The sequence below is a fragment of the Zootoca vivipara genome, chromosome 6 (genome assembly GCF_965207765.1).
Source record: "Zootoca vivipara chromosome 6, rZooViv2.hap1.1, whole genome shotgun sequence".
Taxonomy (NCBI): Eukaryota; Metazoa; Chordata; class Lepidosauria; order Squamata; family Lacertidae; genus Zootoca; species Zootoca vivipara.
Genome location: NC_142589.1, coordinates 39874285 through 39994771, shown reverse-complemented (window position 1 = coordinate 39994771; position 120487 = coordinate 39874285). Strand labels below are relative to the sequence as shown.

General features: G+C 44.2%; 4 protein-coding genes across 13 annotated transcripts; 2 read left to right on the top strand and 2 right to left on the bottom strand.

Annotated features, from left to right (window-relative positions):
* Positions 1-564: 564 nt before the first annotated feature.
* Positions 565-12837, bottom strand: LOC118086787 (polycystin-1-like protein 2). The gene is made up of 23 exons (XM_088671185.1): positions 12528-12837; positions 12030-12158; positions 11832-11917; positions 11461-11533; positions 10749-10804; positions 10474-10533; positions 10099-10260; positions 9841-9968; positions 9446-9575; positions 8774-8902; positions 8221-8428; positions 7914-8098; positions 7461-7695; positions 6809-6909; positions 6565-6722; positions 6068-6217; positions 5666-5868; positions 5045-5238; positions 3571-3715; positions 3290-3479; positions 2985-3225; positions 2024-2106; positions 565-1132 (listed from the first exon to the last, which is right to left on the bottom strand). Exons 1-23 carry the CDS (start codon positions 12835-12837, stop codon positions 1114-1116), a joined length of 3375 nt encoding a protein of 1124 aa, XP_088527311.1. The 3' UTR covers positions 565-1113.
* An 11605-nt stretch (positions 12838-24442) lies between these two features.
* Positions 24443-39507, top strand: CYB5B (cytochrome b5 type B). Of its 3 annotated transcripts, none has more exons than XR_004692736.3 (6): positions 24443-24632; positions 30249-30377; positions 30909-30935; positions 38206-38237; positions 38838-38981; positions 39191-39507. XR_004692736.3 is itself a non-coding variant. In XM_035117803.3 (5 exons), the coding sequence occupies exons 1-5, from the start codon at positions 24471-24473 to the stop codon at positions 38926-38928; spliced, it is 441 nt and encodes a 146-aa protein (XP_034973694.1). In that variant the 5' UTR covers positions 24443-24470; the 3' UTR covers positions 38929-39507. The 3 variants fall into 3 exon arrangements, 1 of the variants encoding a protein (XP_034973694.1); XR_004692737.3 differs by having other exon boundaries at positions 39188-39507; XM_035117803.3 differs by having other exon boundaries at positions 38838-39507.
* A 4062-nt stretch (positions 39508-43569) lies between these two features.
* On the top strand, positions 43570-114214 carry NFAT5 (nuclear factor of activated T cells 5). 8 transcript variants are annotated; one of them, XM_035117788.3, is made up of 14 exons: positions 43570-43758; positions 74949-75074; positions 86647-87211; positions 92182-92374; positions 93698-93888; positions 96210-96382; positions 97405-97539; positions 97734-97786; positions 100160-100292; positions 100686-100763; positions 102798-102943; positions 104989-107386; positions 108237-108477; positions 109437-114214. In XM_035117788.3, exons 1-13 carry the CDS (start codon positions 43656-43658, stop codon positions 108467-108469), a joined length of 4527 nt encoding a protein of 1508 aa, XP_034973679.2. In that variant the 5' UTR covers positions 43570-43655; the 3' UTR covers positions 108470-108477; positions 109437-114214. The 8 variants fall into 8 exon arrangements, with proteins under 8 accessions (XP_034973679.2, XP_034973685.1, XP_088527125.1 ...); XM_035117794.3 differs by lacking the exon at positions 43570-43758 and adding an exon at positions 55957-56330; XM_035117787.3 differs by lacking the exon at positions 43570-43758 and adding an exon at positions 56870-57008.
* A 612-nt stretch (positions 114215-114826) lies between these two features.
* On the bottom strand, positions 114827-119435 carry NQO1 (NAD(P)H quinone dehydrogenase 1). The gene is made up of 6 exons (XM_035117801.3): positions 119404-119435; positions 118808-118972; positions 118436-118566; positions 117377-117490; positions 116868-116969; positions 114827-116394 (listed from the first exon to the last, which is right to left on the bottom strand). The coding sequence occupies exons 1-6, from the start codon at positions 119408-119410 to the stop codon at positions 116092-116094; spliced, it is 822 nt and encodes a 273-aa protein (XP_034973692.1). The 5' UTR covers positions 119411-119435; the 3' UTR covers positions 114827-116091.
* Positions 119436-120487: the final 1052 nt, after the last annotated feature.

Genomic DNA, 120487 nt, shown 5'->3' with positions numbered 1-120487 from the left:
GCCCATCCCATTCTTCTTGCTCCCGAGAACAGTATGATAACCAAGGGGTTAGGGCGACAAGAAATGGGATTTCAAGGGGTTTGGGAGTGGGGGCAAGATAGGAAGGTGGCAGACTCCCCTTCATTAAAGGTTTCTAAGCGGAGGGAAAGGGACCCTCCTTCCAGGGAGGTTGTGCTAGTGGGATTCTCAGGAGGTAGGAGTAGATGACCCTCACAGTCCCTTCCAACACGACAGTTCTATGATTCTTCTGGACAAGTGCTGGCGAGTCTCCAGCCAGCCACATGAGGTTTTACTGCATGTCACTGCCAGGTGTCCACCAGGGGGCTTGAAGGGGGAATGGGTGTCTGGATCTGGGCCTGGGCTCCTGAGCAGCTGATCATGATGTCCTCAGAGAGTGAAAGAGAGCTTCCACGGGCACCATTGACCTGTAGCCTGCCATTTATTCTGTGTGCCTAGTGTTGAATCACTTTTGAATCACTTTTGCTTGGAAGCTGACCTCACATAGGCTTCTTGGTGGGGAGAGGAGGCTTGCCTTCATTGCAATCACACACAGAATACTTAAAATTGGAAGATAATAAAGCTGCATTTATTATAAGAAATATATACTTGGATACAAAAGAGTTCCTGGTTTTAGCTAATTAATCTTGAAGCTACAAGGGAGTCATGTTTGCTCTTTACTCTCGGCAGAGATACATCCATAGATGTCCTCTCTCCTTCAGAAGGAAGAGGGGGAAGCGGGAAGTTTGGTCATTGTCAGGAACCCTAAGAATATCAGTCTAATATTAAAGGAAAGGTCATCACAGAGATCAAAGGGCAGTTAGACAATATTGGAGGTTCCCTTCTCTATCCACTTTAACCTCATGCAAACCCTCAGCAAGCTGAGTTGCATCCCAACTCTTTCAACACTTGGTGGGTTCAGTGTTGGCTCAATTGGCATGTTACAGAATGGGGCTGCACTGTCTCCCTCCCATGCTGTGCCCTCCCGTTCCTCCAGAGAGATGGTCCTGGCCTTTGTACAGGTGTGGGTGACATCATGTTGGAGAGGCTGATTGGAGGTCTTGGGCACATGGCGTGGGAAAAGCCAAGGTGGCCTTGCAGAAAGATGCCCTCCCATCACTGGAGGGAGCACAGCCTGCAATCACAGAGGTCAAAGACGTGGGTCAGGATGGGGCCCTAGGACTGCTTCCCAGCATATTTTCTGCTCCCTTGGCCCCAGTCCTGGAGCTGCAGTGTCCCTTAGGATGGTCAAGTTAAACTCATATGTCTGCTTTAGTCTGTCTGGCAGTGGCGCTTCAAGGCCACAAGCAAAGAGAGACTACTTGAGATCTTTTTAATGGGAAGTGCCAGGAGTTAGGAAGGCAGGGGGCCTTCTGCCTGCAAAGCACCTCTCCACCCACACTGTGCACATGCCAGTCACCACCTTTTAGTCCCTTCCCAATCTTCTCCCCTTCCACAGGGGACAGTCCCAGTCCTGCTCTTGCAGGGGCTCCAGTTCAATGTGTTTCCTTCCTGTTTAGCAAGCCCAGGTGATGCCTAGTGTAGGTACTCGGCATCCTCTGCCTCTCCCAGAATGGGCCCTGGCTACCTGCTCTTGGTAACCAGAGGTGCCCACACTAGCGACTGGATTCTTCCACCAAGCCTGCACACCTTGCCCAGCCACCCAAGGCAGCGGAGGAATGGTCCAGGGAATGGGTGGGTGGGCTCCTCGTCATGCTGAGCCAAAGTGAAGAGTCGTGATTCTTCTCTGTGTGTGCATAACCTTCCTTTACAGGAGGTGGACGAGGGAACAGACGTAGCACTGAAAACCCTTCCTCTTACCTGGCCCCTGTCTTGAAATGAATTTTTTGAACTTGAGTTTCTTTTCTGCAGTTGGTGCAGGGCATTCTCGGTGCCACCTTTGCCCTTCACTACTTGGAGGTGGTCCAGGCCTCCACCCTCTCTGGGGAGGCCCCTTTCTTTATTCCCTTCCCTCCTTCAATTCATCCTGCCTTTCCACCTCTGCAAGCCTCCTTCCTCCCTTTACCGGTCTTCCAGGTCCAGGTCTGCCTCATCTTCATCCTCTGCTTTCTTCAGTATCAGGGCACAGAAGATGGCAAAGCTTATCACCTGCAGTGGGTTTCATGGGAGAAGAGGGATGGGCAGGATCCACAGCCATTTTGCCCCCCACCCCATCCATAAAACAGAGGGAGCATCTGTAGGCTTCCCTTTCTCCAGATGAGCCAAGTCCCACAACAAGTGACAAAACACCACAACAAATTGGTGTATGCATGGGGGTGCTTTGGTTAAATTCTCCCCCACCCCCTTGAAATTCATGGGAGGAAGAGAGGAAATGCTGTGGGTGTTTGTAGTGCTCCAATGCCAGACACCTGTCCCAGGCAAGCAGGTGGCAAACACATATGTGAGATGAGGAAGACGTCTGTGCACCATGATTTCTGCTGCTGCTGCTGCTGCTGCTGCTGCTGCTGCTGCTGCTGCTGCTGCTGCTGCTGCTGCTGCTGCTGCTGCTGCTGCTGAGATATCCCCTCCCCTTAGGGTTGCCAGCTGAGGAGTATCACCTGAGATTTCTCTGAGATTTCTGAGATTTCACCCAGACCCTGAAATTTCAGGTCCCAAACCTGACACCTAGGGGCTGCCTCTGGTGGTGTCAGGGGCACAGACCTTGGTATAGACATGAGGGTCCTAGAGACACAGATTAATTAGGAGAAGAGTGGAGGTAGTCCCCCAGAGTGTCTATGCTATAATTTGCATCCAGCTCCTGCTGGTCCAAAGTGTGCACACTCTATACGCAGTCTTCTGTGTACACACACCCACACACCATTGGAACTTTCACCCATCTAGTGATTCAAGCCCTTCACCTGCCACCTGGAGGGTACTAGGCAAACCTGGAGACTTCAGATCAGACTTAGAGGCCTGGCAACCCGACCTCCCGTGAGAAGGCCCCCAGGAATGTTGGGTTTGCTCAGCCTGGCTGGGAAGTACAGTACCTTGAGGGGCTGCAGGACGAAGAGGGCCTGGCCCATGGAGATGGCAGTGGAGATGAGCCAGCGTTCGGTGCTCTCCTTCCCATAGTGGAAGCCATAGAGCAAGGCGAAGAAGGTGGCCACTGCGCTGAGGGAGACCAGCAGGGCCCACCCCACCCAGGTGCCCCACCAGGGCAAGTGCCACCTTCGGCTGTGGAGGAGCAAGAGGAAGGCATGAGGAGGAGGCTCTGCAGGGTAGGCTTCCCTGCCTGCTCACGGAGCCTGTCTGAGCTACCTACATGGAGCGAGACTGGATGGGTCTTGCTAGCTCGAGACGCCTGGCCATCTCCTCCACGCGCTGCTGCAGAGCTGGAGGGTGCTTGGCTGTCGGGACTCCTAGCTCCAGCTCCCCCAGGAGACGGGAGATGTGCTGCAGCTTCAGGAGGAGGTAGCGGTTGCAGTAGGTCTGGTGCAGCGCATTAGGGCTGGGCGCCACACTAGAGATCTTGGGCTCCCTCCCTGCAAGCAGAAGCCACAGCGTCACCATCCTCTGGGGGTCTAGCAGGGCTGCTCAAGGCAGACAGGCAGGCAGGCATGGCTGGGCTCTCACCTGCTGCCTCCTCTTCCTCCCCAGGATCAGGGTGGATAAAACGAGCCAGCCACTGCAGAAGCTCCTCAAGGTCCATGTCGGGATGCAGCAGCTGTTGGCTCTGCTTGCTGGCTTTGCTCAGCGTCTCCACTGCCCCTCGCAGGCTCTAGGGAGGGAAAGACAAGCACGTGTAGAAGGGAGAGTGGCAGGCGACTGGGGCACAAATGCACCCAACAGGCTGAGGGTAAGGTGGGCAAAGCTGGGCCCAAGAAGATGTAGCAGGTGGGAGAAGTGCTGTGGGAGAGTTGTAGTTGAATCTAACAATGCATATTTTTGCGAGTTAGCATGTGAAGGGGTTAAGACCATAGGGTCACATTATTGATAGACAGACTGAGACCATAGAAATGTAATTGGTAGAGACGGTTCTGTGTTGAGGTCATTTCCCCTCCTCTCTTGGGCATGAAGAATCAAAGTACAGTCATACTTCGGTTTAAGTACGCTTCGGTTTGAGTACTTTCAGTTTAAGTACTCCGTGGACCCGTCTGGAACGGATTAATACACTTTTCATTACTTTCAATGGGAAAGTTCGCTTCAGGTTAAGTACAGACTTCCAGAACCAACTACACTCATACTTTGGGTTAAGTATGCTTCAGGTTGAGTACTCCACGGACCCGTCTGGAACGGATTAATCTACTTTCCATTACTTTAAATGGGAAAGTTCGCTTCAGGTTAAGTACACTTCAGGTTAAGTACAGACTTCCGGAACCAATTGTGTACTTAAACCGAGGTACCACTGTATTTCCTGTTCCTTCCCTCTCTCTTTTCTCTTCAGCCAGTGAAAGAGCAGACATATATCCTATCACTCCAGCATTGGCCACATGCCTCAAGCTGTTCATAATGTAAATATAAGTATTTTGCCTGCATTTATTTTACTGCTGTTGCTGCTGAGAACAACTGCATGACTATGAGTAAGTAAACATATTTTAAGCTTACTTCTCAATCTGTGTCTGGTTCTTTGTTAAGCGGCAACCAGCTTGCTTTGTGGCTGGACTTAATTTAATGAATGCTCCATAGCCTTTTCCTATGCTTCTATTTTTCTGCTGAGGATGAGACTGAACTCTGCTCAGCCCCGTGTTTTAAACGATAAGCTGACCTCTTTGTATGTTCAGCCCACAAATGTGGGCACCTGGAGGGATAAATTGTCATCAACATATCCTCTCCTACCTATTAAAAGCCATCCCATAAGTGCTACAGAGAAAACTCTCTGGCAAGCCAGTGCTTGCTGTATCTGCAAATGCAAAAACGTCTCCCTGTGACCAAGTTCACTGGTGCAAGAAGGATCCTGGGGGATGTGGGGCTTGGGGGAGAGGTAGCTGTGGATGGGGTGGGGGTTCTTCCCCACTGCCAGCTCAACCTTGACCTTATTCCAAGGGGAGGCACAATGGGAAAAATGTCCTGGCCCTCATCATGGGTCCTGGAGAGTTCTTGTCCCTACCTCATGCACAGTGTCCAGGGTTGTTGGGCTGGCAGGGGCACTGGGCACAGCCATTGCCAGGCCGGGCCTTGCGTGGCTCCTGCGTGGTTCAGCGTGGCGGAAGATGAATACAAGGAGCAAGTTGACGGGGAAGGTAATCAGGGCACTCTCCACACTGATCATGATGTCCTTCCAGGAGAGGGAGAAGCAGCTGCCTGTGTAGCAACAGGGGGGTGGGGAGTGCCTGCAAGTGGACCTTCCAGCCACCACTCTTTGTGCCCTAGGGATGCTGGAAGGAGGCACCTGCACAATCAGAGGCAGGATACCTCCAGATTCAGGGGGTGGGGGATCAAATGTAGGAGAGGAGCCTTGCTTGTGGGCTTCCCAGGAGGCATCTGGGTGGCCGTTTTGTGAGAAGCATGACGCTACGCTAGATCCCACCCGCAGTTGGCCTGATCCAGCTGCACCCAGGCTCTTGAACCTCCCTCCTGCCGGCCCAAAGGGTATGACTGTGTGTTTGTCCCTCCAGTTGTGGCAGGAGGGACTTTCCTCCACTGGCAGGAGTTGGAGCAGAGGAGTTGCACAGCCCCCTTTCCCATGCCAGTGGCCCTTGGGAGGTGTCCCATGTGGCACATCCCTTACCGACACGCAGGAGCTCTGGTGACTCGTGGGGCACCTCCCAGAACATGAGGCTGACAAGGGCGGAGCAGAGGAGGAGGCAGAAGCAGCAGGAGAGGCCCTGGACCCGCGTGACGGGCCGCCCATGGCCTGTCCGGGTCAGCAGCACTGTCAGCACTGTGTGCTCCTCCCGAAGACCGCTCAGGGTCCTTTGCCGGAAGATGGGCCTGCAGGGAGAGCAGTGGGTGGGTGGGTAGGAGCAGGACCCAAGGCCAGGCTATGGGAGAGCCAGAGGAGGAAGACAGCTAGAGTCTCTAGCTCTGCCTGGGAGGAGGCGGTTCGGGGACCCCTGCTAAGTTCATGCACAGTGGGCAGGTGGGGGCTGAGGACACCCAAACAGACTCCCCCGTCTCTTGGTAAGCCTACCAGAATGCTGTTGGCTGGTGCTGTGGAGCTGCCAGGAAATGCTTGGCAGTGCTGTGTGGGGCCCCTGCTGCTGGGACGAGCCATGGCTGGCAAGAGAAATGGAACCTCCTATTTTGCTGCAGGTCTCGCACTGTGATGTGGGCGATATGCCTGAGGGAAGGGGATGGGTAGTGAGTGCCAGGCAGGAGGCTGGTGCTCCTAGTGCCCCACTTGGAAGAAAGTCCTGCCAGGCAGAGGCAAGAGGCTTCCCTGCTGGATGAGTGCCAGGTGTGCTGACCCCCCTCGCCCCGCCTCTTCTCGGATGCCTGAGGATGGGCACCCTGACACAATAACCACCTCTGAATAACCCATTCAGAGAGAGGGAGAATTATGGCATGTTCAGCAGAGGCAGCCTGGCACCCCAGAGCCAAGCCATGGGAGGTGGGCAGTGTCCTCATGCTGGCACAATGTCTCCAGGTGGGATGTCACCCTCCCACCCTACTTCTGGGCAGACTGACCAGGGCAGCTGTGGGGCGGAGTGGGGCTCCTGCCACAACCAAATGCTCTGGAGCTCTCCCAGTGGGTATGGCTCCCGTAGGAGGAAGAGGCTGGCATTCAGGGGCAGGCGCCGAGACTTGCTGACACCAGACGATCCCTGGAGGCAGATGCAGACCTGCTGGAGATGAAAGGGCTGGGTGAGCTCTAGGGCAAAGACCAGGCACCCCACTCCACCCCCTCTATCACTCAGGGCAGGCCACTCACACAGGGGCTGCCTCCGGGGGCCTTCTGCTGCCCATGCAGGAAGATCTGGAGCAGGTAGCCATACTGGGCACAGGGATCATCATCGGACAGGAGGGCTGGCCCTGCCTGGGAGAGGAAGAGGGGTGTGAGGGGTGGTGTTTCTAAGGTCATGCTCTGCCACGGAGCAGCGCAGGAGAGCAGAGAGTGCTGAGGCCCCATACATACAGTTGTCCTTCCCACTTGGCCCCAGTGAAGACCAGAATAAGGGGGTCTCTTTTGCTGGTGAAGAGATGTGCAAACCTTAAATCCACATGGAACATTTCGTTAGACAGAACAGAGTTAGCTGCATCTCACTCAGCTGTATGTTTATAGAGAGCAAAATGCAGTCATAGCAAACAAGAAGCCTTCCCCCCCCCAACCCCCAGCCAGCCACCCCCCTTTGGGGTGGGGGGTGAGGAGATCAGAGTCCTTTTCTCTCCACATGGCGTGGGAGGGCAGCTGGAGACCCTCCAAGAGTTCAGTCTCCAAATGGTGGCTGTTGCTGCGTGGCCTGCCCTTCTGGGAGCATCACCACCTAAGAGCTGCCCAGGGCATGTCTTGTGCAGGAGCCTGTGAGTTTGTGCTGCTTGCTGCCAGCGCCCCCTTACCTCTGCCCCTCTCACCCTCCAGCAACTTACCTGGAGCAGGGGGCGTGTGTCCAACCAGCGGGCCCAGGCCACCCCCACCAAGTAGAGGGCATAGACGACTCCGAGGGCCATGACCAGGACTGGATTCTTGTGCACCTGGCCAAAGTACTCTGCTGTGCGCACCACGTCCAGCTGGACTGGCGCCACCCAGAAGCTGCTGCCAAAGAAGGAGAGGTGGGTGCAGAGGCAGTGGCCTTCCGCCAGGCTGCTGCTCTCTCCTACCTGCAAACAGGGTGGGGATTAAGGGCACTTCTGGGCAGCATATTTCTCACAAAACAGAGATTCAGATGCTTTAAATAAGGAAGCAGGCAGTCTGGTCTTGAAATGGGATAGAAGTGTTTTTAAGGACCAGAAGCGACTGTTCTGATTCTTCCCTGCCTCCGGCAGTAGGGGGCGCAAGGTACCCGGATTCCCTTTGTTTCTTGAACGCCAAGACTCACTTTGCAGCCTGCCTCTCGCCACTGGGCATCAGGCAGGTGCCGGGAGATGCACTGGATCCCATAGGTGCTGACATGTAAGGTGGCAGGACCCTGGCTGGCAGAGAGGTTCAGTGGCACCACCAGGAACTGAAGGGTTCCTCTCAGGTCACGAAGAACTTCCTCCTTCACTAGCCAAGTGTAGCCATCTGCAGGAGATGGGGGCGGGGGGGGGGGCAGCACAAAAGGGAAATCATTTTAGGAAGAGGTCCTCACACGCCCCAGGCTGGAAGTGGAAGCAGAAGCCAGCTTTTCTGTCCCCTTGCTGTACCCAGGCCGACGTTGGGCTCAATGGGCTCCCGGAGCTGCTCGCTCGGCTGCAGGAAGAGCTCTAGAGGCCCCACAGGGTCTAGGTGAGCATGGATCATCAGGGATCCCCCTGTCCACGTCACGTTCACAGTCAGAAGGAGGGCCTCCCCCGGAGAGAGGAAAGCAGCTGGCTCGGCAGGGGCTGTAGGCACAACCCGGGGCAGGAAAATCTGGGATGGGAAAAGAGAGCAGGATGTCACTGGGTGCTACTGCACCACCACAGTGAGATGAGCAGCTGCCTCAGGCTCTCACCCTGAGCAGAGGCAGCCTCACTGATGGAGGTGAACTGCAGCAGGAGAGAGGGAAGGATGATGACAGGAGACCAGACCCTGTAGGCTCTCCCAGGCTAAACAGCTGGCCTACCTGGTGGCTAATCCAGCTTATCTCCACATCATGAGATCCTGCCTTGAGAAAGGATCCTGGAGGACTGTCCTTGCCCTTTGGAGATGCTCACCAGCCCACCCCATTACAGGGAGGAAGGCTCCACTCCCCCAAAGTCTCTAGGCAGGACATACCTGGACAGGGGTGCTCAGGTTGCTAACGCTGATCTGGCTGCCCTCCGAAAGGAGGTTCAGTTCAGCTACAGCTCCTGTGACCCCTTGCCCAGAGCTCAGGGGAAAGGGGCTGCCCAGGAAGCTCACCATCTAAAGAGAGAGGGAGAGAAGAAAAAAGGGCAGCGCCACTGCTGAGGAGGCCTGCCCCACCTGCCATGCCTGCTTGGCCACATGGCCACATTTGGCAGGATGGCTGGGCGCTCCTCCCCGCCTCCTCACGCTCTGCTCCCCATTTTTGGAAACATGGCTGCTTACTGTTGGAAGCACTGGGTAGGTAGATTGGGTAGGGCCAAGTCAGGGGGTCTTGGTTGCAGGGGTGTTGGCAAGGGGGGTGTCATGAAATGTTTGGAGTCCAACCCAGAAGCATGAGGTTCCAGAAGAGGGAGGGAGGGAAGATGCCTCTGGGTGCATCGTCAGGCTGATCTGAAGGAGCCAAGTCACTTCTGAGTGCTGGGCCCCCATGCATTCCACAGCACAGCAAGGGACACCTTGGCTGGGCTCTCTCTGCCCTTCTTCCTCCTCCTCCTGGGGTAGCAGCAGATGGCAGAGGAAAGTTTCCCTTTCATGGAAAGGGAAGGCCCCAGTGCCCAGTCCAAAGGAGAGGGCCAGCCACACACTCCTGCTCCCTCTGACCTGCACATCCACTGGGATATCCTGTGGCATGACGGCGCCCAGCGCAGACTGCTCTGGCAAAATGACTCTGGCTGCCCATGGCTTGCCAGGGAAGAAGAACGCCATATTGCCCAGCCTGGAAGAGTTCACCCTGAGCCAGGGAGACAATGAGAGTTAGGGTTAGAACCAGGGCACAGCAGATGGTGCCTGGGATCAGGGTGCCCCAGGAGAGTTGCCAATCTGCAGAGCAGCCAGGCAAATGTGAGCCAGCTGCTATGATGAGGCAAGGACAGATGGCTACCTCATGGCCTTTTCTCTTGGACACTTCCTGCCAAGATCTTTCTCCCTTCCCTTCCCAGGCCAGTCAAGCTTCCTACCTTCTCCGTCACCCTGTGGCTGCAAGCCTGGTAGCTTACCTGTGTGTATAGATGCTGATGAGAGGCGTCTCCATGGTGATGGCATCACTGCTGCCCCCTAGTTCCTGAAGAGCTTGCTCCAGCTTGTGAAGGATCTGCATCAGGGGGCCAGTCAGGGCCTCATGCTGCTGGAGGGAGAAGTGGGCAGTTACTGGGGACTCAATCTCCATCCAAGATGGGGCACTATGGGATGAAGGGACCCGTGCACCTAACCTGTCCTTCCCCATCAGGGCACCCTGGAGTATGGCATTTCCTCACCTGGATGTTGACATTGGGTGAGCAGGGGCCCAGAATGACCTGCAGGAGCCGGCTGGTGCCGTGGACTGCCAGGAGGCTGAGGAGGTGCCAGTGTGGAGAGGCTGGAGGCCTCCTTTTCAGCAGGTCTTCACTGACAGCCTGAAGAAACCCCACCTCCTCTTCCTGGCAATCAAAGGCATATGATGTTAATGGATTGCTCAAGAGTAGACCCTCAGCACTAATGGGGGTCCCTCAACTCCTTCCATGAGATGTTCCCTATCACCTCTCTTGGAGGAAAGAGCTTCTCAGGACTTGGCCTGACTTCAGGTTCCCCATGGGAGCTACACAGCTCAGTCCCTTCTGGGGCATCCGCTCTCCCCATGGGCCCAACCATACCAGCTCAGAGGCACTCCAGGCACCATTGTTCACTGGGAGTGTCAGTCGCTGGAGCAGCTCCTGCAAGCAGAATCAGGAGTTTGGGCTCAAATGCTGGCAGGCAAAGACAGACCACTGAATAAGGGTTTCCCAGCCTACATAAGGTCTGTGCTAACCACCAGAAGAGAGGTTGGCTGTCTTGAGCCAGAGGAAGGTTGCTGGCTCTGCTGTGAGCCTCAATGGGGCTGGGCTGAAGGGGGTCCCCTCCCCAGATACTCCCAGTGGGGCTCTTTTACCTGCTGCCAGGTCCTGGGAACAACATCCTGCAAGGCCTCCCAGATTGCTGATGTCTCTGGAGGCAAAAGGAGAAGTATTAGCGAGAGTCTTTTCTCCCCTCAGGGCCCCCCTACCCAGAAACAGGCATTTTGGCCTCCATAAACACAAACTCTCCTTGCGGTGGGCCTGTCTCAACAACAAGCTGCTTCCTTTCAGGGAAAAGCCACTGCCCTGACCGGCAAAAGAATCAGCCTCATGACAAGGGATCCGTTGGCTACTAGTTATATTCCCGGTTTTACATTATTACAGTTGCTTATTTTCATCCTGAGCATTGCTTCAGGCACTTTCCATTGAAGAGGTAGAACATGGTAATAAAAGTTAATCTGAAATAAAACTTGTTAAAAACAATCAGTCACGGGTGCCTTGCCCCTTGGGCACAGCTTAAACAAATGCCATTGGTAAATGTTGGAGTTGTAACTCAGTACAGGCAGATTGAAAGCATATCTTTTGGTTTTGCTGACATCTGCAATCTTTTTGAAAAAAATGGTCTACGGTATGTGAAATTAGATAAGATACCCCTTTCAGCCCCACAAATATTATTTTAGGGCATTTAAAGGGTCTGTTAAAACGAGCAGAATGACCCAAGATGATCAGCCTCTCACAATTGCTTATAATTGCAGATGACCTACACTTCAATACATTAATTCAGAAATCACTAAATCCCCACATCACCTGGGTACTTCTGCTTATCACCCAGATGCCGCCGCATGAGCCTTTGTGGCCTCCGCCCCATGGAGGTCAGATCCTGGTGGCAAACAGAGAAAAAAGAGTGGGACAGAACAGTGCCACGGTGCCGGGTAGGATATGTCACCCAATAGGCTTTCTTGGAAGGGGCAGGGTAAAGGGTTCCCTGTTAGGAGCTTGCCCAGGAATCATGCCCAGAGGAATTGTCTGGAGGGTGGCTAAGAGGTAGCACACAGGCTGTTTTTATTGCCCCCCCTCCTCTGCCTTGGTGCATCCACTGGAGTTTGGTTTCAGGCAGCAGGAGGGAAAGCCTATTTGCTTTGGACTTGGAGGGAAGAGAACTGGCCACCATCACCTACCAGCTGAGACTTCTGTTTTTGCCAAGGCCTGGAGCTGTTGGCACTCCTGGCCACTTTGCTTGGGCATTCACCTCCCTCCACAGGACCTGCAAAAAGGACCATCCTGAAAGGGAGCCCTTCCTGGGTCAGGAGGAGCAATCTCTGTCCTCAGGGGTTGGGTGTCACAGTCCCACCCTGGCAGCCCAGCTGGTCTCTCACCAAATTCACAGATGAAAGGATGCCTCTGGCGGCATGTGGGCCCGGTGGCCTCCTGCAGCAGACCCAGGTTGGAGAGGAAGGTGCAGGTGGGGGGCTGATGGTGAGCCCCATGCAGATGAGGCTGGGCTCCTGGGGAAGACACAAGAGGCCGTCATGGGCATGGTGGCAAGCTGGGCAGGACAAGGTGAGGGGCTTGCCCCCTTGTAAGATCTGACCACAGTAGGCAAAGCCCTTGACAGAGCAGATGAAAATAAGCAGAATTCTCCACTACAAGCAGAATTCTCTGCAGCACAGTGCCCCCACCTCCACACCCTGCCCCTCAATGTGGCTCCCCAAATCCCAGCCTTTAACCACAGCCAAGTCAGCTGTGTAAAGGGATGGGGACTCCCAGACCTGGCCTTTGTGAGAGAAACCAGGACGCACCCTTCACCCTCTGGAGTAGAAACCACGCCCCACCTCTGCCCAGCCCTCTCTGGTGCCCCCACAGGACTGACTTACCTGCCACCACAGGCTTGGTAGGGCCCTTGGAGACCCACCAGCCCCCAGAGGACCCCCTCATCTGCCCCCTCCTCCTTCTCAGAGCACCCCACGTCCCTGTCTCCTCACAAGGGACCTGTGCCAAGTACCCTCCCCATCGTCCGCAGGCAGCCTGGGCATCCTCAAAGGCTAGTCTTTCCTGGGCAAGCTGGTAGCAATGTCCCTGGTGCTCCCTTGGCACAGCCTCAGGCGTGGTGACAGTCACAGCAGTCCTGCACAGGGCCCAGAGCAGCAGGGCTAAGCCAGGAGCTGCCTGTGGTCTCAGCGCCATCTCAGTCTGGCAGGATAGGCAAGATGGTCCCAGCAGGGCTCTGCTTGCTCCTCTGGCTGGAAGCCCACATGAAATACAGGAGAAGGAAGAAGCCAAGCCCTCCCGGTGTCTCTGTTTGCCCATGGAAATCAAGGGGGCAGCTGGGCAGCTTCCACAAACACTGGGCAGGGAAATTTGACTCTAGGAGGAAAAGGAGGATGGCAAAGCTTGTGGGCCGAGATTGCGGTGGGGAGGGCACACAGGAATAGCTCACATCTGCAGTCTTTTTGGAAATAGGTTCCAGTGAAATTTGACATTTTTTTTGCCATCTTAAACAGAGTGTGAACACAATCACCAGAGAAAGCTTCTCTACTTTATTCTCTCTTTAAAATTATGTATACCAGCCTTGCCCAAGCCAGTACCCTTTGGACTACCACTCCCCTAGTCCCCAGCTGGCACAACCTTGTAATACTAGAGCTGATGGGAGTTGTACTCCAAAGCATCTGGGAGAGGGCTGATGTATGTCCAATGTGACTTTGGAGTCCCGGGCAGTTTTGCATTATTGCACGTTGTTTCCCTTTAAAAATATAGTCCAAACACACAACAGCCTTTCTGGGGAGAAACTGCTGCTTTCAGCCTCATATACTGAATGTGCTTCTTTGATCACAGTGGTTAGATAGCAACACTTCTGCTGTAGAAATCTGAGTGAAATTCAAGATCTCCACCAGCACACAGGAACATTATCTTTTGAATGCTTTAAATTCCTGTTTTTAACAGTCTCCTATTGTTTGACTTTAATTTTAATTAACCACTTAGATGTTTTATTACAATCGAGTGGCATGTGGGTTTTGTTAAATAATCAAAGTTACCCTAAAAAAGTATGTTTTCCTATCGATTAGTATAAAATAATGTCCTCCAAAATGTTATGAGGTCGATCTGATACAAATTGCTCCTGCTTCTCTCACTATGCTGCCATGTTCTTCTCCTCCTCACTCCCAGGTTTATTGCTCTCGCATTGGCTCCCCAGTCTCACATTTGCAGGAAGGGAAGGCTAGGAAGGCATCTGGCTGGGGAAGTGTGGTTTGCAAAACAACAGAACCTGTGACAACAACAGGCTGGAGCTGGAGGCAGGTAAATTTTTTTGACTGTGCTCACCTTGCTTTTTGTAAACAAGGTTTTTATTCCCCCCCCCTTCAAAAACCTGGCAAACCTGTTACAGGTAGGTAGCCGTGTTGGTCTGCCGTAGTCGAAACAGAATAAAAAAATTCCTTCCAGTAGCACCTTAGAGACTTAGTTCATCTCTAAAGTGCTACTGGAAGGAATTTTATTACTGTATTTTGTGTGGCAAACCTGGTCAACCAGAGACAAGAGTAGAAGGAAATAATTGAGTACAAACACCATTAATGGTTCAAAATGGCAGGGTTAATAATAATAATAATAATAACCTTTCTCCAGAATGAGACCACTTCCAGGCTGTTACTGTTTTGTGTGTGGGATTCAATACATTCCTGGCAAATTCAGGTGGTGCAGTTCAAGTGGATTGGGCCCTCTTACACAAGAAAGCTGCTTTCAAATAAAAAGGGATTTTTTTTTCAGTAAGGAAAGTGCTGGGGCAATGCCTTGGAGAGTGTGGTATTTAAAAAAATGCTTGATAAGGTATCATACAACCTCCCACAAACAAATCAGGAAGAATGCTCAATAAACAGGTTGTCTGCCGAAATCAACCTGTTGCTGTTCCTTCCTCTCAATTAGTTATTCTCCATCCTCTCCGAGTTCTTGAAAACTGAGGCCCTTTGTAAACTGGGCAATTTGTTTTAATTTTTGAGATACAAGTTTTCTGATATACCACATTTGCACAAAAGAGTGGTGTGTTTTTTTAAAAAAAGTGAGTGTGTTGCCTCAGGCCCATGGAGGCAGTTTGCCAATGGAAGTACTGTACAGGACTTAGTAACAGAGGGTGCAGTGGTACCTCGGTTTATGAACACAATTCCGGAAGTCTGTTCATAAACTGAAGCGTTCATAAACTGAAGCAAACTTTCCCATTGAAAGTAATGGAAAGTGGATTAATCCGTTCCAGATGGGTCCACGGCGTTCATAAACCGAAAATTCGTAAACCAAGGTGTTCATAAACCGAGGCTCCACTGTATTAATAGAAGGCATCCAGCAAAATATCACCACAGTTTTTTTATATAATAAAAAAACTCGTCCACACAATGTTGACTGTTTCCCCCCTTACGGAATTTTCTTTATATCCTTGTTTACTGCATTATGTGTATATTGGGGAACTCCAAATTAAAGCAGCTGTGGGTATAATGCAGGCTGCCATTTGGATGAGGACAATGTTTGGATGCATTGAATCCACATTAAGCTGCTTTGTGTACATAGCCCACGAGAGGGTGCTGAAGAGCAGGACTAGGAACCGGGTGATGATTCCTCTCTTGGCAGTCCAGCAAAGGTTTGAGGGTAACCCATTTAGCCTTGGCTCTGGCCAACAGATGAATGGCATCATGGTTGGTTTCCCCCCACTTGAATCTAGTCTGGTGATAGGTATGAAGGGAGTAATGGCCAGAGACCTGCTTGGGTAGAGTGTATTGCTACAAAACAGGCATTATTATTATTATTATCATTTGACTGATGTTTTAATGTATTTTTTAATATTTTGTTGGAAGTCAGCTCACGGATGGGGAAGTGTGCCCTCCAGATTTTTAATATTTATTTCAAGTTTTTATGTTCTGCTCTTCACTAAAATAATCCCAGAGCAGGGTGTAGCAAAATACTGACTCAAAATTACAATAAAAAGATTAAAACATCATCAACAACAATACAAGTTACATCATGGATCCAGCCCATTTCTTCATCGTGAGAACAGGATGCTTGACTGTTCACATACTGGAGGTTGCTGTTGGGCTGTTGTTCGGCACAACTAACAGACCTTTCAAAAAGTATTTGGGGAAACTTGTCGCATTGTTATGCTTCCAAAAGGTTGTAATGAAAGTGGAACAGCCATTTAAACATGGTGAAACATCTCACGTGTAGGACTCTTTCACCTTGGGCACCAGAACGGGTTTGTTAAACTGGTTTTATTACGTGAATCATGTACACTATCCTTGGCCAGGGCTGATACCCTCAGGTAACAGAGCACATGGGTGGAACACCAATAAATTACCTGTTCTGCATTTAAAATAAACACCTGCTGTCACCCGCTTAAAGAGAGCCTAACTGTACTCTTACTACACAAGCAAAATATCCATTTAAAATTCAATGTGAGCTCTGCATTTCCATCACCTTATGGAGTTCCAGAAATAGCTTGCTTGCGACATTGTCATATCTAGTCCTGTTGGAAAAGTGTAAATGTGTGGGTTATTATTATTATTATTAAATGTGCAATTGCAAATCATGAAAGCTTCAAATTCTGCAGTTGGGAATTACTTTTTAATTAATGTTTGAAAGTTTGTTGTATTTCCCTTTCCGGGGGCTGCATGTTCTGTTTGCAGATAACAAAGATAGCAGAGGTGTTGCCTTCCTTCCTTTATGCTATAAAATCTTTGGGATCCAGGTGGCACTGTGGAAGGGTGGGGTACCGAGAGGGGTAAATGCCCACCAACAGAATTGCTTGCCCACCATGTGTTAATTAGAAAGACAGTGTGTGAAAAAGCCTTGTTTCTACTCCAGAAGATGGTCATCTGCCAGACCAAGCTCACCCTCTGAGAGTTCCACTTGCCTCTTTTTTTGCCCACCCTGCTGTCTGAGGCAGCTGCTTCGCTCTGCCCCAATTGCACAACCTAATTCTCATCACTTATAAATTTATCTGTGTCAAGATGAGCTCTTGTACTACAGAATTTACCATTCTATCACTATCTATCAAGCTAAAGGAGGCACATTATTACCAGTTCATGTTATGCAGAAAAAGAGTTGGGAGAGAGCAGCTATAGCTATTGGCAACAAAAAAGGTGCTGGATCCAGACAGCTGTAAGAGCAGGCCCATTGAACTCAATGGGACATACTGGATCCAACAACTTTGACAAGATGCCAGCTGTTGCTTGTAATAACTTCTGCAGTAGGAATGGAGTGAATGGAGGAATGGAGCGAAAAGACAACTTCCCTTCTTTTTAAACAATGTGTCTCATTCTAAGTGTTGTTTATTTGTGTGTCAAGCATGCTCCTCTCCCCACTGTTTTATAATTTTCCATTTGGCAGCCTCTGGTATAAGTATGTGTTTTTCCTCATTATTCCTCCAGTGAGCTATGGAATGGGGAGTTTCAGTTGAGGCCCAAGAGAGATCTGTAGAATTCCCTCCCACTTCATACTGTATTATTTGACAGCCGCTGAGGGAAAGGGGTAGGAGGAAGACAACAGTGGTGGGGTGGTGGTGGGGTCCATCTTGGGTCTTATCAGGCTAGTCAGGAACGAGTAAGTCACACACATCCCAAGCCTTTATTTCCCATGACTACCAACTAGGAGTTGGGTGGAAACTCTGTTCTCATAAAGGCAGTGGCATTCTCAGAAAAAAATATCATTTCTATCTTTCTTTTCTTTTCTTTTCTTTTCTTTTCTTTTCAATAGTAACTGAAGAATTATGTGGGATTGTGCAGCACTGGCCCAACAGCACATCCCATTCAAGTGGTGGCATTGCTTATACTAGGACAGCCTTTGCCAACCTCTCGCTCTCCAGATGTTTCAGACTTCAGCTGCCATGAACCCCAGGCAGTATGGCCATATGACGCTGGGGCTTATGAGAGCTGTGTCCACAACATCTGGTGGCATTGGGTGGTGAAGCCTGCTTGAGGCTAATATGGTGGCCAGCTGTCAATGCCTGAGTCTACTTGCTTGAGACAGACATGGGATGGTGCTTTCTGTCAGCTCTGATCTGAGAGCTTCCCAGAGCCACTTGGTGAAACAGTTCTGGATGAGGTGGCCCACCACAATACAGTCAATCAATTGTTATGTATTCATGGGAGACAGTTTTGAACTCATACACTAAACTACTTAGGAGCAGGAACGTGTCGCCTGTGGTTCAGGAAATTAGGATCCATTGGCCCCAATCCCATGGATGTTTGCCTCAAAGTCAATATAACTGTGTTCAGTGAGGTTTGCTTCCACTTAATTCTGTAGAGGATTGCTACGGACGTGATATAAATAAGGACGATCATGTAAAATGTAATTTTTTTTCAATCCATTAACTTCTTGCACCACCGCTGTTTTGCCTCCAATCTCCATAAGGAAAAATATAAAAAATATTAATTCGTTCATCTGAAAACTTTGTTTCCACCATCTGATCAGGTGCCTTTGGTGACAATGAACACACATGACTATGACATTCTTTCCCTCAAAGAAGTGGCACGCACACACAATCCGGTTGCTAATTGTGTTATTCTCTATCCAGCATGGTCAGCAGTGAGATAACTGTCAGCTTCCTACTAACTCCTGGCACCTCTAAAAAGAAAGCAGGGAATGTGAGGGAAGAGTCACCAGGTTGATGTCCACGCACTCGCCTTCTGTCATGGTGTCACCATGATTCCCAGCCAAGAAAGTCTCTGGTTTTGCTGTGCCAAAAATGGGCCAGGAAGAAACAAATTACAGTCATGTTTTTACTTGTTGTCTTGGCTACATGATTTATGAGCCTCAGTGCAGCGATTAGAGATGAAAGAAAACATTCCAGGCCCAGGACCCACACATTGCTGAGGTCTTGTGTGCCTGGCCTTCTGCAGGAGTTACTGTAAAAGCAGGCTGGGGGGGGGGTCATAGGAAGTGACCCCACCCTCCCAAAAGGAAAATTACAAGGGGCACACTGGTGAGCACATACACTGGGTGCCAAGTGCCTTGTGGCTGCTGCTGTATGAAACTATCCCTGCCTGGAGAGGATCAAGAACAATTTCTAGGCCCTACTGTGGGTAACAGCTATGCAATTATTGACATCAATAAAGGTAACATGGGAGAGTAAGATACATGCACACATAGATAGATAGTTTTATTTGCATGCTGCCTTTCCACAGTTCAAACCATGCTCAAGGCGGTTTACAACATGAATATGTAATTACAACATAATAAAAGTCATGAACAATAAACAAAACATTTTTAAAAATACACAGAACAGAACAGAACAATGACCACATAAATCACAACAAGATCTAAAATAAAGATACGAAAAACCAAGAGCAACCCCCGCTCCCAGTACTCCAGCCCAAGAATATTTTGTGGAGCCTCAGCTTTTGTAGCTGGAGTCAGTCAGGGGCCCACCCTCCCAGGCCAGGTGGAAAAAAGTCTGCAAAGGAGGGATCAGGACACCCAGGACTCACAACCAAGATGGAGGAGCTTGCATGTGGAGGAACGAGAAAGTGGGCTTAAAGGTCTAGTCTGCTTTTTTTGGATGTAAAGCACCACATATATTGCCACAAGAGAGAAGATGGTCATGATCCTTAGCCCAAATTCCATCGATCCTTCTCTGTCCTAAGACCGTATGCTTAACTGTGAAAAAGAAGGAAGGGCAGGAACATAGTTAAGGTTGCTGCAGAGAGTGGTTGGTTTAATGGCTATGGTCTAACAAGCAGAGGGAAATAATCTCCACTTAAGGAATAAGAACATCAGAGAGAAAGAGAGAGAGAGAGTTTTGAGGAGTAAACGTCAGAGAGACAAAGGTCAGCAGCATTATCATCAGAAATAAAAATAGTCTGCCATCTCTTCTCCTTACCTGGCTCAGTCAACCACTTCTCCCATATGTCCGCTTACCCATGTCAGAAATTTGTTGCATTTGAAGGGCCCTGAGGCTGGGTGTTGCTGATGGAATGGTTTCCAGCAGGCTCATGCGCCCCAGAACCACTCTTATTAGTACAGTAACTAGCTGGCCCTGCCACGCATTGCTGTGGCTAATCCAGGTGATTCCCCCCACCCTGTTGTGCTTCAAAATATCTGTGCTTCAAAATATCTGGAGGGTGCCTGGTTGGGGGAAATTGTTCTGTTGCATCCTACTCCGGGGCTTATTGATTTCATGTCTGGTTTTTACAGCTGCTGCTATCATCTGCTCTATAAGTACAATTGGATTTTTGGTTATCACTGACATGACCCAAGTTGGTAACCCCCATGTTTTCTATGGCCAAGTTGCTGTGCATTTCAACTGGGTAATTATTGTGGGAGTTATTTGCAGTCAAAGCTAACAATGCATACCTATACTAGTTAGTAAATGAAGGGGTTAAAGACCACAGAGATGTAAATTATTAGAGAAGGGACAGATAGGTCACACCCCCTCACATTTGGGAATAAGTATTGTCTGCTTCTTGTTCCTCTCCTTCTGTTGAACCATGTAAGCTGAGCAGATGTTTGAGACTTGGACTCCAGACTTAGGCTGCATGTTTGAGATTAGTGTTTGCCTTTTGTAATAAATAATATACTGCCTGTGTTGTTTCTGCTGTTGTATTGAACAATGCATGAGTGAGACCTGTAAGTTACCGTAAGTAAAGCATTTAAACTTACTAAAGTTTGTGGTCTATTCACTCTGAGAAAGCTAGAGGCAGAAGAGAACTGTAAGCACTTAACACTTGGACATTTAAAGTCTAATAACCTATATTTCCCACACTTTGCAAATGCTGCGTAGATCTGAGTTTTAAACTCTTCTGGAGGCTGTTTTGGCTGCAGAGTGCATAAAGTCCCATGTTTGTTTGTTTTTATTCTAAGCAATCAGCCATTTTTTCTTTGTAGTTCCCCACACACATGGAACTTCAGGAACAACTAGCATTCTCCAGTTATTTCCCAACAATTATGATCTCAATGGGCTTGTTCGTTTTGAAAGCCCTGGTCTCCCAGTTTTCAAAATCCAATTCCAATCTGTGGTAAAGCACAAGACTGAGTAGGACAACCATAAATTACATTTCACTCTGCTTGAATTTGCTAAAGGAATGTGGAACTGGTAAGGCATTTTGTCTAGCTGGCCCTTGGTGGGGCTGAAACTCCCATGATCTCAAAGCAGCACCTACTATTATGTAGCCATCAGAGTAGGTATCAACACTGCAGATATTAGGTACAGGGTGTGTGGAAGGCTTTCAGTAGAGGACTAATATTCATGAAGATCTAAGAGCTAATTTTCAGATACGTTTTGAAATAGAAGGATTGCTGCCTTTGAGATATAGCACTCATACCTGGGCCCATGTGAATGTTTATAACTATAGAAATTCAACATAGAATTGGTGAGTTAGGCAGAAATATTGTTGCTCCCCCAAAGAATCTCATAATATGGTTTGAAAGACAAGGGGGCAAATTCATCCCCTGCTCACACACCCCACCCCTTGGAGGGCTTTCCAGAAGCCCCAGATAACAACACTCAGGTCATCTTTCAGCAAATAAGCGAATTGCTGTAATGAAGGGAATAGAACTACCCTACCTACATTTTTGTTTTTATGACTGCAGATAAGCTGGAGCCACCGTGCAGATATGGAAGCATCGTGACCGTGCGTCTCTGGCCTGTTGTTATCTCAGCCCATTCCAACCCTCTGCAACTTGATGGTAAATAAATGAAGAGGCTGTTGGGCTGCCCTCCAGCTCATGTGGTTTAACTTGCTTAACTGGAAAATAAAGAGAAATGCCATTTCCTGTGAAAATGATGGCTTTCCACACTCCCCTCACCCTGAAAATATTTCCCGTGACTGAATAAACAGAGGACAGGAAGGCAAGGCTGTCATAGGGGGATAATCAGGCAAAAAGAGAAACACACACCCCATAATTCATACAACTTTTGTATCTGAATGTGGTGGGGCCCCTTTCCCACCCATCTCCCTTGTCAGTGAGAGCAGGTGAAGAACTGGAGATCACGTCTCAAATACTCAGCATATTGGCAAAGTTTTGTAATTTTACTCTGAAAGCTGATGAATGTACTTGGATCAATCACTTTCTTGCCCTCATATGCCAAGGTTCATTTGTGCAGTGATGTGAATCATTGCTCAATTCAGCTGAGCCAATTGCCAAAGCCCAGAAAGCTATTGAAATGTAGCTGCACTTTGTTGTTGAGGTTCAAATGAATGTGTGTCCTCAGTTCAAACATTTCACTGTTCAGAGACCCATATATACAACATGCAACATGCACAGCACCTTGGCTTGTATCTGGTTTAAAAGTTTGTCAGGCTGCTCAGGATACAGGTTCAAGCATTTATATCTGCCCCACAGCTTCAATTTTTATTTTTAAAATACAAAATAGATTAAACTGGGACATGCAGCAACTGTTTCAGTGTGGAGTGTTACTGTCCAGGGTTCTAGTTTCTCTATTTAATTCACCTTCATCAACCTTTGTCTTCCTGTTCCAACCCCCACCAACTTGCACTCCATCTCAGTCCTGATAGGGCTGTTTCTGGGGTCCACCCCACATTCCCAGCTTTTTGTTTCTCCCAGCTGATCAGTTCCTGTTGTGCTGGTGCTACTGTTTTGACTGCATAAGAAACCAGCATCACAGCCTGAAGACTAGAAACAGAGGGTATGGTTATGGTGTTTTATGAGGTTAAATGTACAGAAGAATAATTAAGAGTGTAAAAATATTTGGCAAGTGAGTCACATTTATTTCAACCAGTATTGGTCCTAAGAAAGCATACCTAGGTTTGTAACTAAGCTTAAAGAAAATCCAATTAAATTAGCAAGATATATTCTAAATATAAGTAATTTTGTAAACTGCTTAGAGATTTTCATACAATCAATCGGTATATGAATTTTGTTACATAAATAAAATAAATAAATGTATTTAGAACTGACAGTCATTTCCACACCATATGTTGAAAGTACTCTCACAGCACTTTAACTGTTATGGCTCCCACCAAAGAATCCTCGAAACCAGTTTGTTAAGTGTTCTGGGAATTGTGGCTCTGTGAGGGGTGTCCTAAAACAAAAAGAAATGATTTTGAAACAGGTTTGTTCTAATGTGTTTGTGAAATGATTGTTGATTAGTGTTTTCAAGAAATATCAACAACCTCAGATATGCAGATGACACAACCTTGATGGCAGAAAGTGAGGAGGAATTAAAGAACCTTTTAATGAGGGTGAAAGAGGAGAGCGCAAAATATGGTCTGAAGCTCAACATCAAAAAAACTAAGATCATGGCCACTGGTCCCATCACCTCCTGGCAAATAGAAGGGGAAGAAATGGAGGCAGTGATAGATTTTACTTTCCTGGGCTCCTTGATCACTGCAGATGGTGACAGCAGTCACAAAATTAAAAGACGCCTGCTTCTTGGGAGAAAAGCAATGACAAACCTAGACAACATCTTAAAAAGCAGAGACATCACCTTGCCAACAAAGGTCCGTATAGTTAAAGCTATGGTTTTCCCAGTAGTGATGTATGGAAGTGAGATCTGGACCATAAAGAAGGCTGATCGCCGAAGAATTGATGCTTTTGAATTTTGGTGCTGGAGGAGACTCTTGAGAGTCCCATGGACTGTAAGAAGATCAAACCTATCCATTCTGAAGGAAATCAGCCCCGAGTGCTCACTGGAAGGACAGATCCTGAAGCTGAGGCGCCAATACTTTGGCCACCTCATGAGAAGAGAAGACTCCCTGGAAAAGACCCTGATGTTGGGAAAGATGGAGGGCACAAGGAGAAGGGGACCACAGAGGACAAGATGGCTGGACAGTGTTCTCGAAGCTACAAATATGAGTTTGACCAAACTGCGGGAGGCAGTGGACACGACTAAACAACAAGTTGTGTACGAAGGTCTGTTGTGTGTCCCAGTGTAGTGGAGGTGGCATCTACATAGAACACTTACATTCAGTTGCATAGCCTTTAGTAACCTGGTGCCTTCTAGGTGTTTTGGATGACATCTTTGGCTGTGATGGGAGCTGTAGTCCAAAACAACTGGAGGGCACCCAGTTGATGAAATCGGCAATAGCAAGTGTTGCACTCTTCAAGCTCTTTAGAATTATTCCAGCCTGAGGGTTCTTCTGAAAACTCTTACGTGGACTCCTGGTGCTCCCTTAAAATCCCAGGTAAGGCAGAGGTGGAAAGATAGAACTCATTTTCTCATTCACTTATTTTAAAATATTCCTAGGTAATATTGACAGTCCCCTTCCTGGATCCAGAAAACCTCCCTGCCAGCAGAGTACTTACACATACCCACTGTCATAAGGTAGACATCCTCTTATCTATTTGACTGCTGAGAGACTTTTTGTTTTGGTAAGCCTATCTAGACATATATAGTTACCTTTATATGTTTTAAGTTTTATTATTTTCAATCTGTGTTAAAATGGTTATGCTTTTATGCTTTTTAACATTGTTTTGAGTATATATTAGTGTATCAGCTTCTCAGACTTAAGTGTACGTGTATATAATTTATATTGAAGAGTGGGAAGATATCAATCAACCCATCCTTTCCATACAGGCTATCTGCCTGTCCACGCTTATGCCATTCCTCTCAAAAGTCCCGTATGAAGCACATTCTAGTGAGTCGTACGTGTTTACTAAGAGAAAAAATCCCTTCTTTCCTACCCCCGTCGGCCGCCTTCTGAAAGTAGACTATTTCATTGGCTGACAAAGCCAACGGCGCGTCGTTCCGATTGGCCTCTGAGAACTATGCCCTCCTTCACCTCATCCCACCCCCGCCTCTCCACCTGGCTGGTGAGTGGGCGTGGCCTAAGATACGGCGGCCGCGGAAGCCCAAGATCCCCTTCCGTCGAGGCGGGCGAGTCTGAATGGGGTCGATGAAGGAGCACGGTAGCGGCGGGGACGCGCCGGAGACGCGCGAAAGGGGCCCCGTCTTCACCCTGGACGAAGTGGCGAAGCGAAACACCGACAAGGAGACCTGGCTGGTCATCAGCGGGCGCGTCTATGACGTGACCCGATTCCTCAGCGAGGTGGCTATGCTAATTTATGCAAATGAGCCCCCCACCCTCAGGAGGGGGCTGTTTTCCGTGATACGGGAGCGGGGGCTTGTGGGTGGATCCATTCCTGCCCAGGGACTTCCTGGGAGCAAGGAGGGAGATGCGGGGCCTTGCAGAGGTCATGAAGGCCCCAACCAGGCCTGGAAGGGCCGAAAGGGAAGACCCCAGCTGGCCTCTGCCGGGCGGGGTGAGGGGGCTGGAAAAGGCTAGCCTGCAGGCTAAACATTGGGGCTAGGCCCCGACGGAACCTCTTCCAGCCTCCTGGACTTTCAACACAAGCAGCCTGTAGGTTGGGAAAGGCAGAACACAACGTCATAATGTCCAGGCTAACTTCCTCCAGCTCCTGACAGACACAGGGCGTTGCTTTGCCATAGCATCTCTTGTCTTCCTTCTAAGACTGTGGGCAGGTTCACCCCCTCCCCACAACTTCAGTGGGCTGAGTTTCCTCAGTTATCCTTTGAAAATGTTAAAAATGTATACATAAAAAGTAGCAATACACAGAGAGTAAATCTAGTCAGCCAAAGTCAAGTGAAAGACCCACATGAGGGAATGGAGGTAAAACAAATGCTTTGCATGTAGGAAGCCTGCAGATTCAGTCTGCAGCACCTCCAGTTTAAGGGGTGGTACACTCTTGCCTGAGATATTGGATGGCCAGTGTCAGGGGGAAAGGCTGGGAAAAGCCTTGGAGATCCACTGCATGTCACTTCAGATGAAGGGGAGGACAGGAAATTATCTGAGGCCCTGTAAGTATTTTCAGGCTCTCAACTCCCATCAACCCTAATGGCCTAATTATCCCAGTGGCCTGGGATAATAGGAACTCATTTATTTACTTCTTTATTACATTTATATATCACTTTTTTCTCCATGGAGCTCAAGGTGGCTTACATGGTTCTCCCGCTCCTCATTTAATCCCCACAACACCCCTGTTAGTAGGTTAGGTTGAGTGAATGGCCCAGTGTCACCCAGGGAGCTTCATAGCCAAGTGAAAATTTGAACCCTGGTTTCCCATGACCTAGTTCAGGGGTCCCCAAACTAAGGCCCGGGGGACGGATGCAGCCCAATCGCCTTCTAAATCTGGCCTGCGGACGGTCCGGAAATCAGCATGGTTTTACATGAGTAGAATGTGTCCTTTTATTTTAAATGCATCTCTGGGTTATTTGTGGGGCATAGGAATTTGTTCATATATTTTTTCAAAATATAGTCTGGCCCCCCACAAGGTCTGAGGGACAGTGGACCGGCCCCCTGCTGAAAAAGTTTTGCTGACCCCTGACCTAGTTCAACACACCGACAACTATGTCACACTGGCAGTCCAACAATTTCTAGAAGGCTGCAAGTGTCCCCTCCTCTTGAAGCAGACAGTATTAGGATAGTGGACCCAGTGGGTTGACCACATGGCAGCTTTGTAGGCACACACAACTGCTTATAGACTCCTCTAAATGAGAACAGGATAGGAACAAATGCTCGTTAAGGGTTTGCAAAATTCAGCTAACCCTCTGTGTGAACATATCTTACGGTGCAGCCTCTTATTAAGATTTAGGACCTCACAGGGTTGATGTGAACATTTATATGAAAAGGATTTTCAACTATTTGGCGCACTAAAATGCTTATAGAAATGATTATTAACTACTAGCAGCCTTGTACCTGGAATTGCTCAGGAATTCTAAGAAATCAAAACATCAGTGCAGTTTTGAAAGGTTCAGTTCTGTGTGGCATCTTGATTTCAAATGGCTTCCCATTGTACCCAAACAAAGATAAAAGACGCCTCCTTGATCTCAGGAACCATTGTGCAAAATTTGGTTACAGTGTCTTAAGAGGTGTCCAAATGCATAGCAAACAGACAAACCATTTTCCAAAATACCTAATAGATGCCAGTACTTTAAAAAGCAAGGTAAGCTTTGCAGGAAGTGGCCACTGTATTGGAATTATCCATATTTCAGTGCCTGGTATCTAACATAAAATATTGGTTTAAGTCTGATTAATTCCTCAACTGCTTATGAGCTAATTCCCAATTCTGGCTTCTCTCTGACTTTGAAGTTGCTGTTTACTTCCCAGCAGTACTGATTAAGAGGGATGGGGGTGGAATTACTGTGTGTGCACACAGACACACACGATCACTTTCCTCTTTCCCCTTCCCACCAGTACACAGTGTCTTAAGACAAGACAAGACAAGAAAAAGTCTTAAGTTTCTGGTAAATGCACATCCAACACCATACTCTGAATCAGATCTAGATTGCAATACCATCTGCAAAAAGAGTAGTCTGGAGACTGAGGACTGTGGGGTGGTCTAAATTACTGTTTATTTCACTTAGGTTTCTAGACCTCTTTTCATTGCCTACCCAGAGCAGTTAACAATCACTACATAAAAGCAACGCAAGACAATAAAACTATATTAAAGTAATTAGTGCTTCATTTTAAAAAAAATCTATAGCTACTGGTAATTACAGAGATAAAAGGAAATGTCATGAAAACATAAATTTGTAAAAGAGCCTCATAGGTTTGTCCTAATATAAAATGCTTTTAGGCCAATCACTAGCTACTTACATGCTTTGGCCTCTTTGATTATGTATGGTAGTCTAATGGATTGAGACCACCACTGAGAAGACCCAGCTATGTCTTTACACTTGTGTGCCTGTGTGTGAGTTTAATCAAGGCCTCTTTTACTGTTTTGAAAGGATGGATGAGCTCACTAGGAAAGAGAAGTGCTTTCTGTTGGTCTTATGTTGAAGCTGTGTATAGTACCTTTCAGACTCCTTGTTAGTTCAGTAGTTCTCAAACATCTTCTCCCATGGGACTGCTTGAAAATTGCTGTAGTCTTGGATGATCACTTATTGATCTTTCTGCCTATTTTAGCAATTGTACTACAATGTTCTTCAACCTGAAACTTCTTGTGCTTTCTTGCTGCATGATGCATGAGTGAGATTGTGGTTCAGCCTGAAGTGCTACCACTGGCTTGTTGCATAAAGCAGAGGAGGCCTCTTTGCAAAGAGATAATTGTGTTGTGCTCCTGAGGCTCCAGCAGCTTGTCATGTCAACGGGCTATATGCTGATTTAGTCCTTGAAGCCTGCCAATTGCAGCAGGGATTACATAAATCCAATTCTGTTTAGTAATGTTGCAGCAAATATACATATTAAAGAATGAGACATTAGACTCTTCATGTGATAGAAGCACATTGGAATGAGGGAGACCTGGAGCTCCAGAAAGCTAGGAATTGAATTCCTGGGTAGCTCAGGAGCTGCCTGTGAACACCAGCTGGGTACCCATAATGTATTTCAAGGGAGGGTGCACAGGAATGCTTGCTTCTGTTCCCCTTCTCTTGTGTGCCAAGAGAAGGGGCTCACTATGTTCTCCTGCTCCAAATGCAAGTTGCTATGAGACTTTGGAAGATTTAAAATCAAACGTCTGAATAGCATTAGCTCCGGCAAAGAGCTGTAGGTTCCTATTCTTGCCTAGAGTGGGGGCATCTTTGCTGGGTACTTTCCAACTTGGTTTGGCACTCTGTTCTCTACTGTCTGCTTGATGACTTGGAGAAAAATTTTCTGGATGTAAATGGCCTTTTGGCTGTGGATGAATTCAACTTCTCAAACTGACTGTATATCAGATCATCTATCTTATTGATCCAGCTTTTCTAAGTGACATGGAATGCCAAAACTGTTCTTTAAGGAGAAACTTAAAACCAGAAGATACCAAGAACTTAAGGAAGCATGACACACACTAGCCCAATTCAAAAGCTACCTTTGTATTTGTCTCCTCTCTCCTCTCTGGTAGTATGGAAACCAGATTCAATGCCTGAGAGATTAGTTAGGAATGAATACTATCCATTCTCAAATAAGCTTTGCTTAGCTTCTTTCCATGCCCATCCTTAACTTTCAGTTCATAAAGACAAATGAAAGAAGTCAATTGCTGGTGGCTTAAATCAAGCCCTTTTTGCTTGTTGTCCATTTCTAAGGCCTTCAGTGTCCACACCTCTTGTGTCATTCTGGGGAGAAATGTGAGCTGCCAAAGGGGGAAGCTGATGACGTCAATCAGAGATTACTCTCATCACCTCTGCCCCCTGCCTCGCCCTTGGAGGCTTCTTCTTCTTTTTTCTTTTTTTTACCCTGGGAGCAAAATCCACCCCAGGGATCCTTCCAGCACATTGAAGGTGTGCCTGGGCATGTTTTGACTGCATTGTACTCTCTGACCTGAGATGCTATATGTGGCTCCTGCTCTGTCAAAATTCAGTGGCATCTACAACCCAAGGGAGAGGTACCAGGAGTCAAACTATTGGAAGCAAAATGCAGATAGTGTAGGAAGCTTCTCCTTTTAGCACATTGGGCAATTGACTACCTAGCCTCACACTATTTATTCCAGTTGCAAGTATCTGTCCACTATTATTGCTATTATTTAGATTTCTTACCTGCCCTTCACCATAAGGTCCCAGGATGGGTTGCAGCAATGTAAAATATAGTTAAAAACAACTTTGAATCAGAAGTATAGTGTGAGCCCTAAAACATTTATTGATTTTATATATCTTCCTTCTAAGGGTGCCCAGCGAGACAAAAATATACACAAGCAATAAAAGACCAAATATCAATTTGAGTACTAATGCAGACATATAGATAGATAGATAGATAGATAGATAGATAGATAATCAGATGTTGAAGGCCTGTATAAAGAGGTACATTTTCAACAATGACAAAAGCTGTATAATGAAGGTAGACACATCTATGTGAGGAGGGAATTCAATAGCTATGGGGCTGTCCTAGAGAATGCTGTCTTCCAGCCTGCCACTATCCATGTTGGGATCAGGTAAAGGGTTTTTGTTTTAACCAAGGATGCCAGCAGGGATTGAACCTGGGACTTTTTGCATGTAAAACGTGTTCATTCCTTGCATCTGTGGAACCATAGTACTGTAGTAATCGTAGCGATTCTAGCTTCGCTCATCCTGGCAACCCTGCATCCCACTCTTTAACTTACCCTTCACCAACCTGGTGATTCCCACAGTTGTTCTGCACCAGAGCAGATGGGTGTCCTTGGGTGGAAAAATGGCTGTTAATATCAGGGATACAGTTTTTAAAAATCAGATGGGTTTTAAGTGGTGCTGAAAAACACTGCATTTGATTTCATTTATTATTTTAGCTTACATTTATATCAAAGAATACTCAAGGCTGCACATGATTAAAATACAAATACAGTACTATAAATCTCCAGGTACCGGACGTGTGTTTAAGGGACCAACATTAATACATTTCCTGACCATGGATAGGAGGAGTAAAATCCAGGTGCTTGGATGGCCAGGGACTTAATTTTTCAAGCATGTTTAAGGAAGCTGATGGAATTCTTGAGGCTTCCCATAGTGGAGATGGGACATTAAGACTGCAATCCAACTACACTTACCTGAGAGCAAGTCCCATTGAATTCATAAGGACTTAATTCTGAGTAGATAAGTATAGGATTCAATTGAGTGCAATCCTTTGCATGTCTACTTGGATATTATTCCCACTGAGTTCAGTGAGACATGCCTTGGGTTGTCAGTTGTGTATATGCTGAGGAAGCATTTTTCTTGCTGCTTTTCTTTTTCACAGTTCCTATGTTGTTGTTCTTTGCAGCATCCAGGTGGAGAGGAGGTTCTGCTTGAACAAGCTGGTAGAGATGCCACTGAGAACTTTGAAGATGTCGGCCACTCTTTGGATGCCCGAGAGATGCTTGACCAATACCTTATAGGAGAGGTTCATCCGGTGAGGTCCTAGGATGGGGGAAAAATTGGGAATGTTTGTAGCTTTTATTTAATAAGAATATCCACCTTTGGGTACAGGCTGTGGAGCTCCAGAGAGAAGGTGAGGCACAAACTATTCTTTGCCTCCTTTGTCAAAGAGCTTGTTGTGGGTTTGGGTGGGGGAGCTGACTAATGTAGCAGCATGTGCTCTCAAATGACTTGAACTCAGCCTTTGGTCGCCTCCTGCCCTCCAGTTTAAGACTACAACTCCCAGCACAACTGTGTTGGAGTAGATACTGTAGTATGGCCATGCAAGCTGGGGCTGATGGGAGTTGTCATCCAAAACAACTAGAGAGTACCAGGTTGGCAAGGCAGCTCTAAAATCCTGGTTTCATTAAATAAGAACTTTGCTCCCAGTTCATTTCTGGGAGTGAGAAGTGAAGGATGCCAGGCACCTCAGGTGGCTTGGGCTCTTTCTTGCATGCCAGAAAGATTTTTTCCCAGGAGCTTAACATCCTTTCTCTTCTTTCTCTTCCTTTCCTTCTCTCAACAGTGTGACCGTAATCCTAATGCCTCCAAGGTAAGTCACTATCCTGGTGATCTCCCCTACCTCCCTTCATTCTAGCATGGAAAAGGTTTGGGGGCACTTGAAAAGGTGCAGTGAGAATGGGCATGTTGTGTTAGTGGAATGCACCTACTCCTCGGTGAGCAGAGCTCACCTCACTTTGACTTCAGCAGTGGCAAAAGGGCTGAACATAGTTAGGGTGCTGCAATGAGAGCTGCCCTGTTGCACTAGGAGTGTTTGGTTGGTTTCTGCCCTTAATTGGTCAGAGTGGGAATGGGGGTGCTGCCTGTGGGCATTTTCCTCTAGAGAGCCCAAGGCCACTGGTGTTCTGGCTGCAGGTCTTGTGTTCTGCCTCTCACGTCCTCTCTTTCTACCTTGGGGCTTCAGTTCAATGAAAAACTCTCCTTCTGCAGTGGTTCTGTGCCATGCTGCCTTCAAACTTGACTGTAAAATTGTCTGTAGCACAGTACAGGCAGATTAATGCCTATCTGTGTTCAGAGGTGATATTCCTCAGAGTACAAGTTCCTGGGGAAGTTGAATAAGAATGGACTGTTGGTCTTACATAGGGTTGTTGTTAGGTCTTTAAAGGATGTGGAATGAAAATGTGCATATGCTAATTTATATGTGTAGGTGTCTCTGGGCAGTGTGTGTGTGTGTGTGTTTGTGTGTGTGTGTTTGTGTGTGTTAAGTTTTTAAAATAACTGATAGGAAAGGAGGCAGAAGATTTGGGGCCTGGTGCAAAAGGTCTGGTGCTCAGTCTCTCTGGACTACCAACTCCCTTGCCCTCCCTTGGGAACTTCTTGATGGGTCATATGGTTGGCCACTGTAGGAAAGAGTCTGCTGGGCTAGAGGAGCCCCCTTCAGCCTGATCCAGCAGTAGCTGCAGGGCTCTTCTTACTTCCCTCACAAGATAATAAGTTCTGGGTTAAAGGTCCTAGGTTTCAGGACTGTTTACCTTTGCTGGAGGAGAGAGGATTTCCTTGTTCTGCACACAACAGATTTCAATTGTAGCTGGTTGAGTGGGTGGGGCTGAAAGCACTCCAGGTATGGAACACGTCAGAATACCTGAGCAGCCCCTTCCCAGCAAGTCTTCCTGGGAGCTGACCTGGCAAACTCTGTGTTGCAGTTGTTGGGAGAATTCTGAGCCTGTCATTGAAGAGCAGTTCCCATGATTGGAGAACAGTGGGAGCCATCTGCTGGCTATGTAAACACAGCCACTGTGAGTTGCCCAAGTCCCACTGTGTGGTGCCCAGCAGTTCAATCATTTACGACGAAAGGATTATAACATTTCTCCTACCTAACTCGAAGCCCATTCTGTGTATTATCCTCTCTCTCATCATGCTCCCTGACTTGTGTCAACAAAGGCTTGGGGTGAGCATGAGGTCCCAGCCAACAACTTGTTGAATTTGTCCTGAGAACTTAAGCATTTGATTCTGTGCTACACTGTCAGCCTAGCATACACTTTGCCCAGAGATGTGCCCCTCTGCCACCAGGGAGCAACCTCAGGTTATTCACAAAAGACCTAAGTAGCTTCTCTGCTGCCTTGCTTCTTGTTCCAGAGTTGGAAATGACTTTATATGGGAAACACCCACTCCCTGTCCTTCATGTGTTGTGTTAGTGTCTTGGGAAGCTGTAAAGTCAATACCTTTATGTGATTTATGATACCTGGGCGAGAAAAAGAGTCTTCACAATGTTTTTCCTACAAACATAAAAACACATTGCAGTAGTTTCATTTATAGAACCATCCAGATTTAAAGTTTCAGAGTGACTAGTGCACAAGGAAATATGTGGGGTGTTTGTGTGTGTGTTAGCTAGATGAGCGTGGCTAGTTTGGTTATTGTAGTTTGATGCAAGCCAACATGACAGTTACTGGGTTTTCTACGTATAGGTCCCCATTTTGGGGAAAAAAAACAGGAAAAAACCAAAATGCTACAGGCATGCAAACAAGCTTGTACTTTTTTTCATAAGAAGAATGCAAGGCAAACTTTTGTGGCAGGAACATTGCAAAGAAAGAAAAAGTGAGTTTCACTTAAATCTTGTCCAGGTGTCACTCCTTTCTGACAAGTGAGGGGTTTTTTCCCTGAGGAGAGGCATGGAGTATTGTGGGTGGCAAAGCCCTGGTTGGCCCATCTGAAGAAATGTGCCCAGGCATACCCTATTATTTGCAAACGACTTCTGTCTGCTCTGCAGTGTCTAATGGCTTACTTGAATCAATTACTAAAAGAAGGGTTTTGACATTGAGGAAGAAGCTGATGATGTTTCTGGTCCTCTGCCTTTACACTGATTCCCCCACCTACACTTTACATGCCCTGAAAGGGAGTCCTGTTTTCCCCTTTCAGGATCCTGATGGCATGGTTCGCATCATAATTTTCTGGACTGTTTACATAGGAACCATGGTCCTTTTGTAGCAAAGCTGACAAATGAGTGCTAGCCCTTTGCATATATGTCATATTTAAATGGCCACTGTGTTTTCTTTCTCCTTTGCCTCTGTAGAACTTGAGGTAACCCCCCCCCTCCCCACTCTGCTCCTCAAGCCTGTCTTTGAGCCTGTTTTGTGTCCTTTCGTCCTCTGCCAGGCCTAACCAAAGGGGTTGCTTTTGCTTGCTCACTGCCGCCTCTTCCTCTCTAGCTGCTTCTTCAGTGTTGGTTTTCTGCATTCTCAGCAAAAGCAACTTGTGTGAGTCTCAAAAGTTAATGATATCTTCTGTAGGGGAAAACTAGATGGGTTTAGTAGTGTTTACTCCTGCTTTTTCCTTTTTAAAAAATAAAATTATCATGGCTAAAGAAGGAAAATGGTCCCTCCAGCTGGGGGTCAATGCAGGCATTGTCTTTTCCAGGGGTAAGGAGACATGGAGGAAGGACCGCCATAGCCTGGTGGTAGGGCATCTGCTTTGCATGCAAGAATCCTAGGTTCAGTTTTGGCATCTCCAGATGGGGCTGGAAAAGACACACACACCTTGCCTGAAACCCTGTAGAACTACCATTAGTCAATTTGTACAGAACTGAACTAGAATAGTCTGTTTCAGTACAAGGCAACAACTTTCCTACCTATCCCTGAGTGCAGGGGCCTGAACAGCTTGGATTGTTTGGGAAGCAGCAAGGAATTTCATGTGCATGGTGCTCCTAAGGTGATAATTTACAAACGTGATGCTGTAACTACAAAGAGAACAACTGAACTACCTTTATTATTAGTTTTTGGGGAGTCCTAATGCTGCAAATAGAAGCAGTCCTTCTAAAGTTGTTGAGGATTTTTGTAGACCAGTTATTTGAAAGAATTGGGCAAAAGTTTCAATTGACTGACAATTAGAAAGGGCTGTGAGATGGTCTGGGTAGCTTAATCTACCAAGCTCTTTGCTGGGATGGGAACCATGGCCATAGTAGCAACCTTGCTTTGCTCTCTGTGCAGAATGACTATGAGTTGATGAGGTGGCCATAGGATGCTTGTTAAAGTGTGTCCATCTGGATTTCTAAATGATGAAACAAGCGTTTCAGGTTTTCAGGATAGAGTTGGGCAGCTATGCAAGCTAGTGAAGCTGGTCTCAGAAAAACCTTTGCTAAAGAAGTGACTCTTCTGGAGGGACTCAAGAGAAGGGAGTAGCCTTTGCAAACAGAGAGTGGGAATTTGATCTAGGCATAGATAGTAGCATTGGCAGGAGCTGGGACAGAGCGATGGGAGCTCACCCCCTTGCGCAGGTTCAAACCACTGATCTTCTGATTGGCAAGCCAAAGAGGCTCAGTGGTTTAGACCACAGCGCCACCCACTCAAAAGTATGCTATACTCGAAAGTATGCTATGCTCGAAAGCATACCTGTGTGAGTAGATAGGCAGGTAAACATCATTTCCATGTACTCTGGTACTCGTCACGGTGTCCCGTTGCACCAGAAGCCGTTTAGTCATGCTGGCCACGTGACCTGGAAAACTGTCTGTGGAAAACAGTGGCTCTGTTAGTAAGAAGCAAGATGAGCGCCACACCCCATAGTTGCCTTTGACTGGATTTAACCATCCAGGGGTCCTTTACTCCCCGCCCCCGATAGTGGCATGGCAGGAGGCGGCTTGGTATGTGGAGAAGGTCACAAGAAATCAGCTCATACAAAATGGGCAGACTTGGAATATGGTGAAGGGGAGGGAGAGAGCTGATTGGGGTAGAGAGAAGGGGGCTTTTTACAATTGCAACAGGGATCCATTGGAGAGGGCCTTCAATACTGAGGGCTATAGTGCTTTCTTCACAGAAAGCCTTTGATTAGATTGACTTGATATTGACTTGGATCTCTTCTTAATACTTCTCTGTTTGTGCTGTCTTTCTCTCTGCTGATGTCATTGTCATGAGTAGCCACCCAAAAATGTGGCGATTTCTAAATTGCCCTTACTGGAACAGCACCCTTCCCCCTCATGGATTGGGTTTCTTTGGTGGTGCGGCAAGTTTCTGTTTGCGAAAGGCTTTGCTTGGTTTCCAAAGCAGACCTCTCTGACTTACAGGGGCACCTTGGACGGTCTGCTGCATTGTCCTTCCAGCTTTGTCTCAGCCTATAGAATTCAGCTCAGTGTTGTTGGTCCTTAAGTCTCTTAGCATCTCTTCTCAACTTTTCAAAAGGTTCTTAGCTTTTCACCAAAAATGCAACTGTCTTATTGCCACTGCCTCTGAAATATAGCATTGCTTAATCTGTAGGTTGAATGCAGATTAGTGGATTTCTCTTGGGCATCTCTTTTTGCACTTTATGTTGGGCTATTTTATAGGGAAAAAATGATGGGAAGACTCTTGGTCATATAGTCCCCCTGAAAGTAGTCATCCATAATTTCTGTTTTGAACAATCTCTTTGATCGACAGAAGTAGGGCAACTCCTAGAGGCAGGTAAAAATTCCTTGTTCTGGCAGTAGTACTTCCATCTTTGATATCTGCTCTGATATTCTGTATTTAAGCCTTCCCCATCCTGATGTCCTCTAGATATTTTGGACTACAACCCACATCATCCCTAGCTAGCACAGTTGGTTGCTGTATGCTGTTATACTGAGTGGGGGTGGGGCAACTCTCCCAGTCTTCTTGTAGCCTTCCCTTTTTCAATAACCTTTGCATGTAGAAACAAACACATAGCTGCCAGGTTTTCCCTTTTCTCACGAGGAAGCCTATTCAGCATAATGGAAAATCCCTTTAAAAAAGGGATAACTTGGCAGCTATGCAAACAGCAGTCATGTAACCTACCACACAGTACGGTACTGCAAGCAAATTGCTTCTGTGCTTCGTGTCTTAGACTCACAACAACATTTTTCATGGTCAGTGTATTTATTTGCACTGCCACAGGCCATCGTAATTTTAATAAGTTAAAAACAAGGTTCTGTTTTTGTTTCTGTAGAAACTTAATAAGTTCAGACAGAATTGGGCAATGTTTATTGAACATAGGTATAACAAGGCACATTCTTGACATGATCCAAAATATTTATTAGAGATGAAATAATATATACCATTATTTTTAATGTAATACTTGCAATTTCTTTATTTTTTGTTAACTTTTCTTTTGTAAATACATATGGTTTTCTAAAAGTGAATACAAATTATAAATTAATTAAGAACAAGTATTCGATAGTCACTTCTTGCAATACAATCCCTCTTGGCTTGTGCCTGCATCCTCCAAGGGGAGTTGGATAAGAAGATTCTCCTCTCCCCTGGGCTTTTTTTGCACCATCCCAGTTTCTTATCTTTGCTACAAGAATCAAAGAGGTCTCCTGTCCTGGATCTGCCAAACATGAGGTACAAGAGAGAATGCCAGCCACACTTTGTGGTCAAGCTGCTTGCACTGGATGTATAGAAAGGCTACCTGAACTTGGTAAAGCAAAGAAGTTATATTCTTTCAGCAAGCACCCCTTTAGCATTGCTGCTCAGAGCTCAAGCAACAGATTGGAGACACATGGGATGGGTTCCAAAGGAAGGCTTAGGGCTGGCACTGGTGCTGGGAGTGTTAAATGGAATCTCATTAAGGAGTTATGTGCATGTTTAACAATTGGCTTCTCTTCATGCTTGGCTAGGAGATTTGGCGGATGAACAGCACTGCTTTAGACAGCCCTTTTCACAATGATGCTGCTGTCACTTGGCAATTGCAGCTTTGCAATAAGGGAACTATTCACATCTTAAAGGCAAAGACACCTTTTTGTAACTTCCCTCCGTTGCATGGAGAGGCAATTGCTCAGGCTGGCTTTTCATGATGTCTCATTTTGAATTGAGGCCAAGTGTTGTGCTTGTAATGAAGAGTGCATGTGTGGCTGCTGGGTGTGAGGCTAAGCCAGTGTGTGGAATGTGTCTTAAGGATACCAAGCTGTGTCCTTTACATAGAGTTGCTGTTAAGACATGTCTGGATGGTGAACAGTGGGGAACTCAAAATTCAGGCCAACAAGCAAGGGCAAAAAAGCTGCACAACATATGGATTGTATTGTTATGGGAAGTCTCTGCTTGGTGACTGAGCCTTGTAGTCATGGAGAGGAACCTTACTGATAACAGCAGCAAATAAGAAAGCAAAGGAACACACAGCAACTGGCAAACAGTGATTGTCTGAGACAGGCATCCCCAACCTTTGGCCCTCCAGATGTTTCGGCCTACAACTCCCATGATCCCTAGCTAACAGGACCAGTGGTCAGGGATGATGGGAATTGTAGTCCAAAACATCTGGAGGGCCGAAGGTTGGGGATGCCTGAAGAGCTTCCCTATGAAAAGTGCCCAAGTACTTATAGAACGTGGAAGAGGGACTGAAGAGAAACTAAATGTGTGCCCAGACATAGTTGTTGGGAAGAATGGAACATGTTGAGAGAGTAAATGAATAGGTGAAGAATCAGGGCAGAGAATGAATATCCAGAAAACAATCCTCCCATTTGTTCCCTCTTCCAGGGTCATCTCAATGCTAGTACCCACCTTTGCTCAAATTAGACTGGTCATATGTCACAGTAAGCAGTAAACCATGGTATATTGTAAATGAGCAGAAAGCTGGTGCAGGCTGCTCAATCACTCCCACTTTACTCCAACCTGGTTAGCACAGAAACAAACAAACCAGAAGGCTTGGTGTTACATGCAAACTGAGGCATGTGGTTTGTTTAGAAAGGGAGAGGGGGGAAACTCCTAAGTCAAGCCTGGTGGTTTATTTGTCCAGCCAGGCCATGCTAAATATTCATAGCAAGCCATAACCCATAGGTTGCCATGCACATGCGAACCAGACCATTTCGTAGCCTATAATTTCAGCTTGCATGTTTTATAAAATGTACACAAAATGTGTGTTTGTTTTGTGTGTTTGTTTTGTCTTCTCAGGTTCCAAACAAGTCTCCCTCGAAAGAATCAAGGTATGGTATTCTGCTCTGCCAATAGAGTAAACAAACAAGCTTTCTCTAAGTCAGCTGGTGTCTAAATAGATCTATGGTTCTTCAACCTTTGTATGGATCAGCCTCCTGCACCAGCATCTTAATCATGCATCATTCTAGTCTTTGTTGTTACATACTGTGATCTGTGGAAGGACCGTCAAAATTAGTCAAGGAGAGGTGGGCATGTTGTTGAGTTGCAGTCTAATTTAATGAAGTCCTATAAATATTTTATTTTTAAATGAGATAAATCCACCCACCTTTGACTAAGGCCAGTTCCTAATCTTGTGCTATCTTTGCTGCTCCCGTGTTGTATGAGATTCCTCACTCAGCCATGATAATGTATAGTATTTAACTGGTAGCCCACATGCAGGCTGAAACTAGTGGAAAGTTCTGAAGCAACCATACTTATTGGGTAGGAATGAACTGCCTTAGGTTTTTATCTGTACCTATAAATGAATGGATAGAATTGTTAAGACTTTGCTCACAGAACTATGACAGAAAAAGATTCTAGAAAAGAGCTCTCCTGTTTTAAGTGCATTTAACGTAAATGTAACTTTATACCCCCCTTTCCTTTTTCCTCAGTTTCTGGACAGTCTGGCTGATCCCTGTTTTGGGAGCCATAGTCTTGGGATTGATGTATCGCTACTACGTGATGGATGGGAAATCCTCCTGATTTGACCTTGCTGAGCCTTTAGGACTGGAAACCATGCCTTGCCACTGAAAATGGTGGGGTTTTACTAAATTCTGATGAACACCTAGATATTGTCCTTCACTTGTATCAGTCAGTCCAGCAGCCCTGGTGTCTGCAAAGCCAAGCGGGAATTTGGTGGGGCCCACTGTTATCTTTCTTGTAACTGTAGAAACAGCAACATCCTGCCATTCCATGGCATGTCATTTCTGTCACCATTGACCATGAGTCACTTTTCATCCAGCAGCTTGTGGTTCGTTGTGATGGTGCCTCTGACCCATGCCAGCCTGTCCCATTAAGTACCAGCAGAATGAGATGGCATGCTGTCAACATTCCTCTTTAGCAGGAGACCAGCAAGAGAAATGGCTCCACCAGCACAGCGCAGACTGGGAACGGCGGCACACCTGCCTCTTCTCAGGTGTTTTCCTTCAGCTTCTTCCTTCAGTACATGGTTTTTTTGAAACGGTTAAATGGGTACATTTTTGTTTCAGTCTTCTGGTTTACATAGTCCTAACTGTCTGCCTTTTTAATCTGCCTGATCTGTAATAAAGAACTCTCCAATTACTCTGGTCAGCGGCCTTGTTTTCCTGACTGATTCTGCTACTTCTGACAAAGCTGGAACTGGCCATCGCTCGCCTGCCCTTCTGCTCTTAATGTCCTATTTGAGCGTAGAACTCCAAGAAGCTGGTGTGGTACAAAGCTAGTTGCCCTTTCGCCAACTTTGTACCAGAAAAGCTTGCTATGTTCTAAGTGCAAGCAGGTTGGCATCAACACTAAGGGAGAGAAGGAAGCTGAAGGAAATTGTGTCTCTAGGGTTGAAACAAGAGATGAGGATACCTTTTAGGTTTGTGCTTTTTCATTTGCTCTGAAGCTTGAAACAATGCAAGCAAGCAGCACAAGACAGGCATTGTGCTGGGATAATTCCCTACCTTCTCACATACTCCCCCTAATTATCCCTTAAGTTTGAATCTAGTATGTTAAGGGGAAGGACAGCCATGAAGCTAAAGTTATCTATTAAGATAATTTTGATGTTGCCTTTCTTCATGGGAGGTCAAGAAGTATAGCTTCTTAAAGGAAATTTTGGCATCATAAGTAACATCTAGTGTAAAACTAGTCGCTTGTCTTGAGATTGCAGTTTTCTAAACTTTGGGGGTTTAGAGTATGGCTCTGAACCCCTCAGGCCTAAGCACTGAATAAACCCAGTTCTTGTATAATCTTCAGTTACATATCTTGACAGTTTGAAACTAACCCTCCAGGGTTTTTCTCGTCTGTTACTAGGCTGTCCACAGTCCTCACCAGTTTGACTGTTTGCTGAGATCAAGGCTGTTTTTGCTAAGGTCAGGTGACTTACCCTGTTTTGGAAAGAGTCTCGTAAACAGATATGCATAATCATGTTTCTTTAAAATTAGTTTTCTAGCAATGTTTGGTCAACAGTTTTTTGCCTACATATGTATCTGAGAGAACATAAAAGCCTAAAAAACATCAATGCAAAAAGAAAAAATGCAGCCAGCAGTTAAATTGGTTGTATGGGTGATTCTCTGAAGACTGGCTGACAGGCTTGGGTCTGTTCTTGTGTCTGTTGAATTTAGATGATAAGGGAACAAGATATATGCATGTATCTCAGTTCTCCCTCGCTGTAAATCCAAGGTTCAGATCTTGTTGTCTTGGAAACTAATCTGTCTGGAATAGCAGTTATGATGGTAAACACTCAAGAAGCTGTCTGGTTCTGAGGAGGGAGTTAGAGTGCAGACATCCTGCATGTTCAGGGCTCCTTTCTTAAAACCCTGAGCATGTGTTAAAAGTTGTCATTGACTGTGTTAGTTGAAGTTGCTGTTGCTGTTGCACCAGCATCTTAGAAATTAATTTTTTTCATTTCCCAAACGTGATCCTGAAGACAATTATAAATCTGGTTGAATTTGTGCAGGCTGACCTGCCTGGTTTATATCCACAAGACATTTTTTTTAAACATGGTTTTTATTGATTTTTCAAGGAAGGAAATCCCAAAACAAAAATACAGGAACACCAGAGAACCCAAGAAGAGGAAAAACAATTGAGACAGAGGAAAAACCTGTCACATAGCAACATAAATGACCACAACAGAATATATATATGAATCATAGAATTGCAGAGTTGGAAGGGACCCTGAGGGTCATTTAGTCCAATCCCCTGCAATGCTGGAATCACAACATGTGGTCCCCCATCCTATTTGAAACCATACTGGATGCTGCTCAGCTTTGCAAATGTGCTAGCAGTTTTATTGTTGCACCACTATTGTTAAAAAGTGTTGCAGTGTGAAGTGCTCTTGTTCAGGTTTCCACTCATTCCCTTCCATTCCTCCAAAGAGCCAACCAGCATTCTGTGCCCCCACAGCATGCTCAGGTCTCACTAAGCACTTCTGGGGACTTTCTCCCCCTTTATTATTATTTTTTATAAAAGGGTTTTGTGTTGTTTTATACACCCCCCCTTGCATTTCTGCATATTTTAGGATTATCCCACACCTGCTGGTACCTCCCTCGGATGGTGCTATTCTGCCTACAAAATGTCTGGTGGCTGGATAATGAATTCACTAGTAGTCTATAATAAATGGAGCCCCCACAAAATGGTGTGTAAGTGTGGAGCCTTCAAAGCCCTCCTTTCCAAGGCAGGATGTTCTCCAAAGTGAGGCAGTGAGAATGTGAAGGAGCAGGTGCCTGATGTCAGCTGGGAAGGGAGGAAGAGATTTGGCAGGTGCCTTCATATTTGTGGTTCTCTTTTGTCCTCCATTCTATTCCATCTCCCACTTAACTTTCTCTCAACAAAACCAACAAAAGAATGTTGTGCTGCCTTAAAGGCTAGCTGTTTTGTTGTGGCGGAAGCATTTATGAACAATAACCCACTCTACTTCCCACTTCAGTGTGGCTCTTGCTGCTTTTATTACATGTGTGATGGCACCAAGAAATCTGAACTGAAATTAGGCAGAGGTTGCCAATTTACTGCCCTCCAGATGTTTTGGACTAGAAGTCAAATCAGTCCCAGCCCACATGCCCAACGGTCAGGGATGATGGGAGTTGCAGTCCAGAACACATGAAGAGTGTAATGTTGGCTACCCCTGGAATACAGGGTGATTATAATGGTGAAATTTGGGTTTTGGTTCCCATCACAATTTCTCTGTAACACTTCATTTTTTCCTCTTAAGCCACCAGTCTTGCCTGACTTGAGCGCTGTTGGGACACCATGGGGGAAGCCTATTTCGGGGAAGAAAATGGAGCTCATCTCCCTCTCTCCTGACCCTGTTTTGTTGAAGGGGGAGGGGCGGGCCACAGCTCAGGGGAGAAACATCTGCTTTGCATGCATCCCTGATGGCATCTCGAGGTAGGGCTAGGAAAGTCCCATTTGAAACCATGGACAGCAGCAGCAAGTTGCAGTACAGTACTTAGATAGTACAGTACTTAGCAAGATAGTACAGTACTTAGCAAGGCAGACCAAAAGATTTGATTTTGGATAAGACAGCTTCCTGTGCTTGGTCTTGGTGTGACTACTCAAGTCAGCCTTGTTACTTAAAGGAAAACAAACGTGCAAAGCAAGCTTGGCACCATCCTCACTACTGGGTTGTTTTGTTTCTCTCTCCAACTACCCTGGGGCAAGTTCTGTGGTGCCCCATCTCAAAGATGCTATCATGGTGCTGAAAAGGGATAACTAAAATGAGGGAGTTTGAGCTCCTTCCTTATTATTAAATTAGTATACTACCCTTCACCTGAAGATCACGTTGGTAAACAACATAAAAATACAAAATGAGAACACTAAATGCATAATAAAACCCAACAAACACATTTAAAAGGCCTTAGAATGTTAATAGGCCAGAGGCCTACTTGCAGAAAAACGTAAAGATAAGTAATGAAAGTGCTAACTAGGAGAGCATCCCTGGGAAGAGCATCCCACAAAGTGGGAGCCACTGCAGAAAAGGCCCGTTCTGCTGTTGCCACCTTTTGGACCTCTCATGGAGGAAGCACACAAAGAAGGGCCGCATGATGATCGCACTCCTTAAGGTATTGTGCTCTTAAGACATTTAGGGCTTTATAGGGGAAAACCAGCACTTTTGAGTTGGGCCTGGAAACCTACAGTAATTGACAGTCAGAGCAGTCTGGCCAGGATCGGGATGCCTCAGACCAAGTTCGCAAGTAACAGATCAGCCTTTTCTTCCCCTCCCATGAGGGAACGAAGCGGCAGCAGGAGGATAAGCCCCTCTGGACACCACTTTGCCCCCTCGAGGAGACAGAAGTTGTGGCGGCAGCAGTCTGGCGGTCCTGGCCACCGAAAGCGTTGTTTGCCGGGGTGGGGGAGCGTCTTCGTTCCCCGCCTTGCGCAAGGTCAGAGGGCTCTGCTCGTCTGCTCTGGGGGGCAAGAAGTTCAGAACAGCTCCTCTCGTGGGGCTTGAAGCGGGAGGGCGGCAGCAGGATACAGTGTACAGTACACCTTCCGCCCCGGCGTTGGTGCCAAGTAGCCATTAATCCTCAGGCCCGCGGCCCGAACTGCGCAATAAATACCTGTTGCCGGGGAGGAGGGAAGAGCGCCACGCGGCTGAGCTCCTCCCCCCCGGGGGAGACCGATGGTCCCCAGCTCCGCGAGCGGCTGAGCAGAGAAGCGCGCGAGCCCCCGAGCAGCTGAGACGCCCTTCTGCCCGTCCGTCGAACAGGCTGGACCCGCGCAGGCGCCCCTGGCACGACGTGGCCGCCATGCGCTCCATGCTGGCCGACGAGAGCGCCTTCTGCGCGGCGCCGCTGCACGCCTGGCCTTGGAGCGCCCTAGGAGGGAGAGCCTTCGCCGCCGCCCCCCCAGGTAAGCCGGCCCAGGGCTGGAGCGAGCAAGCCACGGAAAGAGCCTTGCTCGAGGCCTCTGGGCTCCGGGCGACCGGCCCTTCCACCAAGGCAGCGCCTGCCTTTGCTTTGCGGCGCCCGAAAGACGTCGGGAGTCAGGCTGCTGAAATTCTTACAACACTGGGTTCCAGCTAACCCAGTCTTGTCCACGCTCACCGGCAGCGGTTAACTTCTTCAGATGTCCGGGCACCGGCGAAAGTCTTCCCCAGTCCGGTCTGGATGGAGACGGGGACCGCCTACGTGCACACCTCGGCCGTGGTCCTTCCTCAGAACAGTTTTTTCCAAGAAGAGCGCTTCCTACTGTCCCCGAGGGAACGCGGGAGTTGCAGTCTGCTCAGTGCCCCTGGCCCACCTTGTAGCTGTCCCGACAAGGCCCGCTCCCTCGAGTTTCCTTGGCTCAGCGCCGCTCCCACCCTCTCCCGAGTGCTTCGGAGAGGGCTGTAAAAGGAGACTCCCCGGGGGGGTTCCTGCTCTTCATTCAGAACCCATGTCTGGGAGGGAGGGGTGATTCAAATGCCCTCCTCGGAGACTCCTTCGCCAAGCCACCCAAGGGGGCTCGACGTAACGCCTTTGCTCAGGATCGGCCACGAAACGTGGCCACGTAGCTTCTTGCTGGGCTAATTTAATGCGGGGTTAATTTAAAGACTAGCCAGATAGAGCGGCCAGGAGGAAACGCCAATGGATAAAGCTACCAAAATAGGAGGGGAGGGTGAGCAATGAGCAACACCTGGCTCGAGTTGCCCTTAATAAAAGATCTTTGCAGTTATAATGTTGTCTAGGACAAACTTTAGATTCAACCCCCCCCCCCAAATCAAAAACATGTATTCATGACTGTGTTTTTTTCTTTTAGCAATGGGGTGCAGGTATATTTTAAAGTGCAGCAGCTCATCCATGAAGTGCCCTCTAACCCAGCCACACACTATCCTCAACAAGAGTCCAAAAATGCAGGCAGTTGTGTAAAGATGCCCTTCTTTACAAAATTTAAGGAAGAGTAACTTGTAGCACATGACATCTGCTGTCCAAGGCATATCTACCTGGAAGTCAGATTCATTGAATTCGGTTCTGACTGCATGAGCCTTAAAATATATTCAACTAGCAACTTTAAGCTTTTAATTAGAAATGCAATATTGCAAAAGAGTGCTACCGTCCCGCATGTCCACAAGAGATTTGGTAGTTATAGCAATAGCATTTGATGGGAGTGGGGTTTGTGGTCTGCCCCATTCTATTATATTCTGAAAGTCACTCCCCACACCCCACCAATCTAATAGTTTACCACGGAGAGGGTTCCAGGTTGGTGTTCTCTTTCACGCTAGCAAAACTGAACATTTTCCTGATATGTAGAGGAGGGAAATTCCAAGCCCTGACATTGTTTAAATTTTAGATGTAGCCAATGGCCTGTGGAGTACCAAGTAGTTTCAGAGTCAGGTTAACTGTTCAGGGGTGATTTTATCCACAGTGGAGTGACTGACATATGCATGGATTTCAGACCATTTTTTGGTAGTTGAATATTGGATCTTACAAAGCACATCTGGATAGTTCTTGAAGTTCTGTTATCATTTTTAACATTTGTTGTTGTTGTTTAGTCGTTTAGTCGTGTCCAACTCTTCGTGACCCCATGGACCATAGCACGCCAGGCACTCCTGTCTTCCACTGCCTCCCGCAGTTTGGTCAAACTCATGTTCGTAGCTTCGAGAACACTGTCCAACCATCTTGTCCTCTGTCGTCCCCTTCTCCTAGTGCCCTCAATCTTTCCCAACATCAGGGTCTTTTCCAAGGATTCTTCTCTTCTCATGAGGTGGCCAAAGTATTGGAGCCTCAGCTTCATGATCTGTCCTTCCAGGGAGCACTCAGGGCTGATTTCCTTAAGAATGGATAGGTTTGATCTTCTTGCAGTCCATGGGACTCTCAAGAGTCTCCTCCAGCACCATAATTCAAAAGCATCAATTCTTCGGAGATCAGCCTTCTTTATGGTCCAGCTCTCACTTCCATACATCACTACTGGGAAAACCATAGCTTTAACTATACGGACCTTTGTCGGCAAGGTGATGTCTCTGCTTTTTAAGATGCTGTCTAGGTTTGTCATTGCTTTTCTCCCAAGAAGCAGGCGTCTTTTAATTTCGTGACTGCTGTCACCATCTGCAGTGATCAAGGAGCCCAAGAAGGTAAAATCTCTCACTGCCTCCATTTCCTCCCCTTCTATTTGCCAGGAGGTGATGGGACCAGTGGCCATGATCTTGGTTTTTTTGATGTTGAGCTTCAGACCATATTTTGCGCTCTCCTCTTTCACCCTCATTAAAAGGTTCTTTAATTCCTCCTCGCTTTCTGCCATCAAGGTTGTGTCATCTGCATATCTGAGGTTGTTGATATTTCTTCCGGCAATCTTAATTCCGGCTTGGGATTCATCTAGTCCAGCCTTTCGCATGATGAATTCTGCATATAAGTTAAATAAGCAGGGAGACAATATACAACCTTGTCGTACTCCTTTCCCAATTTTGAACCACTCAGTTGTTCCATATCCAGTTCTAACTGTAGCTTCTTGTCCCACATAGAGATTTCTCAGGAGACAGATGAGGTGATCAGGCACTCCCATTTCTTTAAGAACTTGCCATAGTTTGCTGTGGTCGACACAGTCAAAGGCTTTTGCATAGTCAATGAAGCAGAAGTAGACGTTTTTCTGGAACTCTCTAGCTTTCTCCATAATCCAGCGCATGTTTGCTATTTGGTCTCTGGTTCCTCTGCCCTTTCGAAATCCAGCTTGCACTTCTGGGAGTTCTCGGTCCACATACTGCCTAAGCCTGCCTTGTAGAATTTTGAGCATAACCTTGCTAGCGTGTGAAATGAGCGCAATTGTGCGGTAGTTGGAGCATTCTTTGGCACTGCCCTTCTTTGGAATTGGGATGTAGACTGATCTTCTCCAATCCTCTGGCCATTGCTGAGTTTTCCAAACTTGCTGGCATATTGGGTGTAGCACCTTAACAGCATCATCTTTTAAAATTTTAAATAGTTCAGCTGGAATATCATCACTTCCACTGGCCTTGTTATTAGCAGTGCTTTCTAAGGCCCATTTGACTTCACTCTCCAAGATGTCTGGCTCAAGGTCAGCAACCACACTACCTGGGGTGTACGAGACCTCCATATCTTTCTGGTATAATTCCTCTGTGTATTCTTGCCACCTCTTCTTGATGTCTTCTGCTTCTGTTAGGTCCTTACCACTTTTGTCCTTGATTATGGTAATCTTTGTACGAAATGTTCCTTTCATATCTCCAATTTTCTTGAACAGATCTCTGGTTTTCCCCATTCTATTGTTTTCCTCTATTTCTTTGCATTGCTCATTTAAGAAGACCCTCTTGTCTCTCCTTGCTGCTTTTTGGAAATCTGCATTCAGTTTCCTGTATCTTTCCCTATCTCCCTTGCATTTTGCTTGCCTCCTCTCCTCCGCTATTTGTAAGGCCTCGTTGGACAGCCATTTTGCTTTCTTGCATTTCCTTTTCCTTGGGATGGTTTTCGTTGCTGCCTCCTGTATAATGTTACGAGCCTCCACCCATAGTTCTTCAGGCACTCTGTCCACCAAATCTAAATCCTTAAACCTGTTCCTCACTTCCACTGTGTATTCATAAGGGATTTGATTCAGATTGTATCTTACTGGCCCAGTGGTTTTTCCTACTTTCTTCAGTTTAAGCTGGAATTTTGCTATAAGAAGCTGATGATCTGAGTTACAGTCAGCTCCAGGTCTTGTTTTTGCTGACTGTATAGAGCTTCTCCATCTTTGGCTGCAGAGAATATAATCAATCTGATTTCGATGCTGCCCATTTGGTGATATCCATGTGTAGTGTCGTCTCTTGTGTTGTTGGAAGAGAGTGTTTGTGATGACCAGCTTGTTCTCTTGACAGAACTCTATTAGCCTTTGCCCTGCTTCATTTTGAACTCGCAAGGCCAAACTTGCCAGTTGTTCCTTTTATCTCTTGATTCCCTACTTTAGCATTCCAATCCCCTGTAATGAGAAGAACATCCTTCTTTGGTGTCATTTCTAGAAGGTGTTGTAGGTCTTCATAGAATTGGTCAATTTCACTTTCTTCAGCACCGGTAGTTGGTGCATAAACTTGGATTACTGTGATGTTAAAAGGTCTGCCTTGGATTCGTATCGAGATCATTCTGTCATTTTTGAGATTGCATCCCATTACAGCTTTTGTCACTCTTTTGTTGACTATGAGGGCCACTCCATTTCTTCTACAGGATTCTTGCCCACAGTAGTAGATATGATAGTCACCCGAACTGAATTCGCCCATTCCCTTCCATTTTAGTTCACTGATGCCCAGGATGTCGATATTTATTCTTGTCATCTCATTTTTGACCACATCCAGCTTACCTCCATCCATGGTTCTTACATTCCAGGTTCCTATGCAATATTTTTCTTTACAGCATCGGACTTTCCATTTTTAACATGGCTGTGGCTGTGGCTAAACTTTGGAGAGACATGGGGTAGAACAGATTTGATTTCGGGGCTCATCATTTGATTAATGCAGCTTGTATCAAGCTGAGCTGTGAGTAATTGGATTGCAAAAGTTATATGATGCTAGTCCTGTAATTTTTAATATGTTTTTATTTTTGGTTGGTTGGTTGGGACTCACAAACAAATGAGAGTGACAACAGGCAGTGGGTATGTTGAGCTGAAAACCTTCTATTTCCGCATTATTCAGGGCTTCTGAAATATTCCATCATAGCTGTTATGTAACAACCAACAAAACCCCTAACTGAAACAAATTGCAGAATTAATTGAGACAATCTGGCACCTTATTTTATAATACCAGAATATATCCAGGAACAACAAAGGCTGTAATAAGGGAGTACTATATAAATCAGCTTCCTATCTAATCTCCTGCCTCCAAAATATATATTTCTCTTCTCTCTGTTCCATCGCCTGAATGCATTCTCTCGACCGTCAGAGCTTTTTCAAATAAAGGCAATGTCCTCAAACTCTTCTGTACGTGTCTGTCTGCTCTGTATTCAACATTTTTGGGTGTGTGTGTGTGTGTGTGCGGCGCGCGTTGTGGCAACTTTCTTGATTCCTTAAGAGAAACAGGGGCACTTTTTTATTATGACAATTATCCCTGTGCACCTCAACTTTGTATTTATTGCTAATCTGTAAGTCTTGGCTAGGAACAGCTGATGCTGTAACCTCAGACACAAGTACTAAGAAGTGTGTGAGCTCCTGCAAAATATCTTGGGAAGAGCTAGCGAAGCCTGGCATTTCCCTGTTTTGATGCTCCGGTTCAAAGACAGCCACTGAGTGTAGAACTTTAGAGAAGATTTGGGTTCAAATCCTGGTTCAACCAGAAAGCTCGTTCTCTGTCTAACCTACTTTGAGAGGGCCATTGTGAAAAGGGGATTGAAACTATGTGGCTGTGGTGTCAGCATTGTTTGTCTGCATATGCAACTCAAGGTCAGTTTCCTGGGGTGGCAGAGATTTTTTTTTTTACAGAGGGCAGCAATGAGCTAATGCAGAGTCCAAGAGGTACATTCCAGAATTTGTTGCAACTAAGTTGGGACACAGCCCTTGAATCATGTGTTACACTTCAGCATCCTCTCGCTTGGTCAGTCTCACAGGGCTATAGCAAAGATGAATGCTTGCAAAGGTGTCTCTCCAGTAAGTAAACAGGAGCAGCAGCAGCAGCAACAACAACAACAAGAACTTGAAGAACTTTACCTTTTGGGATGGCATACAAATATTGTTACTAAGTAAATAATATCACATAGCTCAGTTTGTTAGAGCATGGTGCTGATTATGCCAAGGTTGCAGGTTTGATCCCAGTATGGGACAGCTGCATATTCCTGCATTGCAGGGGGTTGGACTAGATGATCCTTAGGGTCCCTTCACACTCTACAATTCTATGATTATTGAATAAAAATAAAAGTTATTTTAATACATGGTTGGTAGTTCACATTGCTCTGCACAGAGTTAAATGGACAGTACCTGTCCCAATGAGCTTATTGTTTAAGGCAGAGGTTTTCAAACATTTTGGGTCCACGGCTCCCATGACCAACTACATTCTTTCTGTGGCACACCTGTGGGGCTCAGGAGCCCAGTTATGTCACCCCTTGCATGCCGAGCTGACAGCACATCACCCTTTTTCAAACACCCTCCCTTCCCTCAGCCTCCTCTCCTCTCTCCTTGGGAGTCCTCTTGGGATCCACTGCTGCTGCCCCTGGTCCCTGAGCTAAAAGAGAGGTGCCTCCTCACTGTGCCCCACAGAGGCCTGGGAAGCACCCCCTGACCAGCCCGAGGCACCATTCACCTGGGGAACTTGCACCTGTAGCCAAGGCTGCTGCAACAAACAGCCACACAATTTGGGAGGCAGAGACCCAAGAGGCCATCAGAGGATGGAGGGAAGGAAAGAGGGACAGAGGCCCGTAGCACCCCTGACCATCATTCAAGGCAACCCAGGGTGCCACGGCACACTGGTTGAAAACCACTGGTTTAAGGCATCCTCCACCCATGTATGCAAGAGGCATTAACACAGTTCAAGGACACCTTCCAGCTGAGCACAGCTGGAGAGGGCTGTGGCTTGGGTGCTGTCCAAAGGGCCAGATGGAGGGTTGCATTTGGCCTCGAGGCCTGAGCTTCCCCACTTCTGATGTAGATGCTGGCCTCTATTCAGAGGGGATATGGTTCTACAGGAACGGGGTTACCCCAGAGAAGTTCCTCCTTCTGACCACCCCTGCAAATCACTGCATGACCAGGAGGGTCTTATCCAACAATCCTAGTGAGTGGGCAGGTTTGTATGGGAAAGAGGTGTTCCTCCAAGTAAATTTGTCTGCTGAGGAAACCCTCCCTGCCTTGTGGGAGGACTTTCTTTGTGCACTAGCCTTGTGCAAGCAATTCCAAACAGGGGGGAAGAGATGAGGCCAAAGGCCCCAGTGTGTGGCTCAACTGGTGCTTCTGTTGCCCCTTAAGGATTTTATTGTATGCTTTCCGTGTCAGAACCAGGAACCAGGAAACCACAACTGGGGGTGTAAAAAGCAGTAAATGAAATCTTTAAGAGACTGTTGCTGGTGGTGGTGGTGACCTGTCTTTATGGTATTACAAAACTTTTAAAGGCCTGCTTCAATAAAACATTGTTTAAAGGCAGCTGATAACGCTGTCGTAAGGAGAATATTGCCCTTGGTTATGAAAATGGTATGCATTTCCACAGCTACTGTATAATGGAGTGAGGCCAGCTGAAATGAATATACAGGGGGCTCAGAGGTGATGGGATGGTGCCAGCTGTGGAGCATTACCTAGATGCGCTGGAACATCAGAGAAAAGTCCCAGGCATATAGAATAAGAGAGAGCAAGAAAATACAGCCATTTGAGGGTTTTATAAGCCATAGGCAGGCTACAGAGCAAGGAAAGTGAAACTAGGGGAGAATTAGTTAGGTTATAAGCAGAGATAAAGGTTAGTAAGCCCAGTGGCAAGTCAGGAGAGCAAAAAGGAGAAGACGAAGTGTAGGCAAGGAAACCATTACCTTTGATAAAACCTTAGGAGCTGTAGGTAAGAAAGCTATGCTAAGAAAAGCAGGCTAGCATACAGGTCCTGGGATGATAAGGGTGCCTCAGCTCAACTGATGAAAGTCCCACCAGGTGGTCCCTAATATTTGTTTTATTCTGTATATTACCAAGATATATGTTTCATATACCATATACAGATATGGAAGGCAATATAATAATATAACAACAACAACAACAACAACAACAACAACAACAACAACAACAACAACTGGGAATAGTTCTGATAGGCTGAATTTGGATTCCCTTGATCTGACGGTCCCCACACCTGCTTTAATTCCTCCCTCAGTGAGGGTTAAAAGACTGCTAAGGATCGTAAAATGGAAGCAGCATTTTGTGTAAATGCATCTCTATTCCTGGAAGGCTCTTGACTGCTCATCACAAAAGAACTGACACCCCACTCTTCGCGTCAAGTTCTAGCAATAGAGAACACACAGCACTGTAGTAGGTGATCTCCACACATGTACAGGTTTTTATAAAAACCAAAAAACCCACTGTACACAGAACTATAGCAGCAGCTCTTTGGGTTCTGCACAAAAGCATTGTTAGCTTTGTCTCACAAGTCCACCACTGTCCTTCCTCTAAGGATGCCACGAGGGGAAAAGGCGGCAACACAACAAAGGCCCTGCCAAGCTAGCAACAAGTCAGGAAGTGCCAGCATGGCCTGGGGTCACCGGAGCAGTTGACAGATGCACATTATTTTCCAATTACTATTGGAAAATAATCAACTGCCTCACTCCAGCTAGTGGTACATTAAGGAAACACCTGCTTATCCCCCCCCCCAATTCGATTAAAATAATGATTGGCTTAAATTGTTAATTGGCTCATCCCAATTAATTTCCTGCCTTTTGTATAACATGCATGCACTATTTCCATCATAAGGCAGACATTAAAGTTGCTCTTAGTTTTATCTTATATGTACTTGCTAATAATTATACAAATAGGATTGTAATGTTTTTGAAAAGCAATTAAAATGGAACAGAGGAAACTTTTCTGAATCAGGCCATTGGTCTGTCTAGTTTAGTACTGTTTACACCAGGTGTGGGGGACTTTTGGCCCTCCAGATGTTTCTGAACTACAACTCCTATCAGCCCCAGTGAGTATGGCACATTTCCCTTAGCTGCTTAACAATTTAGAATAATTTGAGTTTTTTAATGATAAAAAGTGGTGTCTGACACGTTGGAAAAATCCTAACATAACATTCCAGTCCTGATCCTCATAAGCATGTTGAATTGAAATGGGTGTTTGGAGCAGGGTTAAAAACATACAAGACTGGCATCCCTCATGGGAATGCCACTAATCTAAGACAATGTAAAATATTCCACAACAAAGATTAAAATGGCATTAAAAATTGACTCTCTAAACAGCTTTCAGGAGAAAGTAATGTCAGCAGTGTTAGAATCACATCAAGTTGTTTTATTGTGCATGCTGTAGCATTTGTTGCTTTCTCTCAGTTAGAGACACAAATTGAGTTTTTGTGTGTATGTCTAAGCTTAAGAACAAGGAACCGAGGACGAAGAGGAAAGCTGGGGGGAAATGCAGCCTCCCAAAGTGCGGAGGAGGCTGAGAAAAAGGGCAACAAAAATGAAAAGCCTTCTGAATGAAGGCAGATTGGAAAGATTGGATTTGTTTCTTTTAGAAAGAACAAGTGGGGTGGAGAGAAGAATGGCATGAAGAAAACTGATTATCTCCTACAATCATGGGAACATTTGCAGAAAATGAATAATGGCAAAATTCACAACTGATAAGAAGAAATATTTCCCCTGTGGTACTTAACTGGAATGCAGTAGATTCATGGCTGTGTTGGGTGTAATTGAGGCCAAGGATTTGGTGAGGAAAAAGTAGATTCCAGAATGGCAAGAATCAAGACAGCTAGGAGACTTAATACATTCTCATTTTGGATGGTTTGCATACCCACACGAACTTTTTCTGTACTCTGGAACTGAATTAGAAGTGCAGGAAGTTAGGCAAAGGAGGTGCCTCTTGTCACACACAGAAAGTATGTGCGTGCACACGTGACTCAACCATACAGAGTATGTGGTTTGTAGTCATCTCCTGTCTGCGGTTTAAACAGACGAGGGCTGGCATAGCTGACGTCCTGGGGGAAGTTGGAATGCACATCCCCCTCACTTTCTCCAAAAGCCACTTCCTTCACCTGACAATGGTGGTGCTCATGATAGGAAACCTGACTATATCCCTATTCTTGGCCAGACCCAATAGGATGGTTTGGACCCGATTTAATAACACTTGCATACCAAAGTAAATGATAGTATATGGTTGTTTTTCAGTGTTTGCACTATTCTTATTTCTTTAAAAGAATTTACATACTGCTTATCATTTCAAAAATCTTTCAGTAGTTTACTGTCTAAAACAAGCAATATATTAAAACAAAACCACAACCTGAAACCAGTTAATCTGAAATATAAAAATACAGAAAGCATGTAAAGAGAAAATAAAACAGAAATCCAGAAGATTCAGACATGTAGAACAGGGTCAAAAACATAAAACAATCACTGGTGATGGTGGAAGAGAAGTGACTCTGGCTTTAGAATATGGAGTCAACAACCGTCATGTTGTTTGTCTGCAAGAAGTATTACTCAAACCCAGTATGACAACTTCCACCTTCTTGTTGGTTCGCCTGCATTTTTCAAAGTATCACCTATCTCCAGTTGGGCCTCTCTATACATAAAGATCTTTAGTGAAGGCCATTCTCCAGGTTATTTCTGCTGCAGTGTGATGGGTGGCTCTTGAGGAAAGGGCTTTCTCAGTGGTGGAGCCTTAGTTGCTGAAGGTCTCTCCAGAGAGGCTCACCTGCTACTCATCTGGATGTCAGTTTAGCACCAAATACCTTTTTGTTTTCCATGACCTTTTAATGTTAGTCTATTTTATGTCTGCTGATGATTTTATGCTTTTGTTTTATTGCTTTTGCTGCCTTCTCTAAGTTATTTTAGGTTATAGTTTCATGTGTTTTATTGTATTCTGATCCTTGACTGTAGTCCACTCAAGAGCAGGGTAAGCCAATATAATAATAATAATAATAAATTATTATTATTATTATTATTATTTATACCCCGCCCATCTGGCTGGGTTTCCCCAGCCACTCTGGGCGGCTTCCAACAGAAAAATAAAACACAGTAATCTATTAAACATTAAAAGCCTCCCTGAACATATTGAATATGTACATATTGAATATGTAATCAATATGTTACTATTACTCCTTTACATAGGCAACCCACTGAGGAGATCCACCTGGCTTTCCCCACTGTGAACTAATTGGGGAGAGGCCCCCTTAATTATCCTAAGGCTTCCATGGTACAAGAGGGAACAGAAAACTCATAATTGTACATTCTGATTCTCAAGGGGTTGCCTATTGAGAGTCTGGTGTTTCTGCCTCTGCACCTTTTCCCTTTAGTGCCTTCACTTCACCTCCTACCGGTATCATCTTAGCCTCCATGTTTCCTTATAGGGTACACCTTTGCATACGCAAGGGCAGAGGCTGAAGCCCCAGGGTTTCTTTCTTTCTTTCTTTCTTTAATAAATTCTAAGGACCTGAGATTCAGAAGGCAGGGGCAGGCAGAAGCCACTCTATGAACACATTGCACTATAAGGCCATCTAAGCCCAGTGCAGCAACAGATCTCCATGGTTTCCAACGGGAGTGGACTTTCCCAGTAATTTGCTACTTGAGATTTTTTTTGGGGGGGGATTTCAGCCTCTGTCCTTGTGAATGCAAAAGTGGTGCTGCCTGCCACGGAGCAACCTTCCTTCTCCGAAAACAGCCTTGTGGCATCTTAAAGATAGATGGACTAGTGGAGCACAAATGGTCAGACAGCACAGCCTGCAAAAGCTTCTGCCTTAATACAGTATATGATAGAACCACGCAAGGCACGTCTCCTTGGGAACTGGTCCCACTTGGTTCACTGGGGTTCACACCTTTGCAAGGGTGCTTAAAAGTCAAAGGCAGCACAGGATCCTCGGTGTTTGGTGACAGGGGAGGAGGAGGCGGTGGCGTGGCTGTTTCCCCCCTGCAGCCTGGAAAAGGGCAATATCGTTCTGAAAACTGACGCAGAGGTTGTCGTCTTAATTCTCCCTCTCCTTAAATATTTCTGTCCCCATCGTTTGGTCAGTAGATGCGAAATAAATACAGTACAACGCATCAGTGCTCAAGCACGTCAGTTAAAACAAAAGTAGCAATTACAAAAAAAAAGCCGGCGACGACACAGCCTACAGCTCCTCACTCTCCCTAAGAGATTGCCTTGACTCTTCTTTACTCTTCCCCCGAGCTGGAGAAGAAAGCTGTACAGCCACCTCCCTCCAAAGAGGCCTCTCTCTCGCGAATATCCCCTGTAGCGCAGGCGCAGAAAGCACCCTCGAATCGACTGCGTGAGGCCCCTGTCCATACAAGAACTGGCACATGCGCATTAAAGCCGCCTCTGGTTCGTTTACGCGAGCGGCTCGCATGCGTCGAAGGCTTGAGGGCGCTTGTTTGCCGAGGACGGCGCAAACGCGCACAACGTCCATTTTGCGTCGCCTGTTGCCGCTGCCCCGCCGCCTCCCACCCCCCCCCCGCGGTCTGAGGCCTTGCGCATGCGTCTCTTTTCCCCGTTGGTTTTTTTGTTTTCCTCTCTTTTTCACCGTCGCCGTAGCTCGAGAGCCGGGCGACGCATGCGCAGTGTTAACGGAGAGGGGGCGGTCCTGCTGGGCGACAGGCACCGAATTCCTGTCAGGAGCGGCGGTGGCTGAATAAGAGCCCGGCCCGCGCCTCCTCTGTCCCTGGTCCCGCCTCTCGCCGCCACAGCACAGCCCCCTCCGCTCCCGCTGCGGCGTCCATCCGTCCGTGCCCCTCACCGCCACCACCTCCCCCCGTCCCGCCCCCCCACCGCCGCCACCACCTCCCCCCGGCCGGGCCGCGGAGCTGCGATGCCCTCGGACTTCATCTCTCTCCTCAGTGCCGACCTCGACCTCGAGTCCCCTAAGTCCCTCTACTCCAAGGGTGAGTCTGGTGGGCCTCGGGGGGGGGGGGAAGCGCCGCCGCGTTGCGTCGACGACTCTGGACTCCGGAGCGGCCTCCTCGCTCGATCACCGTCTTTTCTCAGGAATTTGTCCCGATCCTGTGGGGTGTGTGCGAGGAGGAGGCCGCTCGGGAGGGACGGGGAGGGGCTACTGTTCCCCCCCACATCTGCCCGACCAAGGTGAGGAAGGGGCGCAGTCGCCGTTAATAAGGTCACTTTTCGGGGTGGGGGCGGGACTGCGCTCTACACGTGCTCAGAGGCAGTGCCCCCTACTTTCATTCTCTGTCTATCAATTGCCAGATTAGCATCCTTCTTTTTGGCGGCGGCGGCGGTTCACAAGTACTGTAAGGTTCAAAACCCTCATGTTTCGTTGAAGCGAGAGAGTGTTTCTAAATAGGGCCCCGTTCTCAACGTGTCACCTTTATTCTTCTGATTTTCCCATTTGCTTCCGTTCCTTCCTATCATCAATAGGTCTGTTTACTAGCCTCTTACGTTTCTATCCTACTTTTCTTTCAAGGTGCTCAAGGCAACCTACATGGCCCTCTCCTCTCCATTTTATCCTTTCAACTGCCCCAAAGATGCTTAAAGAGTTTCATGGCTGAATGCAGATTGATGCTGCCTACTTCTGTAGATGAACAAATTGTGAAAAACAAATGATCGTGAGTCTGTCACAACCAGTTATGGTATTGGGCCCAGCGCACCATCTTGGCGTAGCATGCCACAGAGAGTTGGCCTGAAAATGCAGGGGTTAAGTGGGGAAGTCGTGTATGTTGGCCTCCTAGGAGGAAAGAGATAGAAATGGTAGTTTTTTTCTTTTCCCCTCACTTCACCTTGATCCTGGTAACCCCTTAGTTCATCTTCTGAAGGAGCTCCAACAGGGGGAAAACACGAAGCAAACATTGAAGTAAGACTAGCAACCCTGTAAAATATTTTGCCCTCAAAATAATGGCCATGGTCAACTAGCTTGCCACACTGCCCTCCCTCCTTTACACTATCACACAAGAGACACAAAGAGAGAATTCAAAGGAAAACAGCAGTGTACTTATTGAAGTCCAGCAGGTTGTTTTAACATGGTATGAGAAAAAGATACAAAGTTCAGCTTGTGCAACTAGATCATGACTTTTTAAAAATGTAAAAATATTGCAGTTGCCTCAAAGCAAGCATTATAAGCTCCCGAAACAGAGAGTTGATTCAACTCAATTTCTCATTTTCTACACAAAATGCAGGAGTTATTTCCATTCATGCCCCCAAGGAAAATAGGTCAGACTCTCCAATGGTCTTGTGAAATCTGGAGCGACAAAATAGGTTTGTTGGGTATTCAGACCAATGTTTCAGGTTTATTCAGTATATTTCTTCACAGCATTTCTTGCACTGTTAGAATAATATCTGAATTGGCCCCCAAGGCTAAAATAAATCAATGTAATGAAAATATGGAGCCAGGGCAACCAATTGCCCACTTGTATTCCTATAGGTCTTACTATTGCATTTATACGATGGGTTTTTGTCCACTTAAATGTTCACTTAAATTGTAGATTTTCAACATGTGATTTGTCACTTTTTTGTTCCGTTTTCTCAGTAGGGCAGGTCTGTGGTTCTTAAAATATGTGCAAGGGTATGGGCAGTTGCTGAGGTAATCTTGAGTGGGAATACAAAAGTTCTAATAATCCCTGCTTTCAGAGAAATGCAGCAGCTGTGATAGTTATTGATTGACTTTTGCATTGAAGGGAAAAGAAGCATGACAAGTCTTTGAATGAAGTGTTTATTAAGCTTTCCTTGGCAGGATGGGATTTCTCCTGTTTTCTAGTATGAGAAGTAGGAACTATAGTTGGGCTTCCCTTGGCCTTGTCAATATTTGGAGCTTGTAGTGTGTTGGACGTGTCAACTGCTCCTTTAGCCAGGGCTGGCCTTGAAGATTCATTTCTGTGTGGATGACAGTGAACACAGCAATTGTTAGCTTGTGGAAGAACACTGGGGCCCAGGGACAGCAGATGCAGTTCTTGTTTGCGCTCCCCCACTTTTTGGTAATGTAATAAACTAGAAGAATATGATTGAGGGGGATAGAAGAAAATTCCTGAAAATATGGCCTAGTTAGTAATACTGACTTTTGTTGTCAAAATATGTCAAAAGTCTGTGTAAAATTTAGTTTAGGAAAAGTATATAAAGCCTTTGATTATAACCAGTGCTTATTTTGTTTTCAATTTTGGTTCAAGGTGTAAACAAAAAAATTAGTCAAGGCTAGAAAAGAAAGGATTGAACAGGCTGAAAGTGCTCAGACGAGGATGATTTCTTGTGAAAAACTAGTTTTGGACAGGACAGTGGTAAATACTAATCCTTTCTCTCCTCCTCCCAGATCCAACAGACATCTCTTTAACAGTTTAATACAATCCTATACATTTCCCATCGAAAGTAAGTCCCATCATGTTCAATTGAGCTTACTCCCAAGGAAGTAGGTATAGAACTGCAGCTCAAAGTAGTGAAGTTGGCAGTGGATTAGTGTACACTAACTCTAGCTAAAATGTTAACATTTTTATATACGGTACCTATTCATTAACTAAAGAATAGGTTTGTTCTTTACTATGACAAAATAGGTATTTATTTATTTATTTATTTTAGAGTTTTAATATCCACCTTCTTCCAGAGCAGAGCTTAGGGCAGCTTGCAACACAAAATACAATATAAACATGAATATAGGAAAATTATGCAAGACAAAACCATTCTAAAAACAACACTAAAGCTTCAAGTACAACTAACACAAACATCATAAAGTTCCAAAGACTTGGACAAATGGGTGTGATTTTACCTGCTGTTTCAAAATAGCTGATGTGAAGGATTGTTGGATTTCTACAGTTCTATGATCTCAATTGAGAAGGGTTCCATAAATAATAGAATATAGAGTTGGAAGGGATCCTGACGGTCATCTAGTCCAACCCCCTGCAATGCAGGAATCTTTTGCTCAGCGTGGGGCTCGAACCCACAACCCACCAGGGCTTTTCCCCCCAGGGGAACTCAAAGGAACTCAGTTCCGGCAGCTCTGGTGGGCACCATTGTCATTCCAAGAGAAAAGGAGAGGTGTTCATGGTGAGTTTTGGCACCTCTTTTTCTAGAAAAATAGCACTGGTTGGGACCATGAACAGAGATTCTACACCAGACCTTAATACTTGGTGCTATTTAGCACTGCTGTCCCAGTGTTACTGGTTTTACCAAAGAGTAGAAGTAACATTGGATACAACCTACTGTGGCTCAAAACTGCAGAGCAGTCACTCAAAATAAAGTGAACTTTGTCATCAAAGATAACTTAGCAACATTGGAAACATATGAATCTTATTATCTCAAACTATTTAGAAGGATAAACTTTAAATCCTATTTGTAGACTGTAAAGTGATGGAAACTGTTTATGAAGCAGATGACTGATTTTCAGTGACTTAAATTTACATATTACCAACCCTACATAAAGAGCCTTGTTATTTACTTTCATTTTTTATCTTTGCTGTTTTTATAGTAACACATCAGAAAAAGTTGCTTTAAATAATGAACAGATTAAAATAACCTCCTACCAATTAATCATCTAATGCTTTAGCTAATTGATCTACCCATTAAAGATGACTTCCTAAACTAAACTAAGATAAAACATTTTACACCACAGTCAGCGATTCTGTCATAGCTGAATCTTCACCAAGGAGAGGTTTCCTTGAGTTATCTGAGAGTTGTGAACATCACTTAATCTAAAATAGTGTGACATTTGTGTTTTTTTCTTTTGCATATTTATTTATATTTTACCCTTGCTGTGGCAAACTGAGTGCAGTTTGTAAAAGATCTTGGCAATTCAGTTGTTGTTTTTATGGAGTCAAATCTTTGTACTTACCGTATTATAGCAGGAGGGTTGCAGGCTCCTGATAAGGGTCAAAAGAGATGTGGCAGTAAGCCAAGACAAGAAATTGCTGTGATTGGAATGTGTTTGCCTTGTCTGTTAATAGTAGAAAGTAAACTAAATTATGTGTATAGTACTATGTTTTACACTTTGTGTTCTTGGATGGATATAATGCCTGCAGTGTATTAATTTACTGTACCCAGGAAACTTAGTGTGATCTTCTGAAGCTTACTCCACAGTAAGTCCCACCGTGTCTCGTAGAATTGCTGCCTTGGTATATGTGTCAGCGTGTGTGTGTGTGTATGTGTGTGTTTACTCTTATGCAATGGCAACAATTCCTAGTAACTTCATTGGTTCTTGCTGATTCAGTCATGGTTATTGTAGTTGTGGTTTGAAATCTACCATTGTCATTCCAAGGATTCTTCTCTTCTCATGAGGTGGCCAAAGTATTGGAGCCTCAGCTTCACGATCTGTCCTTCCAGTGAGCACCCATCTTGTTGACTAGACCAGCCTTTTCCAAACTTGGTCCCCTTCCAACCTTGCTTCCTTCTTGTGCCCCCCCATAAGTAAACAAAAAACAAAAAACACCACAAATATGATGTTCTGCCCCCCCCCCAAATCCTACCGGTAGAAAGGTAGCTATTTAAATGTTTTGTTTGTGAATAGAACACGTTTTATTTATACTTTTTTACAAAATACAATTACATAAAATGATAGGAACATTATGAAATGTTGTTGAAGGAGAAAAACATAGAATCAGAGAGCTGGAAGGGACCCCAAGGGTCATCTTTCTAGTGCAACTCCATGCAATGTAGGAATCTCTGCGAAAGCATCCTTGACAGATGGCCATCCATCCTCTGCTTAGAAACCTCCAAGGAAGAAGAGTCCAGAACATCCCACGGGAGATCCATCTTCCATGTATTACAAAAGTAAACAACACTTATTTGACCCTAGTTATTTGACACAGAGGGGGAACCTATAGATACAGTTCAAAAGGAACAAAAGAGTGCTGTATATATGGGAGAATTTTAAAAAGCAAGTGGTCCTCACTTACCTGGTGCAAAAGAACTTGTTATCTAGAGGGGCCCCGGGTGCCTAGATAACACACTATAGTCCCCCACACCCTTACCTGGGAGTAAAGCCCACTGAACTCAGTGTGGCTTTCTTCTGAGTAGACACTTAGTTATTTACTAGATGCAAGTCAGTAGCACCAGACAACCCCGCTTGGCTAGGTGCTGGGGTGGATTTCACCCTGCACCTTGCAGAGCCCTGCCAACAGGCCCTCTACCCCTCAGCAACACCCTAAGGCCCTGATCCACTAGGCACTGGGGTGGATTGCATCCTGCACCTTGCAGAGTCAGGCCCAGGCTGGTACTGGGCCCAGCACTGGCAGCAGCAACAATAAGCTCCAGCTCGCCCAGTCCTACCCATTGCCACTCCACTACTGCAGTTATCTGACCTGGGTTCTGGATCACAGGCTCTACTGGTCTAAATGGGAGCCTCCCAGGCAAGTACTTCACGAATTTCCCTTAATTATAATACTGTAGTTGTAGTCAAGAGAAAGTGAGTGCTAACATTTTCTTGATCTTGTTTATCCTCTTAGTCAACTTTGATATATTTGGTATTTTGAACTGAATTCAGTGCAGGCTGTAGCTAGCATATTGTAGCTCTCCTGTATTCTAAATTGCTCACAGGGTGTGTTAAGGATGATTACATTTGAGAGGTCTATAGATCTTGCCTCTGCTGTTTTGGTTGAATCTAGTTCAGGCATCCCCAAACTGCGGCCCTCCAGATGTTTTGGCCTACAACTCCATGATCCCTAGCTAACAGGACCAGTGGTCGGGGAAGATGGGAATTGTAGTCCAAAACATCTGGAGGGCCGAAGTTTGGGGATGCCTGATCTAGTTTATAACTGAGTTGTATTGTCCTGTGGGATTTCTCTCTCACAAAATTTTCTTGGGGTGAATAAATACTTATGGACAGTTGCAATCAGTTTTCTATCCTACATAGATTCCTTACTTTCTATTTGGAGTAGACTCATTGAAATTAATGTAACTAATATCAATTAATTTGAGTGGGTCTCCTCTGAGTAGAACTAGCATTGCCTACAACCCCTTGTTTCTTTAAAAAGTAAAAAAGCCTAGCTGATGGAAAAGAAACTTGGTTGTAAATATTGCTGGAAGTTCAGGTGACTAAGAAACTTATAAAACAAAAAACAAACAACTGTTTTGAAAGATGCATGGTATAAGGTTCACTGACTGAAGTGCTAACCAACATCTTGTATCAAGATAAACTCCATCCAGAGTGTAAACTTCAGATTATGAGCCGTTATTCTGTTGCAGCAAAAACAGACTCCCATAGTACCTTAAAGATTTAGCAGATTTATTTATGAAAGATTATGCAATAATAAATTTATTAGTCTTACTTAAAGTGCTACAGGTCTCTTCTTTTTCTGACCTGTTCCTCCAAGCTTGCTGGTGCTTTTATTTCTTTGCATACTATTGCTTTTCACAAACAACAGTCAAAAATTAATTCCACAGCAAATAGTAGTTCTTGTAACACTTTGGTTGATTTTTTTTAAATAATAGTTTTAAAGATAAATACTGAAGCTACACCACTGTATCCATGGTCATCATTAGCCAGCTAAAAGTTTTGACATAACAGGAAAGTTACATTGATAGACTTGTTAATGTAGACTGTGTTTACTACAGAACAGGAGACTGTAAACTGGCAAGGACTGAGCAGTAGTAAATGCTATTAATAGGCATCTGTGCTGAGCAGCACAAATTGCAGAATCTGGTGAGGACCTATGGTTGTATCTAACTAAATCCTACTCAGGAGTACACCCATTGAAATTAATGAACCTAAGTTTGTTGTGCCAACTAACTTCGAGGATATACTCTGAGTAGCATTGGATACCTGTCCTGGTTTTTTTGAGAATTTTCGCCTCTCCCCTTTCCAGCATCCATAGTGGTGAAGGAAAAACTGGTGTGCTGGAATTGCTAGAGAGCAAAAGGGTCTTGGGTAGGGTTCTAGTAGTTGCTTAATACATGCTTTCAAGTGGTACTGGACTTCTTGTTCTCTCAAGTTTAAAACTGGCAACTGAAATGCCTCTGAGAGTTGCTGTCTGGTTGTTCCGTTATTAGCCCAACCCAAAGGCAAAAAAGTGGTTTGGAGAGAAGCATTTGTGGCTTTGTAGGGGCCAAATATGAACATATTTGTCGTTCATAGGGGGATCAGACTTGGGCTTTTAGTGGCCTCGCTTCACTGAACAGGGCTCTAGCATATAATTAGAGACCATATAACAAAACCATATAACACCAGTCCTGAAAGATCTACATTGGCTCCCAGTATGTTTCCGAGCACAATTCAAAATGTTGGTGCTGACTTTTAAAGCCTTAAATGGCCTGGCCCAGTACACCTGAAGGGGCGTCTCTGCCCCCATCATTCAGCCCAGACACTGAGGTCCAGCGCCGAGGGCCTTCTGGTGATTCCCTCACTGTGAGAAGTGAGGTTACAGGGAACCAGACAGAGGGCCTTCTCAGTAGTGGTGCCTGCCCTGTGGAACGCCCTCCCACCAGATGTCAAAGAAACAAACAACTACCTGACTTTTAGAAGACATCTGAAGGCAGCCCTGTTTAGGGAAGTTTTTAATGTTCAATGTTTTATTGTGTCTTTAATATTCTATTGGGAGCTGCCCAGAGTGGCTGGGGAAACCCAGCCAGATGGGTGGTGTATAAATAAATTATTATTATTATTACTACTGCTACCGTACCAGCTGGCCCGGCCACGCGTTGCTGTGGCTCATCCCTGTGATTCCCCCCACCCTGTCCCGATCCATGACATATCCCGCCCCCTCCTCCCCCCACCCCACCCAAGCGAGTCCCCACTTCCATTCGGCCTAGTCTGTAAAGCAAGCCGAGGTGCTGTGGTTTTGTAGCTGCAGTACCAGTGTAGCCGCCACTAGAGGGCGATGTTTTGTAACCTGGTTCTTTTCCCAGCATGCTCGACAGGGTCTCCTGGCCGACTTTTTAGGTCCTAAAAACAGGGTTTAACCATGCGCAGGTGTGACATTTGTATACCCCATGTAGCTAGGAACACTCGCATAGTGGCATGTGACGTTGTGTCCAAATTTCATTGCTATCGCTCAAGTGGTTTCGGTGAAAAGTGGAAACCAACGGACATGGCCAGTTTACATTTTTATATACGGTATATAGATTATTATTATTATTATTACCTAATCCATGCTGCTTCTCCATTTCCCTCCTACAGTGGGACCTCGACTTATGAATTTAATCGGTTCCGAATGCACACTCGTAGGTTGAAAACTTCGTAAGTCGAGTTTCCCATACATAGGAAAAGCGGTTTCCCATAGGAATGCATTGGAAATGGAAAAATTCGTAAGTCAAGGAAACTGCATCTAAAAATTCGTAAGTCGAGGAAAGCGCATCTAGCTGCGAACGGGTTTTCCGTTCCGATGTTGAAAATACGTAAGCGCGCGGCCACTTTTTCTGCTCGTAAGTCGAAAACGTTGGATGTCGAGTACTTCGTAAGTCGAGGTCCCACTGTACTTTGTTTCCATTTTTTATCCCAGCTGTTATTGCTAGATTTTTTTTACAGGATTTAAAATGATTTTGCAAACAATTGGATTCTATACACAGTAGCAGCAAAGCCTCAGTTGTAATACTAGGTAGGGTACTTCCAATATTCACAGCTGAGTAAAAATAATTTTGCATGGTGCAGAGAAGAACTATAAAAATGTGTCAAGGGCTAGGAATTTCTAGAATGAAAAATTTGAGGTTATGAGTCTGTTCAGCATATAATAAGATGGGGTAAAGGTTAATCCTCTTAAGGTTTTAAAAGCCTCCATTGATGTACTGCTTTTCTGCTGCATGTGCCTTTTCATGTGCCTAGTATGTATTTGGTTGGAACAGTATAGCACATTCCAGTGTTAGCTTTGCTTGTTCCAACTAACACTCTTGAGTAAACATTCAAGTATCTGTAAAAACCTTATACCGGTACATACTTGGGTGTGTTAATAGTAAACCATGTCTTCCTACATAAGCACAGAAAGAAAGTTAAGTTTCTGCATGATAACTTGGGTTTGTTGGCTTGAAAATAATGAATTCAATGCTTTCAAATTACTAATGAATTCAAGATACAGTATAAGAATGGAGATTCTGACTTTCTGACAGTAAGAGCAGTTTGACAGTGGAACAGACTCATACGAGAGGTGGTGGACTCCCCTTGGATGGCCATCTGTCATATATGATCTAATTGAGATTCCTGCACTGCAGGGGTTTGGACTAGATGGCCCTTGGAGACCCTTCCAGCTCTACAATTCTGTGATTCTAAAATTGGTTTAACATCTACTTACAGCAAAGCTCTCATAGCTGGTGTGATGGGCATTCATGCAGGCAGCAAGTTGTCATCAGTTTTGAGCCAGCTGTCTTGCTTTCCATTAATACAGAGGAAGGGAATTACCTCCTGAATACCTTAATCTTGTTCAGAATGGTTTGCTTATTTTTGAACTTAGGACTTCTTTTTCTACAGTATGGCCCTCAAAATAATCAAAATTACAGATGAAGTTCATAATAAGAATGAGAGAAGGTATATTTCAGGTGTGGGGAACCTTTGGCCCTCCAAATGTTGCTGAACTTGATGGGGCTGATGGGAGTTGTAGTTCAGTAATATTTGGAGGACCAAACCAAAGGCTCCCCATTCCTGGAATTGGTGAATCAGAGGAGAGTATGCTTGTAGGGACAGCATGCATTCTTGGTTCTGAAGTTCTGCTTCTGTTTCCAAACCAAGTAGAGGGGTCAAGTTCAGAAGGAGAATTTACTGTACATGTAATTCAATACAGTAATGGCAAAAGGAAGAAGGGATAGTGCTAGAAACTCAGATATTAGCTGGGCACCAAATGGCACCTTAAATATACCGTAGGTTGCAGTCACTACAACGGAATGTCTGCTTGACAGGGGGTTGGACTAGATGACCCTTGGTGTCACTTCCAGTGCTACAAATCAACAATTCTATGATCTCAACTACATTGCTCTTATAACAATTCATTTATTCCAGTATGCAAGAAGGAGAAACTCACACTGTGGAAATGGAATTACCGTAACAATGGACTAAGGCAGAGGTTTTTAACTGTAGTTTGTGAGTTCCATTTGGGTGGAATGGTTGTAGCACAGTCAAATACATCTGTACTCAGACCTGTACCGGTACTTACTTCCCTTGATGTGATGATGGAGGACTGTGTGCGAGTCAGCTGTCTCGATGGAGATGTCAATCACCAATCTGGCACCCAGAAATCTCCACGTAGTCGCAATTAGACCCACACCAATAGCAAAACACATATTAAGGGAGACCTCTGTGGTATGTTCCAAAAGAAATGAATAGGAAAACAGACATTTTGGTAACGATGATAGGAGGAAGAAAGCTGCCTAGGTATCAAGATAATAAAAGCAGCAAAAGTTGGTCAACAAGATACTACATTGCTATATTGTATATAATTAGTTCAAAACATGTTTTTAGAAGTTAATTACTTCTAAAATGTTGAAATAATATTTAAGAAAATCAGCATATTTTATTCAAGTATACGAAAAAATATATATGTAAAGTTGTATTTTAGGGATGATTGTGTTATTAGGGGAAATATTTAAATAATATTGATTGGGATCCAGAGAATATTTTAACCATGAAAAATGCCTAGAAGACATTTTGACTGCTTTCGACATTTCCCTCCATTTCAAAAGAGTGGTTTGCTCTATAGCATGGTAGCCTTCTGACAGAGAATCAGAAGCCCACAGCCATATTGGTTGCATGTGCTCAGTTGTGCAATTCTTTGCGTTCTGGCTGTTGTGTTTTGCTCTGATGGCTATCTGACTTGCTCTACTGTTTTCAGAAAAAAAGATGTGTACAGATTATGTTGACCAGATGGTAAATATTTGGCTTTTACTTAAAGGGATGGAATCCTTCTAAACCCTTTCAGGAACTGAAGATATGTATGATGTGAAAAGTATGATTTAAGGAGGAAAAAGTGCTCCTCTAGTTTCAGGTACAGTATAACAAAGGTGGATAACAAAGCACATTGGGAAAGTATGCTAGCTAAGGTGACAATACAATTCAGATTCACTGGTGTTGCTTGATACTGTAGTTGGAAGTTCTGATATTCTCTCTTCTTAGAACAAGGTCCTATACCTAGAAGCTGATGTGCTTATTTCAGCAGCAATACAGTAGTAAGATGCTAGATTATATGTAGGATGCTGGCAGTTATTCTTGGCTTTCATAATCTTTTAGAAAGCTAATCCGCATCAGGCATGCAACTGGTATGTTTTCCAGTGCAGTTGCCAGTCATGTTGAGACCCAAGCTTGAAGTGGACAAGAATGTTGTATCTTTGCGGGGCAGAAACTGTTGGCAGAATACGTGTTCCAAAACAATTGCCTTCAGCATTCTGAAGCAAAAATCAGCAAAGATTCCTGGGCAAAAAGAAGTGACAGTTCTGCCAATTTTATGTATTTATTTAACAAAATTTCTATACTGCTTGATTGTAAATAGAACCTCTAAGTGATTTACAAAAACAAACAAATATTAAAATTGACAATAAAATATTTATTTAGAACTAAACACTTGAACTATTGGCTATTGACATACACCTTGTGGCATGAAGTACTTTCTTAACATTAATCTTGGAATTAGGTAATTATTGTCCACAAGGGATCCACAAATCGTGACTTGGCTAAGGAGCCAGCCATTATTTGTAGTGATCAGTACTTCTACTCCCCTCCCCTACCTTGAGTACTCCAGTATGTGCTGAGGGCATGGGACAAAGGCATGGTCATACCTAATTTGTGTGGAGTTCAGGAAATATAAGAAACAGCGAGAGCCTCTCATCCTGCATTTGCAAGAGGCTCCTTTTGTTTCTTACCCTGTTCAGAAACTGCAATACAAATGAGAACTCCATGATGGGGATATGTGTCATACCAGATGCATTTTTTGTCAGAGTGTTGGGTGCCCTTAGCTCTGTCAAACCACTGAGTTTTATGCCTGCTGCTGGAATGCCTTTGCTAAGGAGGTGCACTAACATCATAACTACTGCCTGGTTTTATTGTATATTTTGGTGTGCTACAATATAAATACATCATTATTTATAGTTTTTTCTTCAATGGAATCATTTGGATGAATTGTACATATAAATGCTCTACATAAACTAAATAAATTAGGGCAGTATCTGACAAAGTAACTTAATTAAGAGAATATCTTCTGGCTGTGCCAAAAAACTCTCCTCTCCTTTCCATGCACCTAAATCAGTTCTGGGAGGAAGGAGATTTGAAGAGAGTGGTGGGAAGTTCTGTTGAGCAACTAGATGTCATTGTGCTAATGGAACTACTTTGTTTGATACTGCCTTCAGTGACCCAAATAAGGTAGAGATTTTTTTCTAAATGGTAATCTGCAGTTCTATATAATTGCATATATTAATGCAGTGGAACCTTGGTTTATGAACACCTCGGTTTACGAATTTTCGGTTTACGAACGCCGCAGACCCATCTGGAACGGATTAATTCACTTTCCATTACTTTCAATGGGAAAGTTCGCTTCAGTTTATGAACGCTTCAGTTTATGAACAGACTTCCGGAACCAATTACACCCATGCTTTGGGTTAAGTACGCTTCAGGTTGAGTACTCCGCGGACCCGTCTGGAATGGATTAATCCACTTTCCATTACTTTCAATGGGAAAGTTTGCTTCAGTTTATGAACGCTTCAGTTTATGAACAGACTTCCGGAACCAATTGTGTTCATAAACCGAGGTACCACTGTACAGTGGTACCTCGGTTTAAGTACACAATTGGTTCCGGAAGTCTGTACTTAACCTGAAGCGTACTTAACCTGAAGCGAATTTTCCCATTGAAAGTAATGGAAAGTGGATTAATCCGTTCCAGACGGGTCTGCGGAGTACTTAAACTGAAAGTACTCAAACCGAAGCGTACTTAAACCGAAGTATGACTGTAAAATATGCGTTGAATTGCCTGCACGATCACTAAAGGTAAGCTCTCGTTGAGACTGCTTCCCATGATGAGCTGTAGTGGCTTTTAATTAGGGATGAAAGTAGGCTTTACTTCCCTCGGGTCAAAGACCCAGTTTGGCAACCCCCCATACAAATACACACAGGCTAGGAGCCTCAATGATGCCCCTCTGGAAGCTTCACCTGAGGCAAAAAAAACCTGGTTACCCCCCCCCCCCGCCCCCTGCTACGGCTCTGCACTGATCTACCCCCTTTCTTCCTTTGCTCACAGCCCTCCTTCCCAGCTGCACCAGGTTTCTTTTCTGTGCTGACAAAAACATTTGGACACTGGGTGTAAGCTGTGGTTGGTGTGTAAGGCTGGGCAAAGTAGCCACAATTGTATTGCTGTGCCCTTTAAGATAAGCCTTCTTTCCAGCAGTACCTGGCCATTTTCCTTGTTTGCCCTTGAGCTACTTTGAATTGTAAAGTCTGCTTAGAACCCTATCTTTAGGCCTTCTGCAAGCAAAATGTTGACTTGTAACAACAAACATATTGAAGTAAGCTATCCAAAGTAAGCTTTTTTCTTACAAGGAAATTTGGGGGGGGGGAGCAAAGTTGAAAGGTGGATTAGTTTTAAAGAGGCTGTTGTATCACTTCCAGTAGCACCTTAGAGACCAACTAAGCTTGTCATTGGTATGAGCTTTCATGTGCATGCACACATATATCTGAAGAAGTGTGCATGCACGCGAAAGCTCATACCAATGACAAACTTAGTTGGTCTCTAAGGTGCTATTGGAAGGAATTTTTTTATTTTGTTTCGACTATGGCAGACCAAGATGGCTACCTACTTGTTGCAGTACAGTATATCACACTTTAAAAAGAGATCTAAGTGGAGTTATTTTCTCTAAGTCACACACATTTTAATGGGGGAGATTTCTGTGCCTACACAAGGGCAGATTTGAGAATATTCTAGGGTGCTCTGGCAAGGAGATAATGCTCACATTCATTCCCCTGCAAGGAGTAACATTTCACCTTGTTTGCATGCCTCAAGAGTTAGTGTTAGCAGAGTATCTTCTCACTGTGTACAACTAGTCATAGTGCCAACTGCAGTTCAAAGGCTATAGCTAGGTCTGTTGCCCATTGTTGCCTTGTGTGGGCTGCATTCCATTACTTCCCTCCTGGATTCTAAAACCTGAATAAAGGGCCTGCCCTTGTATGGAAATATATTATTAATGCTAGACGAGACTCCTTGGAGAAGGTAATGAAAACTAAAATGATGATTCATTCCAAATTTTAATCCAAGCCAGGAATGTGTTCGTGGGTTTGTAGTGTTCTTTCTCCTTTTGAGGTTGGATTTTACAATTCTGTGAAGTTACTCTTTCACCTCAGCTCAGGAGAACTTCATTGGCATTTTGATTTGGGAGGCAGGCAGCATAGAGTACCCTCCTCTTTGTCTCATGCAAATCTCCTCTCCTTGTGATTGGTGTTTAGGAGCATTATTGTTGTTGTTGTTGTTTAGTCGTTTAGTCGTGTCCGACTCTTCGTGACCCCATGGACCATAGCACGCCAGGCACTCCTGTCTTGCACTGCCTCCCGCAGTTTGGTCAAACTCATGTTCGTAGCTTCGAGAACACTGTCCAACCATCTTGTCCTCTGTCGTCCCCTTCTCCTAGTGCCCTCAATCTTTCCCAACATCAGGGTCTTTTCCAAGGATTCTTCTCTTCTCATGAGGTGGCCAAAGTATTGGAGCCTCAGCTTCACGATCTGTCCTTCCAGGGAGCACTCAGGGCTGATTTCCTTAAGAATGGATAGGTTTGATCTTCTAGCAGTCCATGGGACTCTCAAGAGTCTCCTCCAGCACCATAATTCAAAAGCATCAATTCTTCGGCGATCAGCCTTCTTTATGGTCCAGCTCTCACTTCCATACATCACTACTGGGAAAACCATAGCTTTAACTATACGGACCTTTGTCGGCAAGGTGATGTCTCTGCTTTTTAAGATGCTGTCTAGGTTTGTCATTGCTTTTCTCCCAAGAAGCAGGCGTCTTTTAATTTCGTGACTGCTGTCACCATCTGCAGTGATCAAGGAGCCCAAGAAAGTAAAATCTCTCACTGCCTCCATTTCTTCCCCTTCTATTTGCCAGGAGGTGATGGGACCGGTGGCCATGATCTTGGTTTTTTTGATGTTGAGCTTCAGACCATATTTTGCGCTCTCCTCTTTCACCCTCATTAAAAGGTTCTTTAATTCCTCCTCGCTTTCTGCCATCAAGGTTGTGTCATCTGCATATCTGAGGTTGTTGATATTTCTTCCGGCAATCTTAATTCCGGCTTGGGATTCATCTAGTCCAGCCTTTCGCATGATGAATTCTGCATATAAGTTAAATAAGCAGGGAGACAATATACAACCTTGTCGTACTCCTTTCCCAATTTTGAACCAATCAGATGTTCCATATCCAGTTCTAACTGTAGCTTCTTGTCCCACATAGAGATTTCTCAGGAGACAGATGAGGTGATCAGGCACTCCCATTTCTTTAAGAACTTGCCATAGTTTGCTGTGGTCGACACAGTCAAAGGCTTTTGCATAGTCAATGAAGCAGAAGTAGACGTTTTTCTGGAACTCTCTAGCTTTCTCCATAATCCAGCGCATGTTTGCTATTTGGTCTCTGGTTCCTCTGCCCTTTCGAAATCCAGCTTGCACTTCTGGGAGTTCTCGGTCCACATACTGCCTAAGCCTGCCTTGTAGAATTTTGAGCATAACCTTGCTAGCGTGTGAAATGAGCGCAATTGTGCGGTAGTTGGAGCATTCTTTGGCACTGCCCTTCTTTGGAATTGGGATGTAGACTGATCTTCTCCAATCCTCTGACCATTGCTGAGTTTTCCAAACTTGCTGGCATATTGGGTGTAGCACCTTAACAGCATCATCTTTTAAAATTTTAAATAGTTCAGCTGGAATATCATCACTTCCACTGGCCTTGTTATTAGCAGTGCTTTCTAAGGCCCATTTGACTTCACTCTCCAAGATGTCTGGCTCAAGGTCAGCAACCACACTACCTGGGGTGTACGAGACCTCCATATCTTTCTGGTATAATTCCTCTGTGTATTCTTGCCACCTCTTCTTGATGTCTTCTGCTTCTGTTAGGTCCTTACCACTTTTGTCCTTGATTATGGTAATCTTTGTACGAAATGTTCCTTTCATATCTCCAATTTTCTTGAACAGATCTCTGGTTTTCCCCATTCTATTGTTTTCCTCTATTTCTTTGCATTGCTCATTTAAGAAGACCCTCTTGTCTCTCCTTGCTGCTTTTTGGAAATCTGCATTCAGTTTCCTGTATCTTTCCCTATCTCCCTTGCATTTTGCTTGCCTCCTCTCCTCCGCTATTTGTAAGGCCTCGTTGGACAGCCATTTTGCTTTCTTGCATTTCCTTTTCCTTGGGATGGTTTTCGTTGCTGCCTCCTGTATAATGTTACGAGCCTCCATCCATAGTTCTTCAGGCACTCTGTCCACCAAATCTAAATCCTTAAACCTGTTCCTCACTTCCACTGTGTATTCATAAGGGATTTGATTCAGATTGTATCTTACTGGCCCAGTGGTTTTTCCTACTTTCTTCAGTTTAAGCTGGAATTTTGCTATAAGAAGCTGATGATCTGAGTTACAGTCAGCTCCAGGTCTTGTTTTTGCTGACTGTATAGAGCTTCTCCATCTTTGGCTGCAGAGAATATAATCAATCTGATTTCGATGCTGCCCATTTGGTGATATCCATGTGTAGAGTCGTCTCTTGTGTTGTTGGAAGAGAGTGTTTGTGATGACCAGCTTGTTCTCTTGACAGAACTCTATTAGCCTTTGCCCTGCTTCATTTTGAACTCCAAGGCCAAACTTGCCAGTTATTCCTTTTATCTCTTGATTCCCTACTTTAGCATTCCAATCCCCTGTAATGAGAAGAACATCCTTCTTTGGTGTCATTTCTAGAAGGTGTTGTAGGTCTTCATAGAATTGGTCAATTTCACTTTCTTCAGCACCTGTAGTTGGTGCATAAACTTGGATTACTGTGATGTTAAAAGGTCTGCCTTGGATTCGTATCGAGATCATTCTGTCATTTTTGAGATTGCATCCCATTACAGCTTTTGCCACTCTTTTGTTGACTATGAGGGCCACTCCATTTCTTCTACAGGATTCTTGCCCACAGTAGTAGATATGATAGTCACCCGAACTGAATTCGCCCATTCCCTTCCATTTTAGTTCACTGATGCTCAGGATGTCGATATTTATTCTTGTAATCTCATTTTTGACCACATCCAGCTTACCTCCATCCATGGTTCTTACATTCCAGGTTCCTATGCAATATTTTTCTTTACAGCATCGGACTTTCCTTTCGCTTCCAGGCATATCCGCAACTGAGCGTCCTTTCGGCTTTGGCCCAGCCGCTTCATCAGCTCTGAATCTACTTGTACTTGTCCTCCGCTCTTCCTCAGTAGCATGTTGGACGCCTTCCGACCTGAGGGGCTCATCTTCCAGCGTCATAGCTTTTATATGCCTGTTGTCTTTGTCCATGGAGTTTTCTTGGCAGGGATACTGGAGTGGCTTGCCAGTTCCTTCTCCAGGTGGATCATGTTTAGTCAAAACTCTCCACTATGACCTGTCCATCTTGGGTGGCCCTGCATAGCATAGCTCATAGCTTCTCCGAGTTATTCAAGCCCCTTCGCCACGACAAGGCATTGATCCATGAAGGAGCATTATTATGGAGGCTAAAACTTGCCATTTGTACAATAATACAAAATCATGTAACAGAGGATAAATGGACGTCTTTGGGCATCTGTTTTTTGTGATAGCTTATAATGTAAATAAAAGGAATGAAAATAGCCAGAACTTAGTGATCTATGTAATAAAAAATGATATAGTGCATTATCTGAATCAGAAAGGTGGATTTTCTGGATCCGAAACATATATTATCTCTGTTAAAGTAAATTAGTTGCTGTTTGGCATGAATATTGAGGACTGCTTTTATGAAAAACATGGATTTATATGAAACAGAACATACCGGTAGTAAAAAGGAAAATTGAGTTACAGTATAAGAGTTGAGTTGATTGTTAAGGGTCAAATTCTAACCATTCAGTAGAAATGAAATTCATTGTGCTTCTTACTGGAAAAATCTGAACAGGAACCAGCAAGGAGCTTGTGTCCTGCTTATATTTCCTTCCTAGACAATCTTTGTAATACTTTCCATATAGGTTTTATTCCATTACTCTTGCAGTACCCAATGTTACTAGTCTCTAATGTCTCAGAAATTTTATATACCGGTAGTTTGGAGCAGGGATGCAAAGGGAGATGTGTGATAGTGTTCATGTACACACCAAAAGCTGGTTTGTGATTTGGCAGGGTACAATTGGTGCTCTTCAGATGCTTGTCCAAAGCCTTAAAAACCATGTAAAATTTGGTGAATGCAATTGGTTGGCATACATTGCCATAATTGTGATGGAAAGTTGGTATCTATGGAATTTCTTACAAATGCCAAAGATTTGATTTAGTCTTTTACTGAAATTCTGTGTAATTGCTAGACTCTTTCAGGGTTTTTGGACTCTTATCTCTGGTACTGAGGTAATACAACCTTTTCTTTCTGTCATAGATTTGAGGCATACCAACATAGCATGATTTCTAGCATTCCTGATATTTTGGTTGCAAAATATAGGGGCATTTGTTTTCTTAAAACATCTTTTTTCTTTCTTTTTAGAATCTGTCTATGACCTTCTCCCAAAGGAGCTGCAGTTACCACCTTCCAGAGAACTCTCTGTAGCATCCATGAGTCAAACAAGTGGTGGTGAGGCAGGTTCGCCCCCTCCGGGTGTAGTTGCTGCTGGTAAGTACTCCACGAGTAAAATTAAGGTCTTAATGCATATTAATATTGTTGTCAGCATGAGCAGCGCTGGAAAAGTTTGCAGTCTTAAAAAACCCCCACAAGACTAACTTAGACTTAGAAGTAGGCGATACTTTATTGCACATTTCCTCTTTTGCCCCTACGATGGTGCTGGACTCCTCAAATATGTTATATTTGGATGTAGCAGTTGCCAGTTTAGAACTAAATGGGAGTGTTTCAATGGGCCAGAGAATGCTGCCTTACAAACCAGGACAGAAATGAAATCTGCAGCAGTGTTCTGGGTTTGTAGCTTCTACTTTCATTTCCCCACCACCACATGGCTTGATGAAACCATGAATGATTCAGTTACATGACCTACTGTTTGGTCCTGAAAGTGTTTAGATGATGTGTGAAGGGATAGTTGATACCTGCTAAATGTAAGTATGTTTGAATCCAGTTACCAAAATATTTTTAAAACTTAAGTCATCACCTATTCAGCCTCATACAGTTTGTTCTTTTAAAATAAAAGTTCTTTTGCTGGATAATTTTCTTTTGTTTAGGGGAATGATGACTGTTTTTGTTATGGAGGGGCAAACCTGAATTGGCAGTTGGCATTCAAATTAATTTTCATCTGGAATGCCTCCAACTTTATAATATATAATATAATATATAATATAATTAATGGATGTGTTCCAGGGTTTTCCTCTCATGGGCCAAGATTGCTTGACTGACCATGTAATATTTGTAATAGAACATCATGTGTCTGGCCCTAGTCTAGCCTTCTCCATAAGGCTATTTATTATCAGAGCATAGCTGGACTAAGCAATGTGTTCAGTGCATTCAATTTTGATAGGAGTGCCTTCTCTAGTATGTTCAACACTGAAAATGAGCCTCTTGGTTTGGTAGTACAAGGCTTAAGTCTAGGGTAAAACTTTACAGCACTGCTCAATGCTGATATATTTGAATACTTTCCCTAATGAAATCTGTGGATTTAATTGTGTATTGGGGAGATTGGTAATTAGATCCAAGGCTGCTTTAGTTAACAAATCATCCAGTGTAGCTTCATTCTGCACTTCAGAAGCTAATTCAGTCAAAAGAGAAACAACAGTTGCAAGATATTTTGAAAACTGCTAGCACTTTAAATCCACAGAAATACTTTACTGTTGATTTTCATATTTTCAAGCATCTGATGTAGTTGATGAGAAGAACTATGTGTCTGTTACTTCTAGGCATTAGTTGTCTGACAGTCAATCCACTTCCTTTCAAAAACTGAACAAAAACTAAAGAAAACTAGCATATTCCACAATATGGTATTTATATAGGGGACCATTTTAATTGAATCAGAATACATTTTCAATATTTTCTATCTCTTTGCTAATAGTATTAAATGTTTAATTGATTAAATGTTTCTCCGACTTAAAAAACATAAAAACTTAAATCCAGATAATTACAATTACTGTGGTCAGCATCCTACAGTTTGTTCCAAAGGGGTGGTTCACACTTAAGTTTTCATCATAGAGACTGCCCCTAAATTTGTAGTTTAAAAGTTTTAAATGAGTGAAAACAGTTTAAAAACAGTTATTTATATTGCAGCAGTGCTGAATGTAGATACAGTAGGCTCCAACGCTGGATAATTTATAGAGAGGACAATCAAATTGCTGTAAAGGCTGACTCAGAAATTGCAGCCTTAACATGCTGGGAAGAAAATCAGTCAAGTTAAGCAGAGATCGATACTGAAGAGAGACAAGAGAAAAAATAGCCGTGATAACAATATGAAGTTTGCCAAGATTTCTTTTGAATTCGCATGGTGCATACCCTCTTAACATTTCTCCAATGAAAATAGGGATGACCCATTCCATAATGATAATTTTACTATTTATACCCCACACATCTTACTGGGTTGCCCCAGCCACTCCGGGCAGCTTTCAACATATATAAAAATATAATAAAACATAAAACATTTTTAAAAATCTTCCCTGTACAAGGTTGCCTTCAGATGGCGCAGGAGTCAAACAACTCCATACCCTACAACATTTCTCCAATGAAAATAGGGATGTCCTAATGAAAAGTGGGACATTCTGGGATCAAATCAGAAACTGGGACAGCTTCTCTAAATCAGGGACGTCTCTGGAAAATAGTGACACTTGGAGAGTCTGCATGGTGGGTTTGCAGTTCTGCCAGCCCCAATCATTAAAAATATATTGAAGGAAACTACCTTATGTGCAGGTAGGAGGAATATTAATCAAGCATGTCTGGAATCTTGGAAGTGAGAGTTCTGCTACTTTAGGATATTGGAGAAACTGAGGAGAAAGCCCTCAGAAGAGTAAAACTTCAGCAAATATATGAACGCTTACAAGAAATCTTGTTGAATAGGTCAATCAGCTTAAAGCCCACAGACCCTGCTGGTATGATGGTGTATCTCTTCTTTCTCAGCAGCATGCATCTCAATACCATAGACCCAAAGAGAATCCTTCTCCTCCGACATGGATAAGCTGAAGCCCAGCTGAAACTTTGGGCCAGAGCATTCATGTGGCTCTGCTCCTTTTCCACAGGCAAGGCAAAAGGCACAAAAAGAATATATTGTAGTCATTGGCTAGTTGTCACAGGGGATGCGTTGCGACTACTCTAGAGTAACGACTCTCCAGACCTTTGCCTTTTCATGCTTTTTTAAAGTGCAGGTTATTTACAGTGCTAGAGCTATACAGGACACATGCTCTCAGTCGGACCCAGAACCCTGGAATGGCGCGTTTCGCGTCTTCTTCCAACATAAGAGTCTGGGCACCCCAAATCTCCTCCCTCGCTTCCTCCTGCGTAATTCCGGAACTGGAGGGAAAAAGGGTCTCCTTTCCATGTTTTCCTTCTCCCCCTCTTCCCCCCTCTCTCTTCCTCTCCCTCGTGCAGCAGAGGCTCTGCTATCCTGCCAGAGCCCCGTCTCCTCTCTCCTCCTTCCTCACTGGACTCTTCCCCCTCCCCGCTGGCGCCGCTGCTGGTGGAGGAACTGCTCCTCAGGATGGGGGGGGGCTCTCTGTACTCTTTCCCCCTCACACTAGTAGTTGAGTTTTAGGAGGACCTAGCATTGGAAAACTCTGGAATTCTCGGTGGTCTTCACTAGTCTTTCATTAGAAAGCATTTATCATGGAGGGGCTAATTCTTCCCAGGAGTTCTTCCCATTTCAGAGTGTGGGCCACATACCCCTTCCCTATACATACTCCTTCCTTTGAAGAAGCAGGTTGACTTGGTTTTTATAGCTGGGTGTACTAAGCTGCCCCAAAACTGGATGCAGAGGTCATTCTGCTTGACCCTGAACCATGCCAGAGTTCTTTAAGATGTTACTTGTAGATGAAGAGGGGAACATAAATCAGCCACCACAATTCAAGGTATTGTGCTCTCTGTACAGAGCTGTTGTACCTGGCCTTCCCTTCTGCAGAAATAATCATAGAATTGTAGAGTTGGAAGGGACCACAAGGGTCACCTAGTCCAACCTCCTGCAGTGCAAGAATCTTTTGCCCAACGTGGAGCTTGAACCCACAACCCTAAGATTAGGAGTCTCGTGCTCCACCGACTGAACCATCCCAGTTTTCAAAGGGCAATCTAGCTAGGGACATTGGGAAGATTGGAGTTATGGTTGTGGGGTTGTGGAGAGGTTTATGAGATTGAAATCACTTATAAAATGGGTCAAAGCATCACTTTCACTCATTCTAGTCCTTTCATCAGGCAGATAAGGATAGCTTCCAATCGGCCACATTGTCAAGTGGCTGGGAGGGGAAGGTGACCTTGGACAACCTAGAACTGCAGGAGCCCATTCCTTTTATGTCCGAAAAACAAAACTCCTTATTGTTTTGTGCAAATCTGTTGTATCTACTCTTATTTATCCTGAAAGGGACAGTTTTGTGCTTTTTTATAATCAGCAAGATTCCAAAAGCAACTCTTTTTAAAGCTGGTTGCAGTTTCTTCATGAAGACCCAAGCAAATATTCTGTGTTTTGGCTACATGTAGAGCTCCCTCTCCTTTATTTAAGCTTTCTGACACAGTTGCCATTACTAGTGCCAATGACTAGATTAAGAGGAGAGAGCTGGTAAAAAACATTTTCCTCATTTAAGACTTTACTTCATTTGTTCTCTGCTTCCCTAGCCACAGGGTGACACAGTATCTGGCTGTAAATCAGATTGCCCCAGGTTTTTCTTTCAGTGCTTTGATCTGAGGTTCTGGGACACATAAGCAGGTTACATAAAGATTTTCTGCAGTTAACTTCAGATTTCTGGAGGAACAGGATTGGCTGATATCAGGTATGAGGGCCTGCAGGAACAGACTGCTAGTTCTGCTATTACTGTTTGGCTTCCAATTTTCAAATCAGTCTAAACCATTTTAAAACGGAGTCTTGGTAATTGGTCTTTTAAGAGCACATTTGATTATTTTAACATAAAAGGCGTGTTTCATATTCATCAATCCAAACATGAGGTGGTTTCTTTGTAAATTAACCAGCTATGAATTCTTAATTTTAACATAGGTCTCAGTTTATTTCTGAACTTTCATGATGAACTTTATATAGTTAAGCTGGGAAGAGTTGTCTATCTCTTGAAGGCAGTTACGTCTTGATAACACCTCTGTGTGTGTGTGGAGAGAGTGAGAGAGAGCTTATCCTTTCTGTGCAGCCAGTTTATTTCTAAGTGTCTCTTGCCAGAAGGTGCAAACAGGTCTTTCTTAGCAGGATACTAGCATTTAATGTGAAATGCTGTGTTTGCTAAGTAGGAAGAAGCAGGGCTTCAAGAATGGGTCTGAGAAATGACCTGTCTCAAATCGGTCGCTTTTTCACTCTAACACATATCTGCCAACCTCCCTTTCACAGTTTGATATTAAACTTTATAGCATCACAACAAATGTCTTAAAACAGGGGTCAGCAAACTTTTTCAGCAGGGGGCCGGACTATATTTTGAAAAATAATAATATATGAACGAATTCCTATGCCCCCAAAATAACCCAGAGATGCATTTTAAATAAAAGCACACATTCTACTCATGTAAATACACCAGGCAGGCCCCGCAAACAACCCAGAGATGCATTTTAAATAAAAGGACACATTCAACTCATGTAAAAACATGCTGATTCCGGGACCGTATATGGGCCGGATCTGGCCCCTGGGTCTTAATTTGCCTACCCCTGTCTTAAAAACACCATGCACATCTCTCTTGAATGAGGTGCCATGACTTTCAGAAGGTGGAGAAAGGTTAAGTGCCTTGTTTTTAATCATTTTGATTTGCCTGAAGGTAAAAAAATATATGCAACAATAAGTGCTCCTTTAATTTACTTTTACCATTGGTGTAGTCTAAGTCGGTACCATTTTTTTTGGCAAGGAATGCACTTTTAAACTAGAAAAATTAGCTTCTGTCTTATTAGGAGCAAGTAGTTGCTCAGAAATGGAGAATAAAAACACATCTTAGGTCATTTTGACTATATTCCATAATAGCAAAGGGTTCATTTGTCTTCTGTAGCTTCTCTTTATAAAGCTTTGATCTTATACTTTCTCTTTTGACATGGTTAACGTGACAGGCTTTATTTGCATGATAATGTGCATTATACCTCAGAGTACAATATAATTCTGAGGAAGTTTCAAATTCATGTAGCTTAAAACTGGCAAGATTCTACATATCAGTGGAAAGAGCTGGAGATAAATCACATTTTTTTTAAAGCTAGTGATTTATGTTGTGTGTGTATCTGGCAAAAAGGGGCCTTGAAGGGATTCTTATCTGTCTTCTAAAGGCAGGTTATGTTGTTTGACATTGTGCTGCATGATCTAACTATACAGTATCAATAGTTTTAGACACACACTGGCACACATATGACCCAGAGAGGCATAGCAGAGTTCATTGTCTAGTTAGCTTTATGAGACTTTGGTGGCTGCTTTAGGGATGGTTTCCTCATCTGCGTGAATTGCTGTGCAATTTAAGCTTAGTCATGTTCTTCACAATAAACTGCACAAGGACCCTTGCTACATACATTATACCTGCTTTCTTCTTTGCACTAAATCCAGTAAAAGTAAATATGTGGTTTGCCAGTGCCTACCTCTTTTTATCCAGTTAAAACTCTTCTCTCTCTTCTCCTCATAGAATCATAGAATTGTAGAGTTGGAAGGGACCACAAGGGTCATCTGGTCCAACCTGCTGCAATGCAGGAATCTTTTGCCTGATAGATTTGGGGTGAGTTTGTTAGCTGTCAGTCTATGTTTCCACTCAGCAGTAGTTGCAGGGTTTTGCTTATGCTTATGGTAAGAACACTTGTGAGATTATCATGTGTCCCTTACCAGCTTCATAGAATGATGACTAGTGTGAAAAATTTACCAAACTAATTAATGCATATTGTAAAGATTGGACCAGAAAGGACAGTCATCTCCTTTCTGGAGAAATGTTAAGTTTATTGATCAAGACAATGCAGCACTTTCTTGTCTCTGGAGAGGAATACAGGGCAGGGATAAATAAGTATGAGGGCCCTGAATTCATGCTTGCTGGTTGATTGCATCTGATTTTCGCTCTTGAGTGGCAGACCACCTAGTCTAAATTGGTGAACATGAATCACCCAACAAAAGTTCCAGGTAAGAAATAACCACTTGTGCATCTGTAAATATGAGTGTCAAATGATGGATTTCCCGTCTGTCAAAGCAGACTGAAGCCTGTTTTTAATTGTGTTAAATAATACTTGTTTTGGCATGTGAATTTAATGGGGAATTTAAAATTGTTTGGGGTTTAATGTAAGTAACCAACCTACTTTGAATCTGCCTTGAACTTTTAAAGTAAATTGGATTGCTTTTATGATATTTGCTGGGATGCTAGCTGTTTTCTCTATTAATACACTTAACTTGCATTCTAGCTCCGCCATTCAGAGACAGGCATCGTGTGGTGGGTTGTGTGACAGTGTCTGTCAATAGTGAAGACAAATAGTACCAGAGACACTTAACCCATCCAATCTCACCCAGGGTATAGGTCGGTCTTGTTTTCAGACTTCTTCATAAGTCTTTCCTTTCTTTTTCTTTTTCTTTTGTTATAAATAGTGGATTGACTGAAGTTAAACTCTTAATAAAGTTTTTGATTTTACATCAATAAATGAAGCTGAAGAAAAGTAAGCAGCCAAAGTTGACACAGAAGGTGTCGGAAGCAGGTTTGCAGCCACTTTGTCCCGGTTCATACTTCTGCCTTTGACAACACAAGGGCTCGTGTCCTTCTGTCTTTACTCCAAAACTGTCGCTCTGAATTCACTGGTCCTGCAAAATTAACCCACAGAAAGATTTGAGCAATATTGGAAGTGGAGACTGCCGAGAATAGAAAATGCAAGGTTCATAAATGACACTTCTGTAGGGATAGGCTCTGGGGATTGAGTCTATCAAAATGCCAAGGGTTCACCCTGTGTTGTTGAATGCTTATTGTTTTCATTCTGTTTTCTGAACATCAAATAGCATGGCAAGTGTGCCAGTTTATGGAAAGCAGTGAGTTCTTCCACCAGCTGCTTGTGCATAATAGTGGTTCATATACAGGTGGCATCCCAAGCCTTAGCTTTTGATCTCTCATGTTCTCCACTTTGGAAGGTGACTTTGCATTGCAGGGTAGCTTGCCTGTTAGTTTTCTCATCACTTGAACTGATGTTTGGTCTTCTTGAAAAGCCTTGTAGCTCTGAAGGGCTTATGTTAAGAGAAATACCTCAGGGCAAGAAATGGCTTCCTTTAAGCTCTGCCTAAAGATAGCAAATCTCTCTGAAACTAGCAGTGAGCTGATGGAGGACAGAGAATTTTAAATGGGCTTAAAATCTTAGAGTCTTAGTCTCCCAAGGTTGTATAAAGCTATCGTAGCTTTAGCTAGTAACCCAAGCTGCCCATAACCTCTTTGATTCTCAGCTCCTAAATCTTATTCTGAGGAGTGGCTTAAAAAAACTGCCTCAGTGCCATAAAAACAAAATGCTTATTTAGGTTAAAAGCTACTAGTACCTGGAAAGCAAAGGGTTTTTGCAAACTGACATGAGCTGTCACTTGTAGCATAGAGCAGGGGTGGCCATTACTTTGCAATGCACTGCACAGGCTTGCTTTGAGTCGTTTTGTTTCTAAGACAGAACTGAAGCAGATGCCAATAAGGGTGCAGGAGCTTGTTGTTCTTTCTTGAACTACGTCTTTTATTTCATCTTTGACTATTGATGGTATTGAAGCTCAAAGGGCTTTTAACTTCCAGTGTGATCTGTCCTATTTGGATCTTGGATGAATTAATTATAAAATGACTTGCACAGATACTGTGTATTGTAGTTTTTGTTGCCATGCCTCTGGAGACTGTCATAAAACATTCTTGGCATGTGATTGTAATTCTAAAATGGCTTTAAAATGTAACTGAAACTGAACCTTGTTAGACTGTAATCTTGTATTTAAAAAAATGCAGTAAAAATATCCAACCCTCCCCAAACATCGAGTTTGTGCTTATTGAGCTGTGTCTCTTGGGTCCTAGAGAGTAAATTCTATTCTAGACGTAAAAGGAAAATCCTTAAAGTGGGATGACTGTGTTTCTGGGTTAAGGTTGCAAAGTGGGAATATGAGGGGTTACTTTCTGGTGACCACCTTCCTAGAGAAAGCCAATTTCCTTATGTCTTGGACTTGGCTAACTCTTAATGGCTGGCACTCTTATTGCCATGACTTGGGCTCAGTTGAAAGGACATTTTTGTTAATAATAAAAAGGATTTGAGACTGCTTTAGTATGGAGTGATCAGTCAAGGGATTGCCATTACTTTTTCAGATTGAATTTAACACCACATCCAAATTATGTATACACTACCTGAAAAAATAGTATTTATCTCACTGATGTATAATGCATCAATCATTTCCTGAGCCTTTTCAGCTACGAAAGTAAAGAGGTCCATCTGCCTAACTTCAAATGCAATAGAAGGATGTTGGGCCTGGGTTATATTATTAATATTGGTATAAGGTCATATAATTAGTTCTTTTTCATTGGTGTGACTAAATTTGCCTATTTCTTGAAGCTTTAAAGGTTCTAGTTTATAACTTGGCACAGCTGTGATTAAGTAAACTAAACAATTATTTGGTTGCAGTCCACATGACTGATTCACAGGGGTAGCAAAAAAGTAGGGTCCTGGTAGTCTGTGTTTTTCAAATTATCTGCAAAACTATACTAATTGGAGAATTTCCTTTTAAGGAAGTTACTATTTATTTAATACAGGTTTCAAGCTATTTAACTTGGTGCTAATACTTTGCTTGATAAAATTTGCATACCTTGGCTTTCTTGGTAGCATTTTATTTTATATGAATTCCCTCTTCAGGTTGCTGATCCTGCCTGGCATAACTACCACAGTGTGGACTGATGTGAAAGTTCCAAACTCTTCCATTTTAGATAGGAACATGGATACTTTTTTATCCACACTATTCACAGATCAGCATAATGGGCTGGTACAAAACAAACAGCTTAAGTGTGTAAGCTCTCTGCACCTTAAATCAAGGATGAGGCAGCCTCCCAACTAACGCCTGACACTTGTATGATCATCTTTGTTTGGGGAAGAATCCAGAGATGGTCATATTCTGCATGGAGTTTCTTTTCAGGGTGGGGTGCTACTAGAGAGGGGGAAAGGATTGTCTGCAGCGATGCAAGTTTAGAGCATTCTTCCTGCATGTTTTACAGTGCATGCAGTACATCTGATATATGCTAGCCGCATTTTTGCATTTCTAGGTGGGTGACTGTTTAAAAGCAAATGGAAGTTAGTGCTATTTTAACAAAAGCTAGCTAAAAAAATAATGTCCCATAGCAAACTTTTTCAACTCAAAGTGGCTGCAAATCAGCAATTATATATAGTCACTGAAATTAGCAAACTTTACATCTTTCTAAGGAAAGCATTGCATTAATGCATGATACAAAAAGGACTTGGAAAATGTTTTTTTTAATTAAAATGCAGTTCTGAGTGACTGAAACTTCCAATTCAGCCACTGCATTTGCCAGGGAACAAGCTGGAAAATGGAACTGGTATCTTTCAGTGGCTCCAGATTATTCCAGAGACTGGCTGGAGATGGGGTGGGAGTAGTTCTAAGGGAAGAGTGTATTGTTACCTGACCAATAGATTCACATCTGAAACCTTCATAACTAAAACTAAACAGAAGATTGATCTGTTTTGCTTTTAGTCTATATTTCTTGGGCTTCTTAATGCAATACTAACATTTTCACTAGGTCAGTGTGTCAGTTTATGTTTTTTCTGTACCTTAAGTATATTATTGCATATTGAATGCATTTAAAAGAAAAGGAACCTGCAACAATCTTAATTCCTTTTTCTGACCCTTTCAGTTTATACGCAGAAATTCTGTTCATTGAGTCATCAGAAGCCACCTTCCTTTTTATAGTTAACAGAAGTTTTACCAATCTTGTTTGCTCCCTTCAGCAGGTAGTGCTATCAATTTAATACAACTATTTATTTAGCTAATTATTCTGGAATAGGGAGATGTCTTAAGATGGTGGGTCATTTTTTATTTAGTAGCATTCTCAGATACATGCAGAGAGTTGCAGCCCACAATCTCCTTAGCTCAGAGCAATTACTTTGAATTCAGGACACTGTTGAGGAGTGAAGGCTTTGTGGGCAGTTAAATATATTTTATCTATGCATTCTTCTTGCCTAACCTGCTTTTAAGAAGCCCTAGTCGCAAACAGATATCTAATTATTAGGCCAGAACCTACCCTGGTAGTTATTTAGCCATCAACCCCAATAATGTTCCTTTTGCTGAGAAATGGGCTGCTACTTATGCCATCAGTAATTCTGGGTGGCTTTAATTCATTTTATATTTTTATGGATTTGAACTAACACATAAGGAGGTGACTTGATCATGCCTCTTCCATTTTCTTACCAGCATGCTCTGATTTCAAATCTCAGCTGATTAATTTTTTTAAAGCCATAAATGGTGATTGGTACCAGTTCCATTTTGTTGCAGTTAAGTTATTTTTGTATTTCATTTCTCATTTAATAGTTAATATCTGGAATAATGAGCAGCTCTCTTCTCATTTATTTTTTCATATTTTTATTCCAGGATTTGCCTCTGAAGCAGGGAGTGTCTGCATTAAAAATGACCTGTAGTTCTCTGCTTCATAGGTTAGAAACTTATTTTAATACTTTGTGGCTAAGCACAGTCCCACCTTTTTCAAAAATTTCAGATGCTGGTTGATTGGCATGGAATGTGGCCTAAAAGCATTGACACATGTCTTGCATTGGGCTTCCTATCATTTTAGATAAAATGGCTTAAACTCATAGTCCAGCTGAGGCAATAAAAGCGCCCTTGTTTGCTTGCAGCCTTTTTATGACTTAAAGAAAATTTAAAGAAAAAAAGTCTGATTGCCACATGCACAAAAATGGAAGTATCATTTGGACACTTTTCAGAATACTTCTGTGTTGCTTAAGCCTTATATCACTTGAAGTGTTTAAATTCAAAAACAAGCCAAATTCCAAAACATTCATTTGGGGGAAAAATCAGTTCACTAATCACATTACTTCAAAGGGACTGCTATAGCCAGCACGGTTGGGATCATGTACCCTGTATTTACTTCTGAATTGTACACCGCAGATGCTTCTTCAGCTCCCTCCTCTTCCTCCATGGGCGGTGCTTGCAGCTCCTTTACCACCTCTTCCAGTCCCACCATTTACTCTACCTCAGTCACTGACAGCAAAGCTATGCAAGTGGAGAGCTGCTCCTCAGCCATGGGGGTAAGTAACCGAGGGGTAAGTGACAAGCAGTTAACCAATAACACAGCCCAGCAGCAACAACAACAGTCCACACCGAAGAGGCACACAGTCCTGTACATCACACCACCACCGGAGGACTTGCTGGACAACAGCCGGATGTCCTGCCAGGATGAGGGGTGCGGATTGGAATCTGAGCAAAGCTGCAGTATGTGGATGGAGGATTCCCCCTCCAACTTCAGTAACATGAGCACCAGTTCCTACAATGATAACACTGAGGTGCCACGTAAATCACGTAAACGAAATCCAAAGCAGAGACCGGGGATCAAACGGCGAGATTGTGAAGAGTCAACCATGGATATCTTTGATGCTGACAGTGCCAAAGCGCCTCATTATGTCCTTTCTCAGCTCAGCACGGACAGCAAAAGCAACTCGAAAGCAGGAAATGGGTTGGTATCTGCCTTTAAGTTCTATCAACATATGTTTAAAAACAAGCTAAAAGCATTACCTTGACTTTTCCCTAGTGTTCAGCTCAGGTTCACACTGAGAAATACAGGAGAGGTGATAATCTGGAACTAAGTTCAATGGTTTCTCATGCTAAAATGCAAGGTTTACATATGAATATATATTCTAGTCTGATTTAGCAACTATTGAACTAATCTGTCCTGGAACTGTTGTCTAGCTCTTCCCTGTGGAAACTGATTAGTGAATAGGAAGCTTTTTAATAAAAGCATGTTAAAAATGTAATCCCTGAAGCTGAGATCGGCTCCTCCATGTCTTCCTCAACAGTACCATACAAAGCTATTTATAAGGGATCTGCACTTCACCTACTTCTGTTTCACTCTCTCCACCAATTAAAGACAGCTGATTTTGATCTTATTATATTAACACTTACTAAAATGTTAAAATATTCTGAACCAAATTCGTGTTCCATGTCACTTCAGTTATGTATTTGATTTTTCAGAAATAAATCTCTAATCCTGTTTTGCTGTGTGCTTCTCGGTTGTGTGTGTGTGTGTGTGTGTGTGTGTGTGTTGCTGTTGTTGTTGTTGTTGTTGTTGTTGTTGTTGTTGTTGTCTGTAGTCATGCCTGGGTGGTGGTTTCTCATCTTTTCCACTTCACACTTTTCACTTAATTGCATCTCAATTTAGAAATAGTGGCTTCGATCCAAAGGTCCTGCTGCATGAGCAGAATACAATTCCACTCATAAGGTTGTGTGTGTCACTATTTCTCTCCATCTGCAATCTCAGTGTCAGTTTAAAACAGGCTACAGAAGGATAGGGTACCTTCAGAGTAGAGAGGTGAGGGCAGTTGTCTGAAGAAACACACACACACACACACACACACACACACACACACACACACACACACTGCTCATACAGGGGACTATTGGGATCCAAGTGATTGCCCACTGGTTTCCAGTACTGTTTATTTTTGTAGCTCATAATCCGAGAGGACAGACATAAAGTAAAATGTTTTATGCTTGTCTTGCAAATTTCAAAATTGGCAAGCATTGCCAGAATTCATTCAAACTAAAATAGATACAGTGAAGGTTTTCTTAAAGTGGTGAGTTCTTCAATGAAGTAAGTTCAGTTTCTTGAGATTAACAGTGTAATCCTATGTGTGTCTACTTGGAAGTAAGCCCCATTGGGTTTGTTTTTGGCTTACTGATTGTGGTTTGTTGGAGTGGAACAAACCATGCTCCCTGCTTTGGAAGCAATGCAAAGTGAGGAGGAATTGGTGTTTGTTTCCTTGGCTCATAAGCAGAGAGAAGCTAAACAGGCCTTTTTAGGTGTGATCATGGTTAACCAATAACCATGGTTTACTCTGTTGTGCAAGAAGGGCTGGTGATTTGCTCAAGGACTACTCATTGAGCTTCATGGCTAAACAGGTTTGAACCTCAATATAGTTTTCTTTCAACAAGGTTGTACATGGAAGAGTACTGCAGCTAGCCAGTAGTATTTATAATAATAATAGTAATAGAAATTATTGTTTTTAATTTATTATTATTCAAGACACATATCTGGAGTCATCCTGAATAGCTCAGTGCAAATGTTGCCATCACAAAAGGCAAAGTACTATGATGAAAACAACTGTGTTTGACTACTAGAGGCGTTCTGGGTTTCATAAAATACCTGTCTAACTTACTGGACTTTATATTAACCAGTAGCACCTAAGTAAAGTGTGTATTCACATTTTAGATCCCCGGACATTGATGAGAAATGGGAAGAGAAGGAGTATTTAGCAGAGTCACACTGTGATGGCCCCTTCAGCATATAGAGTTTTGGAGAATTCATAGAAGGCTCTTAAAATGCCACTGTCAGTTTCTCAAGGATGAGAAGGAGAAGTTCTAGTTGTGCAGTTGATTTATGCATACTGCTTATGAATGAGCAGATTTAGGTGGAAATTAACACAGATGCTTGATTACCGTGTTATAGGCCTGCCCTCATTTACTTGAAACTCTCATGAGATTTAAAAGATTTATTTTATCCAGACCTGTCCTCAAATGCAAAAACTGATTAAACATCTTTTTAAAAAGGTTTTCGTACAGCTGCTACTTTGGCTAGACCAGGGGTAGTCAACCTTTTTATACCTACCGCCCACTAACACATCTTCCTTGATGGTAAAATTTCCTTACCGCTCACCAGTGCTCAATGGAAGGAGGATTCAGCTTGTGCCATAGAACCCCCTACCGCCCACCTAGAATCCTGAAATGCCCACTAGTGGGCGGTAGGGACCAGGTTGATGACCCCTGAACTAGACATAGAATATATCTTACCTGCCAAGTGCCACTGAGAGAGTTTTTCATGCTTAGATTCTATTCCATTTGTACATAAAGTTTGTTACGTAGCAGTGTTCCACGCTGTGCATGAAGCCTGGAGAGAAGTCCTATACGTAATAGGGTTGCCAGGAAGTTGCCCCGAGAGTTGTTGGGTTGTGTTTTGTTTTTAGACAAACCCCAAAGTTGTTGAGCTTTTCCTTTTCTTTTTTTACAAAAACACAAAAGAACCCACAATTTTTCAATTGAGGTAGAACACTTATCAGCATTAAATACATTTTTACATTTTTTCCCCAGGGCCTTTTGGTAGCAGGAGCACAGTGGTCGATGCAGGTTTTATGGCATTCCAGACCAGTACAGCAGACATTTCAAGCAGTGTTTTCTATGAAGCTTTACTAACAAAGCTTAAAGTACTAAAGTACTAAGTACTAAAAGATCCGTAGTGCTGGAAATAGCCATGAAACTCCTGTGTTGATAATGGCTGCTCTTGAATGATTTTCCAGGCCTTCGTGGGCTGAGATACTGAGGTCCTGATGTAGACCCATTCTACCTTGCTCAATGCTGTATTATGAGAACTGGCTTAGGGCTGCCTATGCCCCTGGTTTGATGTTATAGTGCACATGCTGGTGTTCAAGAAAGAAGACAAGTACTTTTTGGTTCACAGAGGACAAGCTTAAAATATACGTAGGCACTCAGATCTGCAGAGCCCACAATTCATTCCCATTCTCCCTGTGAGCCAGTGAGGACTTGTACAAACAGAAGCCCACTTCAGGGATAGCAGTAGAAATTGGAGTTCTTGGTAAAGTCCAGAAATAAACAGTAAATTGCAAGAACTCGGGCCAGAAGAAAAATGGATTTCAAATATATCTTCACAAGGTTTTTGTTTGTGTGATGAAGAGTTCAAATAGGAATCAATCCCAGTATAGTAGGCAAATAAAAATAAATTCCAGTAAAAAATCAAGACAAGGCCCTGTTTCAACAATTCTTTGTCAGCAAAGATTCACAGGTCAGAGTGTACCAAGTCTGCTTGCCTCGGTACAAACAGACTTGGTACACTCTGACCTGTGAATCTTTGCTGACAAAGAATTGTCAAAACAGGGCCTTGTCCTGATTTTTTACTGGAATTTATTTTTATTTGCCTACTATACTGGGATTGATTCCTATTTGAACTCTTCATCACACAAATAAAACCTTGTGAAGATATATTTGAAATCCATTTTTCTTCTGGCCCGAGTTCTTGCAATTTACTGTTCACTTCAGGGATAGGGCATGTTGAAACAGCATTCCTAATAATCTTGAAGCTAGGGATGTCCGAAATGCAGTGCCCTTTGGGGGCCTTCTTCAAATTGGTTTCATTTATGGAACTGACCATTCAATGCAGTTTCTAAACAATGTTGCTGGTTAGAGGCTGAGCCGTGTTGCATGGAGCAGACTCAGCAGCTTAAAGAGATGGTTCTAAAAGAAATAAATCAGACTGATCCGTCACTATATAGTGTCTGTAAACTTGAACTGCTGCAAGGTCAGGAGCAAAGCCAGCCTTTCCTTTTACCACTGAAATATTTCTCTTCACCTTGGATGCTACACAGAATGTACATTAGCAACAGCTAGATGCTGTTCTGTCTAATCTACTTCTGAAAAGGGCAGAGGCCCCTTTCTTTGTGTTGCAAAATAGAAAAATGTTTAATCAGGTCAGTCCATGAGTGATTCCTACTGCTAAATCTGCATCACTGTAATAAAACATTTAATGTTTTCAGCCTGGCGAAGATTGATGTACAGTGTTTTATTGTTTTAATAATTGCATTTATGCTACAGGGGGAAATGTAGGCACAATCCTATTTTAAGTGCCATTGATTTCACTGGGAGAGTTACATATGCTCTCTCTTTAATTTGGTGGAAAGTTTCAAGTGCTGCTGGATTGGGCCACTTGTATATAAGAAAAAAACTAATGAACAGTGAAGCAGTTGTAATCTCAGGACACAAATAAGTAGCATCCAGCAGCCATGTGGTCTGGGATATGGCCTGGATGTCCAGAATATAAATAGTTTTATCACAATCAATATAGTCATTAAAGGAATATTGTGTTTTAATAGTCCTAAAATGGATTTATTGGCCTAAATATATCCATTTCAAAATTCATGTTTCACTTAAAGGATGCAGGATTTTGCATATACAATGTGAGGTCTGCTCAGCTCTATGCATTTAATTACATAGTGTAGGGATTTACAGTGACCACTGTTCAAAATGGTTATAATTAGTGAGGAAAGCATTATGAACAGTTTTAAGATGGCTGCCATCTCATGCCAACTGACTAGATTTATACAGTACAGTACAGGTATTTTTGCTTAAATAGCACTGTGCCTTTTTCTTACATTCTTACATAAAACAAAGATTAAAAGGGCTTAAGTTTCAGGCTATGTGGTTTAGTTACTGAATTTCTGTTGTGAGTACGGTACATGAAACCACACACCCCATTCTACATTTCTTCCCAGTTTGCAGTCTTGCGTTGTGATTTTATATTGGTAGATTTAAGTATGGCCCAGTTCTGTGTTCTTTTCTCTTCCCCCTCCCCACCCCAGTTGTGCTTGTTTTTTAAAGAAAGCCTCTGGTAACTGAAATCACTGGTCTGCTTTAACTCTGTAGAACATCAGAAACCCCAAAAACAACTGGAGGCAAGAAGAGTCCTATGTTATGTGGTCAGTATCCTGGTAAAAGTGAAGGCAAGGAGCTGAAGATAATGGTGCAGCCAGAGACACAGCACAGAGCTCGCTACCTAACTGAGGGCAGTCGGGGCTCGGTGAAAGACAGAACACAACAAGGATTCCCCACTGTAAAGGTAGGCCAGTTTTTGGGGTGGGCCAATTCAAGAGTGTGCTGCCATTTATGGAAAGTGAAAATCCAGTTCTTCAGCCCCAGCCAAACCTGACTCAGCCCAAAAGACAAACGTACTATGTCCTCCAGGACTTCATGGGTTTCCTGCAGTGACAAACTGTTGCCAGTGCCCTGGTGTGTTTTTCAGTATTGATGTTGTCATTCTAAGTTTTAAATTGCACTAATTTAGAATCTGTGTATATAGTTCCATATTTCTCAGGGATGGGGCTTTTTTGTTGTTTGGAGAGTAGAGGTCTGGATGTTTCCTAGTTTAGTACAGAGCAGCCTTTCTTGTTGAGTGGAGGATGTGTAAATATAGACCAATAGCTGCTCTCAGCAATTAACGGTGAAATGAATGCACAGAGCACTGTCTGTGGGGCTGTTCATCAGAAACTAGGCAAGCTGTGATGTAGTGCATCAGAAAAAGGTGTGAGGAAGCCCTCAACGACTGTGCTAAAACTGAATGGGGCTCTGTGCCTACAATAGCTTTCTAACTTTTAGCCTGGAGTGTGGACAGACTTCTGGGAGATCGACGTTTAGCCCCACAGTGCACCAAGGAATTACAACATGCTACTAATCTAGCTGGTGGGGAAATCATTGCTCTCTGTTTTGCTCATGTTGCCCTTGAATATTTGTGGATGTTAAACACCTAATAGAACAAAAAATAGCATGGATTATTTGGGGAGAGATATTGCAATCACTTAACTACATCACTTTCTGAGCAAATATAAAGTTTGAAAGATGTATCTTAATAGTGTACAGATTGAATTGCTTTTATATGTTTTTGTGCATGTACAGTTTCTGAAGAATTTATTAATCTAGAAGTGTTTAGGACTGTTTTGTGATGAGGTGTTTCTTTATTTTATAACTACATGTTTAGATTAAAGTCCATTAATTTCTAATAGGCTTTTGAAAATGCCACTGTTTCTGAATGGATACATAATTAAAGTACAAAAAACACACTAGAATAAAGATGAAAGGATTTTAGTTTGGGACTAAATTGCAGATTTGCTGTGTATAAGCAAGGATTCTGATTCCTGTTTGATAGACTCAGGGAAGTATAACTGAGATATTGCATAATTAACTGGAATTAAATTGGTTTAACATAGCCTGCAACAACTGAAGAGTTGAGCTGTTTTGGAAAAGAGAAGACTTTCCGTGCACCACTGGGTTTTAACACTAACTAGTGTTCTGATATTCAAAATACCTTTACATTGTAATATTTGCAAATTATTTGCATTGCCTGTTGTAGTCTATTAACGCTTCACTGCCTGTTTTATGGTTCTAGCTGGAAGGTCACAATGAGGCTGTGACGCTGCAGGTCTTTGTGGGGAATGACTCTGGTCGGGTGAAACCTCATGGGTTCTATCAGGCCTGCAGGGTTACAGGACGAAACACCACACCCTGCAAAGAGGTCGACATAGAGGGTACCACCGTCATTGAGGTGGGCTTGGATCCAAACAACAACATGACCCTGGCGTAAGTCACTGTTTTTCATTGTACTATTTCTGGATCTCTCAGTGATTCTGAGCAGCATATTTCCTACTTTGGATTACCTGACAATTTGAGGTCCCTTTCAGCTCTTTATGATTCTGTATCTACTCAGATCAGGCGTTTTGAATTGCAATAAAAGGCAATAAATCTGGGAACTACTTGAATATACTTAAATTATTTCCTGCACACTGGCCCCAATCTAGAGCTCTTGGGATTTTGGTCTGCACAAAATGCATGTAAGCAGACACTTTTGTGTCACAACGCTATATGCACAGCATTTCAGTGCATGTAACATCCCCTACTGCTGAAGTTAATTGGGCAGCCCCAGTTTGCCTATAAAGCTCTGAATGTGGAGGAGCCTTTCATGTACCAATACAGTGGTACCTCTGGTTACGAACTTAATTCTTTCCGGAGGTCTTTTCTTAACCTGAAACCGTTCTTAATCTGAGGTACCACTTTAGCTAATGGGGCCTCCTGCTGCCACCACACCGCCAGCACGCGATTTCTGCTCTCATCCTGAGGTAAAGTTCTTAACCCAAGGTACTAATTCCAGGTTAGCGGAGTCTATAACCCGAGGTGTTTGTAACCCAAAGTACCACTGTACATCTTAACAGTTGAATTGGACTACTTGCCAGCATGTTGGATGCTAAAAGATAGACAGTTTGCTCCCTCCTTTGCTTAGGCTGACACATTGTATACAATGAAAACTTTTAAGACCATGAATATAAATATAATGTTTATACAGTAAAGCATTTTAGATACAAGAAAATAAGATGAAGAAGAGACTATAAGGCATATTATTCCAAACTCTTTTTTCTTTTTTAAAAACAACAACAAATAACTGATTGGCAAAAGTGACATTGTAGAGACTCTTCTGGAAAATGCAGCTCTCCCCACTTTTCATTGTCTTGTGGGGTGTTTTTCTTTTGACAGCTGTAAGACAAGGTAGGTGGAAGGCAGGACAAAAGTATGCCTCCCCAGTTAACACTGTGAAAGCTGTCAGTGAACTGGTGGCAAGTCTAGGTGAATGAATCAGCTGTGCTCTTGTCAAAATGCTCTTAACTGGGCTGCTATCTGAAACTAGAAGAATTTTGTAAGATGAAGTGCTCTCATAGTGCTGACTCAGTAGCAGTGACTGCTGATGGAATAAACAATGCTGTCTTTCAGTGAGCACAAAGCTATTTGGGTTGCATAATTGGGTTGTCCCGATTCATTGCTCTTCCTTGTCTCCCACCAAATATGATCTGTGAGCTACTGATGCCTCAGCTGAATCTGAAGTGCTACTGCCATCTTCTGCTTTTCTCTAAATATGCTATTTTCCCCTCTGGTATATTTGAATGCATTAGCCAACTCTCTCTGAATATTTAGGATGAATGTATTTTATAGCAAATGTTATGGGGAGGTTGCATTTAGGTGGTTATTTTAGTTTCTGAAAAAAGATATTTTGGAAGTATTTGGCCATAATACGAATTGCTTATTTTGGCCATTGTTGAGGATTCTTGGATCATGGCTCTTGTTTTTATTTGTGCCATTTACATGACAAAGCTTAAACTTATTTCTATTTTCAAACTATTGGACCAGAGAAATTTGTGTATAGGTTTGTTTAAGAACCCACCTGCAGCTGTTCTTTGTTAGAGGCACATTGCATGGAAGCCAAATAAACTTTGCATAAAGCAGCCTCTTTTGGATTTCACACTTCCGTAGTTAAGAAAAATATTTTTATTTTTTTTAAAAAAAATTGTATACCACCCTTCAGCCGAAGATCACAGGGCGGTTCACAGCATAAAAATAGAAATTGAGAACACAAAATACATAATAAAAACAAAAACAAAAAACCAATACCCCCCTTCTCACAACACATTTAAAAGAACATTTTATCTGCCTTGAATAACATGCAAAGTGATTGCTTGCCATCCTCTTAACACACCTAGTAAGCAAGCTGCTGTGTCCCCTTTTAATGGGGGAGGTGGAGAGAGGCTGAAAATGAATTTCCCAAGGCCAGCAAGTGACTGTTTGCCTTAGCAGAGGTATTAGCACAGACACTTCTCCAATTTAAGGCTTGCAGTTTTGACAGTAGCTGTTGCTGCAGAGCTTGGAGGTGAGGGAGCTTTTTGTGGCTGCTTCCATCATCTTTGCAACTGTAGAGGCACATGCAGCTGTAGTGTTTGTATGGGCAACTCTGGCTTGGGGTTAAATACCCATGTTCCTGGAGACCTAGGAAGCTTGCTGTTTTCCATAGCTTGGCAAAACTTATGTGGTCTCTTTGAAAGCAAGTTGGGTAGGTAACTTTAATCTTGTGTTGCTAGGGTGGACTGTGTTGGAATACTGAAACTGAGGAATGCAGATGTTGAAGCTCGAATAGGCATTGCTGGCTCCAAGAAAAAAAGCACTCGGGCCAGGCTAGTGTTCCGTGTTAACATCACTCGGAAGGATGGTTCCATTCTGACCCTGCAGACGCCGTCCTCGCCAATTCTGTGCAGTAAGTTGTAAAGTCAAACTCTGAGGCCCATCTTGCTGGGGCTTTGGGTCGCCTGTTTATTCAGTTGCCCTGCATTTTAGTTTCTGCTTTAATTACAAAATAGAATGAATAAACCAAATAAATTGCCTAGACCTTAAACAAACTTAGCTTTCATATGTGTCTGTGCTGCTAGGAGTCCGCATGCTGCTTTAAATGAAATTTCTTTTTCTGTGTAGGCTTATAGCATATCTAATTGGATCCATCATTGATCTATTTTCAATGTTAACCCAAACTTGGGTGTAGGGGATCTGGCCTACATCCAAATTAACAGTGTGCCCTGTCACTCACCAAGAAGTGCACATGGTGGCATATATCACAAGACTTCGGCAAAGAAAAATTACTGTTCCTAGCCTGAGATAGCTTGCTTCTGTGGTTTGAATTATTTGTTGCTGGCTTGAGGCTTAAAACTGCACAGTTGTGTTTAAAATGCCAACTTTTTGCATCTGGGCAAAATGACTAACTTTTGTGTAATATTGATATAGAGCATATTTGTATTTGGAAACTTGCTGAAGACTGTATGTACATGTTCAGCCAATTGTTATGGAACATGTTGTGAGACAAATTTTAAAGCCCCCTAAGATGTTGTATGTGACAGTTGGTTGATTTTTGAAACTCCTTGCACTAGCCCATTTATAAAAGAGAAAACCAGTGCTATTTTACTTCAGTGTTACCTAGGGGGGAAATGCTATGATGAGCACATTCTAGTAGACTACAGTCGTGCCAATTCCTAGGGGAGTTGTGCTTTTCTTTTCTCTGATGAATTAAAAGATGGGCATGTTTTGCTGCACCCAAGCAGAATCTCTGTACGTTCTGCTTTCCTATATGCCATGCAAGCCAAATGACCAGTTCCAGATTGAGACATTGGGGGATGATGCCAACTTTTTGCACGTTGTCAGTTAAACCACTTAGAAGCCCATTTTGGCATTAAGTTGCAGGTGTGGGGGTGTATATAATAAATATCCCTTCTCTTTTTCAATTTGTAGCTCAGCCAGCTGGTGTACCAGAGATTCTAAAGAAAAGCCTGCACAGTTGTTCTGTGAAGGGAGAAGAGGAAGTCTTTTTAATTGGCAAGAACTTTCTGAAGGGAACAAAAGTGATCTTTCAAGAGAATATGTCTGGTGAGAACCATACATACATACTCAAACTGAGAATGGAGGTGAGGGGTGGGGAGACCATTGTGGATGGAGTTGGGCTAACGACTGCCTCTGCAGGTAGCCAAGGAGGTAGGTGGTTCCTGTGACCAGCTTCCCTGACAATGAATAAACTTAGCTGAGCTTGTGCAGTAATTCTACTCTCTTTTGCTTTCAAACAGATGAAAACTCTTGGAAAGGGGAAGCAGAAATTGACATGGAGCTGTTTCATCAGGTACATGCTTTTTAAAAATGCACAGAAAGCCAGATGTAAAATCTTCCTTGTTCATAGTTGGGATACAGTTGTTCATTTATGCCTGAGGAATTAATTGCTAAAGAATTTTTCCTCTTATCGTATATTTGGAAGGAAGGATTTAGAAAGCATATATGAAGTTGAAATATGAGTTCCAAGCTCTTTATGCCCAAGTTAAAAAAAGGTAAATTTGCTACAGAAGCTGCCTTCATGTGGCTTAATTTTTTGTCAAACCATCATATGACCAACAGACTGGATCAAAGTTCATGGACATATATTTTGACATAAATAGTATCTGGCTGGGTCACCTTTTTGTGTGTGTGTACAAATAGTTTGCAAAAAGTTATTTGCTTTTATCCTGTTGCAGTGCTCAGTTGTTATTTCTTCTCTTACTCCCTACTCCTTAAACCTGAGTTGCAAGACTGTGGTACATTTCACATTTTTTCACAACCTAAGCAGTCTCTTCTCTTTCATGTAGTGGTAGCCATTGCAGCCTTTAAGCATAGAGATTATGTGAGTGAGCACTATACTTCTTCTGTTTATTGGGGCAATAGTGACTTCAGTCTTTGTGTCATTTCTTTCTCCACCTCCCACCTCTGCCCTGCTTGTGAGATACAGAACAGCAAAGGTTCCTGTGCAAGCAGCCATTCCTCTTCTAGGTGTGCTGACTCTCATTTTGGAAGTAGGATGATCAAAAATTGGCTTTTGTGCAGCTGCTACCATAAGGACTGCCATAAAAAATGGTTAACTCAGTTCTAGTCTTCTAATGATGGGAATCCAAACTCAAATCTACTGTTGCACTAGGGTTAAATATGTATTATTTATATTTTCCTTCAAGAAATCTTACTGTCACCAAAACATTTTGAATCCATAAAGTTATAATCTTAATATCTTCTCTCCTTTTACAATGCTATTTTATGGATTCAAAATGATTTGGTGATGACCATTTCTTGAATTAATGGAGGATAAGCCTATCAATGGGTACTACCTATGATGGCTGTTTACTTCTTCCACTATCAGAGGTAGTATGCCTCTTGACTACCAGTTGCTGGAGAAGGTGGCTGGTGAGAGTACTGTTTATTTTATTTAGTTAGAAAATTTACAAATTGCTTGATCAAAGTTTTTTCCAGGTGGTATACAAATAAAATTATATATAAAGCATGGTTAATATCGACAAACCAAAAAAAAACAAATATACATAATACCATCATTAATTAAAAACAAAGATAAAATTGTTGAAACTTTTTTAAAAAAATATTGGTAACCATATAACATGTCTGTTGTGTTCATGCCCTGCTTCCCATGGAGGCATCTGATTGGCCACTGTGAGAACAGGCTGCTGGACTAGTTGGGTCAATGTCTGATCCAGCAAGGTGGTGATTATGTTTTTAAGAATCTAGGGTAAATACAGTTGACAGTGGAAAAATACCTAGACCTTTCTCAACCTTGGGTCCCCAGATGTTGTTTGACTACAACTCTCACCATCCCTAGCTATCAGGACCAAACAGTCCAAGTTACTATTAATTATTTCTATAAGATTTTGTGATGATAACATACCCAAATAAAGATATCATTACTTTTCTGTTTTGCATACATGTCATATGCTATTTACTACTTAAAAACAGAAATATAAGTTCCCAATATTTCTGGCTATGATTTAATTTGATAACCTACTGTTATCATGGATCTTAAATTGAGCTTAGGTTTTTGTTGGGTGAGGAAATTATTTCAGATTTAGTCATAAATAATGCAGATAAACTGATGGGTATTATGTCTGCCTCCCCATCCCCAGCATAGTTATCTATAGAATTTCATATCACAAGATGTGGTAATGGCTGTCAACTTTGACAGATTTAAAAGGAGGCTATACAAATTAATGGAGAATAAGGTTACTGGTGCTACATCCTACCTCTGGTCTGCTTCTGGATACTACTAGTTGCTGCGGAACCTCAAAACCACCTCCCTGTATTTTTTTCATTGCTGCCACTGCACAACCTAAGTCCCTGACTGGCATTTTGGTGGATGAGCTGGTGGAAGAGCAGTGGAAGCTATAGCAAAGCAAAACAAGGAAACAGTGAGCTGCTGCTTATGTGCAGGTTTTTTTAAATTAAGAAAATTGTAGTAGCAGAGATAGGAAGATTATGCTGAGTAAGACTTTTCTCCTGTGTGCTCTCAGCACTGATAGGTATGTTAAAGAGATTCAGCTTTACAGTTAGTAGCTGGGTAGATTTCTCAGCAGATCCTTGGTGCCTCCAATCCAATCTTTACTTCTTATGATTAGGTCTTGTAGTGTTAGTCTGTGAAGATATAAGTTGGTAAGGTGTCTGCTCTAACAAACTTCTTTTTTGGATTCAGAATCATCTAATTGTGAAGGTGCCACCATATCACGACCAGCAAATAACTGCCCCGGTTTCTGTGGGGATCTATGTGGTGACCAATGCCGGAAGATCACATGACATACAGCAATTTACTTACACTCCTGATACATGTATGTTGAAAATGATGAAGCTGTAGAGATGGCCATTGGCAAATTCTTCTGCACAGTTTTTCTTGTATTTTAATTGTTATATCTTTGGAAGAGGCTGAGGAAGAAAGCAAGACTGTTGGGTGGGCGACACCTCTTGCACTACTTGACCTGATAGCTGCACACCAGGGACTTGTTCTCATTCTTTGAAGAGAGCCTCTCTCCGAAGTTTAAAGGGTTTATGGGAGGAAGATGAGTTTGGGGCTACACCGTATTACAAAGACCTGAGTTAAGGTCTCCCCGCCACTGCACACATGAAAATAAAGATGAACTTTTTAAAAATGTACCTTTCACCTTACAGGGAAAACTTTGCTTTACATCTGTTCTGAAAGTCAGCAGTGTCTTTTGCATTTGCAGCTGGTACTCTGAATGTGAATGTGAAGCAGGAAATACCCAGTCCAACCCAGCCTTGCTCTTTTGATGATGCTATCAAAGGTATCTAATTCTTAGCAGTGGTATTATTCTCTTTGAGTTCTAACTTACACCAATTTTTTGCAGACCTTTCAGAGAGATTTTCATAAAAGCTTTATTGTGATCACAGATTAAGAGTGTAGTCCTTTGCATGTCAACTCAGAAGTAAATCGCTTTGAGCTCAGTGGGACTTATTCTTAAGTAAGTGGGCATACGATTGCAGCCTAAGACTCCTGGTTACAGAGACAGTGGTATATGCTGGAGCTTTAATATTGCAATTACTCTAGTACAGTCTTGCTGCTTCTAATACATACGAATTCCACAAGTGGTTAAAAGTCCTGACTAAACATGAAGTTAGTGCAGATAACTTGCTAAACTGTTTCATGACAATGTTGACATAAGAGTTGTATTGCTAATGCAAAGCTCACCACTCAAATAAAAATAAAGAATAAATTATTCATAGTACTTGCTTTGCAGTTGTCTTTACTGCTCTGTACTATAGTGGCAGGCCCTGTTGGTTTGTGTGCTCTTACTAAGTGAATTGTTTGCTGAAGCTAATTAACGTTTCAGAAGCTGCTCAAGAGCATGCATAAATAGTAAGGTCATGAGTTTGTCAGGCTTCCAGGGCTGCAGCTGGAAAAGATTCAGCATAGCTGTTCTGGAATGTTTCCAACTCACTAGGAACAGGAGATGTTCTCATGCATTCGCTGATTATTTGTTGATTTAGCTCAGCAATGTCTACATTGATTGGCAGCAGTTCTTCAGAGTCACAGACGGGGTTCTTTCCCAGTCCTACCTAGAGATGGTGGGGATTAGACCTGGGACCTGCATGCAGAGCAGCTACCATTATGACACTTCTCCAATCCTGGCTTCAATTTTACATTTGAGTGTTTCCATTTGGCTAGTTGTGTGTATAGGGCACATTTGTTCTTTCTCCAGAACTAATTTATGTATTGATCAGTATAATTGTGTGACTTGGTCTGCATGAAGTGTGTGATGATAAATGTGGCAGTGTTGTACTTACAGTTAGTTCTTCATTATGCTTTGTGTCAAATATTTCATCCAGTTTCCTGTGTGCAGGATTATGTTTTTGATCCCAATTCATCCCTTCTCTTTTCCTTGTATCAGCCTGGAATTCTTGCAGTTAATTACATATGTTTCATCAGTCACAGTGAAATGCTGATGCAATTTGGCTCAAACGAATGTGCTCATGACTTGCAGGCTTGTACAAGTTGTTTGTTGGAATATTTCCATAGAAACCCCTTCTTCAGCTGATAAAAGACACTTGCAAATTACTGCTATTTCCTTCATGCCCTTATTTTACTACTTTCACCTTTACTTACAACCCTTAATATAAGCAAGGAGTTGAACAGTTGGTGTGTTCTGGCAAGAGTTGATGCAGTTTGATAGAACAGAATGAGGGAAACTTGGTGGCTTGCAAATTGATGGAGATCAGGGTGATTTTTCCTGTAATAACAACTTTATGACTCTTCAGAAGATGGGCTGTCGCTCAGTGGTAGACCATTTGATTTGTATACAGATGGTCCCAGTTTCAATCCTTGTCATCTCTAGGTAGCGCTTGGAACGTTTACTGTCTGAAACCCTGGAGAGCCATTGGTAAAGCTAAAATACTGTAGATGGACTAATGGTCTCACTCTAGATAAGGCAACTTCCTAGGTCCCTGTTTGGTAAGCAGAGCTGAAAGCATCAAGATGACTCTTTCCATCAAATTACTCACAAAACAATCTTGTGGCATCTTAAAGATGAACACACTTACTGTGGAATAATGGGCTTGAGATTACTTTGTCAAATGTGAATTGCCACATGGCTTTGTATTTGTTGTAGCATACTAGTATAGTCCTTCTCATATAGGGACTCATTTTACCAGATGTAATGCCCTCTCTGTGGTAGTACTATGTATTCAGATGCTTGTTGGTCTTTACAACCTAATTTCTGGAGAATGGAGGGGTAGCCCTAGCAACCGGTCCTTCTCTTATTCTCAGCCCATGTGGCTATCCTTCAGGACACCAGTAAGACTGTGTTTGTTCTCTGCTGCAGTGAACACCAGTGGCTGTAACCTGGACAAGGTAAATATTCTTCCCAGTGCCTTGATAACGCCACTCAGACCAAACAGTGTGATCAAGAGTGAAGAGGCTGCTCCCATGGCACTTACAGCTGAAAAAAGGGCTCCTCCAGTCTTTAAGGTAAGTGGTGGCATAGAGAGCTGGTGATTGGAGGGGGGGGGGTTGTCCTGCAAAACTTTTATTTGACAAAACTTTTATTAAAAGATCATCTCTACCCGTCAAGTTAATGATCTTTCAGACACCAGCTTTCCTCTTCCCACTGCTATCTGAGCCTAAGAGTGTCTGGATTATCATTTTGCTAAATGCATACCATGCTGAATGCTGAATGGTTGGTAAAACAGCATCTACCACAGCCTTCTTTTGCAGCCTAACTTGTTGCAGCTGAAACAAGATGTGGTATGGGTCTTCTACTGAGTGCTTTACTTTGATGTTGAACCAGTCAATTTCACCCTTTCTGTCAGGGAATTCCCAGAGGGTCTGCGGGAGGAGAGGAAGGTCAGATCGAGTTGGATAGTAGCGAGTCGTCCAATGGGGAGGAAGGAGGGATGGTCAGAAGGATGGAGTGGGGGCTTGGAGATGGTAGCAGAGAGCCCTCGCACAGCCTGCAACAGGAGGTCTCGGAGGAGGAGACGTTGCTTCCGTCGCCCTATCTACACAGAGGGGTCAAGTGCAAAGAACGTAAGAGGAGCTTGGGGGTCTCCAAGTTCTTATGCTGGGGGAGGAGCAGGAAGGGGGCACTCCCAGATTCTGGAAGTGACTGAGATGGACGTGTTTTAGTTAGCTCTGCACTGTAGAATCATAGAACTATAGACTTGGAAGAAACCACAAGGGCCATCCAGTCCAACGCCCTGTCAAGCAGGAAACACCATCAAAGCATTCCTGACATATGGCCGTCAAGCCTCCGCTTAAAGACCTCCAAAGAAGGAGACTCCACCACACTCCTTGGCAGCAAATTCCACTGCCGAACAGCTCTTACTGTCAGGAAGTTCTTCCTAATGTTTGGGTGGAATCTTCTTTCTTGTAGTTTGAATCCATTGCTCCGGGTCCGCTTCTCTGGAGCAGTACATAGTACAGAGTAGACACAATAATCCTGTAAAAAGCCAGGTTGGAGTCCAGCGTCATTACTCGTGAGTAACCACCTCACGCCCACTACACTTTCTGACAAAGATAATAAGATTCCTGATTCAGGGATTTGATAACTTTTTCTTCAGCTCTCTTGATTTTATTGTGATCAACTACAAGTCTGTGGTGAGCTGTGGTTCGCTGTCCAACAGCATATCAAATGTCCTGCATAGCAAAATTATTTATTTCTAATGTGTTGTACTCTGTCTTTTATTCAAAGTGGAAGGTGTATTTTTCTATTCTCAATTCATAACTTCCATCATTTCCACCTTGGGCATCAGCTATTCTTCATTTCCATCAGCCAAAAAATTTATTTCATTTGATGGTATTGAAGCATCCTGCTTACTTCTCTGCTTATATTTAGTAAGCCGCCTTCTTGCTGCTTGTGCTTTTTGAATTGTCTGTTATGCAAGGTCATATATAACTGCAAGTACTTGGCAATCATTTTTAATGATATTCAATTTTACACACATTTTTACATATTTTTAAAAATAAAAAAGTTTAAAATTATTGGAAGTTGTACAAAAACATGAAAGGTCAATATTTTATGTAGTTATTTGCCAAGTAAAACTAAATTATATTAATTTAATCAAAATATCTTTAGAATTTCCAAGTCATATTACAACTTTTTAGCACCCCTCATTTTTGGAATTTGAAAGTTGAAAAATTCAACATGCCCTAATGGGATAGAGATCCAATGTTGCAGTTGGTGTGATTTAAATGTTAAACAGTTTTCAGAGTTCTAGTTACAGGTAGGTAGCCGTGTTGGTCTGACGTAGTCGAAACAAAAGAAAAAAAATTCCTTCCAGCAGCACCTTAGAGATCAACTAAGTTTGTCATTGGTATGAGCTTTCGTGTGCATGCACACTTCTTCAGTATCTGAAGAAATGTGCATGCGCACGAAAGCTCATACCAATGACAAACTTCGTTGGTCTCTAAGGTGCTGCTGGAAGGATTTTTTTAGTTTTCAGAGTGTTGTTTCATTGAGGCACCATGCAAGCGTATGATTGTGCTGTCTTATTACTGTGTGCTTTCCCCCTCAGGCAACAAGTGTAGTCGGACCACCCCAAGCCACATTGGAAACCAACATGTCCAGTATATTGGGCAATGGCACTTTCTCCTCTTCTGCTTCTCACTTAGCACCAGAGAGTGAAAATCAGCAGCTGCAGCCAAAGGTATATACTCCAGAGGCAATGCCCTCCCTCCAGGCACAGGACCTTGCCCAGCCTGGCAGCTTCCCTGCAGGTTCTGGTCCCAATCAGCTGCAAAACAGTGACACCTTGTTGCAGCAGGCATCCCAGTTCCCCACCAGGGAGTCCCAGCCAAGAGAGGTGTTGCAGCCAGACAGTGCAGTCATGACTTTGTCTCAGCTGACAGAGGCGTCCCAGCAGCAGTCACCACTCCAGGAATCGGCACAAGTGTTGCAGCAGCAGATGTCTTCAAACCTTTTCTCATCAGCCAACAGTGTGAGCCAGCTGCAGAACACAATCCAGCAACTGCAAGCAGGGAACTTTCAGTCTAGCACTGCCAGCAGCAACAATGGAAGTGTAGATTTGGTCCAGCAGGTCCTGGAAGCCCAGCAGCAGCTATCCTCTGTCTTGTTCTCTGGGTCTGACAACGAGGATGTTCAAGAGCAAATCAATGTAGAGATTTTTCAGCAGGTTAGCCAGATCCAAAATGGAGTCAGTCAAGGGATATTTTCCTCCTCTGACACTGTCCATTCAAGGGCTGAGGACCTTCTCTCTGGGAGAAGTGAGAATGTCCATCCACAACCTGAAAGTTCTTTGTCCAGCCAGCAGCAACAGCAGCAGCAACAACAGCAGCAGCAGCAGCAAGCAATGGAGACTTCTGCAGCTATGGTGATTGAGATTCAGCAAGGTCTCTGCCAGGCAGCAAGTCAGATGCAGTCCAACATGTTCTCAAACTCCTCTTCGGGAAATAGAAACATCCAGCAGTCCCCAGTGTACCAACAAACTTCTCACCTGATGAGTGCACTGACAACAAATGAAGACATACAGATGCAGTGTGAGCTATTCTCACCCACCAGTGTTTCTGGTAATGAAGCTGGTACTCCATCGCAGCAGCAGCAGCAGGTGGTGCCTGCCAACGGTCCTTCCATGTTTCAGTCTTCTGGCTCTGCCGAAGGTGAAGAAGCTCCAGGTCAGACCAAGCAGATGCAGAGTAATGTATTTCAAGCTATGGTTCAAATGCAGCACAGCGGGGAGAACCAGGCGCAGGTCAGCCTCTTCTCTTCCTCAGAAAGTATGATGGCCGTTCAGGACAATGGAACGCAGCAGCAACAGCAGCAAACCGGGACTCTCTTTCAGCAGAGTGGGGAGTTGATGTCTCTCCAGTCTGGAAGCTTTTTGCAGCAGGCTCCCCACTCACAAGCTCAGCTTTTTCACTCACAGAGCCCTATTGGGGATGCTCAGAACATCTCGCAGGAGACCCAAAGTGCTCTCTTCCACAGCCAGAGCTCTGCCTCTTCCTCAGAGCAGCTGCAGCCTCCAATGTTCCATTCCCAGAGTCCCATGGGTGTGGTTCAGGACCAGCAGGCAAGCAACCTATTCCTTCCCCAGAGCTCAGTTGCACAGGAGGAACAGATGCCCTTCTTTGCCGCACAGAATTCCATTTCTCCACTGCAGACACCTGCCAGTGCTGAGCAGCAGTCGACATTCCAGCAGCAGCAGGCTCAGCTCTCACACCTCCAGAGCCCTATGCTTGCCCAAGAGCAGTCCCAGCAACAGCAGCAGAGCATGTTCCAATCACAGGTGCCCCAAAACCAGCAAGGAGCCATGTTCCAACCACAGCATTCTATGGTGGCTCTTCAGAACAGCACACCCTCCCAAGAGCAGCAGCAGCAGAATTTGAGGTTCAGCAATCAGAATTCCATGGGCCCTATGACATCCCAGAAGCAGAACATGATGTACAACCCAAACCCTAACCAAATGGCTAGCCAGGAGCAGCAGCAGCAGCAACAACAACAACAACAAAGCCAGTCTCTCTTCCACCCACAAAGCAGCATGACACCAATGAATCAGGATCAGCAACCCATGCAGTTTCAGAACCAAAGCCCAGGCTCTAATCAAGCTGAGTCACAGCAGCAGCCTGCCTTATTCCACAACTCGCCCCAGATCCAGCTAGTCCAAGGATCCTCCAGCTCTCAGGAGCAGCCTGTCACCCTCTTCATATCATCGACTTCCATGTCTGCCTTGCAGAACAGCATGAACCAGCAAGAGTTGCAGCAGCCCCCCCTCTACTCTTCACCAAACAATATGGCTGGCATCCAGGGAGCTTCTTCGCCCCCGCAGCAGCAGCAACAGCAGCAGCAGGCTGCTTTGTTCCAAAACACACCTGGAAGTGGTTCCATGAACCAGCTGCAGAACTCCTCAGCTTCATCTCGGCAGACCTCTGGAATATTCCTGTTTGGCATCCAAGATAGTAAGTACAGAGAATCCAGGATTGTCACTGGCTAAATTTTAGTGCTTTCTTCCCTTTGTGAAGCTTGTGTCATGCCAGAATGTTGGAGGCCACTTCTGTGCAGACTGAGCTGTGAAAAACTGTATCTAAAATTGTGTTGAATTATGACTTTCTTTGTAAAGCCCATATGGGAACACACTACAATGTTGACAGCAATTTTGACATAGACTGCTTACAGTCTAAGCAAGGATGGGGAACTTGTGGTCCTCCAGATAGAGTTGGACTCCAACTCACCCCATCAGGGCCAGCTAGTATAAAAGTCAGTGATCAGGCCATTCTAAGTGTATAAATGTGTACAAAAGCATCCAAATTCAGTTTGTTCACTCAGTGCCATTTATGTAGCATTTCCCCAGAAGTAGAGATTCTGTAACTGTGTCAGAGCTGCTGTAAACCTATCTCCATGATTTCAGAGCACAGCAGAGCACACAATATGGTGGGGAAGAGCTCTCTAGCTATGCAGTAGATTTTATATATAAATAGACAAAGAAGAATGAGCCAAAAGGCCTGTTATAATAATAATAATAATAATTTATTATTTATACCCCGCCCATCTGGCCGGGTTCCCCCAGCCACTCTGTTAACTCTCGGCTGTTAACTTCATATGAGATGCTTTGTGCATCTGTTGGTGTCTGACTTCTTTCTACTGGTTTCTTGGGACGCCAGCACCCTGATCCTAAATGCCTTAGGGGAAAAAGCTCTGTGGGGACACTAGATGTTTATAAGGCCAGTACAATGTGAAATGCAATAGGCTTCCTTTCACTGCTCAATAAATTTGGATGGTGCTCTGAATGAATCTTGTCTTTCTCAACAGACTGTGGCCAGCTCTTAACATCTGGACCCACTTCGATGTCAGATCAGATGATCACAATAAGCCAGCCACAGGGTGAGGCACAGTCATCAGTCACAAGTCTACTATCCCAGCAGATGTCTGAAAGCCCCCAGCTGTCTTCTGCTATGACCACCAATCAGAATATGAAGAAGATTGATGACCTGCTAGTGTCTCTACAAAACCAGGGGAACAACAACATGGCTGGCTCCTTCTAACTATCCAGGTGAGTTGGAGATGGGAGTCCAAGACTGTAGCCAAGCCATATTCTCTTCTTATTTCTTGCAGCTGATAAAAGTCTGTCTTTTCTGCTGCTTCCCCAGAAAGATAATAGAATTAGTGCCTGTCTTGAGAGTAAATAGAGCTTCACAACCCTCATTCTCCTGGCCCTTAGGACACTTGCAGTGCTCTCACTGAACTGATTACCATGGCTCAGAAATCCCAGGGTGGATATGGGGTTGTTTGCCATGACTTCAGCTCAAGGCTGAAATATGCAGTTCCAAGGCAGCATGGTCAGCTGTGTTTACTCCACACAGAAATAAAGTCTTATTTTTCTGCCTGAATAAATTATACAAAGGAAATGGGCTTCTACATAATTCTTTTTCTACTGGCAGTGATTGGAATCCTTGCTCTGCCTCTTGAGACATAAAAGTGTCACCCACTTGTCTGCGACAGTGCTTTCAGCCATTAGCGCTCTAGGAGCTTGCTTACAAAAGTATTAAATCTTATTATTTTAGGATGTTGAATCCTACCAAGTTCTGTGCTGCTGGTGCAGTTACAAGAGAGAGCTAAGCAACACATGACCCTCCCCAAGCCATAATGCTAGGAGGGGCTCTCTCACATTCCAACTCCATAGTATACATCCCCTCTTCAAGTCCCATTCAGATTTCACTGATGGGTGGCAGTAATATTACATTCAAAGAAGCCATCATTGGTAACTTCAGCATAGAGGGAAATAACCAGCTGTTGGATGCTGTTTAATTAGAATGCTTAATGCTTACCTGCGGCCCTCCAGATGTTTTGGCCTACAACTCCCATGATCCCTAGCTAGCAGGACCAGTGGTTGGGGAAGATGGGAATTGTAGTCCAAAACATCTGGAGGGCCGCAGGTTTGACATGCCTGCTTTAGGGGGAAAGAATGAGGCTCTTATTACTCTTAACTTTTGTCTTTGTGTGTTCTTTTAGCTTGTAACTTCAGAAATCCTGTAATGGACAAGCAGATTTGCAAGACTTTCTTTCTTGTGACTCTGGAATTTAGGATGTTTGGAGTTAAATTTCCTGTGTCAAAGTGCGGCCTTGGACCCAAGGGGAAATGTAGCCTTCACCATCACTTTGGAAGAGTACCCATGCTAAGCCTGATGAGAAACAGCTGCTGAGTGAGAGCATCAGAGAGAGACTTCTTGAAGCTGGAAGAGGCGAAAGAGACTCTGCTTTGGACAGTTGCCCCCATCTCTAGTCCAGCTGTGGGGATGCAGAGTGCAGCTGCTCATTTATCATTGCAGCTTGGCAAGGAAAGAACCTGAGACTGTCTCTGCTCCTTTTTTTCAGCTCTTCTTCACAGCTCTTGGAACAGGCTGCAAAGCACACAGGGATATGTGTCCTAAAATAACTGGGATATACAAATGGTTGATTCACATATTTGTGCTCATCACTTGAAGACTCAGTCACTTGATTTGAAGCTGTAAATGGTTTCCAGTGAAAAATGTTGCTTGAGGGAGCTGAAGGTGATTCATGTGTTCAGTCCTCTGTTGTGCATTTCACTCATGCCAGTCATTGCTTAATGGTGCAGTTACCAAGTGTTGAACATACCAGTGTGAATTAGTGACTCTTCGTTAAATGCAAGCTGCTGTCAGCTTCATAGCAGTATGGAGAAAGCTGTGAATTAGCATCTAGGAAGGTGGTATATACTGGCAGAGAGTCTCCTAAAGCCATGAGGGGTGGGGAGTAGGTGATATCCAAGAATGTGACTACAGCTTCCTGGGAGGCTGGAAGATTGGCTGCTCAAAGAGGGACTTCTCTGAGCCTCTGGTGCTCTGCACATCTCCCCTTTCACAAGGGGGCAGTTTGCTATGCTGAGCAATAGACCCCCTCTTGAGTCCTGCCTTGATAGGCCATAAGCTGACTTTTGTTCCTCTTAATCCTTTTTCTGTCTCTTTCCTATTGTTTGAAATATGCTGCCACCTGTACAAATCTGAATTAGGTTTTTTGGAGACCAGAATGTCCATTGTAGTGGGGCTGGAATGACCAAGCTGGTTGATACCTCCTTGGTCTGTAGAGGAGGGGTGAGAGAATATTTTGGGGCATGCTGGTTTCTGCTCCTCCACCCCTTTTCTAATTGGTGCGGGTTTGGAGTCTTAAATTTAAACACACATGGGGGGGGGAGGTTTGGCAGCTTCCCCTCAGGCCTTGAAGGGGTGTGTCTGTATACCAGTTGCTGAGAATTGCAAGTGGGCAGAGTACTATTGCACCTAGGTCCTGCTTGTAGACTAGGTATCTGGTTGGCCACTGTAAGAACATGATGCTGGACTAGATGGGCCATTGAACTGATCCAGTAGGCTTTACTTATGTTCTTACATAACTCCTTTAGCTCATATGAGACAAGTAACGACACTCTTTCAAAATGCAGATGCTGGTGATAAATTTGCATCCATTTTGGCTTAAAAGGCAGATGCTCTTGTGTGCTGTCAGCACCAAGGGGCAAACTCAATTTCAGGTGCTCTCCAGGGATAGCTACAGTTTCCCTCTTCTGGATTTTTATTTTCCTCTCCTTCTCTCCTGCACATCAAATGCTGTGTGTGGTGTCTGTCACCCAACAGCTGCCGTGTGTAACTCTTGTTGGCATTGGGGAGTTGTGCTTTTTAGTAAGCATTGGTGTTCATTTTTGTTACTTTTGTGTAGAGAAGAATTTAGCTTGTACCTGGTTTTTTAGGCTACCCCTTGTGTTTTTTCTAACTTGTGCTCCACCTTGAGCTATGTAGAGTTGTGCTTGTTTTTTTGTTATTGTTGTTGTCCAGTTAAATGCCAGTCCGTCTCTGATGTTTGTAGTCAGTGATTCGTTCTGTTTGTCCATCTCTCTTTGAGAGGCTTGAGTTATGTTTTCAGTAGTACAGGCTATTTTGCCGATATGAAGAGAACTTTTCAGAAAGAGACCTGCTCTAGGTCATTTAATTTTGAATACAGTTTTCAATCGTTCAGGTTTTGGATGGTTTATATCTAATGTGTGTTTCATTTTTTTGGAAAGCTCTATTTTGTATTTAGAAAATGATAAACTATTTTGCTATTTGTACTGAGTGAGTACATTGGCATAAATAATATATATATATAAATATATATATACATATACATATACATATATTCACACACACATATATTCTTTTTGCCACAGATTTTTGTGGTAAATGTGTGAGTTTTGTTGTCTGTTTTCCCACAACATGGCATCTAGGAACCAGGGGAAGGGGGGTTGTTGTTAAGTCTTCACAAAGTATTTGAGTACTTTTTGCAGCAGATGTGATTGGTTCATCTCTGGCCATTCATTTAATCCGGCAGCCTCTGTGCTGATTGGCTGGGAGGGCAGCTTCACTGCAGAGGTGACACATGTGCATGGGAGTCCCTTGACATGAGCCATTCAGCTTTTCACTCATGGTTAATGTCTAATATTTTATTACTAGCTTTTTGATTTATAACACTACAAATTCACAATTGGAACCTTCTTTCCTCATTTCATGATGTCTGTAGCTGCATTGAGCTTGCTTCTCTTACATTGTTTTATTTGCTGAAAGATTGAGGATGGGAAGGAGCAACCATGTGCTGCCATGTGCCTAACTATGAATGAGGAGGCAGAAAGGGATGTACCAAACCAGTGGCTTTTGTTTTCACTTCTGGGGATCCTGCAGTTGGGCCTGGGACTGCCTGTGTCTTCTGGAAGAGGCACTTGGTCCCAAGCCATGGCAGGAGCTTTATGGGGAAGAAGTGTGTGGAGAGGGTTGAGTAGGAGCAGGTCAACTTGTACGCTGCTGTGTCTTGTTCACTTTGGTGGCATCAGGACTGTCCTTGGGGGACAGTGCTAAGTCACCAGGGACCAATCCTCTATTGAACCAAGTTTCCTGCTCAGAGCCACCTCTTGTCACTTCTCCCCAGATTACTCCAGCCATACAACGCAGGCATCTGCATTCTGTTTGTTAAAAGGGCTCCTGCTGCTGCTCTGTTCAAAACGGTGATGTACATGGGTTTTGGGGTTGGTTTATTTCTATTTTATCTTGGTCCATTTTAGGTCAATATTTAAATGTGCAACATTTTTAACATGTGATTTGGTTACAAAAAAGTATGTATTTGGAACAAAGGTCTGCTCAGTGGCTGGCTGGTGCTGCATCTTTCCTATACCCTTTTTGTTTGTTTTGTGGGGCCTGCAGTAGCAGAGCCTACAAAAGGTATTCTAGAGAGTGTTTCATGGAGATGGGACCTTGGTAGCCTTGCAAGGTGCATCTTGTTTCCTGTGTGTTCTTGATCCCCACATGGCATTTGGAGCTCATGTTGTCCCCATTCATTTTTCTCCTCTGCATCAGTCCACAAGAATCCAACTGAGCCTTTCCACCAAAGGGTTTCAAACTACAGGAAGCAATCATTTTTATGTACAACTCTGGATAAAGCCACATTGGGAATCAGATTTTGTAAAACTGTAAAAGCCCTTGTGGTTTCAGGTCCCTCCCTGCATATTAATGGTCAAGAGAGAGCTGTCCTTTCAGGCATCCCTGACTTGCTTTCCCTCCTCCTCTTGTGCACCACTCCAAACAAACATGCCTAGGAAAGTGTTTGTCCTCTAGCACACTGCATCAGAGCAGAGCTTGAAAGGCCAGGAAGTACCTCATTTGGTCTTGTCCACCCTGGCAATGAGCAGCTTGGTTATAGCCACATCCTATTTGTAAAGGTTGAAGGGACTAAGTATATTTAGGCTGTACAAGAAACAGCAAAGAGATTTGATAACCATCACTAAGTATTTGACAGGCTGTCACTCTTGATCATGGGAGCAAATTATTTGTTGTTTTCTCCAGGGCTTCAGTGTTAACCAATAGGTCCATATTGCAAGAAAAAGGATTTAAACTAAATATTAGGAAGAACTTCTTGACAGTCCAGGCTGCTTGTGACTGCTTCAGAAAATGGTGATCTCTTGTTTGAGCAGGGACTGGAGTCTCATTGCTATGGTTGTCATAGCAGAGGATTTCCTGCATTGGAATAACTTTTGAGTGTAACCCTCACCTCTGCACCAGACATGGCCTATATGGATGCTGCTGCTGTCACCACTGCAGTTTTCTTTCAGTCCCTGCCACCACTGCCGCTTTGATCCTTAAGCCCTTAGGTAGCTTGGCTGTCATCTGGGGTCCATTGTTTCCTCTTTTCCGCAGCTTTTGTATTGGGGCTCTGGTCCATGGAGTCCAACTTGTTTGGAATGAAGTCAAATTTGGACACGGCAAGGTTTTGTTCTGAACAGTTTGGGCTTGGACCTGCTGAGACCAAGAATCTCATTGCACCCCTCTGTCCCAACAGCAGTTTGCGTGCAACTAATGAAGGTTTTCTCCCAGAGCTCGGCCTGTTAATATTGCTGCAGTCCTGACACACTCACACTCCCTCCCCCTCCCCTTTCTTGCCATGCTTGCTTAGAACAGCACTCAAGACCAGCCAGCCACCAAGCAGCCTCTTCCAATATCCTGCAATGTGAATGTAGCCTCAGATGGCCCCTTGTGCATTTTGTGTCCCTGGCTTGTGTAGGTGGGTTTCTCAGAGCACTGATAACGACTTTGTTTATTCTATTTGGGGGGGGGGACTCATTTGCATTTGTTTTTAGCTATCCTGTGATAACTTGTTGAATATTAAGAGAGAGATATTTTGCTTCTATTGGGACATTTGTATACTTGCAACTATATTTCTGTACACAGCTGCAGTCAAGAATAAAACTTTGAAAGTTTTCATTTTGCAGTGTATTGCTACTGTGCTCCATTCTTTTCAGTATCTTGGGGTCATTTGATCCTGAAGTGCAAGGCTAGTGTGTTGTCTGCTGAGCTCTGCACACACTGGCTGGAAGTTTACTAATGATAGCTCAGTTGGTTAGGGCATGATGCTGGTAACACCAAGGTTGCAGGTTTGATCCCCATGAGGCAGCTGCATATTCCAGCATTGCAGGGGGTTTGGACTAGATGATCCTCGGGGTCCCTTCCAACCCTACAATTCTATACATCCCTTTTTGTTCTATGCCCGATAAGCAAGCCAGCACCAGTGTATATGGAGCAGGTGGAGAGGGGTGTCCCTTCACTGGACTGATGGGAAAGTAGAACTTTCTTTGTGTAAATATCTCCTTTGCAGAACCCACCAGCTCTGGGCTGGCTTGTCCCATATTACCAACTGTGTACGGTAGAGCAGCAGACTTAGGCTCCTCCCTTCACCACCTCTCATGGAGACACAAACAGGCACCCCTCCCCTCTGAGCAGTGCTGTCATGTTAGAATCCAACAGGTGTAATAGGTTCAAACTGTATAAATGCCTAGCACAAAATGTGGCCCTTGACTCAATAGACAGCTGCAGGAGAGGGGTTAAAAAAAGTATTTTATTCTAAATTTCTCTGCTGGCGCAAGAGACTTCTATAGGAGAGGAATATCCACATGACATTCCAACAAACCTGACAAATAGAGGCAACACCTGGCTTTGTTAGAACATATGAAAGTTATTACCAAAGTACAAAAATCTCAAGTAATATTAATCTCTACTACCAGCAAGTAAACTAAGAGGATTTAAAGCAACCCTTCACCTTCCCCACCAGTTAATTACACTTTTTCACACCCACCCCACCCACTGGAGCACCGTTTATTGCCAGGCAACTCTGCCCCTGCCTTCCTGTGCTGTGGCCGATTCCAGCTGGAGAAGGTGGGAGCCCAGTTGTCTTCACCACTCTTCCCAGCTGCCCTCTTTTCACCTGCATCTGTGCAGCTGTCTTCAGACAGATTGCCACTGCACCTCTCCTCCGGCAGCTCAAGTCTGGTGCAAGTGGTATTGACTGCCAAGTAGCTTGTTTTACCCATTGTGGATTGGTGGGGTGGTCGCTAATGAAGTAAAGGCTATACCTCTTGCAATGTACTCCCCCCACCCACCCCCACTACCTTGAGACTACTATGACAAGAAACTGAAGAGCTGGCAAAAAAGCAGCCAGGTGGATCCATACAGTTCTATCCAACTACATTCTACTCCAGGCATCTCCAAACTGCAGCCCTCTAGATGTTTTGGCCTACAACTCCCATGATCCCTAGCTAACAGGACCAGTGGTCGGGAAAGATGGGAATTGTAGTCCAAAACATCTGCAGGGCCGAAGTTTGGGGATGCCTGCTCAAGGCAGTATGGTGGTACTCTTTGCTGAGATGGGGGCTGCAAAGAGGAATGTGAAAGGCTGTGGTGGTTGCCCACCTGTGGATTATAGGCTGGGATCTTAATGCTGCAAAGAGCAGAATAGTAATAATGCAGGCTCCATTGTGGAGTATATGCCTTTCACTACATACAAAAGGCAAGAACTAACTGTTTTAATGGTAGAGTGCCCAACCAGCTTTCCCATCTGGTGTGCTCCCAGGTAGTTTGGGTTTCAACTCCCATCCTCCCTGTTGGGCTGATGGGACTGGAATCAAATACAACAGAAGAGCACCAGTTTGGGAAAAGTCTGCCCTACAGGGACCCTATGTACCCAGAGAAAGTGAAAGTAGGAAACTTACTGATAGCTCTTACTGAAAGTAGGAAACTCTTACTGATAGCATTACAGAAGGCAGGCCCTTTTTTCTGTCCCAATTTCCCAACAGAATTTCCTATTGCTACTGGGCTTTGACTTGATTATCAGGCAGGAGTGGCTTCCCCAGATGCTGGCCAGTTGTCAGCCCATATTTTTTATCTTCTTGTTGTTCCTGGACCTCTTTCTTCAGAAGAAAGCCCCCAGCAAAGCTCAACTCAAAGTTGTTGCTTGGGGCAAAGCTGAGGGGTGTCTCCTCCCAGATAGTTGCCAACCTCTTCTTCCACATCTCCAGGATTTGGGAACGGGCCTCTGGTGGTGTATGGCCAATACTGAAAGCGATCTGGGGTGCCAAGATTTGGAAACCACAGAAATGGAGAGTGCCACTCTGGGGAGTAGGAAGAAAGAACATTTGCAAATCAAATACATATCCAAATAGTGCAGGAAAAATGTCATTAGAACAAGTTCAGGACAAATGAGCTCTATAGTGACATTTCCAGTATGTGTTTTTGTTACAATACACCCTCCATATTAGATATCTGCTATGCAATTTTACTCATTTTTAAAACCTAAAATTTGTCTAAAACTTTGCACGCAAGGGATGTGGGCTTTCTGCTAGGATTCAGTAAACTACAGCTCTTGAAAAAACAGTCATCTGGCCAATTGGTTGGAATGCAGGATTGTAAACATCTGGATTACACAAAGGTTCTCAAACCAGACATGTACAGGAACCTGTAAGAATTCTGTGTAAGGCAGAAGCTTGCACCATCTACAGTACCTAAGTATGATACCTTTTAATAATAATTTTAAAACTCTCTTAGAAATAGCCATGGGTTTTGACATCAAATGTTGCCTTGTTACCTGTATTGGCCAAAGAAGGATGTTGATGTCCCCATTGATGCCTTCAGGGGTGTACATGGAGCCCATCCCACCAGTGGTGAAGGAAAGTAGAGTCTTCTTTTTCTGTAGGTAACAAAATATGAGTTATGCTTTACACAGCAGCTGAGACGCTGCCTTGCAGAGAGCAACTAGTGGACAGGTCATTTTGCAGAGTATTGTGAAAGCCCAGCTGATCATCATCTTGCCACAATATGGAGGAAAGGGACTGCACCTTCTGTGCCCCACACCCTTCTCTAAAGTACCAAGAGGAAGGGTCATTGTCAGAATCCTTGGTCTTTTCCCACTACCACCAGAGTCTGCCTTATTATTTCATGCAGAGCACCAAAGAGGCTGACTGCAGGGCTCAAACGCACAACAGACAGGCTGCAGCTACTGGCCAGTTGGAGCTGAGCATGGGAGAGAATGAAAGGTGGCAGTGGCTACAGCAGCAGCAAGACTTCACTCCCACCAAATCCCCACTGCATACCTACCTTGAAGGGCCCCTGGTCATACATGGCACTGTAGGAGTAGGCAAATCCACTAGTGAGGACACGCTCATACCACCCTTTCAAGATGGCCGGGACACCAAACCACTGGAGAGGGAACTGCAACAGAAGCAGAGCCACAGGCTAAGGGTTGAGGCCCTTGTTGCACATTCATTTCATGGTACTTTAGAGTCCAGGTACCATTCCCAAAAAACAATTCTGTGCCCCTGGCCATGCCCTTAGAATCACTAGCTCCAGAACTTTTTTCCAATGGCAAGCTCCAGCAGGGGGTAAGAAGCATATCGTTTCCCCCCTGTGAAGTACAGACCCTGTGTGGGCAATTTCCATCTTTGCCAGAATCCAATTTTTAAAGCCTGAGGTGCCAGTGTTGCTCCCACCCTCTTTACTCAATTAAAGGTAAAGGGACCCCTGACCATTAGGTCCAGTCGTGACCGACTCTGGGGTTGTGCGCTCATCTCGCATTATTGGCCGAGGGAGCCGGCGTATAGCTTCCAGGTCATGTGGCCAGCATGACAAAGCCGCTTCTGGCAAACCAGAGCAGCACACGGAAACGCTGTTTACCTTCCCGCTGTAGCGGTTCCTATTTATCTACTTGCATTTTGACGTGCTTTCGAACTGCTAGGTTGGCAGGAGCTGGGACCAAGCAACGGGAGCTCACCCCATCACAGGGATTCGAACCGCCGACCTTCTGATCAGCAAGCCCTAGGCTCAGTGGTTTAACCACAGCGCCACCTGGGTCCCTCAATTAGGACTTCCTAATTTTGCCTCTCCCGAGTTCATTGGACAGCAAAGATACATGGCCAAAATCCACACTCAGGTCAAACACTACAAGCCTAAGGCAAGAAGAGGCTTATGATGCAGGTGAAAAGCCACCCCCCCCCAAATCCACTCCCAGGAAGCCGGTGCCCATCTTGATAGTTGGAGAAGGGTGGGGGAGACTCATGCCTGAAAACCTGGAGAAACAGTTCACTTAAACAACACTGGGCTTGATGGACCAGGTGGTCTGACTCCTTAGAAGGCAGCGTCCTATGATCTGGGAACCACCTGGAAGATGACAAGATCCGCAGCGTCCAGCTTTTTTTGCTCCTCTACGATGTCCCTGCTCAGGCGGCCTTCTTTCCATGCCAGCCCCGTTTCGGCCGGGTAGCTGAAGTGCTGCGGGTCCTTCGGCTTGCCTGAGGGAGGGGGAGAGGGGGAAGGGTGGGTCCAGGGTCGCAGGCGAGGCGGAGCCTTTGGGGGCTCCGGGAAAGGAGCGGCAAAAGGCCCCAGGTACTCGCCCCGACGACAGTTCCTCTAGGCAGGAAGGCTTGGGAAAAGCGCCCCCTACCAGCCGGCCTGAAACCCAGCCGAGCTGGAGCCGCCGCCAGTCAGTGCAGAGAGACCTAGCGGAGCGAGAGGGACCCGAAACCTATGTACCGGTGACGTCGTCCCGGGATAGGACCGGGTTGAAGCGCATGGTGTAGAGATCCGAGACGGTAACCTTCCATCCACTCTTCTGCAGCGCCTCGACAGCCGCCTCCTTCATGGCATAGTTGAAGGATGTCCGCTCCGGGTGGGCCAGCACGATCAGCGCCTGCCGAGCTGCAAGGACAGCAGAAGGGCAGAGCCTGGCAAGACAAGGCGCCTCGGGCGGCCAAAGGTCTGGAGAGCCGCCCTGCCGCAACAGGGGGGTGGGGTGGGGACAGCCTGCAGCGGATTGACTCCCGCCTCCACGCCTCCCACCAGGGCAGCGCAGCCTCGCAGGCCTGCCTTTCGGGGGCCCCGCCAGATGGGCACCACCCGCCTCCTTGCAAGTTGCTGCCGGCGCTGCGGCAGGACCGAGGGGAGAAGCTCTCGAGGCGGAAAAAGGACTCCTGCAGGGGGAGCCTGTGCCTTGGAGACTCGACTCGATCGATCCCACCCACCCCCATCCTTCCTCTCTTTTTGACCTGCCCGCTTGGCTCCGGGAGCCAGCCTGATGCGTACTTTAGGCCCAACAGAGTAAGGCTGGACCGAGGAGACAAGCTACTTACCAGCCATAGCGATGCAAGCCAGGCAGCAGTTCAACTAAGCCGTAGGCGCCGCGGGTCTTATAAGAGGCGGAGGAGGCGGCGCGGATTTGCTGAGTCACTGGGGCGGGGAAACCACACTCCGGCCAGACCCAGCATGTTGCCTCTTGGTGCCCGAGGGGAAGGCCTCGCCCAGAGGGAGAGTGCCTCTGTATCGCGAAACTCGTGACCAGGAGCCATCGATAGCCCATTCACTTCTCCCTTAATGTGGCAGCTCTCCAGCTAAAGACCCCCCCTGCCCAGCATCCCGCTTTCTCCCAGTGACCAACCACCAGATGTCCGAAAAGGAAGCTCACAAGTAAGACGCAAAGCCTGCTGTCATCTCTGCCATTGGCATTCAGAATAAAAAAAAATCTTTCCAGTAGCACCTTAGAGACCAACTAAGTTTGTTATTGGTATGAGCTTTCGTGTGCACACTTCTTCAGATACACTGAAACGGAAGTCACCAGACCCTTATATATAGTGAGAGGGTGTGGAGGGGTATTACCGGTACTCAGAAGGGTGGTGGGAATGGGTGATTGGCTGATAGGTGTGTGGTAAACCTTTTGACGACTGTTAACTACTGCAATTGGTCTTACAGGAAAAAGCAAGGGGTGAGATGGCTAAAAATAGCATTACAGTATCATGTATAATGAGATAAGAATCAAATGCAGGCATCCCCAAACTGCGGCCCTCCAGATGTTTTGGCCTACAACTCCCATGATCCCTAGCTAACAGGACCAGTGGTCAGGGATGAAGGGAATTGTAGTCCAAAACATCTGGAGGGCTGAAGTTTGGGGATGCCTGATCCAATGTCTCTATTCAGACCAGGTCTCTCCATGGTTTTAAGTTTGGTAATAATTTGCAATTCAGCAACTTCTCTTTCCAGTCTATTTCTGAAATTCTTTTGTAATAAGACAGCTACTTTGAGATGTTGTATAGACTGTCCTGGGAGATTGAACTGTTCTCCTACTGGTTTCTCTGTCTTGTGATTCCTGTGATTTCTTGTCATGCCAATGACAAACTTAGTTGGTCTCCAAGGTGCTAATGGAAAGATTTTTTTAATTTT

Bases quoted from the DNA above. Each gene is read 5' to 3' on its own strand.
- LOC118086787 (XM_088671185.1), bottom strand. From the start codon at position 12,837: ATGGCGCTGAGACCACAGGCAGCTCCTGGCTTAGCCCTGCTGCTCTGG. The intron at 8,099-8,220 runs GTACAGCAAGGG...CATCTCCTGCAG, and splicing joins TGAGCCCAACGTCGGCCTGG to ATGGCTACACTTGGCTAGTG. The intron at 6,723-6,808 runs GTGAGTGGCCTG...TTTCATCTCCAG, and splicing joins CCCCCGGAGGCAGCCCCTGT to CAGGTCTGCATCTGCCTCCA.
- CYB5B (XM_035117803.3), top strand. From the start codon at position 24,471: ATGGGGTCGATGAAGGAGCACGGTAGCGGCGGGGACGCGCCGGAGACG. The intron at 24,633-30,248 runs GTGGCTATGCTA...TGTTCTTTGCAG, and splicing joins TGACCCGATTCCTCAGCGAG to CATCCAGGTGGAGAGGAGGT. The intron at 30,936-38,205 runs GTAAGTCACTAT...TTGTCTTCTCAG, and splicing joins GTAATCCTAATGCCTCCAAG to GTTCCAAACAAGTCTCCCTC.
- NFAT5 (XM_035117788.3), top strand. From the start codon at position 43,656: ATGCGCTCCATGCTGGCCGACGAGAGCGCCTTCTGCGCGGCGCCGCTG. The intron at 43,759-74,948 runs GTAAGCCGGCCC...CTTTCTTTTTAG, and splicing joins CTTCGCCGCCGCCCCCCCAG to AATCTGTCTATGACCTTCTC. The intron at 102,944-104,988 runs GTAAGTGGTGGC...TTTCCCCCTCAG, and splicing joins GGGCTCCTCCAGTCTTTAAG to GCAACAAGTGTAGTCGGACC.
- NQO1 (XM_035117801.3), bottom strand. The intron at 116,970-117,376 runs GTAGGTATGCAG...TGTTACCTACAG, and splicing joins ATGACCAGGGGCCCTTCAAG to AAAAAGAAGACTCTACTTTC. The intron at 116,395-116,867 runs GTAACAAGGCAA...CCTACTCCCCAG, and splicing joins TCCTTCTTTGGCCAATACAG to AGTGGCACTCTCCATTTCTG.